General features: G+C 47.2%; 2 protein-coding genes across 2 annotated transcripts; one reads left to right on the top strand and one right to left on the bottom strand.

The window, feature by feature from the left end:
* The first annotated feature begins 21,122 nt into the window (after positions 1-21,122).
* Positions 21,123-100,259, top strand: Rassf8 (Ras association domain family member 8). The gene is made up of 5 exons (XM_041642537.1): positions 21,123-21,328; positions 88,416-88,584; positions 94,270-95,159; positions 95,711-95,855; positions 96,360-100,259. Exons 2-5 carry the CDS (start codon positions 88,482-88,484, stop codon positions 96,479-96,481), a joined length of 1,260 nt encoding a protein of 419 aa, XP_041498471.1. The 5' UTR covers positions 21,123-21,328; positions 88,416-88,481; the 3' UTR covers positions 96,482-100,259.
* A 34,617-nt stretch (positions 100,260-134,876) lies between these two features.
* On the bottom strand, positions 134,877-139,247 carry Bhlhe41 (basic helix-loop-helix family member e41). Its single transcript, XM_041679155.1, has 5 exons — positions 138,879-139,247; positions 138,673-138,736; positions 138,244-138,351; positions 137,820-137,931; positions 134,877-137,443 (listed from the first exon to the last, which is right to left on the bottom strand). Exons 1-5 carry the CDS (start codon positions 138,938-138,940, stop codon positions 136,560-136,562), a joined length of 1,230 nt encoding a protein of 409 aa, XP_041535089.1. The 5' UTR covers positions 138,941-139,247; the 3' UTR covers positions 134,877-136,559.
* Positions 139,248-143,745: the final 4,498 nt, after the last annotated feature.

A 143,745-nucleotide genomic window follows, 5' to 3' on the forward strand; every position in this document is an offset into this window, starting at 1 on the left:
CATCTACTTTATCTGGAAACTTCCTTAGAGTGGTCTTGGCCACTTCCCACCTTTCCAGAGTCTGTGAGCTCAACCTTGCGTGTTTGATAAACAGCTACTGCAAAGCACTTTTCATGTCGCCTCTTCCACAGGTTGTAAGAGGCCGCTGCGGCACGAGGCCTGCGTCCATCTGGTCAGGACAGAAGGATGAGCGTGCCTCCTCCTGAGATGCACCACTAACGAGCTCAGATCCCTGTGTCCTATGCCACATTATCCCTCCAGTCTCAATCAGCCACAGGCACCGAGGTTCCATCTCCAGCTGTCTCAGTCCTTGCTGCTCTCATAAGTAGCTTATGACTCGGGGACTCTTTTGTGACCTGTTGACCTTGGGATGTTACTTAACCAGAGACCTCATTTCCACTCCCATCTGTCACATATTTTTGGCATCATTAAGTTTCTCTTTGGGGTGCTGACACTTTATTGACCTGGCGAGACCAAAGTGTCCAGCTCAGAGGTTGCAGAGGCCAGCATTTAGTTCAAGGCCGTCTCTACCATTCCACTATTTTAACTTAGTGAGTCCTCTGTTGCCGGTGTTCAGTCCTTGCTTTAAGTCCTCTCAGTAAGTTACTGTGGTTTTAATTGTTAAGGACCCAATCTAGGATCATCTGGAAGAGTCTTAGTGGGGGATTTCCCAAATCAGGTTGCCTCTGGGTACGTCTGCAGGAGATCTCTTACCAATGTTAACTGAGACAGGAAGGCTCCATCTAAAATTGGGAGGCACCAGTGCCCGGGTTTGAATCCCAAACTGCACGGAAAAGGAGAAAAGGGGCTGGGCACAGGCCTCTGTCTATTCATTCTCTGCCCAGTCTTGACTCTGGCTGGGATGTGGCCGGCTGCCATCCTGACTTCCCCACAGTGAGGGGCTGTAGCCTGGAACTGTGAACTGAAATTAACCCTCTCTGCCTTAAGTCGCTTCCAGGGCTTCTTATCTCTGCCACAGCAGTGGCCTGAGGCCAGTCGGCTTCCTGCTCTCCCCTTCACCTCCTTGGCTTCCTTACTCACCCTTCCACCTCTAGAAATTGCTCCAAATAAATGACTCTTCAAGGATTCACAGAATCGGCAGCATTCTTCTGGGCAAGTGGTAAAAACACAGAAACTGTCAGTCCCCACCCCAGAGCCTCTGAGTCAGGAACTCCAGAGGCAGAGCCAGCACTCCGAGGCTCACAGCCCTCAGGACACTGTGATGCAGTCAGTTTTGATAACCGCAGCCCTAACTCACCCAGCTCCAGGGTTTGTGTCTGCTCAGATAGACATCTTGCCTTAGACTCTTCTGGGATGACCAACCCATTTACTAGGCTCATCCTCAATTGCTTAATGCCTCTAGCCCATACTACCTCCATCTCCAGCCAAGAGACCTTAAAGGACTTGCAATGAGGGTCCATGAGTCTCTTTTGTATAGGTTTTTTTTTTTACTTTTTTTCGAATTAATTATGCATGCAGACGTCATCCACACAGAGCACAGAGACATTCATACACAGTTAGAGTCGCACACAGCACAGAGACACAGACAGACAGACAGACACACACACACACAGTACAGACTTACCTTACCTGGGACTCGAACCGGAGACCTCGGGCTCTGCGGGAGGCGCTCCTTGTATAGGTTTTTATCACTGCCTAATTATGTGATTTAGTGATAAGTTGGCAACTTTGTAACTTTGTTTTAATTTAGTTTACAGCCCGTCAGCTCATGTGTGTACAACACAAGCCACTCACGGATCCATTGTTCTTAATGGATAAATAGAAATATTCCGTCACAAAATACCATAGGTCACAGTAATTAAAAAAAAAAAAAGTGGTTTTCACAGCATTTATTTTCTAGCAATTTGAAAAGCATCAGTTGACTCAATTACCCTAAAACTGTGTTCAGTTTGTTTGTTTTGTGGGATAGTTGGCGCTCTACATCAGGAGATTAGCTGCTTTCTGGAACACGTGGATTTTTCCTTCCTATTTTTTGCTTAATCTATGAAATAAATATTTAGGGCTAGGATGAGAGGAGGGGGAAAGGAATTGAATCTGAGAAAACAAAGATTTTTTTAAAATAATGTCAAATAAACCCAATGAACAAACATATGTATTTAGTCATACCAATGTATTTTTCCTATCTGTTCATACTTCAATAAGTGTTATCTAATACCTAGATATTTCCAATAATGAAATAGTTCAGGTATTTATTAACTACTTTCCTTTGTTCTCTAAGCAGTAAAAATTAATTTTCAAATCGACAATATTTGTAGACCTTCATGGTTCAACTGTGTTCTGATACCAAACGGGTCGTGTTTGGGGCAATGCTACTCTCTGCCATTCAGGGGAAGGCACTTCACGGGGAGGGCAGAACGAGTCACTCACTCAAGTTGTAGTGAAAAGCATTTAGTTTTTATGAGTTAGTCGGAGGCGTATTCTCAAGGGAGTGTTTCAGAGCTATTATGCGTTCAATCTGTTTCCCCAAGGGGGAGGAAAAGGGATCCAGTGAACTAAAGTCGGTGAGATGAGTCATTGTTTAGCCCTACTCCAAAGGCTTACCCAGTTTCAACTCAGCCCCTCGGGCTCAGGGTGCCAGTGCCTGGCAGACTTTCCTTTGTGATCCATCTCCAGTGACCACAACATCCCTAGGCCTGCATCCTCAGTCTCCATGGTACCTGCCGCGAAGACCGGGTCCTCACGGTATTAACACTAAACATTTAGCCTTGATGGCAGATGACAGACAGCATTCTCCTTTTTGATTGTGCGATGGTTAATCCTGACTGCCAATTGATTGGGTTAATACACACCTGCTGTATTAGCAGGATATACCTCTGGAAGCGCCTCAGGCGTTGTTTCTACAGAGGATTGATGGAAAGGGTCTAGGATTTAGGACTCGATTAAAGGAGCAAAGGAGAAAAAGCAGTCCACCATGCATGTTCATCTATCTTGGCTTCCTGAGAAGGTAAGGAGCTCCATCTACACTCTGTCCACACGGACTTTCGGCTGCCATGTCTTCCCTACCCTAACCGACTGTATCCCAGGAAACCGTGAGCCCAGATAACTCCATCCCCATCCTACGTTTCTTCCTGTCAGATGTCCGGTCAGCACGATGGGAAAAGTCGCAGGAGATGGCATCTGTGCTGAGTTCTGACATTTGTATTTTCTCTCAGGAGTGGTACTCTGGCCTCATCTGACGCTTTTGTGCTTCCCCTAATCCTAACTAACCACATTTCCTCCAAGTCTGGGCTCCGGGAAGAGTTACCACCGCCTTCTCAAACCCTCAAGCTTCCTTCAATTTTTCTTGCATCTTCTGTGTTAATTTCAGTATTTATTGACCTCAGTTTTCCCCCTCACTCCCCATAGGTACTGTTTTTCTGTGAAACTCAACAACTCTCCTTCAGTAGCTCTTGTAGATGCTACACCATAGGTTCTCAACCCGTGGGCCATAACCGCATGGCGGGCAGAGATGAGCAACTCTTTCACAGGGGTCCCCCAAGACCATCAGGAAACACATATATTTACATTATCTAGTGTGGATTTGGGGAAAACAAGTATCAACATAGCATTTCCTTCCAGGCAAACAAAGTGCTGGAACCTAGCTTGGCATTTGTAGACGAGAACAGGAGTTGAATCCAACATTCAAGCCCATTTCCTGTACTGCCGAGACTGAGCTTCAGGCATGTTCTCTTACCGTTCTGGGGGCTGGTTTTGGAGCTGATCCATGGAGAAGCTGTACAATGGAGCAAGAGAAACCACGTTTACCAAGTCAGAATGTTCCTGGTACGAAGCACAAATCTTTATACCTACAATGTTCCGATAACTACCACAGTAATTCTGCTGCAGGAAGACAGAGTTAAAACAAGCTGCCAGGCAGAGGCGATGGCTCAGTAGATAGAAGTCTTCACACAAGTGCTAGGACCTGCGTTCAGATCCCCAGAACACCATGTGAAACCCAATACTGGAGCTCAAGTCTGTTATCCTGACATCTTAGAGCCAGATGGGAAACATAGAGAGGAGAATGCCTGGGAGTACACACATACACATATACATACACACATGTATGTATATACACACATATGTATATATAGTGTGCGTGTATATATGCATGTACACTTGTGTGTGTGTGTGTGTGTGTATATAATTTTATTTATTTTAAAACAAGGGCTAGTGAGAAGACTCGATGGGAAAAGGCACTTGCTGTTAAACCTAACAACCTAGGTTTCATCCCCAGGATTTAGAAGGTTAAAAGAGAAAATTTAGGCCTGCAAGTTGTCCTTTGATGACCACATGTGCACCATATATACTTATAAAATAAACAAATGCAAAACAAATTAAAAACAAGATGAATCGTCATTACAGTATATGAAGGATTCTTTTTCTGCAGCCGAAGCTTATTCTATCCACATAAACGTATTCCTTAGAACGCATTCGGAATTCAGAGTTTCGTTCTTAATGATGCTAGTACTCACTTGGTTTTTTTGAGCAAGTGGCCTTCCTGTTACAAGCTCAGGAAAGACAGATTCCTCCGTACCCCTCCCTTCTTTCAGCGCTCAGGGCTGTGAGAGGCAACCGTAGCCTGCTCACCCAGAACCTGCCTGTTTGCTTTCTGATCCTGGGCCAACTTGGTGCTGTGTATTTTAGCTCTGGTTTGTTAGATTGCTTTGTTCTTGTCTAAAACTTCACAGGAAGTCATCAATTATGTTATTCTGATGCGTGAGAAAAGCAAAGCAAACCAATCATTATAAATCAGCTATTTCTAGGAAGCGTCACCAGCCAGGGCCAGGCATGCAAGCACACAAGTCACAAATTCACCTTTGTTCCAACTTATACCTCATTTTAGAAACAATCCTTCTGAGGTGTCTTTCTGCTTTAATTTAAAAGTTGGTTCTATTTATTATCACCGTGTGTGTTCAAGTGCTTGCACTTGTATGTGTGCGTGTGTGCCAGAGGACAGTCTTGGGGAGTGGTTCCTCTCCTCCCACTGCAGGTCCTGGGTGTCTTGCTCAGGTCATCAGACGTGTGTGGTGAGTCCTCTACCAGCAGGGCAGCCTTGCTAGTCCTACACTTGGTAGAATTAACCTTGCTTTCTGTGTCTTTTGTTACTCGATCCACAGAGACCCATACTAAGTATGTTCTTGAGGGTTCATTTTATCTGAAGCAGAATTTGACCCTAATTAAAACAGGATTCTCATGGGATGTTGTAGCCAAGAAAGAAATCCTAGGTGTGTTTAGTGTCCTTTCAGAGACACAGGGAATGGCAAAGAGATTACCCTGCACATTTCAACTCTTGGGAAACTACTCTTGGCTCTGGAAAATACGCTTCTGTTTGAACACAACCTTAAATTAGTTTTAAATGTTTAGAGAAAAAACATTACTAGACCCAAGGCGAAGTAGTTGGATATATTCAGAGTTCTGTTTTCTTTTTCTTTCCTTATTTTTAAGATCTTTTAAAAATTGTTCTTTGGTTTATTTTTATCTATGTGTTTGTGTGTGTCTGTGTGAATAAATGCCACGTGTGTGCCAATTCCTGAGGGGGCCAGGATGGGTGTTACATCACCAGGAGCTTGGAGTTACATTGTGAGCCACTTGACATGGTGCTGGGGACTGGACTCAAGTCCTCTGGAAGACCAGTGAGTTCTTAATGTATAGACATTAGAGACAAGGGACTCTCTCCAGTCCCCTGGAGTTCTGTTTTCTGAAAACTGGTTTTTGCTGGTATAGTTTGGCCATTCTTTCTGAGATAAAATACAACAGGATAACTCATAAACTATCTTTATAGTAGCAGTGAACATTAGGCCAGGGTTCTGTAAGAGTGCCCTAAAAGTCAGTGGCTCAAAGAACGCAAAGTCAACCAAACAAGTATTACATGATGATGCGACCCACACAGGAGCACTAAAACAGTGACATCATCAAACGAGAGCGTGCAATAGGTCTTAGAAGAGTGGGAAGGATGGCGGGGAGGGGCCAGGAAGATGCTGGTTCCTCAGGAGATAGGGATGGTGAGTGTAAGTACAGTGGTTTGACTTGAGCTAATAATGATTCACTGTATATCTCACAACAGGCCGATGAGAGAGGCAGAATGTCTCACCACAAAGGAATTACATACGGTGTTATGCCAACTTAATCATTGCGTAGTGTATACATGCATTAAAATGTCACACGGTACCCCAGGAATGTGGATAATTATTTTGGATCCATTAAAAATAGAACATTTTCTGAACAATGAAGTTTGTCTCCTTGGTAACAGCCCCAGATAGGTGCTGTGGCAGCTTTAGACAGTGGAGACCCAGGCTGGCGGTACCTCTGCTTGTCTGTAGTTGGCTTCCAATCTGGCTGTCACAGTCGGTCACCATGAGAGCTGACTGGTACAGGTGAGCTCCTGACCAGGGCTTTGCTCTCACAATGACGAGGCACAAGGTCTTCAAATCACTTAGCCTGTAGTGACAGATATCTGCTCACATGATCACGCCAGGCCGCGAGAGAGAATCCAGAAGATAGCTTTCTGTGTTCGTGCAGGAGAGGACAGACAGGATGGAAAGCCAAACTGCCACGAACCAACCTGCACATCGCCAAGTGCCTGGGAAGCTGTGCCAGCACAGCGGGAGTCGAGGAACAAACGGCGCCAATTATTTCCACAATGATAACGTTCAGCACGGTAAAACCCGAGGCAGGCCTCTCTGACTTAACGTCACCACATCAAAAGACTTTGGTTACCAAAAGCTCAGAGGAAATCACCAACTTAAAATGAACCATCTCCTAAAGAGCTGGGAATTTGTTTCCTCATAGAAAACTGGCCAGGTTCCAAAGTTATTTCAAACGGGACTCGTCTACTTTACGCGGTTCCGTCCTTACTGCGAAGTCAAAGATGATGTTGTTCTTAATGCGCCAAAGGCAAGGGCTGCTAAGCAGAAACCACTGTGCTGTTTTAATAGATGACAGAGAGGGTACGGAGAGCCGTGGGAGGAAAGAAACGAGGTCCAGAGTGACTTTTTAGACAGTCGGGCAGAGTTCTTCAGTTCAAAAACACCAGAATGTATGTGGCTCTGTTCCTCAAAGTTTATCACAGGTCACGAGGGGTTGCTTCCGTATCAACCTGCCTTCTAAACAGTCACCCTTATACCCACGGAGCAGGGCACCCCTTCGCCACTCGCCAGAGGAGCTTCTCATGGTGCAGAAGGTCACCACCAGGCAGAGGCAGAGGGTCCCAACAGGCGAGGTGCAGAGTCATGGTCCACCCTGGAGACCTCTGCCCTAAAGTTGCTTCTGTATCATCCCCAGCCCGACCTCTCGGCTCAGGGATCGTTACGGGGTGGTGGTGGGGCGTCCAGAAGGTATTGAGAGACAGAGGTGGGAGAGATTGTTGTGAAGTATGAAGTATTGTTACACCCATGGATCACAGTAGCCATGTGTATTCTCTCTCTCTCTCTCTCTTTCTCTCTCTCTCTCTCTCTCTCTCTCTCTCTCTCTCTCTCTCTCTCTCACACACACACACACACACACACACACACTCACACCATGAAGCCAGTCAACACTCCCTAGAGGAAAGGGAACAGGCTCATGAGGCCCCACCCTAACTGAGCAGCCATTGGCAGTTACAGACGCTGGAAGAGAGGGGTTCAGTTTTCTTCAACTGTGAGGCTCCGGGTAGGTTTCTCATGCTCAGCAGATGGTTCTGTCCCTAGGGCAGTGCTAATTAGACTCAGAGGGGCGGGGCATGAAGTTGGAAGAGGGACTTGAGGGATGGAGTCGAAGGGGAGGCAATGCGGTGGGTAGATATGATCTAAATGTATACTGTATTCATAAATGAAATTATCACCGGCTTTTGTTCTGGTTTTGTTTCTTTTAATGTGGTTGCTTCTTAGCTGTGTGTAACAAGTAGAGTTGGTGAACCAGAGGGAGAAAGGACTGGAAAGTGAAGGAACCGGGAAAGCGTCCCATCTGCCCCCTGCTTTTCTGCAGAAAGAAGGACACGCTGAGAATGGAGAAAGAAGCCATGGCTGATGTGAACCATCTCTTCCAGGATAAGATAAGAGCGGCAAGACTGGGCTTTTCCTGGTCAGGGACCACAGGGAATTTTATTACTGCCTATACTGAGCGGTTAGATTGGGAGAAGCAGCATGGGAGGGGTGTGAAGAGGGAATGGCCACCAGGGAGAGCAATTTGGATAGATGGAGACCTCTTTTATTTTTCAATCAGCTCCCAGACATTCGTAGACAACCATTAAGGGACAGGAAACCTCAGACTTGAAGAATTCTCTCTGTGGTGGTTTATAAAATCAGCTTAGAGGAAACAAAGCCCGCTCTTCCAGAGTCCCACCAAATGTACCAAATGTCTTTTCGGCTTCCAAACATACGTTTGCACCCTTCTTTCTTGTGGTTTTGCTTCAACTCACTGGGTGGGTCCCCCACTGCTGGCAGCATGACTTCTGAAGACTCTGAAGATTCTCTTGAGGGGAAAGCGTCATGGAGTTCAGCTCGGGGGCGCTGAGAACTGCCTTAAGAACTGAACTAAGGAGGGCTGTTCTCTGTGACTCTGGTTTCTCTCCTGACAATTGAGCCTTCTGTAATCACAGAGACATGGCAGTTGGCCTCCTCAGAAATGGCCTCCAGTTGCTTTCAAAGCTGATCTCAGTCTAACTGTGCATGCAAAACCATAAAGCATTGTCACAGTAGGGGACAGACCCGCCTCTGACGCCAAGGATGGAACAAAGATTGCTTTACTTGTGGAAATGTACAAGAACTCTCACTTAATCGCACGTGCTCCGTGGCTAACAATGACAAGCCCGGATTCTCCAGGAAGGTTCTCTCATTTGAGCTATGGCAACATTATTTTGCAAAGAGATAAAAGTAAGACAGAGCATAGCAGTTGTGTAAACTGAGAGAGAAAACCAGTAAAGAAGGGTTCTTAAAACTTTTATTTTTTTAATTTTTATGTGCATGAGTGTTTTGCCTGCCTGTATATGTATGTGCACCATGACATGCCTGGTTTCTGAGGAGGTTACAAGATAGTGACAGGTCCCCTGGAACTGGAGTGGGTGCTGGGAACTGAACCCAAGTCCTCTGCAAGAGCAGTCAGTACTCTTCAGCTGCTGAGCTGTCTCTCTGGCCCCGGGCTGGGGTTTGTTTATTTTCTTTCCGTCTCAAGTAAATTCAGACCCTACTTAGATGTACGTTGAAAAGGTTACTAGAACTTTGCTAGAACAATCTGTGTGAGAATGTTTATCGTGCAAAGCTCCTCTCCCTAGAGGATGAAGAAGTGGATGCCCTGAGCTTCAGGTGTCTTCCCAGGACAGCAGCATTTGACTCTGAATTTTTAGCTTAGGTTGTGCAGGGACGAGGGACTTCATCGGGAGCTCTGGCTCCCCAGGAGCTGAGCACATGGACTGTGTCTAAGCAGCCATGTGCTGGGTCCTCACATAGCTACTCCACTTCATAATCATGACTGCGCAGGTCTGCCTTTTAAATTCCTGATTGCTCGGGCTCAGTCTGTCCGTATATCTGGAAATGAGTTCAAGATGGGCTACAGAGGATTTACTGTGGTTGGGTAAAAGTCAGCATTCCTTAGGACCTTGTGAGACTGTTTCCCATCTGCCAAAGTGAGTCATTTCTCTTACCTCTGGAAGAAGGGACAGATGGCTGGCTACCTGTGGTTCTTATCAGCATATCAGAGCTCATGCTTGCCTCTGGTCTCCCCCAGCTACACATCCTCTTTATAACCCAGCTACTCTTGCCTCTCTCTCTCTCTCTCTCTCTCTCTCTCTCTCTCTCTCTTTCTCTCTCTCTCTCTCCACTCTTCTCCCCAACTTCGCTCTCTTGCAGACAGCTCTGGCCGTGTCCAGTCTACTTCTCTCTGTTCTAGACTCTTCCAGATGCCTCTAGCTATTTTCTCCTTCTTATTAACAATAAAATCTTCCCTCCATCAAGGAACCATCATGTCAGCAGTTTCTTTTCTGGGCTTCCTTGCATACACCGACCAGATCTAAACAATTTCTTAAATCTTCAGTATGGCTTGTAAAATTTCCCCATACAACGTGACCCCCTAAGCCAACCCAATACAGGGAGAAACAGGCTTTCCAGTCAACACAGAAACCCTCCCTCGTCATCCGTGTCCAGCCACCATCCAGCCACACGGAGCTGTCACTCTGAACAGTGGTGATGCACCTCTGCTTAGATTCTGAACGTAGCACGCTTTTTTACAATAATGATGAAGACACAGTGCAGAACTAGCTAATCGGTTTTCCACTTCTCACTGAAATGAACAAGAAAGAAAAAGCAAAACCCCAAACAAGCACGTGCCTAAAGAAATGTTTCAGCCTTGCTGACACGACGGGGCTGGGAGGGTGGGAGTGGAGGGGGAAACGGACAGACACCTGCCGTGGCTGTTCCCCTGTGAATCATAACCAGGCCATTAGTTCTCCTCTTCCCTGATCCTTACTAAGATGTCTGGTTTCTGCTCTTACCCCCAACCCCTCTCTCACTACTAAAAGCACCGGCTTTCAACCAGGAGCCACTGGCCACAGTGGACAGACTGAGGACAACAGATGTCTGCAATGCTGTGATGTTCATCTTCATGGCCAGCTTGACTGATTTGGAATCACCTGGGAGACAGACCTCTGTGCTTCTGTGAGGGTGTTTCCAGGGAGACTGACTGAGGATGAAGATTCACCCTGGATATAAGCTGCACTCTCCCACAGGCAAGGATCCTCCCGAGCTGGCTATGAGTTGTGACTTCAGAAGCAGTGTGAGCAGCTGCCTCCCACTCCTGCCGCCATACTTCCTTGCTAGCATGGGCTCTATTCCCTTACGCTGGGAGCCAAATCAGACCCCCCCCCCCAACATTGCTTAATGTCGGGTATCTGGTTACAGGAACGAGGGCTAATAAGCAGGCCTAGAGCTCGCACACACCAAGGGAAACAGTTCATCCTTCTGCCCCTGTCGGGAGTGCTCAGTTCCATCATCCTGGTCTATTCGCAGAAACTGAGGTCCAGACAGACCACAGGACTCAACTCTGGAACCAGGGCTGCTGGAAGAGGCATATACTTGCCATCCTTCTTGGAGACGGCCATGGCTTTATCTTCCTTCTTCAAGGATGGGCTTTCGGAAGCTGGGAAGGGTGAAAGGTGACAACATCCACAGATTCCGGTGTAGGAGGAGGGCCCGCTTGTTTGTCCCGGCCACTCAGAACCGAAATAACCATACAGAATTTGTATTAATTAAATCATGGCTTGGCCCATTAGCTCTAACTTCTTATTGGCTAACTCTTACATCTTAATTTAACCCATTTCTATTAATCTGTGTATCACCATGAGGTCGTGGCCTACCAGCAGAGTTCCAGCATGTCTTTCTCCAGCAGCAGGTCCATGGCGTCTCCAGACTCCGCCCTTTTTCCTCCCAGCATTCACTTCTGTCTTCCCTGACTACCTAAGTCCTGCCCTATCAACAGGCCAAGGCAGTTTCTTTATTCATCAGTGCTAATCACAGCACACAGAGGGGACTCCCACATCATGCCAGAAGTTTTCATCTGCAGATATTCTGTCCTTCTGATGTCTGTCTTGCTCAGGCTCAAGTTTCTGGAGAGCTCTGAAATATTCATGACTTTGCTTTTCATCTATTCAGCCAAAAATCTTCCTCAGGCACCTCTCATGCTTAGCAGCCCCTGGCTATTGGGAAGCGAGATGGAATAAAGGGGAGCGAACAGTAGGGTGTCAATGCTCAGAGGGATGACAGTCTGGTCCCCTGGTCCCCCCCACCCCGGCAGGCAGCCTTCTAAGCTCTTCTAAGCCCACCTGCCCTCCTCATTCCTACTCTCTCCTATCTGCATAACCACTTGCACTAGCAAGTTAGGGGATCAAATACAATCTGTGTTCCTTCCCATCGAGAGGTTTGTGTTTTACTCATCCATATTAATCATACACTACGTCTAAAATGCACCCTAAATGTGCTCATGAGTTCATACAGCAGAGTGCCTATGTGCAGAAACACCTCAATGGAATTCCTCTGCCCTGAGAAGAATGACCACTGCTCTCCCAAGATTTTCTCCTGGGCAGCATCGGGCTTCAGGGTTGCTGATATTCAAGCCTGAATTTTCAGATCGAACGTTGTATTTTATCTTCTCTTTTTTTTTTAAGCTGACAGAACTTTTCTAAAAGCTACTTTTTACCTCATTATATTTATCTGCACAACCTAGTGGCTGGTCTCACCTGTAGGGAGTTCCCTAGTCTGGTTATTATTGCTTTCTTGTCTTAAGAGAGAAGAAAGGAAGAACCGTCTTACCCTCTCTGTGATCTCAGACACTTGTGTCCTAATAAATATGGCTCTGTTTGAACTTCAGTGTCCCCAGAGAATATCCATTGGCAATGATTTTAAAGGCAAAAGTGAAAAACATCCTCTGCTTGGCTTCCTTCTGAAAGCCCGCTGGGCAGAGCTGACTGGTTTCCGGGAGAGCCAAGCAGTATTCTGCCCTGCCTTGGCTTCCTATGCTCTCATGGCCTGTAAGAGTGCAAATTCCCAGGGTTTTTTTTTAGAGTGTTTATTTTTATTTTATATGTATGTATGTTTGCCTGAACGTATGTACATACACCACACATGTGCATTGTCTGAGGCAGCCGGGAAGAGAGTGTCAAATGCCCTGGAACTGGAGTTACAGACTGATGTGAGCTGCCTTGCCAGTGCTGGGACCCAAATCCAGGTCCTCTGCGAAAGCAACAAGTTCTCTTAACCTCTGAGCCATCTCTTACTGCCGGTGGCAGCTAGCCACACCAAGCGACTTTGTCTTAGGGTTTCATCTCTGTTCTTCATTTGCTGTAAATCTCTAGGACCTACAGAATTCACAAGATGATGACATTGAGGGGAAACAATGCTAGAAACGAGCACAAATCGAGCATCCCTAATCTAAGAATCTTCAATCCATGAAGACCCTGAGACTGGAGCTTCCTAGGGTCAGTGTGATTTTACTAATGGTGTTTTCTGATTTTTCGGTTACGCAGACTGTGTCCAGTTCTAGCTGCTCACAGTACCGTCTGTGTTCATCTCTAGGCTCCAGGCAGACACCATATATGAAGTCATTGAGCTTCGTGCTAATAGGTGGGCCCCACCCAGAAGATATGTCATTATGCATATGCAAATATTACAGATTTCTCCAAACCTGAAATAGGAAATACAAACGCTTCTGGTTCCATTGTTTCAGATACAGGAAACACCACCCACTCTGTCCAGGAGAACTGAATTCTGGGAGTGAAGCCACGGAAGGAAGTAGAGAATACACAGAAGCTGCAGCAACTGTGCTATATGCCTAGGGCAGGTTTGTCTTAGAGCCTTACCTAAACCCCTCCGCCACCCCCATGTGTTTGGCCGAATTTCTCACTGCTATGTGAGAGACTTCTGGGGAGACACAACACACAGGTCTACTCACCCCATAAGGGGACCCCAAGGCAGACCAAAGAAACGATTGCACCAAAGTCCGCTTTGGGGAACCACTGAACTTTTATTGGGGTTACTTACAGGAGCAGGGATGACTCAGAAGCAGCTGCATTACGGGAAAGTCCACCCCAGCACCCAATCACTAGTATAAGGATGTGCAAGCATTTGGGAAAAGGCTAAGCACAGGGTGTACTGAAATAGAAAACTTCAATCACTTCCTGTGATGCAACTTCTCACTTAAGAGCATCCTGATAGGGATGCTACGACAACGAAGCGCATGCTCCAGGCAGGACAGCAAAGCGCATGCGCCTGGCAGGGCGGACTTTACACACATCACTCCAGCCAATCTACCCAGTCCACATGTTTTTACTGTTATCTTCCAACTTTCCCTTTACTAAGGGCTTTTAAACTTTTATCCATGTGTCTGTGTCTGAGTGAGTGCATATGAAACACGAGCGTTTAAATACATGCCTAATGTTCCTCACGACAACACGCGAGGTGTTACAGTTATTAAAGGAATCAGTCACCTGCCATTTGTTAGTAACAAACACCTGTGACAATTCTCTTAAATTGATGATGATAGCATTATGTCCTGATAATGATTCTTCCACAATAATCCCCACACTGTCCCTGGTTTCTGGTTTTCCCTCCATGAACTGCAAACTCGGCTGGTGGTGCTGACTGGGCTTCCGAGGAGGAGCCCCCCGGATCAGTCTACTAACGCTATAAGACAGATCGGATTTCCATGCTTGCAACTAATAAAACCGTAATTAAATACACGATGGCAGAGCCGAACGTAATTCAATCTTCCTGCCGTGACTCAGAAGTCACACTCGGGTCATCATTACGAAACTCAATTACAGTGTGGCAGAGGTGTAGCGAGACTCAAGAGTGGCATCTGGCCTGAAAGAATGCTACAGCCCAGATTTGACTGCGTGTTTACGAGAGAGGGAGCAATTTCGTAAACATCTGGTCCCTCCTTTACCGTTTCCCACAATGTTCTGATCCTAAAATAGGCTCGGTACAATCCCCCATCTTAATCCCAACTATCCAAATCCGTTCTCCATCTCGTAAATGAGAGGATCAAGTTTGTTGTTTTAATTTTTGCGGGTTTATTCTATTAAGCAACTTCCATCTAAGGAAGGGTCCAATATTTTAAATTCCATTTCTGAACATATTAACAGATTCCTTTTGGTTTGCGCTGCCACCGTTTGTGTCTGTAGCTTGTGCTTTCTTTTTTCCACGCGGCACTTTATTTTTTGACAAAATACATTGATTATTATCTTCCTGTCCTATTATTAGTGGGGTGAGACATTAAAGCTGTTGTAATGAGTATTATTTAGAGACAGTTTCTTACTCACTACATAGCCCAGGCTGGCCTTGAACTCTTAGAATTCTGCCTCCCTCAGCCTCCCGAGTGCCGGAATCAAAAGCATTTGCTATCATGCCCAGCACTGAATTTGAGTTTTTAAGAAGACACTATGATTTAGTTCTGAAGTCCTAGGTATGAGAACTGTTGGTTTTTCTTCAGTCTTTTACATTGGTTAAGCACACCACAGCATAGGGTGCCGCGGGCTCTCAGCCCTTGAAGAGACTTTCCCTAGCCAGGGACGATGCTTCTGTTACTTGCTGAACGCACATACACAGAGAAGGGTAGGAAGTGTGATCTCCTTTTCCTTCTAAACTCACAGCAGTGGCCAAGAGGAAGGCGTGGCAATTCTGGCTGAGGACGAGGATCTCTAAATATCCTCATTTATACACTCTGAACAAAATGACTGAACATTTGAACTAGCAAAATTAATACAAGAAAATCTATTATTTTCTTCTCAAAGTAGTAAAACATACATGAAGGCAAAAATTTACAACTGGCTCCCCAGCTAGAGTGCTAACCCTGTGTTTGAGCCTCAGGGTCACGTGAAGCCAGATGTATGACACAGGCTGGCATTCCCAGCACTTGAGAGGTGGGGTGTGAAGGATCAGACATTCAGTGTTGTCCTTAGCAACACAGCTGAGGCTACATGAAACCCTAAAAGGGTATTCTTAATACTTCAAATTTCAAAGGCTTCCATAATTTCCCATGCTTTACATCAAACTATCCTTCTGAATCAAAACCAGGAATTGTTTAAGTCATCATCCCTCTTCCCAGACTCCTCTGCTTCATCTGAGACATTCACTCAGCATCAGACCTAAAGTCCCCTTTCCCAGCCTTTGGAACACTGCCCGGCTTTCCAGTTATATTCTCAGGGAAGCTCTCTCCACCTTCCCACACCAGGTAACAATCCATCCGACTAAACGGCCTCTACTTCTTTTACCTCTCCGCCATCATATTGTAATGAGCTGTTGTACTCGTTAGCAGTGCGGCTAGTAATAGGAGACCTGCCACTTCTCTCCCACATGAAAGAAGTCCAAAGATAAGTAGTTTGGGGTTCTTAGATTTGCTCTTCTTTTCTCCCCTCTATTGTCTTTTTTCAGCAGGATGCTGCGCTTCTATGATGCCACAAGACTCTTGCAAAGGAGTTGATTTCCCAGTAGCCTTGCACAACTTCCCTCTATACATTGTAGGCCCAACTAACAGTGAGTGTCTGTAAAGAAGGGTATAAAAACGGAGACATTTCCGCTGAGCACAAAACCAGGTTTCTGTCACCAAGAAAGAAGGGAAGAAAGAGAATGGATGGGCAGCTGTCATTATCTGCCTCACTTTCCTTTAAATTTCTTAAAAAGATTTTATTTGAAATTATGTGTATATATGTGAGCCTATATATGTGTGTGTCCCCATGGGTGCAGTGCCTATGGAAACCAGAAGAGGGTAGATCATCTCCTGGATCTGTAGTTACAGAAGCTTGTGAGCCACCAATATTGGTGCTGGGGACAGAATTTGGAATTTGGGTTCTCTACAAGTGCAATACACTCTCTTAACTACAGAGTCATCTTTTCAGCTCCTCAATTCCCTCCCCCCACTTTTTTTGAGACAGGATTTCTCTGTAGCTTTGGAGCCTGTCCTGATACTAGCTCTGTAGACCAGGCTAGCCTAAACTCACAGAGATCTGCTTGCCTTTGCCTCCCGAGTGCTGGGATTAAAGGTGTGTGCCACCGCTGCCCAGTCTGAATCCCCCTTTAAAAGCATGTTTCTCTAGGTGGACTATGAGCTTACAGAAGCTTGACATATAGGGTTCGTTTTGCAATTCCTGTGCCATGATTTATTTATTAACTGAAAGACTGTGTGTCTCACATGTTGAAGAACAAAGAAAGGAGTAAGGGGGCGATATCACTAGATATCCAGCTAACGTCATCTCCACTCATCCCTTAGTCGCCGAGTTCCTGGTCTGAGTCAGGCCCGAGTCAGGCACTGGCAGGTACAAAGGAGAAACAGGATTAAAGCTTTAGGAAGGGGCTGGGCTGAGGGTGGCAGAGGACACTGGGGCCTTCAGGCGAAAAATTTCAGGGATGTGAATGGACCATCCTCCGGGGCTGGAGGGTTGGAAGTTTACTTTGTGTGGAATACAGAGTGGAGTGAAAGTTATGTTCAGATCTGCATAACCGATTCCGGCCAGGATTACACACGCTTTTCAGTCCTTGGGTGGCCTCCCAGACTTCCTCACGGCAGGATTTCCCAGGACTTTGCCCCTAGTGGATTCTGACCGCTGGCCTTCCATCTGGGATGTGAGTACATCTGCCGGTTTTAGAGGGGTCCCCTACCGTGTGCCCTTATTGAATGTCTCAGGTAGCTTTGTCAGAGCCTGGGGTTATCTGATTGAGGAATTGTCTAGAGCAGATTGGCCTGTGGGCATGTCCATCCTGATTGTTATTTGAGACAAGGGTGCCCAGTCCACTGTGGGTGGCACCATTCCCTGTGCAGGTGGTCCTGAGCTGTATAAGAAAGCCAGCTAAACTTCAGTCTGTAAGTGAGCCATCAAACGGCATTCCTCCATGGTTCCTACGTTCAAAGTCGTGTCCCTGCCTTGACTTCCCTCAGTGATAGACTGTGACCTGGAAGTGTAAGTCAAATTAAGCCCATTCATTCCTAAGTTTGGTCAGAGTATTTTCCCACAGAAACAGAAAAGTGATTAGGCCACCAAGCATGGACATGGTCTTCCCACAACCCTATCATACAGGTTGGTGTTCTCTGGTGGGCTAGTTTGAGAAATGTTAAAATGATTCCAGTGGACATATTCAAGATCTGTCACAGATTTCTAGAGAGATGCGTCTCAAAGACTTGTGTATACATCTCCCTGTCCAACCTTGAGAAGGAACATGGGGATCATACCTGTGTTTAGGTTTCTCAGGACTGTAAGATAATACAACATCGCTGTTTTAAGTCATCAGGTTTGTGACAATTTCCTATAGCGGCAAGAGGAAAGTGTCCACAGAGGTGGAGGCAGGGCTCTTGTTCTTGGGGACTTCGCTCAGGTGAAGCCAGAACCCTGACTTTGATGCAGAAGAGAACATCTGGACAAGCTAATATAAAGCAGAGATGGTGTTCGTATTCAAACATATATCTTTTTTTCAAGACAAGGTTTCTCTGTAGCTTTGGTGCTTGTCCTGGAACTAGCTCTTGTAGACCAGGCTGGGCTCGAACTCACAGAGATCCACCTGTCTCTGTCTCCTGAGTGCTGGGATTAAAGGTGTGCGCCACCACTGCCTGGCTTGAAACATATTTTAAATGTAAATTTTAGATATGAAGATGGACGGTTAACAGAGAGGCATCCAGGAAAAAAGTAAGGCACGCATGGGCAGTGTGGGAGTAGAGGTATCAGAGGAAAGATGTAATTCATTACCTTTATAACAGGATATAGAGTGACCATCTTCAGTGAGGTCACAATGTGGCTTCTGAGGTGAGCTGACAGGGTTGGGCTTTAGCAACACGCTTGATGTCAGGATGCAGAGAGTTGAGACAGCCTATCTCCACCATGAACAAAAGTTAACAGCTTTGCTCATGAGAGTCCCAGGAAATATCTGGGAGAAGAGGGAGTCCTATCCAAGGTCATATAGATCCCAGCCTTCAGCCTCATTTATTGGTGTTTTAACATTTTTTTTTTTTACGATAACTATGGGCATTCACAGACAACAGGAATTGTGCTGGAATTCCCAATCCGCAGCTGTTAAGAGGTCACACAGACTCCAAACTGTGGGTCTCTTCTGCCACTGTGTCCCCACATCGCTTGGTCCTGTCTTGGCGCAGCTCCTCTCTTCTTCCCGCTGCTCTCCACATCGGCTGCTCTTCCGATTTGCCTCTCTTCTGAAGCCTTCCTGTCAAGCTGTTTTCTACGAGCGAATCTGAGAATGACACAGACTTCAAGTGTTCTCGTCTAGCTGGGTGCTGTTCCGCGAACAGAAGAAGAAACCGGAAGTATGAGTTGTTTATCAATCCTACCAAAGGCATCTGGGGTCATCCCAGGAGGTCCAACAGGTACATGATGTATTTTACACTGGAGAACAAAATGTACCAACTAAATGGGGCTGAGGTGGGAAGAGACCTCTCTGTTCATCTAGAACTGGGGAAAACTCACTGGCTTTGCAGCTATCAATAAGAACGTCTTCCAGTTTGGGGATACGGTGTCTCATTGGGTGCCCGGCTCTTATGAAAGGCGTCTATAAATGGCGGGCATGGTTATTCATCATAGTACATTTAGTTCTGTTCAATTCTGGTCACTTGAGAGCTGTCATGGATAAGTTAACTTGTTCATCTCAGGCCTCAAGACAAAACCGAGGCCATTTTCACACACTCATTTTCAGACCTCCACGAGAGAAGAGCATCGTAAAAAGGGAAGACCCAAGACTGACAGATGTGGCAAAAGGCACACACTGGGCACTCAAATTTTCCATAAGCTTTGGCACTCGGGCAGGTGACTGATAGTGTTCAGTGGAGTGGAAGATTGCCAACCTCGCCCACGTCAAGGCTGGAAAGGATTCCAGTGGGGTTAAGGAGGACTCCAGTCCCACACTCCCCGCAATCCCACTTCCTTGGACTGTGCCTTTGACTCCTAGAGGAAGCATCTCACTAAATTCCTCAAGTGTTGCCTACTTCCGTTTAAGTCTTAGCTGGAATTCTCTTTTTCCCTGGTCCTGCATGGGTGTTAGAGGTGACTGAGCGGAGGAAAACCATAGGTCAAAAACACGAGGAAACGGACCTTTAAAGAAGAAAGCAGTCACACAGACTGTGAGAAGCCGGCCTTCATAGTTAATATCCTTATATCGATGATTAAAAGCAAGTGCCAGGAAACTAAAGGGAACACTTCATAACTGGAACGCACTCTTGCGGCTCACCACCCTACGCAAACGCATCTCTTTTCAAACGAGTAACTACTGCTGCGCTTTGGCAATGTGCGAGCATCGGCCAGGCCCAAGGACTGAATTTTGTCCACTTCAGTCACTGCCTGACACAAAATGGTGAAAACAACATACAAATCTGCATTTCCAGGCCAGGGTTCCGATGCCCTTCGCTGACTAAAGGCTATTTTTAAAGCCGTGTGGGTGCATCTTTTGAATCCGAGCCCAGTTCTTTCCAAACGCTTGTTATTCACCTCTGATTCATTTGCCGTTTTTCTCTTTTTTTCTTGTCTGTTGCCTCTATCATGGCCTGCTGCTGGGGGCGTGGGGGTGCGGGTGCTGAATCACAACCACTCAGAGGAAAAGCAATTCCAACTAGTCCTCGGAGAAGGCAAGATTTCCTTCTCTTTCCTGACAGTCTTCGTAGCCCAAGCTGGCCATATGCCTACCCTACTCTCTCCAGTAAGCTGGGCTCTTTCTTCTCCAATATCTGATTCACTCTTTGGGGGGCTGATACTGCCCGTTGCTAAGGATGGATGCGGAATCACAGAGGAAAAGCAATCCAAACAGGGTCTCCGTAGCCCGTAGCCTAGCCAGGCCTCGAACTTGCCACAGTCCTCCTGCCTCAGTCTTTCCAGGAGCCCAGCTCTTCCTACACCTGTGTTACATTCGATTCATTCACTTCGTTTTTACTTCTCCTCACTCGCGAAGGCCATCGCGGGCTGTTATGGTGGACACCTAAGCACAGCCAAGGAAAAGCCCAGTCCCTCGGGCAGGTCGGGCCTTTTCTTTCTTCTCTCCCGTCAACCGGCGCAGAGCAGGCAGCTGCAGGGTGTCCAGCGCTGGCGACCCCGAAGCCAGTGAGCCACCCGAGGCGAAGCCCACAGGCCTCCGCCCTCCCACGGCGCGGCGCCGCGCAGTTCCCTTACGGTGTCTGTGGGCGGGGACCAGCGGCCACAACCCCAGCGGGTGAGGGGTTGATCCGGCTCCTCTGCCCCCAGCCCTCCCCAGAGAAGGGGAGGAGCTATCGGCCTTTGGCCTGCCTTCCCGGCCCTCGGCCAGCCCTCCTGGGTCTCGACCCCGCCTCCTTAGCCCTCTGCTCCTCCCCCAGACTCTCCGCCCCGCCTCCAAGACCCTCCGCCCCTCCCCCAGACCCTCCGCCCCTCCCTCAGGCCCTCGGCCCCGACCCCAGGCCCTTCGCCCCGCCCCCAGGTTCTCCGTCCCGCCCCCAGACCCTCCGCCCCGCCCCCAGGTTCTCCGTCCCGCCCCCAGACCCTCCGCCGGGCCTCCCGGCCCAGATGCGGCCTCCCCGGCTCGTGCTCGCCGCCCTCATCCCGCCCCTCTGCGGGGCTCGGCGCGGCCCTTCGGTCCCGCCCTCCCTTCCTCCTCCGCGCCGCTGTGCACCGCCCTCCCCGCCCGGGCCAGGCCGGCGTGCGCCCTCTCTGCGCGTCTCCTCCGCCGGCTCAGCCCTTCGCGCGCCGCCCTGCGGCCCGGCCTCCTCAGCCCCGGCCCCGCAGCTCGCTCGCTCTCGGCCGCCGGGTCGCCGCGGGGCCGCCTCAGCCGCCGCTGCTCAGCCAGGGCCGGGCCGGGCCTCTGCTGCGGGCCGTGCACCCGGACAGCGGGACGGGCTGCGACGCGCAGTAAGTAGAACTTTCCCGGCCCGCGCCCCCCGCGGCCCCGCTGTCACCCCCGCGCCCTCGCTCCGCCGCCCAAAAGTTGGTGCTGCCCGCCCGGGGTCGCCTCTCTCCCGGTGTCCTTGGCGAACGAGTTTAGAGGCCACTTTTGAGGGGAAGGGAAATGCACGGCTGACCCTTTGCGGTTCCCCGCCTCTCCAGATGGAAATCGGATGCTCGCCTGGAGGGAGAGCTTTCCCTCTGGAAAAGGAAAAGTGGCCGTTGGTAGGTTTTTGCATTTTGTCAGAACCGTGGCCACCGTGCCTCCTTGATCAGCCTCCTGGATGGCCAGCCCCTCCGGGGAACCGAGCCGCCTAGAGGGGGCTAGCAAAGTTCGCTGCGTTCTGAACCCTGGAAACTTGCAGAGGGCCAGGCGCAGGGAGGCTCAACTTCATGGGTCGTGAGCTTGGCGTGCGAGGCCTCTGAGGCCGGGCGGTGGGCGGCGGAGACCGGCTTGCTTGCCGCCTGGGTGTTGCGTTGTCTCTGCACCGCCGAGCCGCCCGGGGTTGCCCGACCACTACTTTCCCAGCATCGAACTGCAGGTCAGTATTGGTCCTAATCTTTGGAAGTAGAGAAGGAAATATGCGGGGCACGTTTCCAAGCTGACTTGAGCTCATGAGGTCAGCCCTGCCAACACATCAAAGCCTTGCGTTTAAAAAAAAAAAAAATCCCCCTCCTATCCGCTGACTGCAGGGACGCAGGAACACTTACGGACTTAGATTGGGGCTCAGCAATTTTTCATGAGATCTGTTTTGTCCCAGGGACTCATTTAAAATACATAGCGACCTCTGCTTTTCTGCTCAGTTTTAGGGTGTGTGTTGGGGTGGTTGGGGTTAAGGTAGTTTTTCTTCTCTTTTAGAAGTCTTTCATCTGTGGCTGCCAGGGGTTTGGATCGTGATGGAGGCAGAGAACCAGCAGGTTTCCTGGTGCTATTTTTTTTTTTTTAAAAACCCATCCTTTGCTTGAGGCAGTCCTGAATGTCTGTCAGTCCACTGCAGGGGGAGGTGCTGGCGAATACAGGAATCAAGGCTCCGGACAACTGCACTATCAGTTTGGGAAGTGGTTTGTGCTTTATCTTTCAGTGGTCACATTAATGGTTCCTGTGATTTTACTTATTTCCACGGGGAACTTCCCACAAACCTCAAAATTACACATGGCCAATACTCCATTTAAGAAGACTGAACAGTTTGATCATTCTTCTACTGAAGGATCAGATGCAACACAGCATAATTTGCAATGTAGGTGATTAAATCTTTTCAAAAATCCGTCACTCATCCCTCCCCCTTAAGCGGCTCAAGATGGTACTTTCCGTACTAGACTCAATTGGCCGTGATGGACTGAGATCCTAGTAGGTGGTCAAGCCCTGTTTCTGGGCTTCTGGAGCTTGGGGGCACAGTGGAGAGCCCCTAGAGGGAGCCAGGCCAGGATTGTGCTCACAGGAAAGGTTTCAGTTAGTGACCTGGGCAGAAAAGCAGTTACAGAGGTGTCCAGGTCATTGCAGGGGTGACAGTTACAGAGGTGTCCAGGTCATTGCAGGGGTCACAGTTACAGAGGTGTCCAGGTCATTGCAGGGGTCACAGTTACAGAGGTGTCCAGGTCATTGCAGGGGTCACAGTTTCCACAGTGCTGCATTTTTTAAGAAATATTTGAAACTTCAAATTTAAAATTCTGCAGGATCATGGTGTCATTTTTCTTTGCATCTTTGTCTTTGCATTTTTTTTTTAAGCTTGTAACTTTTAAAATTGGAATCCTTGGTGCTTGTTTTTTCGTAGCCTCTTGTGTTCAGAGGTGTGTATAGCGCTTGACCTGTATGCCTTGCATTCTGAGAAGTGATTAATTCCTCAGGGTTTCCTACTTCTCCTTGGGTCTTCTGTTGTTGTATATAGCAACTTGGGAGTAAAACTGTTGTTTGCTGTAGGATGTCGTTCTTTTCGTTGTAGTTAATTTTGGCAGATGGTTTTGTCAGTTTATAAAACGTTGAGACCCCAGATAACTTGCACGTGTCAAAACTTGGCAGGTTTCCTTCTAGGTGGAGGTGGAGTGGGCTGCTTAGGAATCATGAATAATGTGCCGACTACTCACTCTCCACGGAGGTGACTTTGTTCCAGTCCTGAGTAGGTTTCCGAATTCCGGATGTAGACATAGTACCTGGTGTTCTGCTTCTGGGAGAGATGCCTTGTAGCAGCTAGCCAGGCTTGTCAGCATCCAGGGAATTAAGGGAGGGGCTCTGCCCTTCCAGCTCTGTCATCTGTATTCACATCCTTTTCACGTCTGTCTTCACAACCAGGGTCACCACTGCTAACAGGTCAGCTGTGAGCTGAGCCCCTGATGTGCCTGCCACATCGTAGTCAGCAATGGCAGCATCTCCTCTGTCCCTAGAAATTACTTTATGGCCATCCAGACGTCACACTCGCCCTCACCTGCTAAACTTGTCCCTCCCAGCTTGTTGCCTGGCTCATTGCACTCTTCTGCCCTCCAAGAGATTGACCGCACGGTGCTGGGATGCTTTTCTGTAAAGTCTCCTCCAAAGCCATCTGATTTTTAGTCCGCTGTGTTGACGTTTGGGTCAGGCCACTCTTGTCCTCCTTCAGTCCAGTGGCCTGCATTGCCTCTTCCTGCTTGTTTGCTTACCAATAGTCTGAAGAAAAAAGTCACTTGCTTTTTTCAGACCTTCAGGATTCCCAAGAAAGGCGTGATTCTGGGAGTAAGATGCCCCGTCCCCAGCAGACTTTCCTGCCCCTCACCTGCGTCTCCCCAGCCTTGAATAACTTCTCACCTTTGGGTGCCAGCTCCAGTACCCTTTCTGCTGGAGGTTCTCTTTGAGAAGGCCACCATCATTATGTCTGTTAGACCCAACCTATTTTCTTCCACAAGGACAGTCAGGCATCCTTCTTATTCACCACAATTCATAATATTGTTTAGCCTCACTTCCCTGAGAGCAGCAATAGTGCCTGCTTCTCTCCCCAGTCCCTAGTATACATAGCAGTGCACAGTAAATAGCTGCTGGTCTAGTGTCCATTTCTCGTTTATGCTCACTGTATGGTTGGTCCTGGCTGGACTGCAGCTCCCTACATAGACCAGGCTAGCCCCGAACTCACAGAGATCTGCCTGCCTCTGTCTGCCGAATGCTGGGATTAAAGCACTCGGATGCCATCACACCCAGCACATACGTGCTTCAATGGTCCTTATCGCTGTTATGTTTATGTTTTGTGACAGAAAAGCCAAACCAGCCCTACTGTGTTCCAAACAGTGTTAGCTGTGTGATCTGAAACAGCCTGAGTGCAAATATCAAGAAAAATAATGCACTTGTGGTGTTTAGGAAATGCATGGTAATATATGCGGCCACTGAAACTTCTTTATTAACCAGTAGTAATAAAACATATTCATAGCATACAGAGGGGAAGCCCACATCAAATATATTGAGATAACATCTAATTAACGTTGTCCTTGTGATTCTCTGTGGTACATTCCGCTTTTCTGACTACAACATTAAAATTAGTTTTTATTAGCGCAGGATTGCAGAATGGAAATAATTTTACAGTGCCATATGTTTACACAGTATCACGTGGTTGTGTGCCAGACAGATGATGTTGGCCGCTCAGTGCCAGATGTTCAAGGACGTTGGGGAAACAACTGTGGGAAAAGGCAGGCCAGGTCTAAGGATGCCCAGTGGTGTTCCAGCATGCCATCTGTCCTGACAGTCCAGAGAGGAGCCACGGGAGCCACCTAGAGGTGGGGAAGTTCTCGTTTCCTTTTTTAAGCAAAAGGAGACACACCTTCCATGGCCAAAGAAGCTTAAAGCAACTCTGGGTGTTTGGCTGGGTGTTTTGTCGTGTGGCTGCTCTGTACACGGTCCTGACTTGGTGTCCTGCGGCCCAGAGGTGTCCATGCAATCATGTTACTGCTCACACATTGCCTCCCGACTCTTCCTTCAGCTACTGCCCTCACCCTTAGATGTGTAATCCCAGCCTCCTTCTGTCCCTCAGTAGGTTCACTGTCTCTCTTCCGAACTGACTCCTCCGCACAGGGCCTCCAGCTCTCCCTCTGGGCACTCCTGGGGTGGGGAACAAGAGAGATTACACACCTAGTCACGTGCTGGCTCAACAGGAGGGTGTGGCTGACCTGGACTTAGTCAGGAAAAGGACCCTTAGGTTTTCAGATCTTCACTGTATTCAGAGAAACTGGTCCTTTTATTCCGTTAAAGACAGAGGTATGCCTTTTGTAGCAGGGTCTTTTGCTTTATCTTAGTGCAAGCATATTGAGACCAAGACTTACCTGCACGAAAAAAACAGGAATGGATTTTGGGGTGGGCCCAGCATGTGACTTGCTTCCTGCTGGGTCTCTTGGCCCAGGACATTTGCGTCACCAGTGTAGCCATTATTGTGGCTGGGTGCCTTTGTTACTCTCGGTCCCTTAGGTATATATGCCTACTGGCTACCTAGATGAACTTGGACAATTGCCTGGGGTGTCTTGGTACCGATATTATTTATTACCTTTTATTTCTCAGCCCTCATGTCAGCTATAGCTTGATTTAGTTGTTTGTATGTTTTATACATTCAGGTGTTGTTGCCAAGCTCAACCTCATTAACTTGAGAGCTGTCCGAGTTTGAGCACTGTAGCATACTTAGGAGCATGTAGTTTACTCTGGTTTGAAAAGAAATCATATAGATATAGGTTGTAACAAGAGGCAAGTTGTAATCATTTTCTTCCAGATTATATTCGTGTGGATGTATACTTTGTCTTTCTTGTTAATTATCATTGGCTTCTGAGTGCTGAAGCAAATTTATCCTTAATTGTAGTAATTTTATTATTGGGAAATCAGTTAAGATTAAATGATCCTTGCAAATGTAAATATAGATACCAAAAATTAGATTCCTTTACTACATAGACATTAGTCAAAAAAGTAAGAATTTATTTTTGTTTAATATAGTAGAATATATATTCTCTGCAGTTCCGCAATAGAGATGTCATTGGGGAATAGGTTAGGTTAGATCTAATTCTTAGAGTTTGGCCATTCCTGCAAGACGTTCAGTTACTGGATACATTAGAATCTGTTGGGAAACAAAGTAGTTTATTTGTATTTTATCTTCCATATCTTTAACTGTGCAATAACGTCTTTGTATTTATTTACTTATTTTAAATGTATTACTGCATTATTTATTTGTTTGCTTTGTGTGAGTGGGGGAGTCTCTCCCATGTGGAGGTCAGAGGACAATTTGGAGTCTTTGCCCGCCTTCCATGTGGGTCCAGGCATTGAGCTCGGGTCTCAGGCTTGGTGGCAAGCACCCGTACCCACTGAGCCATCTTGCCAGCCTTATATTTATTTTTTAAGCAAAAGATTATTTTGTAGGATAAAATTGTCATGAACTAACCTGCATATGCCTAGCTAAAGTTTTAATAGGCATTGACACAGGTCTGGAAGTCCTCAACACCACCAGCATAAGGGACATAGCCACTGTCCTCCCCAAGTGTCTCATTCTCTCTAGCAGTGCGTCCCCTCCCCATCCTCCTTGTACTGCAGAAGGCCGAGTTTCTAGACTCTGAGATGGAGTCATGGGTGTATTGTCTCCCTCAGAATGGTTGTTGGGGACTCACTCATAGTGGTGTGTTTAGCAGTAGGACTGGGGTGTAACTCATTGTAGAGTGCTTGTCCAGCCTGGTCTCCAGTACTGTATGAACTGTGATGGGTGACTCAGTCCAGCAGCTGGAGGCAGAAGCAGGAAGATTAGAAATTGAAGGTCATCCTCCTTTACTTAGCAAGTCCCCGAGTCCAGGCTGAGATACCAAGGGCAGTTCTCAAGCACAAACAGACAACCCAGATAGACACATCTACTGCTGGGCCTTGTTGCTGTATGCATGCCCATTCTTCTGTTGGACCTCTGGGCCATTTCCTTTCATTATATGAGCTGAGCTTTTAAAGAAACTACCGAAGTATTTTCTTATTTTCTGTGCAGATTCCACCGTTTCATGTTTGTTTTGCTTCTGCTTTGCAGTGTTTGGCTGGCCTTGAACTGACCCTCTGGACCTCCATCCACCTCCAGAGAGAGGGAGAAAGGGAGAGGGGAGGGAGGGAGGGAGGGAGGGAGGGAGGGAGGGAGGAAGGGAGGGGTAATAAGCAGGTGTGTAACACCATTTTCCTTTCTTAGCAGTGTGTGCGCGCACTCATACCTTTCTTACTGCATTTGGTATGATTAGTATTTTTCATTAAGTTTTGGGCTGTTCTTTGGTGGTTTTCATTGACACTTATCTGATAATTGATATTGAACATCTCTAAATTTATTTTTATTTTATCTTATATGTGTGAGTGTTTTGCTTACATGTATGTCTGTGTACCACGTATATGCCTGGTGCCCTCTGAGGCCAGAAAAGGATGTCAGATACCCTGAGACTGGAGTTACAGATTGTTTTTGAGACACCATGTGGGTGATGGGAACTGAACCCAGGTCCTCTACAAGAGTAGAAAGTACTGACTTCTGAACCATCTTTCCAACCCTTTCCACGTTCTTACTGTGTTTTAAGATTGAATTTTGAGAGGTTTCCTGTATTTGGGTACAGTTATTCATCAAATAGATGCTTTGCAAATGTGTTTGAGTCTGCAGCTGCCTTTTCCCCTCTTCCTGGGCACCTTTGAAGACTGGGGGTCTTACATTTCCATGCAGTCCAACCTATGATTGTTTTCTTTTGTGGATTGTGTTCTACAGTGTAGTATTCAACACATCTTTGTTAACCCAAAGTCAGAACTGTCTTTTCCTGTGCTTTCTTCCAAGTTTTATAGCAACAGCCTTTAGATTTAGATTTAGACCTATGGTCTATTTTGAGTTCATTTTTATACAGTGTGCATTATGGGTCCAGGTTCATTTTCTACACACAGTAACCCAGTTGTTCCAACATTATTTATTAGGGGATTTTTGTCTAATAAGGTTTCCTTGACCTGTCTCTAAAATCGATTGTCTACTCCTCAGTGGCTATCCATTGCCGAATGAAAGAAGCCGAATCCAGTTCTTGATAACATGTTTGCGCTATTTTAATAACACTCTTGGTCTCTTTTCTGTGACCTTATGGAAACCTTCCCTACTCAAAGTTTCCTTCATTTTATTTTATTTTTTATTTTTGTTAAACAAGGAGTTCTGCTGTTCCAAGAATGCAGTCACACTAGTCCAGATGCTTTGCATTTCTTGCAGTGGTGATCTACCATCTCTCTGTCTCCCGTTCTAGATCGTTGCCTTCGGTTTCGCTTTTTAGTTTTACCTTTTGTTTCCCCTTTTTATTTTTATTTCTCATTTTATTTTGCATTTTATTGAGTAACTGCTCAAGGAAGGTACTAGAAGAGAAAGTGTGTGTTTGCGTGAGTGGTGCCAGGTGACACGCAGCACAGCCCCTCACTCCTCAGGGGGTGTCCTTCAGCTCAGGCAGCCTGACCCTGAGGGGTAGGAAAAGCAAGGGGCGGGGCACTGTGAAGCCGGCACTCCTCACCAGCTGGCCACAGTCAGAATCATGTTTGCAGGTCGTCACATCAGACCTTGTACAGCTGGCTCTCTTCTGCCCTGCCTTCCTATCCCTCATCCATGTGCCTAACAGCTGGAGCAGGCTCTCACCAAGGTGTCTTTTGCAGTGATGCCTCATACGATGTGCTGTTTGTTCGTGCGAATAAAAGGTTCTGCCCGCGTCTGTGCAGTAGCCTTAACACCAGCCTGGCCGGCTTCTCTGTTGCAGGAGTGCTCGGTTCCCTGAGAGCCAGTCTTTCTTCCATGCCATATGCATGCCTACTTCTCATAGTCCTTTGTGTGGTAATTTGGGAAGCTCTCAACTTCAAACAGCTGAACTTCTAAGGGGTTCTTTTGGCTCATTTGTTGCTAGGTTCAAAGTGATTACACAGGCTCTAAGCTCGCAGTCCCCTGTTGCAGTTCAAGGAGTGTAAGTAGGCTCTTTGAAGCTCCCTAGCCAGTGGTGCCCTTGCTGTGGGTGTTCTGTGGAGTACTCTTTTCTAAAGTGAGGTGCTTTGTCTGTGAGAGTCTCTGGAGGCCAGAGGCCTCTTCATGGTTTCTTTCTGGCCCCGCGGAGCCCCTAAGTAGTCCCTGATGTCCAGATTCACTCCTGGCCTGCTGCACTTCGGGCTTTGGTGCGTTCATCTGTGGCCAGCCTTTCTGTTCTGGGGCAGTTTTCCTGGCCCCTGAACTCACATGAGCCACATTTCCACGCTTGGCAGTGTTTATTGTTCCACACATTCTAAACGCAAGGATGCCAGAGTCTCTCTCTTTGTGCCCTAATTCATCATTACTGCTTGGAGCTCATCCTGGCTCTAGAAGGGTCAGCTAGACCTTCCCGCTCTGAGAGGAGTGGTGACTGAGGGGAGAGAGAAAACCAGAAGTGCTCTCTGCTCCCCAGCTGTTCCTCTTAGCTCCCTTGTTTCTGTCATAATTGTGTTTGTATTAGCACAGAGCTACACTGTGACTTTACAAAGTCAGAGATAACAGAACAGTGTTAAACAGTGCTTTTAAAACACTTCAGAAAGGTGTCTTAAATGCAGCAGCTCGCACACCCATAGACAGTGACCATGAAGGCGCCACCCAGGGGAGCCTTCCCTGTTCTCGGCGTGTTCTCTGGTCCTGCCTGCCACTGAGATGTGCAGGTTCAGGACTGAGGCTCCAGGTCCGGGTCCTGCTGTCTTCCCTGCTAGACCAGGACCCTCTAGAAAGCAGCATCCCACCGTGCTGGGCATCTACCCAGGATGTCAGTGCAGGCAGCTGTTTGATGAATGAATTCACTGTCTCGTCTCAAGCAGAGTGTGCAGCAAGTGCCTGATGAAGAAACAAAACGCCAGCAGCATCTGCAGGACCCCCAGGCTTTGACTTCTAGCGCATCCCACTCTTTTGACCATTTTTCATTTAAAAAAAAAAATCTTACTGTACTCCTTGGTGCCTGGTGTCTTATATTGGGTCATGTGACTTACTCTGTGCCATTGTAGAGTGCACACTCATATTATTAATGACTTTTAATCCTATTTCTTTATTGTTTTCCAATTTTTCTGTAATGAATGTATATTTTATAATTGAAGAAATTTACTATTTGTGGGATAGTTTTATTTGTTGGTCGATTGGTTGTTTTATTTTGCGTGCTTGGAATTGAACCTAGGGCTTCAGGGACAGACATGTGCCCTACCACCCGATTATATTCCCGGCCCAGAATTGTTTCTTAAAAGAGACAAAGGAAAGTTTATACATACGTAGACTCAGTTGCCAGTTAGACTAGACCATGGGACATAGGAAAGGGAATAGAGAGAAAAAGTTGGGGCTATACCCAAACAGATGTGCTGGGAGCACGTGTGTGCTGGGGACAGAAGGACAGGATTCTCTCGGGAGTTTGATCCCCAGATTCTCTCATTCCTGGGTCCTTTAAATACAGTGTTATCAAAGTAAACTGATTGAGGATTAATTTCAGGTGAGTCTGTAAGATAACCTGCTCTCAGTGTTCCACAGGTTCTGGAGGGGAGGGTGACTTGCTAGGACTTGAGTGATTGTACCTCCTCAGAATCTTGTCATGAGGTCCGACAAACACACACACACATACACACTACCCAAGATGTCACACACACATGCAGACACATACACACACACACACACACACACCACCCAAGATGTCACACACACATGCAGACACACACATACACACACCACCCAAGATGTGAGGAGCTGAGGTTTGGGAAGTGATCAGGTTGTGAAGGCGAATCCCTTATGTTCTTACGGGAGAGTTAACTCTATTGCGTGAGGACACAGCACAGGAGGACGCTGCTGTTACCCAGAAAGTGGGCGCCTCCCTGACCTTCAGTCTTATTCCTGGAAACCATGAAAGTGTGACTTTCTGTTGTTTATAAACCAGCAGCCATAGTGTGTGTTTGTTTGTTCCCATAGGAGCGCTAAGCGACTAAAATAATTTATGTTCTGTTGGCACAGCTTCCTCTGTGGATGAGGGTGAGGAAAGGTGCCATCTGGAAGTGAAACCATGTGATCCCAAGGTCTGCATTTGAAGTCGACCTAAAGATTTATGACAGGCAGCTTCTGAGAGCTCAGCTAGTGTGGGGATCAGGGGCAGCCAAGGCAGCCTGGTAGCAGGAGGGCTTTGCTGAGCATCACTGCCAGTGTGCTCTGTAACTTCCTGATGGTATGGGAGGGAAGGTGGGCACAGATAGGAGCTGGAGGAGAGAACCCGCTGTCTAGTGGGCCGAGCCCTGCAGCCTGCGGAGCCTACCCTGCTGGAGGAAGCCTGAGTGAAGATGTGGTATGCTGTAGTGATGAGGGTATCTCCTTTGAAGAGAGGACTGCCGTCTGCCAGACAGGGACCTTGAAGCCAAGGTCAATTCTAGAGCAGCCCCCACTTTCCATGTTAAATCTCTGTGTGTGGAAATCATGGCTTCTCTCTGGACAGCACTGACTCCTTGAGACCTTCCATACTGGGGGCTGGATGGGCCAACTCTATATCCGGAGCTTGGCTTCCTCTGTCAGATAGTGCAAGAGATGAGGGACGGGTCCTAGCTGTGTGGCCTTGATGCTGGTGGATCGGGCAGTGCTGTAGTAGCTCATCACAGGTCCCCTCACAGAGCCTCTGAGTGCTATGAGATGGGTGTGCAAGGAAAGCCCTTCTCATCTCCAGCTGTTCCCTTTGGGGGCAGGGTGGGGCATCTGAGCAGTTCCAGGAGCTGGGGGAAGTTCAGAGGGAAGGTGCACTCAAGCTGGAAGGAGTCTCAGACAGCAGAGCAGCAGGGTGCAGCACAGGCTAAACAGAGATCCTGCTCCATTTCTGCTGGTTCTGTGTGCCTGGGGGCCTGGGAAAGTGGCTGGCAAGGGGTGAGGAGTACTATTCCAGCCCTGGGGCAAGGGCGGCCTTCTCCTAAAGCTTGTTCACCTTTGGTTGATAGCGAGCTTACTGATGAAAACACTGGGCATTATTGTTTTTCCTGGCATTGTTCTCAACTAAAATTTCTGCTTATTCCAGTTTTACCCTGAGAAATGTTGAGATCTGTTGTATTAGGAGCGGCGGGGCTGCCTCCTTGGCACCTGGCTGACCACATGGCTAGCTCTAGCTTATGCCCCGAAATAATTACACGGAAACTGTATTCTTTTAAACACCACTTGGCCCATTTCTATCTAGCCTTTTCTCGGCTAACTCTCACACCTGGACTAGCCCATTTCTTATAATCTGTGTAGCCCACGAGCTGGCTTACCAGGAATGATCTTAACCTGCGTCTGCCTGGAGTGGGAGAATCATGGCGACTCCCTGACTCAGCTTCTTTCTCCCAGCATTCTGTTCTGTTTACTCCACCCACCTATGTTTTAACCTATCAGGGCCAAGCAGTTTCTTTATTGCTTAACCAATGAAATCAACAGATTGATATATGACACTCCCACATCAGAGATCGAATGAGAATTAACATGTTTAGTACATTTTTTTATGGCTGTTTGTGTTTACTTAGCGCACACTCACGGCACACCTTGTGGTGAGGAAGCTGTTTTTGTGGCAGTTGGTTTGACAAAGAGAAGGACCTCCACATCTTTGGAAGCTTACATTTAGCAAAAGCTGAACTTGCAACAGAAGTGAGGCTGAACTGGACGGTGTGGCTCACACCAGGGATTCTGTCACGCAGTAGGGTGAGTTGGACGGTGTGGCTCACACCAGGGATTCCGTCACGCAATAGACTGAGCTGGGATAAGGTGGTGGCTCTTCTACGTACTTGCCAACCCAGACTACATAGCATGTTCATGTCCAGCCTGAGCTACAGAATTAAGACCCTGCCCCCAAAAAGGGCTTGGGCTGGGTGTGCTGCTCCATGGTAAAACACTTGCTCAGGTGCCATGTGTGAGGCCCTGGTCAACTCCGTAAAGAAAGTGGTTAAATACTTGTCATTTAGAAGACAGCACACACCAAAGACCAGAGTCCTAGGAGAAATGGAATGTCAGGTAGTGGTGTGAGGGTGAATGTGGTGGGAAGCTGGGAAAAGTCTCTACCACAGCCTGAGGACATGGTGAGGCTGGTCCAGGATGTCAGCTATCTCTAGTCTCATCCCTGAGGACATGGTGAGGCTGGTCCAGGATGTCAGCTATCTCCAGTCTCATCCCTGAGGACATGGTGAGGCTGGTCCAGGATGTCAGCTATCTCCAGTCTCATCCCTGAGGACATGGTAGAGCCTGGTCCAGGATGTCAGCTATCTCCAGTCTCATCCCTGAGGACATGGTGAGGCTGGTCCAGGATGTCAGCCATCTCCAGTCTCATCTCCAGTACTTATTGCTGATAGTCTTGGTATGTCACTTCTACTTTCTGAACTTACTTCCCTAACTCTAAGTGGCAGGTCTGATTATCAGCCAGGATAATCAAGAATCAAATTAGATACATACACAAAACTGGATGGGTGGAGTAACATTGGGAGGAAGTGTAGTAGAGTCACTTTTGGGATGATGGTGTGGCCAGGCCCAGGTCTGGAGGTCTTACATGTTGCCCTGAGGTATGAAGGTAGTATCTGTGGCCCTGAGGAGTGTAGGCTTTGTTCTAAGTCAGGATTTTATGAACAAATCTTCCACTGGGTTTCTTGGCCCAGGCTGCCTGTCTCCATTTCCTCCCCCTGCTGGCGGGGGGGAGGGCACAAGGTGGATGTACTGTCCTCCTGATGGTGCTCACCTGGAAGTCCCTGGCTTCACAGTGAGGACAGGAGAGCTATGGTCCCAGAGCTTTGGGCTGGTTCCTTCTTGTTTCTTCTCCTGAATTGGCTTTCCTCACTTAGGTCCTTCATAACGTCAGCTAGCCACATTGTGTCTACACCTGATTTTGTTCCTAACTTTGATTGCTGATAAACAGATCTGCAGCTTATATTTGGTGAGATAGCTCCAAAGCTGAAGTGATCAGGCCACCGTGAATGTTGGAGGCAAGATTAGTAGACTTTTTCTTCATGGCCTGCTTGATCAGGGTCCTTCTGTTAAGTCCTCAGAGCCTTTCACATCAGGGATTTTCAGTTCCTACTAGTGCACAAGCTGATCAATGTAACAGGAACCTGCTTGTCATCCCAGCTGCCCCACTAGTTTACACCCGAAATAATCACACAGAAACTATATTCATTTAAACACTGTTTGGCCCATTAGTTCTAGCCTCTTATTGGCTAACTCTCACATCTTGATTCAACCCATTTCTAATAATCTGTGTGTCACCATGAGGCCATGGCTTACCGGGAAAGATTCAGCATGTCTGACCTGGCAGCTCCATGGCGGCTCTCTGACTGCCCTTCTTCCCAGCATTCAGTTCTGTCTACTCTGCCTGCCTAAGTTCTGCCCTATCAAAAGGCCAAGGCAGTTTCTTTATTCAACCAATGAAAGCAACACATAAACAGAAGACCTCCTACGCCAGACCAACCCTGTTCCTCTGCTTGGTGAGATGTTTGCATGTTTGCATTCCTGCTGGGCTTCAGTTATGGGCTACCCCGTGTCAACTGCATAGAAAGCAACTGCCTGGCTTCTGCTGGCGTCCTGTTATTTATCTTCCCTCTGTGCTAGCAAAGCCCAAGTTCTTACTCAATCTCTCTTGCTCAGCTGATCATTTGATTTTTATTTTCTGGAAAAATTGGCCCAGATCACTGCAGTTCATATCAGTGACTTTTTTTTTTTTTACAGAATGCTCTTTCATTGAATGCCAGCTAGTAGATTAGGTGTGTTGTTTTAGTGGGTTTAACTGGCAGTGTGACTTGCCAACTCAAGTTCCCCAAACTGAATTATTTGTATGACAAAAAATGGACTCTCTTGCTTTACAGACACGTTCCGCTCTTTTCAGAAGTTGTACAGTTGGTCCTTCATAGGTTGTTTGGAGACCAGCTGGAATACAGGCACAGGACTGACTTTAAGGTCAGGATCACTGGCCTCTGTGAGCCCTGGGAGTCCATAGGATCCCATGACAAATGTCAATATCTAAAGTCCAAAAGTACTTTCATTAAAATAAGGGCTCATCTCTGTGTAGGCTGGCCACTTGGGTGGCATTGTGGACAAGTCCCAACTCTCCCTTCAGTCTGGGAGACCTGGGAGTCATAGGTGCAGTAAACAATGTAGATGTTTCTGGGGCTTTAAGGAGGGATTTCATAGCTAGAGAGAGAAAGAATAATGTCGGTTTATCATGCTGTTTAACCAGAGCACATTGAGAGCAGGAAAGAGAAAGGTGTCATTTTCAGTTCTAGAAGGGGATCCCTAGAAAGTGGCTAGAAATACAGATTATAAGTTTGGCCAGCAGTACAGATACAGCCCAGCCATTTCTTCAGTGTGATCAGTTGACTGACCTCACAGGTGGGCAGTTGAGGAGCAATCAGCTTGTCCTGTAGGGTGTGAGTGAGAAAGAAGGGACTCCAACAGCAGAGGACTGTAGTGCCTGGCCCAGCTGGAGGACCAGCCAGGAAGGGGGTGGATGCTGCTCTCTGACGGGGACATCATGTCACCCAGGATGGCACCTAAGATAAAGGCTTGAAGCTATGACGAGCAAATAAGACTGCACTTCCCAGGAGGACTGAAGAGTGTGAGCCATGGGCACGAGTGGACAACAGGTGGGAGGTCTTGGTTAACCATTGCGGGAGTGAGGAGCAAACAGGGTGGTAGACAGTTTTAGTTGGGAGACAGGAATTAGGAAAATTTTCTTAGGTAAGGTGGCCCTTTGGCAAAGGTTCACAGCGGTAAAAGCAAGGTGGTACATTTAGAAATGTAGGTGTGAAATCTGAAATTCCAAACCTAGGTACTTTTATTTTCATCAGGTTTTCTGAAACAAATAGAATGTGTCTTTGACGGACCCCAGCAGGATCATGTGAACAGGCTCTTGACCCCATTGTGCTGTTACACCTGGAATTACAGGCTCTCTTCAGAGCCAAAACCCTTCCAGGCTATGTTAAGTATGTGCAGCAGCAGCATGGCCGTTCTCTCCAGTTAGCAGAATGTGTAATTTAAGAAGTAAATGCTGTGACTAACTGTGGAGCTACAGTGAAGCCCTTGCCACCCCGCCATCCCCACCACCCTGCCATCCCCACCACCCCGCCATCCTGCCACCCCACCACCCCAGCCTTCTTCAGTTGGAGGCAGCAGGGAGCCCCAGATCCCTCCCTGCCACCAGGCCTTTAAAGCAGACAGGTCATGACGTTTCAATTAGTATGAATTCCACAAACAAAGTTGTTCTGTTAGTCATGCTCTTTAGGTTTGTTGACTTAAATCCTAGGAAAAACACTAGTTGAGTGATGTGAATGAGCTATGCCAGGTTCTGCTGGGCCTTTTTTGTTAGCCCTTCAGCTCTACGGGTTAACCTGTATAGAGATGCTTTTTAAGCTGCACAGTCTTAACTGAGCACCCAGTGGGAAACCTGCTGTGAGGGGTCAGTCTGGAGTGAGGAGGAGGAGAGGAGAGATGGCTCCAGGTCCAGCCTGCTGTTCTGGCACGGGCAGGACTCTTCATCCTGGAAGGTAACTTACACCCTTCCTCTGTATGTCTGCTTTTGAGTTGAGGTGCACTGAGGCAGGCGTGCTGAAAGACCCCTGTCAGTCAGTCCCTGACGCAGAGGCTAATGTGCAGGACGTGCTGCTTCCCTGCATGCTCTCTCCTGCTGCTGCCAGCACCGTCTGAAGCATGATTGTTTTACAGGCGCCACTTTCAAAGCCATCGTCCTATTATCTAAGCTTGTGGTTGTGTCTCCTGGATATGATTGTGATGTGTGTGGGCAGCATATGTCCTGATCTCAAGGCTGTGCGCTCCTGGATATGATTGTGATGTGTGTGGGCAGCATATGTCCTGATCTCAAGGCTGTGCACTCCTGGATATGATTGTGATGTGTGTGGATAGCATATGTCCTGATCTCAAGGCTGTGCACTCCTGGATATGATTGTGATGTGTGTGGATAGCATATGTCCTGATCTCAAGGTTGTGCACTCCTGGATATGATTGTGATGTGTGTGGATAGCATATGTCCTGATCTCAAGGCTGTGCACTCCTGGATATGATTGTGATGTGTGTGGATAGCATATGTCCTGATCTCAAGGCTGTGCACTCCTGGATATGATTGTGATGTGTGTGGGCAGCATATGTCCTGATCTCAAGGCTGTGCGCTCCTGGATATGATTGTGATGTGTGTGGATAGCATATGTCCTGATTTCAAGGCTGTGCACTAGAAATCTTTGTAAGTGTCCATGATGACTCCTAAGCTGAGGTAATACCGCTTTTTTAATGTAGTATTTTTTTTTTTTTTGGTTATTTGGGCATTTCACATCATCTACCCTGATCACACTCTCTTCCCGGTCTCCCCAGGTCCACCCCATCCTGTGACCTCCCTAGAAGAAAAGAAAAAAACAAATCCAATTTGTGTTGCCCATACACTCACTGGAGCATGGTCAAATTCCCCATGCCTGCCCCTTACAGAAAACCAAGTCCTTCTCTTTCAGCACCCCACCCCCACCAGAAGCCAGCAACTGTGAAGATTTCACCTCTGCATCCCCAGCACATTTTTTTAAGAGTTCTCTTCAATGGCTTTCTGTCTACACTGTTTTCTTTTTGGGTGGTGGCAGTGGAGGAAGGGGAGTTGTCTCAGAATCTGTGCAGCTCTGCCTGTCCTGGAACTCACTGTGTAGACCAGGCTGGCCATGAGCTCACTGTGTAGACCAGGCTGGCCATGAGCTCACTGTGTAGACCAGGCTGGCCATGAGCTCACTGTGTAGACCAGGCTGGCCATGAGCTCACTGTGTAGACCAGGCTGGCCATGAGCTCACTGTGTAGACCAGGCTGGCCATGAGCTCACTGTGTAGACCAGGCTGGCCATGAGCTCACTGTGTAGACCAGGCTGGCCATGAGCTCACTGTGTAGACCAGGCTGGCCATGAGCTCACTGTGTAGACCAGGCTGGCCATGAGCTCACTGTGTAGACCAGGCTGGCCATGAGCTCACTGTGTAGACCAGGCTGGCCATGAGCTCACTGTGTAGACCAGGCTGGCCATGAGCTCACTGTGTAGACCAGGCTGGCCATGAGCTCACTGTGTAGACCAGGCTGGCCATGAGCTCACTGTGTAGACCAGGCTGGCCATGAGCTCACTGTGTAGACCAGGCTGCGGTTAAAGGTGTGTGCTACGACACCTTGCAGAACACTTCAAAAAATGTTTCCTGGCAAACACTTTTTATTGTGTGGAATTGGAAGTGGCAAGTGTCTACTGTTCTGGAGGAGGAAGAACCATCTTCGAAATAACAAGCTGGGGAATATGGTGTCTGTGTCTTTTCCACTGTGGAATAACAATGGAGAAAGCAAGAGAAACAGTTTGGAATGAAACTGTTTGGAAGTGCAGTCATGACTTTTCTGTGGCCGTGGCAACAGGTTAAAGCATGGCGGCAGGACCAAGAGCTGGCCAAGCGTATTCTCATCCATACCGTGGGAGAAAGACTGGGACAAGGCTACAAACCCTCAAATCTACCCCCAGTGATGTACTTTCTCTGGCAAGGGTGTGCCTCCTAAAGGTTCTATAACCCCCAAAGAGCGCCACCAACTGGGCACCAGGTTTTCAAATACTTGAGCTGATGGGCAACATCTTATACTCAATCCCTAGTGGAGCTCTCGGTAATAATGAGAGGTTACAATCTCCTTAGCAGTTGAGACAACCTTCTAAACATCAGTCAGAATCAGGTTAAAAATAGCAGTTGTGGGGATGGCCACTCTCCTGGCAGTTGTGGAACTTAGCGGGGTAGAATCACTGGAGAGAAAGGGCGGGAGAGCCTCCTTTGCAGTGTTGTTGAGTGGTCAGGAGTGTAGCTAAGGCAGACAGTGCTGCTACTTAAATACAGGCTGTGTACTCTGGAGGCTTGGCTTTCAGTAGCATAACCACTCTGTGCCTGCTCTCACCAGAGAATGAGGAAATCCCATCGCATGGTCGTTTCAGAGACATCAGTAGATGAGTTCATGTCCATGAAGCTCTGTGCTCTGCTGTTTATCACATGGAAAGAGCTCCAGCCGCTCTCTTTTGAGCCTGGAGACAAACTGGCTCTAAACGTTACAGATGCCACCTTACGCTTTCAGTCAGAGCTGAGAGCACAGCCAAACTGAGCCCTAACGGTTGGGTGCTCTAACTCCAGAAAGGACCCAAAGACCTGCCTTCAGGCCCTTTGACAGGAGATGGTAGGGCTTCAGAAACAGGTCACATTCAAGTCCTTGACCTAAATGGCATTAAAACCTAAAGACAGTCAGTCAGCTCTGCGAGCCGATTGCTTTATTGTGTATATTTCTCTTTGATGGGAAATTGGGCAGTGATTCAAGATTAACATACACCATCAGCCAGTTTAGGAAATTAGCTAATTGTTTAGAACATGCTGAAACATGCCAATATCCTAAAGTAGTTTTGTGTTCACCAGTGGAGTATCTTTTCTCTTCCATCTATGTTTGTCCCTGAATGTGCACCAGAGTCCCTGATAGCGCCTTTGGTGCAGGGCTGGTGGTGAGAGGCACCTTCTACTTACTGCATTCCCAATCCTCTACTTTTTTTTCCTTTTCTGCAAGAAACTCACTTTTGTTATTTTAGAATAAACCCTTCTCAATCTTTGACTTACTCTTCCTGCATTTTAAAGTTCATTTTCTTAGGCTGTAGCGCATGGGGGTGGGGGGGAGGTCGGAGACCTAACTGGAAAAGTTTCAGACGTCCACCTAGAGACCTCTGTGAGCCATCTTGGGGTTTTCTCCTGGGAGTAGCATTATGAACAGATGGTTCATCCACACAGTGAAGTGGGATAATCAAGTCTGAGCTGAGCAGAGGTTAACACAGCAATCTCTGGCATTTAGGAGAATGTCCAGGTGACTGGGAGTGGTGTCTCTACCAGTATTTGGGATTTTGTTTGTGGTAATATGAAAATACAGCATAGCAAGGGACCTTTCTGTTCTCATTAGAATTTTTCCTTTGATTTAGGAAGTAGTCCCACCCACAGCAACTTTCCCTCCTTATAGGGAAGAATTGAAATCCCCACTCCCCCTCCACACACATACACACTTCAGGAAATAGTATATCAGGTTCCTGTGTTGTCAGTGCCCTGTTCCTGACTTTCTCTGGTCTAATTGTTTGAGTTGTCCAGATTCTGTGTGAGGTGTGGGGTTGGTGAGAATAAGGGCTCCGTGCTGTAGAAGAGGGGTGGGTGGAAGTCAGAAGCCAGGGCAGGGTGAGGCCTGTGCAGAGAGAGCCCTTGTGTGCTCAGAGTAGCAGCCTCCTGCCCTCTCCTGTGAGGCTACCTTTGTCATCTATGGCACTCAGAAACATTCCTCCCTTTGTGTAGTTTTTTGTTTTTTATTCTTTGGGGGCTGTCACCCAGCTCCCAAATAAACACATGGAGACTTATTCTTAGCTTATAAATGCCCAGCCAACTTTTCTAACTTAAATTATCCCATTTCTCTTCTTCTGTTTTGCCTCTGGGCTTTCTACCTTTCTTTATCCTGAATATCTTTCTTTCCTTTTCACTCTGTGACTGGCTGGGTGACTGGCCCCTGGCATCTTTCTCTCCTCCTTTTCTTGCTCCTCTATCTTCTCTCGAGCCTAGATTTCTTCTCCTGTTTAATCCCCTCTGTATGCCAGCCCTGCCTATCCTTTCTCTCCTGCCTAGCTATTGGCTTTTCAGCTCTTTGTCTGCCCAATCAGGTGTTTTAAGCAGGCAAAGTAACAAAGCTTCACAGAGTTGAACAGATGCAACATAAAGGAATAAAACATATCTTTGCATCATTAAACAAATATTCAACAGCATAAACGAATGGACCACATCTCCAGTTAATATTCCACACCACCTCTGGATCCCTCTGAGGACCCTGCCTCCATCAGAGCTGTGAGAGGGTTGTCTCCGCAGCACTAACCTGCTTCCTCACCTCTTCTTCACCTTTCTCTTGTCTTTTTCCAGTCCCATCCATTTCAACGTTTGCTCTCAAAACGCAGGGCTAGCCATGTGGTGGTTTTTTTGTTTGTTTGTTTGGTTGGTTTGTTTTTATATACCTTCTGGGCCATGGATATTATGTGATTCTATTCCCAGGGCTCACCTTTTTACATTTAACCCTTTATGTCCCATTATTATACCAGGTGTGTGTTCTGTAATAAAGTTTCTACTCATGTTATGTTTGTTTTTCAACCTCTATATATTTGTTGGTATATGTTCCCTCCCTCAAATTGGGATCCTAAATCTTCAACAGAATTTGAGTGAATACTGGTCTAGCCCGAAGCTGGTCTTGTGAAAACACCGTGGTATAGAATATTGAAATATAGCCAGGGGAAGGAAACCCTGGCCAAATAATGATCCCACAGCTTAGCAGCTGAACTTTGTGAAGTATATTTCGGAGGTGTTTAAGCAAAAATCAGTGGGTGGGCTGTTTAGAATAATTGATCACCTTCTGTTCTTAGCTTCTGATATGCTGCTCTCTGATATCCTGTGTGTTTAGTAGATTGTGAGATTGTTGGGTTGAAGTTCAGTTCTTTATGGGGTGTGGACCAGTGAGTGTTTCAGGACAGAGGGACAAGGTATTGTGGAGTGCAGACATTTCCTGAGAGCAGCCTGGGATAGGAGAGGTGGCCTGTGAAAACACACTGAGTTGCCCTCAGAGTGTGGACGTGTCTGAACTGGACAGAGTGCTGCCTGGGGCTTGTCTGCTGAGTGCTCACCGTAGCTTGTACCAGCAGCTGTGAGTGCATGAGCTGCCAGCCACCCGTCCTGCTCATGTGGTAGCAGCATTAGTAGCTGGAAGAAGCTCCAGTTTAGGACCACAGATAAGGAGGGACATGTTAATGTCTGTCATCTGTTGGGACCTAGCAAACGTTACTTTATTTCTCTAGAGCAGTGGTTCTCAGCCTGCCTAATGCTGTGACCTTTATTACAGTTCCTGGCGTTGTGAAGTTCCCCAACCATGAAATTATTTTCATTGCTACTTCATAACTGTAATTTTGCTACTGTTATGAATCATAATATAAATATCTGTGTTGTTTGGGGTCTTAGGTGACCTCTGTGAAAGGGCCATTCTACCCCCACAGGGGTCACGACCCACAGGTTGAGAAGCTGCTTTGGATAATGGTGATGTCTCACAAGTTTGCACAGAAAGAAATCCATGCTGTAGTCTTTATAGTGCCTGCCCTACTTTAAATTAGGCAAGAATTTAGCAATTTATTATTATATCATTGTTTTCGTTGTTACCACTGCCTATTGACTGGTGATGTTTTAACTGTAAGAGCAGCACACAGCGAGTATTTCCACAGCAAGTCCACCTTGTTCTTTCTGGAGCCCTTTGTTTTCTTAGCCTTTCCTATGGGATATGTGAAACAGAGGGTACCTTTCTCACTGACACTGCTTTTAACAGAACTGAATTTCATAGGAAGTGTGTATCTGTGAATTTGATGTCAGAGAAAAGAAACAGAAACACCTGGTATGTTCCTGTCCTTTATCATTATGAGAAACCCACAAAGTTAGGAATATTTCAGATTTGTATGGTATTTATGACTTTATTCTTATTTTGTGGGTACAGGGGTATATCGCTTATGAAAAAGCAAGCTGATACATTTTTGTTTTATTTCTGTTTTTTATTCATGTTTGAAAATGTCGTACATGAACGAGTACTTATTCCTATTCCATTCACTCCCCTCAGCTCCCGCCTTGTCCCCCAAGCTCTGATCTCTTATTCTTAACTATTATTGTCACACATTAACACGTGCACATGCTGAGTCACTTTGCTATGTGTTGCTCATATGTATATGTTTGGGGGCTGACCAATTGAAACTGAAGATCTGTCATGGGAGGGATGTGAAAGGGAGGAAGAAGAGGAGGGGAGGGGAGAGAGGTCACAGCAGATGCCCTGGTCTTCTGGCACTAGAGTCTTTGCACTCCCTTTTCTGCGATGTTTCCTGAGCCCTGAGTAGGTTGTGATGTAGATGTGTCATCTGCACTGGGCTGAGAACCCCATGGTCACGTATTCTCTGCATTTTAACTACTTGTGGATCTCTATGATAGTTTCCCTCTGTTACAAAGAAGCGCTTTGGTGAGGGGAGAACTGTACTAGTTTGTAGGTATGAGGGTAATTATTCTTAGGGGTGGCAAGAAGACATCTTACTTGCCTGCTGGGGAGTGAGGTGCGTTTGGCCACAGAGAGAATTGGTGGGGCTCAGACATGAGATGCCAACATGAATGGAGCTAGAGGCAGGAAGGCTGACTGGTGGGAGGCTGGCTCATGCTCTGCTGCGGCTCCAGGAAAGGAGGTGAGAAGGAGCTTAGACAGTCTCCTGACACAGAGGGACTCATGGGCAACAGTGATGTGCTCAAGGATTTGGTATTTGTGTTTTCATCTGCGAAGTGAACTGGATGAAGGGAGAGCAGTGTGCTGGGAAGGTAAAGAGGGGCGGAGAAGGTGAGTGGGGAAGGAGTCTACTCGTGGATAGTAGCTCCTGTGGCTGCTAGTTCAAACAGCTAGTCTCTCCTGCGTGGTTTTCACTGGCTGCCCGGTTCTCTCCAGCTGGTTGACCTTCTCTGCACTTCGCATCCATCGCCAGGCATGTCAGGGTCTCCTGGAGGACACGTAGGCAGGGCTAGTTGGAGCAAAGGCTTTCCTCTAACGGCTGGCATCATACTTGAAGGGGAATTCGATGATGCTTTACAGTCTACTATTTATCCTTAAACACCGTAAACAGGCAGCCATACACCTTGCATTGCATTGATAACAGTGTCTAAAACATAACCAAGCTGGTGGGATGGCTCAGTGGGTGAAGGTGCCCCCAAGCCTGGGAACCAGTTCAGTCCCCGAGACCCACATTTTAGATGGAGCAAATTCCTGTTGTCCTGTGACCTCCACTCGCCCTCCATGGCATATGTGTACACCCACACACACGTGCTTGTGCGCATGCAGAGTAAATAAGAAGTTAAGTGTAATGCCTTCTTAAGAACTAGGAAATCGGTGACATCTGTGAAACAGAAAGTTGTAGTCAGGAACTGGCTTCTGGAGACAGCAGCCCTGCGGCTGGAACCGGCTGTAGGAGGGTACCTGTGGACTCAGGTTTACGTGTCCCGCTGTGGAAATACACACATTTTATTCCCAGTTTTGTATCTCACTTGAGATACAAAAATCCACCATTTTTTCTTATTGCTATTTCATGTAATTTCATGACTAAGACTTTAAGAATTGAGGTTTTGTGGGGGTGGGGTTGTCCTTTATTCATGAGAGTAGTGTGTGTCTGAGTATATCTTGAAAATAGTAAAAATGGCTGACAGTAGCTGGACTTGCTCTAAACTTTCTATAAATAGACGCAGAGACTCGTGAAGGGCATAGTGTGAACGTGGCAGACTGAACTGCGTCAGTTCCGTCCTGCAGCCAGGATTTCTTAGACTCCTTCAGGCTTTGCATTCTTTAGGCATTAGGCAGCAAGCGTCAGGGGAGATCTGCCAGGCCACCTCCCTCCACCCCGCCCAGGGTTTCCCTCAACATCATTAGCCTTGGTTTTAGGCAGTTTTCCCAATGCCTGACTAGTAACAGCTTATCCGCAGGTGCTGTGTTGTTGCACGGAATTTCAGGCGGTAGAAAGCGGGAGAGAACCTTTCCTGGAACACTCTAGGCCATTAAGTGGTCTTTAAAGAAACAACTGAATTCCTTTCCAATAACACAAAGTGTTAGGTGAAACTCAACAGAAACCTCCCACCTAAGTCACTGCGGGGGTGGGTCAGAGGGCTGAGGAGGGCTGAGTGGGGAGCGAGCTGACGAGAGATTGTTCTCAGGAAGCGCTGTCTGTGCTTTGCTTTTTTAGGACTGCAAGTTAAAATAGGGGAAGTCATGATTTTTAAGATAGATGTTGGCCATCACGCTAAAAACGCTGCGTATGTTTTCAGGTGCCTGTGCCAACCACTCAGGATAGCAGCATGGTGTTCTGTTGTCTCTCATACTGCCTCGTGCTGGCTGGCCCTGCTCGAACCCTGCAGGGAGCTGAGCGCCCAGGACTGTTACTTTGAAACACCTTTTAGAGTTTTGGGAGACATTTATAGTTCTGTTCACTGGTGATTCCAGGACTGTCCTTTACAGCCTGTCTATTTAAAGAACCTCAGTGACTGTCCTAATGCCCAGGCCACCCTGGTGCTGACAGGTGCATGTCCTAACAAGTGAAAGCAGAGGCGTCTACACAGAGCGCGGCTAGGAAGGCTCCGTGGCTTCTCTGGTGACACGGAACTGTCCTGTGAGCTCTCTCATCAGGGTTCCTGACCTCAAGTATTCAAAACTGAGTCCTGTCTCAGGTTGCTTTGGGTGTGCCTGCCCCATCATCTCTTGTCTCGCAGACGTGGAAGAGACTCTCTGGTCTCAGGAGGGAAAGCGGTCTGTCCTTGTTTGTGCGAGTAAATCACTTATGAGGGGACTGTGCACGTTTCACAGGACACCAGCCAGTGAGCCATGGCATAAATTCTTTAGCCCTTCATTTGCTAAAGTTTTGTGATTGCATGATCCTCAGAGGTCTCACATAAATTAATCCTCCACCCAAAATGTACAACCTTAAAATCTAGTAATTGCTCGATTCCTGGAGCAACTGGGCTCCCCAATCTTCAGTTCCATTTCTGTACTGGATCAGCTCTCATGCAGAGCCTGCTACAGTGTTTGAACACTAGAAAAATCGTGACTGCATGCTCACACGGTTGAGTGTGCGACAGTAACGCTAACAAAGCCAGCTGGTTACATCCGTGTAAAAACTAAAAAGCCTGTTAAGTCCTGCTCTTGTGAAGGATAGGGGACAGGGACAGGGAGGACAGCCTAGCTAGTGTCCCTGTAATTAGATCAAAACTCAGAGACTAGTGTCTGCTGCTAGGTCCCATTTCCACCTCAGCTGCTGGCTGGGTAGCAGGACTCACCTGTTGGTTCTGTTGAGAGAACTGTGCCTGAGGTTTCATGCTGGGGGCCACATGCACAGGGCTTGACCATTTCAGGTTTCAAGTTCTCTGGACCCTTCAGGTTACAGAGGTGAGGGTTAGATGACTTACCTTGGAATTTGTTTCTAAAGAGCTTTTTTTTTTCTTCTGTTTTCTTTAATTTTGACTAAGTACAGAGACTCTTTTGCCTTCTACCCTTTCTGCCCTTCTTTATAAAATGCTCTTTGCCTGTTAGTAAATTGATGGAGGAAGGTCATTGGCCAATAAAGAAACTGCTTGGCCCTGTGGGTGGAGTAAACAGAACAAAATGCTGGGAGGAAGAGGAAGTGAGGTCAGAGACTCCACAGCTCGCTCGGGAGCAGACGCCTCAGAGAGAGATGCCATGCCCCGCTCCCGGGATGAAGCTCCGACCCAGGATGGACTAGGCTAGAATCTCCCCGGTAAGCGCACCTTGGGGTGCTACACACAGATGATTAGAAATGGGTTAAATTAATATGTGAGAATTAGCCTAGAAGAAAATGGGCCAAGCAGTGCTTAAAAGAATACAGTGTCTGTGTAATTATTTTGGGCATAAGCTAGCCGGGCAGGCGGCCGGGGGTGCTGGGAACGCAGCCCCGCCACCCTTATTACTTCATATGGCGCCCACGTGGACAACTGCTTCCACATAAAGCCTGAGACAGCTTGGGAAGTAATTCTAGAACAAAATGAAAGCATTGTGCCTGGTTTCTTGGTAGCAGCAATTTCTCGGTTCTGCTCTGCTTGTTAGAGGCAAGCATGCACCTCATCTAAGAGAGGCTTCCTGACTCAGCTTTAGCTGCAAAGCCTGCAGCTCATTAAGAGGTCCTGCCACGAAACACTTAAATGGTGTTGACGAAAAGCTGAACGCATGCTTTTCGGTTTTCAGCCGTAGCAGGAAAAAAGCTGTGCCGTTTAAAAATGCCGGCTTTCTGGGCCATCCTGCCAGGGCAAACTCTGACTGTTTGAGGCAGGAGGGCCGGCTACCGAGAGAGGACTTGAGTGTTGTCTGTTGTAGCTCACTTGCTGGCAGGGACCTTGAAATGCCATACAGTTGTTGCAGTAAACAGGGCTACAGCCTGTATATCTGCCATGAGGCTGGAAAGCTAAGGAATGGACTGGATCTAGCTGGCAAAGCAACGCCTTTAATCCTACTGATACTGCTTGGTAAATTAAAGACTCGTGTGGTCAGAAAAAGAGAGATATACAGTAAAGAGAGATTCAAAGACAGAGAAAATTTCTGAATGGTTTAAAGTGTGTTAAAAATATATGCAGACTAAAAGTTGAAGTTCTTAAAGTAAAAAACAAAAAAAGGAAGAGAGTTGTTGTGTGTGGTAGCACACGCCTTTAATCCCAGTGCCTAGAAGGCAGAGACAAACAGATCTCTGTGAGTTCAAGGTGTAGTAGTGTACACCTTTAATCCCAATGCCTGGGAGGCAGAGACAGGCGGATCTCTGAGAGTTCAAAGACAGCCTGGTCTACAGAGTTACTTCAGGTCAAAGATACAGAGAACCTGTCTCAAAAAGCAAAAAGTTAAAAGTAAAAATAAACAAAATAGAGGTTAAAACAAAGCTGTACAAAGATGGAAAATAGACAGAGAATTTTGATACTGTATGCTATTATGCTCTCTTTGAATTGTTTAAATGCTGAGGAAGGAGAAACAGATGCTAAAAGATACTTGTTTATAAATGCTGCTGAACTAATCCAACATAGATATTTTGAATTGGGATCTAAGGACATGATGCTTTGGAAAGGAGTTTCTTATTTTGTTTTCACAGAGGATGAGATGCTCTTCATTTCTTCTATTCCGATTTGGTATGATGGACCACGTCCTCCTGAATGGTTCCTGTGCACGCCTTCAAAAAATTACTTTGCTCAACTGCCAACTGAGATGAAACTAGCACACAGGTTATACCATGAAAGACCTAATTAACGACGCCCCCATTCAGCAGGAAGCAGTTTGGAGAGAAAAAACTGCGCCCATATTCCCAAATATGGTTTATAAATGTTCTTTTACATTTTAAGGGGGATATGATATAGATATGAATAATTTGCATTAGTATAGATTTTGCTTTATTGATAGAGATTTAAGGTCAATTTTGTTATATGTATAAGTGTTTCTGATTTTGATTAAGGTATTGTGATTGTGTAGTTCATTTAAATATGTACTGTATAATTAAGAAATATAGGTTGTTAATGGAGAATCGATAATAGTAAAGCTTGTAGTCATGTTAGTTAGATTTTCTAGATATATAGAGATATATTTTAGATAGACATTCTTCATGTCTTTCAAAGATTACAGAATAGGACATTTGATGTTTTAATAACTGAGGACTTTTCATGACAATGAGACACTCTGCTCCTGGCAGCACCAATCTACTTCAAGAGGAAGATGGGCATCGAAGAGGCACCTGATGGAGTTTGATAGCCATTTGGGCAAGAAACTGCTCTTGCCTGGACTATTGCATAAACTGGACACAGAGAACCCACAGAGAGAGGACTACTGAACTTGCCTAAGGTGAGATGATCTTTCGGGGTTCCTGATTCATGAAAGAGTCTGCGAGACATTCTGCAGGACACAACAGATAGTGACTCAACTGACTTTGAATTTTCCTGCTTTATGGAAATGTCTGCTGGATACCATGGGCCTGAAGGCTGAAGATGGATGCCCCAACGGTACAGAGGAACTTTGGGTGACTGTCCAGGTAGTGAGATGTCTCTGTCATTTCTAGAGTTTTAAAAGTTGCTTTTTTCTTGTTTGCTTAGGTAGTATTGTATCTTTCTGGAGTCTTTGATGGAGTTAAGAATAGTTAGTTATAGTTATAGTTTTCCTTAGTTATGATAAAGATTATTGTAACTTTTTACTTGATAACTGTTTTGTTATATGTAATTTTGCTATGTTAAAGTTAAAGCCTTTTTTTGTTTGTTTGTTTAAACCGAAAAAGGGGAAATGATGGAGGAAGGTCATTGGCCAATAAAGAAACTGCTTGGCCCTGTGGGTGGAGTAAACAGAACAAAATGCTGGGAGGAAGAGGAAGTGAGGTCAGAGACTCCACAGCTCGCTCGGGAGCAGACGCCTCAGAGAGAGATGCCATGCCCCGCTCCCGGGATGAAGCTCCGACCCAGGATGGACTAGGCTAGAATCTCCCCGGTAAGCGCACCTTGGGGTGCTACACACAGATGATTAGAAATGGGTTAAATTAATATGTGAGAATTAGCCTAGAAGAGAATGGGCCAAGCAGTGCTTAAAAGAATACAGTGTCTGTGTAATTATTTTGGGCATAAGCTAGCCGGGCAGGCGGCCGGGGGTGCTGGGAACGCAGCCCCGCCACCCTTATTACTTCAGTAAATGAAGGTTTCACGTAGAGCTGGGGGTCAGCCTGCCTGGCAGAGGACAGACAGCCTTGCTCAATGTGGGGAGGGTGGCCTCCCTGTGCCTTTCGGGTGCTGCAGCATCCAGTTTTGATGGACAACCGAGCTCTGCAGTCTCACACTCGTGACGGTGTGAGACACGGGCTGTTTGAGCTTCCACGCTAATGTCCTACAGTCGGAGTAGCTACCAAATAAGATTTTCTCCATAAAGACAATTTCTCAAGTTAGAGACTAATTTTCAATTTATCCCAGGCAGCTTGTTAGGTTTATAAATTTGAAACAGTGCAAACAAACTTTGAGTCCTATACTTTCTTTTAAAAAGGAGATATATAAGGTTTTATTTTATGTGTATTTCTGTGAGTATATCTGTGTGTACCACGTGTGTTCAGTGCTTTTAGGGGCCAGAAGAGGGTGTTGGATCCTCTGAAACTAGGATTCTAGGTGGTTGGGAGCTGCCTGACATGAGTACAGGAACTGAACTGGGTTCCTCTGCACGAGCAGTGTGCCCTCCTGACCAGGAGCCATTCTTCAGCCTCTGAAGCATTTGATTTCTCTGAAAAGGCAGGTTTGGTAAAACAGGATTCATTTTACAGATTGATTGTCTTCTATCTGTTCTGAATAGGGCTGCAGGCCTCCTCCAGAGCCTTCTCTGACCCTGCTGTCAGAGGTGTTGGTGAGGACAGGGTGGGACTCAGCTCCATTGTCTTTCACAGCTGCCCTGCAAAGGGTTTCCGGGATGAAAGACTTGGTGGTGTGAATGTGCCACTGGTAATGTGAAATGGTTTGGAATACTCTGAAGGTTTTGTATTCTGAACATGTGTGCGTGCTTGTGTTTGTGTGTGTGTGTGTCCATACACATGCACGTATGCTTGTATTCACTTTCCTGTTGCTGTTCTATGTTGCTTTGATAGAGAATATTTTATATTCTTGTATTTGGTTTGAAGGGTTGTACGAGGGTATTTCTGAATAAAGCTCGTGAAGAAGTTGTTGTTACAGTGTGTACTAGCAGCTTTGAAAAGGCTGGAGGTGGCAGTCCAAAGGAGACAGCGCGGCAGAGCAGGGCATTTTCTGCAGTTCAAGTTCCGGGTAACTTGTATCCAGACACACTTGACTTGGCATCCAGACCTAGAGAGTTTCCGCGATAATAAATATTCCAATTGCATTCATCATCTTTTGTTTTCCCCAAGAAACGAGCTATTGTGACCTGATTTTATTTGATTTCTGGTTTTAGAAGACAGGGAACATTTTGCCAGTTGTAGCATTTTGAGTAAAGCCAAAAAACTGGGTATGTATGTTTGAGACTGATACTTTCTGGTAATGTGTCACAGGGGCTCAGACTGGAGATTTCAGTGTGACAACGGTAACGTAATGACATGTGAAAGAAAGAAGATGTCGTGAGAAGTGAGGACTCAGCAAACCCATTGTTAATGTTTTCATTTTGTGTTGTGCTGTGCTGTAGTCTTGCTTAGGAACAGGTGAATGAAGTTTTTACTTGTACAGCGAGGTTAATTTGACCCTGTATTCTGACACTGTTTCCGGATGTAGGATGTGGCTTCAGAAAAGAAACTTTCCTTTTGATTTCCTTCAATACTGCAATCTATAATATGGTAATTACTAGCAAGATTATTTTGAGTTAAAACATAGATGCTTTCAACTGAAATGTATAGAACTGAAGATCATCGTGGCAAATGAAATAAACAAGACTAAAGACTACATTTTTCTCTCCTTTGGAATTTAGGCAAGATAGACATAAAAGAGAGACAGGTGGAGGACTCTTCTCTGGGGATGGAGAAGAGTAAAGGGCAGAGAGGACAAGAAGGGCAACAAAGAGGTGAACGTGCTCTAAGTATATTATATGTGCTTATGGAAATGTCACAGGAAAACCCAGTGATCAGGACAATTAATGAATCATAATTTATAGAAAGAGTTCATGGCCAGGAAAATTAATTCAAGTTGTATACAGAAATCCACTGCTGGGGAGATGATAAAGTCCACAGTCATCCGGGCACTCAGAGAAGGCCTGCACTGAAATGTCATGCTCTGCCCCATGCACATGTCCAGTGTGAGGTTGACCAGATGCCCCAAATGTTACTCCATGAGTTTTGAAGAACTACTTTTTTTTTATGGAGATAAATTTATTGAGGTGAGCTGCAGTGAGAGTGTGTACAGGGCCAAACATGCATACTGAGCTCCTTAGTGCAGACTATTGTGGATTTGAGTGTTTTGTCTTGATGTTGTGATCCAGGCCAGAGTCGGCAGAATCCTGCTTCAGAGGGTGGCGGAGGTACCCAGGGGCGAGTGGTGTCTCTGGCATAGTCTGTCTTGTGTTGCTGTAACACAGCACTTTAGACTCTGCATTCTATGATGAAGGAAACTTATGGCTCACAGTTCTAGATCAAGGTAAACACCTTCTGCCTGCATAGTCACATGCTAACTAGGAGGAACCAGGACAGACACAGAAGGGGGCCCCGTATGAGAAGCCCACTTGTGAGACAGATAGTGGCATGCACACTCATGAGGGTGGTACTCTCTTGGCCTGATAACCTCTTAAAGCCCAGCCCCCTGATGCTGTTTAAATGGCAGTTGATTTCAGTGAATTGAATTGAATGTATTTTGGAGGGGACACACACTAGCAGTCTCTGTCTTAAACTCTGCCTCTTTCCCTGTGCCCATTTATCCAGTGTCACTGCCTTTAAATGTTCAGATGTTGCTATTGATGTGATGAGGTAGGCTTCATGGATTCCATGGACAGTTGGGACAGTCGTTTCAGTTTCATAGTCATGTTAACTTACTATTCATTTCTTTCCCCTCCCCTCCTGACTTCATTGTTTTGATTAGCTCACCCACTGGGACTAGCCATGCAGAAGATTTTCAGGAAATATTCTAAACCTTTGAGCTTGAATATTACTTTATCTGTGGTGTTCCTTCTCAACGTAGCTTTCCAGTGCTCCTTTTTCCTAACTGTCTGAATGGATTGGAGGCCTTCTTTATCCTTTGGTGGATTAGTTTTGGTCTCTGTGGGGCATAAGAACCTGGGAATAAGGTGCTGTCTGTCCTGACACAGTCTTGGACCGAGTTCCTGGCCAGGAAGAGCCCTGGCTGCTCTTTCATGAGCTGAAGTCAGCGATAAGTGAACTGCTTTTAAGTTTAAGTCAAACTTGATTTTATGTCACTTGAAACAGTTTTTAGTTTTGCTTAGTTATACTCTCTAAAGGCAAAGATTGGTTACTGCAGAGTATCTTTCCTGACACATTGGCTCCTTTTTAGTTTTCCTAAGTTCTGGGAACTTTCTCCCAAAGGCAAACAGTAGTCATTAATTTTTAAAAATTGCTCATTTAAAAAATAAAATTATAGTTCAAAGCTTATAGAAAGTGCACAGTGTGAGCTAATGCAGCGGCTCCAAGCATATAGAAAGTGCAGTGTGAGCCAATGCAGCGGCTCCAAGCATATAGAAAGTGCAGTGTGAACAAGGTTGCCTTATTCTTTACTCTCAGGTTATGCACAGAGACCTGTCTCTAGCAGCTCTCAGCACAGGAGAGAGGTAATGCAGGGTATCTGCATAGTGTAAACTCGTTTGTTCCCGACCACCCAGACCCGAGTAATCACACAGAAACTATGTTAATTACAACACTGGCCAATATCTCAGGCTTCCTATTAACTAGCTCTTATGCTTTAAATTAACCCATTTCAATTCATCTTTGTATCACCACGAGGCTGTAGCCTACTGGTAAGGTTCTGGCATTCTTCCCCTTTGGCAGTTACATGGCGTCTCTCTAACTCTGTCTACTTTCTATATTTCTGTTCAGATTTCTCATCTGGCTTTACTCTGCCATAGGCCGAAGCAGCTTCTTTAATAACCAATGGTAATAAAACATATTCACAGCATACAGAGGGGAATCCCACATGAGTAGAGAACCATAGTCACACTAGCCTGCCTCTTTCTTCCTTTCTCTCAGAGCCCAGGCAGGTCATGCTTGCTTCTTAGAAGGCTTAGGGAACTTGCTTTAACCCACATTCCAGCACTTGGGATGCTTGCTCCATGACCTTGCCAAGTCTGTAGTGATCATCTCTTTCTTTGACGTCACCAGTGTGCTTTTCAGTTTAGAAGAAAAGTCACTCCTTGAGGAAGGGCAGCCTTGATTGCTTCCCAACTTGACCTTTTTTTCTTCTCTCTGTCTCTTTTTCCTCCTCTCATCTTCTTTTTTATTCTTTCCTTTGAAGATGTCTCCAAATGTGCTCATCTGTCCTTTCAGAAACTGTTGTGTCGTATGGAGCTCAGTCTGGGTGAAGTCACGTTACGTGTCAATGAATGAAATGCCATTTTTGTTTGGGAGACCTCGTCTTCTCAATGTATTGAATACAAGAAGATCTATTTGTTTCATTGAAAATTTATGACTTGGTGTATAAACAGTTTAATGAATGAAAACTATTACCATTTTTGTTAAAATATTATGGCCTTTTCACCCAAATTTCAGTCTTATTCCAGACATAGTCTGTGTATATTTTCATGCTAGAAGGCTTCTCTTCTCTTATATTGGAGATAGCTGTTCAAACCAAGCACGATAGATAGGTAGGTAGAGACATAGATAGGTAAGTACATAGATTAGGTAGATGATAGATAGATGGATAGACAGACAGACAGATGTAGATAGGTGGGTGTATACATACATACATATGTAGGTAGCTATATAGATAGGTAGGAAGAAGAGATATGAACCGTTGCTTTTGCAGGCAAGCCAGGACTCACAGTCACTCTAGGCACAACCCCAGTGCTGACTCCATGCAAACAAGGACTTCTGGGTGTGTGAGCAGTAGGCAGATGGGCTGAAGTCACCATCCTTTCTCAGCACTGGTTCTTCTTCACTGGCTGAAGTTCACAGTGCTTATCTCAGGGTGACTACATAGAGCATGGCGTATTTCTGGAAACTGGACACCTGTAACTCCTCTTCATCTCTGCAGATTGCTTTAACTGCCCTTCGCACTTTGTACCTCCTAGGCTTTTCCTGTAGAGCTTTGTAGCATGTTTATGGACAGACAGGAATTATGGCAAGTAGTCACCATACCCAGGTGCACGTGTGGTCCCACAGCTCCCAGGGAAGGCTAGTCTGTGCCATTTCACGCCAGTACTTTTGACATGGAAAGGCATGAATCAAGGCCTGCACCTGCTTTCCCTTTAAGCACTCATTTTATGATTTGTTCTCTTGTGCTTGCCTAGTCTGTGGCTAAGTTGATGTCTAAATGGCTGAAGTATTATTTGGTAAGATTAAAGCATGAAGTGTACATGGATTAAATCAAAGGACTTCATGTGACTCAGAGACACTTGCTTTGTGCACAAGCTTCCCAAACTTTGGAAAGTTATAGTTGGTGATGCGATACCAGATCTTGTTTTCTTGTTTATGCTTACTAGTATTGGATGTGTTATGTGTACCTGTGTGTGTGAGAGAGAGGTTTTAGTTTTGATAGTTTCTTTAATCTTAAATATTTAGCAATTCTTGTTTTCGATCTCAAAAGAATCTTGCTATTTTATTTTTTATTTTATTTTTTTAAATATTTATTTATTTATTTTGTATACAATATTCTGTCTGTGTGTATGTCTGCCGGCCAGAAGAGGGCACCAGACCTCATTACAGATGGTTGTGAGCCACCATGTGGTTGCTGGGAATTGAACTCAGGACCTTTGGAAGAGCAGGCAATGCTCTTAACCGCTGAGCCATCTCTCCAGCCCCCGAATCTTGCTATTTTAAATTCTTCTTGAACTAGCAGATAGATCACATTAAAAGTTACACTGCCAACTGCAGTTTTATATGCAAACCATTTGAAAATTGCTCATGTTACAAAGGAAATTGTTTTAAGAAGATAAAATGATCATAGACCATTTAAAAAAGTGTCACCTTCAGGACAAATGGGGGTAATTATTAATTATTGCCATTTCTATTCTTTTCTATCAAAAGACATTTGGTTCATCCTCTCCAGAAGCTTAGTGATTTTTACAACCAGTAAATTAGAATTTCATACAGATTGGTCTCCAGTCTTAGGGAAGCTGGGCCTCTCACACCCTCTTGGATATCTCTCATGTAGTTTACACTTATGTTGTAAGCAACTACATAGAAGTTGAACTTTTTTTTTTTTTTTTTTTTGCTTGGGGGTATTGTTGAGACTGAGATTTGATGCTGAAGAAATTATTGCATGGTCCGGGACTGGAGCATTCCCTCTGGACTTTCCTTCTGGTTCAAAAATGGCTGTCTATTGTGTAAGGAGTAAATGTCTGTGGAGTGGATGCCATCTCTTTCATTCAGTCCAGTGTTTTCCCGTGTACCTGTCCTTTTTTCTACTGCAAATGGATTTACATAGCAGCAGCCCAGCCATCATGATCCATTCCAACCTGTACTCCTGAGTGGTCCAAGCTCATGACCTTGGTAAGAGAGTCACTTTGATTGAGTACCAGGAACAAGAGCTCGGCAGGAACGAGCCTGAGAGAAGGTGGAATGTGCGAGAACTGAGGAATTTTGCTGCAGAGAGGGACAAGAAATAGAAGCCCCGTGCAGGTTGTGAGACTGCAAGGAGGGTGTCTGAAACAGCCTGTGGGGTTGGAGAGAAGACGCCCCCAAAGGGAGTGGCACTATTCGGAGGTGTGGCCTTGTTGTCAGAAGGGTGCCACTGTGGGGCAGACTTTGGGGTCTCTTGCTCAGGCTTCTCTCAATGTGACAGTCAGTTGACTTCCTCTTCCCTCTGCATCAAGACGTAGAATTCTGAGCTCCACTGTCACGTCTGTCTACACACCGCCATGCTCCCCGCCAAGATGATAATGGACTGAACCTCTGAAACTGTAAAGGAGCCACCCCGATTAAATGTTTTCTTTGTAAGAGTTACTGTGGTCGTGGTTTCTCTTCACAGCAGTAATCCAGCTGCTTAGGTGTTTGACCTCACAGGTAAGGACAGAAGGAGATGGCAGAGAGAGTGGCCCTGGAGTGGGCACGGTTCTCCAGGCGTGCCTGTGCCAGGACCTCCAGGGGCAAATGCTTCCCGTGACTCTCAGCCCTCAAGCTGGAAGCCTTCTCACTCTCAAGGGCTTGTTTTTCTTCCATGGAGAAGTTGGGTCAGGTGCCAGCCAAGGCCATGAGCTTTAGCCAAAAATTAAATAAAAACCTGATGAGGAACTAGGAAGGGCTGGAGAACTGGTCACCTCATCTCCATGAGCAGTTTCTGAGAACACATAGTCTCCCTCCCTTCCTCTGTGACCAGCTCTGCCAAAATGAGCCGGAGACAGGACAGAGGAGCTCCATTCTCAGGCCTTGCAGGAACTGCATGGGCACCCAGGAGAGAAGCCACCTCACATTATACACGCACAGTGGGTCCCCATCTGCCAACAGCCCAGTTCCCCGCGTCCTGGGAATGGGTGCTGCACTTGTTTTTGTGAAGCTCTGTTTTCCTAATGATTGCTTCTCATATTACCCATTGAAGATTAGTTGAATTTGCTTTTTAGCCCAACCTCCTTCCCCTCATTATCTAATTCAGGGCTGCTTAAGGTTTTCCACTAGCAACTTCTTTCCATCTGAGAAATTTTTACACAACTGTGGTTATAAATGCATATAAAATCGATATGTAATTAAACACTTAATGATAATAAACTATAGTTATTTCTTAAATAACTCTTTAATAAACATGATTTTACCCTTTATTAAAGACCGTGAGATGGGCGCGCTCCGGTGCTGTGTATCTAGCAGTGCCGGACACAGACAGACTAAGCGTGTCAGGAACTGTGGTAGGAAGGGAGGGGGGCCTTTGTTTCCTATGGGAAAACCGCCATTTCTGTGAGAAGAATGTTTTTATATGGTAAGAACACTTCCCACCATAACACAGTTGTATTGTTCCTTTTGCCATGTGACAGTGTAGCAGGAAGGTGGCATCTGTGAGCAGGGCAGGTCCTCATCATACAACACACCCGATGTGTGATTAGTAAATTACCTACTTGTTGGTGTTGGTTAAGTAGCTTAGCACACCAATACATGAACTTCTGTGCAATATCCTTAAGTGTTTATCACAGGCTCAGGGAAGAGTTAAGTAGACCATTGGTAAATTATTTTATTTTATTAGTATTTTAGTGTATACATTCAGGATGTGTACAGGTAGAGGTCAAAAGACTACTTTGTGGACTGATCTTTTCTTCCATCTTTGCATGGGCTCCAGGGGTTGAACCCAGGTTGCCAGGCCTATGCAGCAAGCACTAAGCCATCCCACCGAGTAACTGCTCGTTGAAGTTGTTTGGTGCCACATTAATTCTTTCCTTGAACAGTGAGCACGTTACCTAAATACCTGGCCCCAGCGTGTCTGCATTTGAGTCCTGGCTCCCTGGCCGTGGAGGGTGATGAGCAGTGCTCTGAGGAAGTCTCTTGGGAAAGTGACAGTGACACCTGTCTGGAAGAGCTTTTGAGAATCACGCAAATCGGCACATTTGGAGCACTTAGGACAGAGCCTGGCATGGTGAGCCTTCTGCAAAGGGCTCAACACGGGAGCATGAGAACCCCAGGCTCCACTGCTCTTTGCGGAGCTCTGGAGCTGGCAGGGAGTGTTTGAGCCGAGTCTGTGAGCTCTGGACAGCGGCCTCCGTCCTCCTGCCTGGCTTGGGTGTGATGGTGCTTGTGCATTTTGTGCAGTTCGTGAGTTGACTTTAAAAACCCATGACTATGATAAGTATCCTGATTGGTTTTTTTCTTGGTCTTGAGGCATTTGTGATGTTTCTTTCCACATGAGTTTAAGAACTGCGCAGTCTGTTCCATCTCTGCCCTTGGATCCAGAAGTGTAGGCTGGCAAGTGGAGGTTTCATGTGGTCAGGGCATGATTTCCACGGGGTTTGCTGTCATCTGGCCTCTCAGGTTAGTAAACAGGCAGCCTTCTTGTGTCTTGCTGTGCCTGGAGACTGGGCCCCAGCCCCTCTCATGTCCTTAGTTTCCAGTTCCGTCTCTACGGTTACCGCCTGGGAGAACTGAGGCTTGTGAGCGGTGTCTGTGCCCTGTGGATGGAACAATAAACCATCACATACGTGTTCAAGGTAGTTCCAAACCAACGGTTAAAGTACACCATGGACAGAGTCTGCTGACTGCTAGTCTGTGCCCTGTCCTTTTATTCAGCTCAGTAAAACCACAGTAACAGGGCATGGAGCAGTAAGCTGGTCTGCTAACTAGAATCACAGTCATGGGGTGGCATTTCCAGCAGTGTGGGAAGACAGGGTACTTACTGGCTATGGAAACACTGTTTTATATAACAAAAACACGTGTCTCTTTTAGCTATGCTCATTCTTGCTGGTTATGATATGTGGTGGCATTTCCTAACATCTCAGTTTTTAAAGTGTTTTATGATATTCACTGTGTTACTAAAGTAAGTTTTATGTGTGAAGTCTTTAATGTAGCTAGTGCTAAATATCCTTAGCAGAGTGTAATTACCAGTTTTTACCCCATACTTGGTAGGTAGGTGAGTAGTTCCAGGAAGAAAAATGGTTCTATTTCTGTAGCCGTCATTTCTCATCAGAGTAAATGGCATGTTTCGGTACTGCTTGAGCAGGCCCAGAATGGAGTACAGCTGAGTACTGTGTGTGGGCCCTGTGCTTTGTGCAGTTGTGTCCCGTGTGCTGCTAGACGGGGCACCGCACTGTTGTGTGCTGGTGGACGGGGCACCACACTGTCCTGTGTGCTGCTGGACGGGGCACCACACTGTTGTGTGCTGGTGGACGGGGCACCACACTGTCCTGTGTGCTGCTGGACGGGGCACCACACTGTCCTGTGTGCTGCTGGACGGGGCACCGCACTGTTGTGTGCTGCTGGACGGGGCACCGCACTGTTGTGTGCTGCTGGACGGGGCACCGCACTGTCCCGTGCGCTGCTGGACGGGGCACCGCACTGTCCCGTGCGCTGCTGGACGGGGCACCGCACTGTCCCGTGCGCTGCTGGACGGGGCACCGCACTGTCCCGTGCGCTGCTGGACGGGGCACCGCACTGTCCCGTGCGCTGCTGGACGGGGCACCGCACTGTCCCGTGCGCTGCTGGACGGGGCACCGCACTGTTGTGTGCTGCTGGACGGGGCACCGCACTGTCCCGTGTGCTGCTGGACGCGGCACCGCACTGTCCTGTGTGCTGCTGGACAGGGCACTGTGATGTGGGAGTGTCATATATCAATCTGTTGATTTCATTGGTTAAGCAATAAAGAAACTGCTTGGCCCTGATAGGTTAAAACATAGGTGGGAGGAGTAAACAGAATAGAATGCTGAGAGGAAGAGGAAGTGAGCTCAGAGACGCCATGCTCCCCGCTCCCGGGCAGACACACGCGATGAAGCTCCGACCCAGGATGGACATAGGCTAGAATCTTCCCGGTAAGCGCACCTAGCGGTGCTATGCAGATGATTAGAAATGGGCTAAATTAATATGTGAGAATTAGCCTAGAAGAGGCTAGATAGAAATGGGCCAAGCAGTGATTAAATGAATACAGTTTGTGTGTTGTTATTTCGGGCATAAGCTAGCAGGCGGGCGGGGTGCTGGGGACGCAGCCCCGCAGCTCATATTACAACAGTACTGCACTGTTGTGTGCTGCTGTGATGGAGGAAGGTCATTGGTTAAATAAAAAGAAACTGCTTGGCCCTCATTGGTTAGAAGATAGGTGGGAGGAGTAAACAGAACAGAACGCTGGGAGGAAGAGGAAGTGAGCTCAGACTCCACAGCTCTCCTCTCGGGAGCAGACGCCTCAGAGAGAGACGCTATGCTCCTAGCTCCCAGGCAGACGCACGCCATGAAGCTCCGACCCAGGATGGACTAGGCTAGAATCTTCCTGGTAAGACCGGTTCTCACAGATTATTAGAGATGGGTTGATCGGGATATCAGAATTAGCCTGTAAGGGCTAGAGCTAAAGGGCCAAGCAGTGTTTAAATGAATACAGTTTGTGTGTTGTTATTTCGGAGCATAAGCTAGCCATGTGGGCAGCTGGGGTGCTGGGGACGCAGCCCCGCCACTCTTATTACTACACTGCTGGACGGGGCACCACACTGTTGTGTGCTGCTGGACGGGGCACCACACTGTTGTGTGCTGCTGGACGGGGCACCACACTGTTGTGTGCTGCTGGACGGGGCACTGCACTGTTCTTATGTGCTGTAGCTTCCTAGTGAGGACTCAGCTTCCACAGCAGCCAATTTGTTTCAGAACATCTAAGTGACTGATCAGTAATCAGCTCTGAGAAATGCAGATTGCAATAGGATACTAATAAGGGTTGCCAGTTATGTGATTGTGGCATGATGAGCCCTGCTTTAAGCATTCATATTCATTATTACTTGGTCTTGACAAGTTTAAGGATTATTATTCCCATTCTAGAGCAAAGAAACTGCCAATAGCCAATGAGGAGCAGGGTCAGATATCCCAGGGATGCTAAACTATGTCAGGGGCATGCTCTTTCTGACAATACAAACATCACTAATCGATGATAGATGCTCATGCTGAGCCTGATGGGCCCTTTCGACATTCATTTTGACATCTGTAGCTCATCAGGCTTAACATGTCATATAAAACACGTGACTTGCTTAACTGTGAATACGCCTCTGTTTAACTTTCTCTTGAATTCTACTGGGATGCTGAAATTGAGCCAGTGTGTTTGGGAAATAACAAACCAGATACATTATTGTTCAGATTTAGAGGAAGAATAAACACACGGAATTTTCTATGTATATCTTGACTGGTGTGGACAGTTGGGATTAATACAAGTTATTTCCATTTTAATAGCATTTAAAAGTCACTTCCATGTGGAAAATATTTTAGTCGACTATAAAAATATAATCAAATTATCTCATCATATTTGAAAATAATTTTTCAAATGGATCTGCAAAATAAATTTTATATAATAAGCAATAACTGGCTATAAGGCTGCAAGATAAAATTTAAAAAAGTAAAACATAAAATTTTGTTATGGTAAATATTATAACTCTTTGGTTATTCTCCTCTGATTAAAGGCAGCACTTTGAAATTTTAAATTAAAAAAAAACATTCCATGCTTAGTCAATGTGATGCTGTAGTTGCTCCCCTTACCCTTGATCTAAGGTCCTGCATCCCCATAGGCTCATGGAAGAGCACCTCAGTGTGGGGCTGAAGGCCAGAGCTGGGGCCAGACACAGGAACACCACAGTAAAAATGTCTCGTTCTTATCTATTGCTCAGTGTTTAAACTTCTAGAAGATACTCTTCAGTTTTACTCTCTGAGTAAAATTCTGTCAGGGACAGAAAACTGAGAAAAAGAAAGTAATTTATATGAAATATGTTTCCATTGATAGGCCACTTGGCCACAAAGAGACTGAAATGAAATGGTGCCAGACAGATATGTGTGTGTGTGTGTGTATAACATAAAGTTACTTATAAAATAATTGAAATTATTTTATTTGGATTTTTTTGTAAAAAAAAATAAATGAAATTAAGCGAAGTAACGTGCTGGTGGAGTTTCTTCAGTGTCCTCTGCCTGTTCTCAGTCACACCCCCCTTTCTCTACTGATGAGGACCTTCTTCTTTAGAGCCAGAGGGCACGAGCTCAGCCTGTGCGCAGTGCAGTGTTGAAATAAGAGTGGTGGGGCTGCGTCCCGGCACCCGGCCGCCGGCATGGCTAGCTTATGCCCCGAAATGATTACACGGAAACTGTGTTCTTTTAATCACTGCCTGGCCCATTAGTTCCAGCCTCTTATTGGCTAGCTCTTACATATTGATCTAACCCATTTCTAATAATCTGTGTAGCCCACGAGGTGGATTACCAGGAAAGATCTTAACCTGAGTCTGTCTGGAGTGGGAGAATCATGGCGACTGACTTGACTCGGCTTCTTCCTCCCAGCATTCTGTTCTGTCTACTCTGCCTACCTAAATTCTGCCCTATCAGACCAAGCAGTTTTCTTTATTAGTTAACCAATGAAAGCAACAGATAAGATATAAGACCCACCTCCATTATTTCCCCTTTTTCTGTTTAAACAAAAAAGAAAGGCTTTCACTTTAACATAGTAAGATTACATATAACAAAACAGTTATCAAACAAGAATTACTGTTACAATATTTATATCTATTTTATCTTTTATCATAACTAAGAAAAGCACCGTGTCCATCTACACAGTATGGTGTGAAGATATTTCCTTCTTCCTCTCGTTTCCTTTGGCCCCATGGTAGTATCTTTCCTATGTTCATCATTTTCCCGAGACAGTGGAGTTCTTGTCTAAAGTTCACTCATCAGCTAAGTTCTTTGCCTTTTCAGTTTCATTTCTAATGGTTTATAAAATTGACCTAATTCTTTTATTTTTATTTTTTTCTGGGCATATACTTCTCTTTATTTGTGAATTCGCTTCATTTTTATTGTCAGTGTTTCAGTTGGAACTCTCTCCTCCTCCCCTGAATAATGTTGAATAAGGAAACATTCTTCCTCAGGTTTCCATGAGAGCAAAAATCTGGACAGTGAGAAAGTTTTTTTAAAAAAACCCAAAAGCTGTTTTATTTTTATATTAAATCATTATTGTTGATTGTAACCGGGTATATGTTCAGTTTCGTACATGAAGAGGTTGCTATTGCGTACCCACTTGCAGGACTGCTGTGGTTCTGATGTCTGCAGGAGAGGGTCTGTGGCACTCTGACCACAGGAACTAGAGTTAGAAATCAAGGAGAGGTCCAAGAGTTGCTGAGGCTGTGGGGCTGTTCGCAGCAGCACTGCTCCTAAGGCTAAGGTCCTGTTCCTAGGAGACAGGCCTCATCACTCAGAAAAATCCCAGCGGTGGCTCCCTGGATAGAGACATTTTGTTGGTGAAATTTACTAGAATCTCTACCTTGCTGATGAAGCCTCTTGCCAGAAAATGCCCTAGGTTGTTTTTGTGGGCTCCAAGGGGGTGCTGAAGAAACTGCCCTTGCCGCAGGGCCCACACACCAGGAACGCCTCCTTCTGAGCTGCTAGACTTACTGGAAGGTAGAACCTGCCCTATACTCACCAGTGTTCCTTTGCCAAAACTTCACATGGTTTGACTATTCAGAGGAAATCCTTAGGAGCTCAGACCTATTTTCATAGAACAGGCAAGAGGGTTAAGTTGGATCACATAAAGCAATGTCCAGTAATAATAATAACCCAACAGAGCTCTAGTGAAGCAAAGATACCCGCTTTGACTTCACTTCTGTTGGGATGTCTGTGAAGGGTTTGAGTTGTTAGCTCTGTTGTTACTCTGGTTCTAGGAAACTATTAGTGCTGTTGAAGTTGTCTGTAGACTTGAGGGGGATCTTGGAGCGCCACTGTGATAGAAACAAGCGTATCTTGGTAACACACAAAGAATATGTGACCAGAGAGAAAGTAGCTCAGCTAGGCAGTTTCTTTCTTGCAGGAATGCGCCAAGCACACAGGCGGGAAGCTCACATTCTAGCACACGTAGTGACTGGCTTCCCCCACTGACTGGGGTCCAACCTCATGGTCTTTGTAATTAACTAGTTTTCAATCAAGCGAAGGATGTGATGGAAAGAAGGCTTGACCACGGGGGTCACTTAAGTGTCTTTGTGTACACAGAATTACCAGCTGGAGGCTAACATTGGCATAAAGACTTTCCAAGGTGGTGGAGAAAAGATTTGCAGGAAAATCTTAAAAGGTAGGGGAGATAAAAAGATTGAATTCCTTGCATAAATAAACATCTACAGTGTTCGACAGAACAGACTAATGTTTAATATTTCTTGTAACTGTCAACTTGTTTTTGTTTTAAAGGAGTTGTATTATTTCACCCTCTTCTCTGCTGTGGTCATTAGAATGTAAGCACAAATACAGCACACACCCCAGGCGATGGGCGTGGCCTCCTGCAGGCCTTCATTCTTCTGGAACAGAAGTAGCTCTAGCCCTGGTCATCTTTAGAAGGTCCATCTTTTAATTTAAAAATAATTTAAAGTATCTGAGTATGAATTTTGTAAAGAAACATCCTACTACAGCACTTCCTCCCTTCCTTTCTTTTCTATAGACAAGACTGGCCTGGAACTGAGCCTGAGATAAGCCTGCCTGTGCCTCCTTCTGGGTCTAGAATTAAAGGTGTGCACCACCACTGCCCAGCACCGTCCCTTATTTAAAGAAGGACAGTTCAGGCTGGAGAGACTGCTCCCTTCCTCTTCTTCCAAAGAAGCCGAGTTCAGTTCCCAGGACTACACTTGCTCCCCTCCAGGGGACCCGATACTTTTGACTTCCTAAGGAAGGTTCACTCACATAAAAATAAAAATTGTAAAACACTAAAATTCATGTGCTAAGATAAACTGTACTGTGTGATAAGCCCAAATGTATATCTTACTAACAATTAAAGACGTGACTTTAATTTCTTAGTGAAACTTGGAATCATGGAAGATGACACAGCTCAGCAGGAAGTGGCTGTGGCCAACTCATGCTCTGTTCCAGAAAGAAACAGGCCTTGGTGGACCCTGCGTCCAAGGCACGTAACAACCTGCCCACCAGACTGCCCTCCAGCAGTCACCGGCTATTCCACATCTGCTGGTGGGCACTGCAGTCACCAGAGTCTTTTACATATGGATGGCTTTGAGGGGTTGAGTTACACCCCAGTTCTCACAGGAAGCCTTTCTTTTCTCCAGGCTGACTTTTACCCTGGCAGATTTAGGCCCCATGCTGAGGCAAAGGGAAAAGAGGAAGGGTGGAGCTGTAGAACAATCTTAGAGAATCCTACAGGATCCTCTGCGGAGTGCTGCTGCAGGGGAGATACACAGTCCTGTGTTTCTGTACACTGGTGTGGAGCCGACACACAATGAGATTCAAATCTCTGCATATAGCACAGTGAAAAACAATAAAATGCCTAGGGTGTATTTTCACAAAAATTATAAATGCTAGAAACCAAATGCTATAAACATTGTTGAGAAAACTGAAGCCCTAATAAGGGCAGCCGATCTTGTGTACACTAGGGATCGTGTACACAGGAATGGAGGTGGTCCAGTTCTCATGTGCACCAAAGGGAAGTAAGGACAGGTTTAAAGATGAGGAATCAGAAACTCTCAAACTAAGGTGTGAATCCTCAGAAACCAGACAGCAGCTCCTTGTATATGACACTAAGTGCCAGGGCAGCAGCAGAAGAAGAATAAAGTAAACATCAGAAGTAAAACTTGGGTTTAAATGGTGCCATCAAAAAAGTGACAAGAAACTCTTCTGTAATAGAAAATATTTGCAAATATTTTACAAAGGACTTATTTCTACACCATATAAGATCTCTTACAACCTAGTTCAAAACTAATTGCCTTAATTAGCTCAAGTGTGCCCAAGTACATTAGCACCTCTCCATGTACAACTACCCAGTGGTGTTCCTGAGAGCACTTGGCACCAAGAAGAAACAGCGGAAGGATGAAATGCTGGGCGGTAATGGAAACAGGGCCTCAGCTTCTCGAGCATAGGTGGGCATTGAAAGTGCTGTGCTCATTAAAGAGCCAGTCACAGAGATGTACGTGCAGACGGGGTTGTTTCTGTGAGAGCCTTAACAGGAGGCAGCGTAGCCCTTTGTAATAGAGATAAATCATAACATAAAGAAGTCGGAGCCCTGTGTAAATTCAGCTGTGTGTGTGTTTAAATGTTTCAATCACTCCTTCATCCCCACTCTAGTGGGGTTGTGGGTATTTTTGTCTTCTGGAAGCCTTGGGCTAGTGTTTTGATGGGAAGTGGCAAGTGAGTACTTATGGGTTTGAGGCCTTTTTGTGGAGGGTGAGAACAGTCCCAAAATTGATTGTGGTAATGGCTACACAGTCAACTTACACTCTTTAGCTAGTCACTCATGGAATGCTAGTGGTATCTTAGGAAACGCTTTAATCAAACAAACTGGATGGTCCGGCAATTTCTCATGCTGAACTTTAAGCAAGAAAGACAGAAGGACCAGTAAACCCCTAAAGAGAAGGCATGGACCCTAAAAATCTAGGAAACGAACCAACTTGTTTGGTATAAGTGTATCAAAGTTATGTGGTTAGGATTCACAGCTTAAACCCTCTGTAATGACTAACCTGCCCTTCTTAGATAAGAGACTGCTGCTACCTCGTGGGTCTGACTGGCCTTGGAACAAAGAGCTTCCTGGAAGTTAGATTTGCAAGTTATTAACCATTAAATCATTAATGAAAGTCTGACATTTATCAGTGACCTATTGTATGTAAGTTACGTTGACAACATCCCTATCAGGGACCTATTGTACGTAAGGTTCACCAACCACATTCCTCCTAGTGGCTGCCGTCAGAGAGGAGGACAGAGGATGAACATGGGTATTCATAGTCAGGCTTAACCTAAAAGGGAGCATCCTCAGGTGGTGATAGCTGGGGAAGGACCAGATAGGAGAAGATTAGGAGGACAGTTATGCAGTCAGGACAAGAGTATGGAGGAGAAGCCAGAGCGTTGACGCTATAGCGACATCCCAAGAGGATGTTACAGGAGGGCACAGACTGCAGCACAGGGTTCTTGGTGATGCTGTCAGAACTGTGCTCCCTGAGGATAAATGGGGGTAAATTATAAAGTAAACTGTCAATGTAGATTGTGTGTGTTCTAAAATGTATCATGCATCCTCATTTTCCCATCCTCGGTGGAGTTTTCAGCGGTTTTATTTTCTCAAAGCCGTGCCGATTTTCTGGACATTTTTAGTGAACACACTTAACTTTTTTTTTTTTTTTTAAATTTATTTATTATGTATACAATATCCTGTCTGTATCCCTGAAGGCCAGAAGAGGGCGCCAGACCTCTTTACAGATGGTTGTGAGCCACCATGTGGTTGCTGGGAATTGAACTCAGGACCTTTGGAAGAGCAGGCAATGCTCTTAACCACTGAGCCATCTCTCCAGCCCCCCACACTTAACTTTTGCATTGAAGAAGCTGTACATGAGGGTACAGTGGTGTGCAGTAATTTCCTCAGCTCTGGATACAATGTATTCCAAGCAGGGACTTAATGAAGAGGTCACTCACTCTCTACTGGGCTCTTCGTGGTTTTTCTGTAGTGAAGTAAGGGATGGTGTTTTGCTGGGTTAGCCCTGTGGTAACCAGAGGGTCTTTGCTGAGTTGTTCTTTGCTGCTGTGTACATGAAATCATCAAGAAGAGCTGTGGCCCTGGAGCTTCCTGCTTGTGGCCATAATTAGACCTTCCCTTAAATAGTGGAACTGACGGAGTCTCTACTGCTGTTTGTGAGGTGGAGCAGGGTATTTTGTTCAAGGCTCATGATGGAATAAGCTTCTCTGACTGTTTTTTTATTTTAGTTTGGTTTTGAGACAGGGTTTGCTGCGCAGCCTAGGCTGCTCTCAGAGTCCCCCCCCCCCCCCCCACGCTGTGCTAGGAGTTACAGGCACACACCACCAGTCCAGGCTCTTTTCCTTCTGTTTGGTTCAAATGAGTATGCTGAACCCTGAAGCAGCCCTGTGAGGCAACCTCGTGAAGCAACAGGAGACATTACTGCAGTCTAGGTGAAGAGTGCCTGGGAGGAGTGGTTACGGTTCTGCAGTGAGAGCTTGGAAAGCCCTCCAGGCTATGCCTTACTTGCTTACTTGCTTGGTAATGGTTCCACAAATCTCTACTGTGAGGGAACCACAGCCCCTTCTGTGCCCCTCAGCAATGGGACATAGCTTCATTATGGACAGAGTTTTAGCCTCTGGGGCTGCGTTCAGCTCTGTCCTCAGCTGCCTGCTCTAAGAGATGGCTGAGATCACTCTCCACAGATAAATAGCAGTAGAGCATTGTCTTGCCTCTTTCTAGGGAAGACTGACCTCTGGTGGCTGAAGCCACAAGCCCCACACTCACAGGAAAGCTCATTTCTGTCTGTTAGATTGCACTGTCTGTTCTTGTGGCCTCGCTCACACGGGTCCATGTCCGTGAGTGACTTCTCACATGTCTACACACAGCATTTCGTTACTGCCACACCTGCCCTTTGTACAGTCAGCCTTAATTCCAGACCCCAAGTATTCCCAATTATTTCCCTGTCATTCTTGTCTAATAATAAAACCTAAAAGTTCGATTTTAACTGAAGTATTTTGCCATTCCGAGTGGAGAGCCTGTCATTCCTCTTGGTTAAAGCACTGACTCTGCTGTCTGATCTCTACCCTCGCCTGCTGCTTGTCTTCACGCTGTCTGGTGTGTAAGTTGGCTGCGTCCTAGAAGGTGGTATTCCCAACTTCAGTCTGCCAGTAAGTGCAGCCTTTTGTCAGTTTCTGCTCTTATCAGTCTTTCAAAGTTTAGTTTTTTGAGACCCACTTTTAAAAAGAAGCATGTTGGGTTACTTACAGGGAGGCCTATACTGTGGAAAACAATGTGTTAGCTGTCTCTCCCCTTTGTGAGAATGGAGGTGAGTGTGATATGTAGGTGATTAATAGTTGGGGTTTACACTCGATGGTGAAAGCATTCTTAGTAGCTTTCCCCTGTGAGCAAAATAATGTCTTATTCAGAAAACAAGAAAAATATCTTTAATTAAGAGCCATGGCATGGAGTCAGGGGCTGGAGAGATGGCTCAGTGGTTTAGAGCACTGATTGCTCTTCTAGAGGACCTGGGTTCAATTCCCAGCACCCACATAGCAGCTCACAGCTGTTTATAATTCTAAGATCTGACACAGACCCACACATGCAGGCAAAACACCAAAGCACATAAAATAAAAGTAAATAGATTTAAAAATGGGGAGGCCTGGGGGTTTGAAGTATTTCTGTAGGAATACAAACCCATGTTGTTTTCACTTTACAGTCCTGGAACCAGAAATGAGCCAGCTTACTCACTTGTATCTGTCTTGAGAAAGTTCTTGTAGGTTTCAGGGTGTGGCTTTTAAGGTTACTTGTCCAGGGGAGGTGTGGCATTGAGTGTGTTTTTCATGTTCAGACTGTCTGCCATGACAGTCATGGTGCAGTACAACTCCATAGCAGGAACTCCTGCGGTAACCGCATGAAATAGAAGAGTGTATCATTTGAGTGAGAAATATTTCCTTTAATAACTAGAGGTGATTCTGACCACTCTGATAGATAAGTAGTTCTGAAATTGTGCCTTTATTTCAAAAACTCAAGAATTTATTTTCTCACCATGTAGCATGTGTGTGTATCAGTATCATAAAATATGACCAAATAATATCATAAGAAAGCTTCTTGGAGACCAGAGAATACTTAGTTATTATGTTATTGGACTATTAACCACTCTTCTGATAAGCTAAGACGTCTTAACTTCATAAGCCTGTCTTCAATATTTTAATATCATTTTGTAGAAACATGGCATTTCAGTGCCCCATTGTAACAACACAAGGAGAGAGCAGTTGCCAGTGGAGGCCAGAAGAGGGCGACAGTCTCCTGGTCCTGGAGTTACAGGCAGCGTGGGATAAGATCATGAGTGCTGTGAACCAAACTTGTGTTCTTTGAAGAGCAGCAACTGCCGTGTCTCCAGCTCCCACAAGTGTCTGTGCACAGGTTTAGTACTGTGGAAATCGTCTGTACTGTACAGTCAGGGTGAGAGAGTGCCGGGGCCTGGTAGATTGCAGAGAGGCGTCAGCGGCTACAAATAATAAAGGTGGGAGCCTTTGTTGTTGGCAGGAAGGGTGGTGAGCAGTTGGTGCAGAGGAATCCGTCCACCGCTGCTTCATTGATGGGCATGAGAGGTCAGATCTGGACTGGAAAGTGTGGAAGGTGAAGGCTCTGTGCTCCTGGGACTTTCTGACTCAGCAGTGTCCAGGAAGCCAGGACTTCCACCTGACTTAAATGCCTGCTTTCTAAGCTTTTCAAAGAAAGTCACCAATCTCCTTATGTGTACAACATGTTGGGTTGTGTTGAGTGAGACACGCATAATGCAAGCCGCCACAGGAGTCTGAGATGGAGCCGTCGCCTGGAAAGGAGTGAGCAGCAGACCGTCTGGGTGCTGAAGCATTTTGTATCTGGGGATTTCTAGATGACAGTTCCCACCCCCTCGCTTCACTGCCTTGTCCTCCTGACACAGCCTCGGCTTTTTATCCCCCTGGGGACCCTTTCTTGTGATGCCTTGCTTGTTTTCATGTGTTGACTTCAAAAGGTCTTTCAGGAAGTTTGATATGGTATTATTATGTATGTTGATACTTAATTCTTTCATAGAAGGAAGTAGGAGAAATTGAGTTATTAATGTGGAAGGAGCTGCGGGAAGGCCTGCTTTTCATCCCGCCGGGCTCCCCGCACAGCTAGCTTTGCTCCAGAAATAATAACATGGAAACTGTATTCTTTTAAACACTGCCTGGCCCCTTAGTTTCAGCCTCTTATTGGCTAACTCTCACATCTTGCTTTAACCTATATTTAGTAATATGTGTAGCATCATGAGGTGGTGGCTTACCGGGAAAGGTCTTAACCTGCGTCAGTCTCAGAGAGGAGAGGCATGGCGACTGCCTCCCTGCCTTCTTCCTCTCAGCATTCTGTTCTGTCTTCCCCACCTACCTATGTTCTGACCTATCAGGCCAAGCAGTTTTCTTTATTAATTAACCAATGAAAGCAACAGTTAGATAGAAGACCCACCTATTAATGTACATTAAAACTCTTAATTCAGTATCGCTTACAATTATAGAAAAATGTTGAAAATCACACAGGCAGGGAAGCTTGAATTGTTCATACAAAACATATTGCTTGCATAGAGTGTGTGCCCCAAAGCCAGGGTCTGGGGCTCTTCAGAGTCTTCTGTGATTGTCACGTGTTCTAAAACACACAGATTGTTTTTAGGCAAGAAATTTTTTTTAGAAAAATGGAAATTTCTACATTTGTGCATAGCAAAGACTCAGAAACTTTCTTTCCTAGTAGTTTTTATTTTATTTTTTGGAGGGTGGGGAAGACTCAGAAACTTTCTTTCCTAGCAGTTTTTATTTTATTTTTGGAGGAGGGGGAGGAGACAAGGTTTCTCTGTGTATCACTGGCTGCCCTGGAATTCACTCTGTAGACCAAGCTAACCTTGAACTCAGAGATCCACCTGCTTCTGACTCTCAAGTGCTAGGGTTAAAGGCTCACATCACCACACCCAGCTTCCTAGCAATTTTTAGTGTACTTTTTTCAGCTAGTCATAGCCTAAGAAACTTTTAATCCGTAAAACTTGCAGGCTTATTAAAAGTGGAAGAGCTAGATGCATCCCATCAGCATCCAGTTCCCTTACCCTGCACTGCTTCTTCCACATGGGATGTCAGCTGAGAAATTCTGGTCATGTTTGAAATGCCCGGAGTGCCGGCGTAATTAAACAGCATATGGCCGCGCTCCAAAACCAGCGATTACGTGTCTAATATTAACCTGATGTGTCTGCAGAAGCTGTTAGAGCAAACCTCTGGACCCTTGCACTGCCAAAGCTGAGCTATTACACGATTGGTTAATAAAGGCGGTAGAGGTGCGCTGCAGAGCGCAGGCTGCGTATGCGCTTGCTTTCTCACATCCAAACTCAGGGACCGCTCAGCTTCACCATCACGCTCATCAGCCCCCTGCCACTCTGACAGAACAGCACAGATGATTTCCAGGGAAGCAGTTTTGATTTAGTATCACCACTTTGGAGGTTCCAGTGACCTGTGAAGGCAGAGCATTGGAGCAGCAACAACTTGGAGCAGCCAGGAAGCACAGAACAAGCTTAGGCAGGCCCATCCTCCTCAGCTTCCAGGACCCAGACCCTTGGCTGATGCCACCCACATTCAGGGCCAGTCTTGTCCTTCGCAGTGTCTAGAGCTCCAGTCGGTTTCTTATCCAAATGTTGTAGCCCGGTCTCAGGCCATCACAGAATCTGGGAATGTGGGGGACCGCTTGGTTCGGCATTCGCTTTGTTCTCTGTTGTTTTATTGCTGGGATTGAGCTCATAGCCTCATCAGGGCTCAGCGTGCACTCTGCACTCAGCTCCTGGGATTAAAAAGACGTGCTGTCTGTCTACGCTAGTGACCTAAAAAACAGCAGTAGTAGCCGGGGTGGTGGCGCACACCTTTAATCCCAGCACTCAGGAGGCAGAGGCAGGTGGATCTCTGTGAGTTCGAGGCCAACCTGGTCTACAAGAGCTAGTTCCGGGACAGGCACCAAAGCTACAAAGAAACCCTGTCTCAACAAAAAACAAAACAAAAAAAAAAAAAACAAAACAGCAGTAGTATAATGTTAGAGTATTATTTAATAGGAAAAAGAGAAGTCTATAGGTTGAATGAATGTTGGTGTCACTCACCTTGATTGTAACAATTTCTCTGTGTGTTTTGGGTGGAGGTGAGGTCTGTTGTGCACTCTGTGTGTCTGTCTGGTACTTTAGTGTCAGTCTCTGCGGGTCTTTGCTCCACTGTTGTGAACCGTATTGCATCATGTTAGTTGGCCTTTTCAGGGCTTGGGTCTGCATTTATAAATTTATAACGACAATGAAATTGTGTCTGTGGATTATTTTCTCTCACCAATTTACCTAGTGAAGGGGGGGGGGCAGGAGGAAGATGTTCTAAGCAGAAAGCAATGCGCAGGAAACAATGCACGGGGCAGGCACATGATTGTCTCACAGCAGCTGAAGATGATGTTGCAGGAAAGTGGGCCGTGTGAAGAATGTGGGCTTTATTATCCTGCAGTAGTGAGGAGCATCCACTCTATCATGATAGAGCACCCCCAGATATGTGTTAATACAGAGTGTGTGAACCCCTGGAGTGACAGAATGACCTGGGATGACCCCCAGATATATGTTAATACTGAGTGTGTGAACCCCTGGAGTGCTAGGTGACCTGGGATGGGTTTTGGTCAAGGAAAGGAGCTAGGATGAGTTGTTACTGACACTTTCAAACATTTCTGATGAAGTTCATGTCCGTATGCAGTCTGTCTGTTCAGAGTGTCTCTGGGTGTTTTCTCCTCTATAGTACATTCATTTTCTTCTTGAATATTGACTGTGAAATGAGCGTTCTTATGTCTGTCACAGGTAGAATTCTTCTTAACCAGAGATGTAGAGGGGAACTTGCTGTCACTAGACCATCTATATAAGAGTAAAACTGGCCACACCCATGGGACAGCTCGAAATGATTGCACCTCTACTAATTTTTATCAGAAGTGTTGGACAGTTGGGGAAATGCCATTAAAACTCGTAATGAAACATCAAGAGTAATTACCACAACTCTCCAAAGTAAGATATAGTTTATAGCAACTAATGCTCACAAAAGTTTAGCACAGTAGTGATAAGAAAAGGTTTTTGCCTAGAGCAGTGTTCTCAACCTTTTTATTGCTGCGACCCTTTAATACAGTTCCTCATGTGGTGACCCCAACCATAACGTTATTTTATTGCTACTTCATAACTGATTTTTGCTAGTGTCATGAATCATAATGTAAATATTTTTTTGGAGATAGAGGTTTGGCAAAGGGTTGCCACCTACAGGTTGAGAACCTTTGATCTAGAGGGTAAAGGCCATCTGTCAGATGTGTCAGATGCCCATAAGGTGAGTCGGTGAATTTGCTGCATCATGCTTTTCAGCTTGATACAGTTTTTGAAGTTCTTAATCAAATACATGAGCTTTACGAAGCCTACTGCAATACTTTTGTTGTGTGTGTGACTCCACTCTGCTTCCCTCCCTCTGCACACCAGTGAGGCCAGCAGCAGGCCCTTCTGGCTTCTGTGTTGAGCATGGGGGTAGGGGTGGGAGGGAAAGCGCAAGAGCTTCAGGGCTCCCAGAAAAGAAGAGCAAGGAGTGTTTTTCTGTGGCATTGGCTTGATTGTTCCCTCTGGGGAAAATGAGTTCTGGTTTTGGGAAGCAATAGGACTTATTACACCTGCACAGAGCCCTTCCTGCATGCCTGCCCTTCCTGCATGCCTGCACTCACTCCCCATCCAGGACATAGCTGTGGTTTCTGTCACTAGGTTTGGGAAGGTGGTCCCAGCTGATTCCCAGGACAGCTGCGGCAGTCTGCATTTCTGCCAGCAGAGAGGCAGAGCTCCTGCTTCCCCACTTCCTTACCGACATCTGTCATCTGTCTCTGTGTTCGTCAGAATGTTTGTACTCCCAAAGTTTGCTTCTGACCAGTTTAAAAATAATTCATGTGAGGGACTAGTACCTATGAACTGATGGCCAGTGTGGCTGTTCCTTTGGTCAGCTGTGACCATGGATTCCTGTCCCTGTGATGTGTGGTCCATGCTGTTGTAGTCTGAATCAGAAGGTGGATCTGTAAGGTGGCTTTCACAGTGTCCTGCGGTTAGTGTTGCTAAAGTAGACAGGGTAATCTCCTTTCTGGTTTTCCTCCAAGGTGGGGCATAACCTCTTCATTTAACGCCTACTACATTACAGTGACTCTGAGCTTAAGAGCATGGGCGGCTGTGGACCTGAGGGACCTGAGGGTGTGGAATGGTGGCTGTGATGCCCTTCTGTAGAGGTTTGGGGCTCCAAGGCGGAGGTCTAGACTTAGCTCCCTGTCTAGTTCTGGTTGCCTGAGCTCCTGAGCAGTTCAGTAACCCCTGCCATGGAATCTTTGGAGGCTTTTGTTTGATGAGGGTGTGGGTGAGTATTACATAAATCATTTAAACACTTGGCAACACATTTGAAGTTTTTAAACTGAAAATTCGAAAGGCCTTACCAGGAGTTGTAATGACTTTGGTGTAAACCACTTGTTGCCCATGGTATTCAATCTCCAATGTGTCAGCAGCACTGGTGGCTGATGGTTTCCAAGTCATCTTCTGCTGACTTTAAACAAACTTTTTGAGACAGGATCTCACTGTGTAGCTGTGAGAACCTGTTCTAGGACCCTAGCTGTCCTGGAACTCACTGTGTAGACTAAGCTGGTCTCGAACTTACAGAGATCTGTCTGCTTCTGCCTCCACCATGGCTAGCATGACATTTTTAGCAATACAGATTTCTGTTCAGCATCCTGGCCTTGTGACTCTAAAGAAAACTACCTATGACTGGAGACGAAGAGAGGACTTTTGTGTTTTCCTCATATTTACTTCCTAAGTGGATTTATTTAAATAAACTTTCAACCTGTGGCTCAGTTTAGACAGATCATGCGATTCACCTATCTTTATAGAATGTTATAGAGTGTTTGTCAATTGTGTCTTCATGACGTAACCACATTACAGAAGATCTGACCCTGTGCCAGTATAATTAGCACAGAGTCCATGAATCACATTATTCATGGAAAGTCAGATCCAGCCAGGCGGTGGTGCGCAACTTTAATGCCAGCACTCAGGAGGCAGAGGCAGGGGAATCTCTGAATTTCAGGCCAGCCTGGACTGCAGAGCAAGTTCTAAGACAGCCAGAGCTACACAGAGAAACCCTGTATTAAAAGAAAAGAAAAAGAAAAAGAAAAAGAAAACAAGTTGGCGAATCCCCAACATTTCTTGTCTCCGACCATTCCCTGAACATCTGGGTACTTACTTAGATCAGCTTCTGTGTTTTGTTTTTGTTGGTGTTCTGACGTTTGGACTTTTATTCTTGCTATAGGGTAGATGCTGGATACCCCCAGCCCCAAAGCACGTTTTTAAACGCTGATCCTCAGAGTGGTGCTAGCAGGGTTTGTAACTTTAAGGAAGTGGGGCCAGGGGTCTCGCAGATCCTGTGAGGCCGTGAGAGCCTGTGAGGTAAGCGGGTGCTCTCTGCTCTGCACCCCTGTCCTCAGCATCCCCAACAGATGCATGGCAGCACTGGTTACCAGGTCACCGCAGACTCTGAGACCACAGGCTTTCCTCTGTGAGTCGGTTATCTTGGGTGTTCTGTGATGCGATGGTAACTGGCGTAGTTGTTTTCCTAATGTAAACGTGTTAGTCCTGACTTCATTTTCTTGCTGTGTGTGGTGTGCACATATGGGGTGTGTGGCTGCTCTATCCCTGTCATTCCTCTGAGACACAGTCTGCACTGAACTTGGAGGTAGGCTGGTGACAAGAAAACCCCAACAGCCGTCCCACCTGCCCTGCCCTGCCCTGCACAGGCGCCTGTGGCCATGGCCAGCTTCTGTGTGAGGTGCTAGGGATTTTCCCGTGTTCTCCCATTCGCACAGCAAGTGTTCTTACCCGCTGGCCCATCTACACCCCCCTACCCCCACCCCCACCCCGCGCTTGTGTCCAGTCTTGGTATTTAAAAAAGAAATCAGAAAATTGTCATGTCTTCAATATAATATTTTTGTATTAATAGCTAGAACAAATTACTGGTTTTTTGCATTTGAGCCCCAAACTTAGCCAACTTAATTTTCTCAGATGCTCTGCCACTGCTAAGTGAATTTAGAAAATGAATTAGTATCATGAGGTGGAAGAGGGTTACTGGGTGGCGAGTGGGAGAGAGTGTTGTAAGGTGAACTCTGACCTGAGGAGGAAACAAAGGCACAAGTTCCCTGAAGGCAGCAGAAGAGGAAAGAGGAAATGGCCTTTCTGATGGGGCTGTGCTACAGCACTGGGAGGCAGCACAGCTGACCTGGAGTTTGGCATTCTTCAGGGTCTGTGGGGCAGAAGCAGACTTCCCTGACCACCTTTCCTGGACCCCTGTCCATCAGCTGCTGACCCAGCAGATGCGCTTCTTTCTGTGCCCCTGGGGTCTGACCATTGTCTAAATCTACTATTCAATCCATGCCTTTCCCCCTGAATGTTTAATTACACCAAAACAAAGCCAGATTCTTTTGAAAAGTTCTCAGTTTTCAAATGTTCTTCTAGGGTTTCACGCTTGATTTGTTTTTAGAGGTCTGTGCTTTTCCTTGGGATCTTGGGTGGGCTATTGAATGTGTGAAAACTCAGATGATCAGAAATTCAGCATCTTTTTAATTGGGTGGCTGTGTAGACCTGAACAGTTTCGACTGGACAGTGCATTTCAGAGTGTGTGGTTTACAAGCTCCCGTCCCTGTAGAACATGACAGAAACACTGTCCTCTAGTTCCCGCAGCAGACAAGAAAGTAGAGCGCCTGTGTGCACACATACCCTCCATGAGCACACCTAACACAGTTGTGTGCAGTGAGGTGCTAGAAAGTAGAGAGCGCGTGTGCACACATACCCTCCATATGCACACATAGCACAGTTGTGTGCAGCAAGGTGCTAGAAAGTAGAGAACGCGTGTGCACACATACCCTCCATATGCACACATAACACAGTTGTGTGCAGTGAGGTGCTAGAAAGTAGAGAGCGCGTGTGCACACATACCCTCCATATGCACACATAGCACAGTTGTGTGCAGCGAGGTGCTAGAAAGTAGAGAGCGCGTGTGCACACATACCCTCCATATGCACACATAGCACAGTTGTGTGCAGTGAGGTGCTAGAAAGTAGAGAGCGCGTGTGCACACATACCCTCCATGAGCACACCTAACACAGTTGTATGCAGTGAGGTGCTAGAAAGTAGAGAGCGCGTGTGCACACATACCCTCCATATGCACACATAGCACAGTTGTGTGCAGCGAGGTGCTAGAAAGTAGAGAACGCGTGTGCACACATACCCTCCATATGCACACATAACACAGTTGTGTGCAGTGAGGTGCTAGAAAGTAGAGAGCGCGTGTGCACACATACCCTCCATATGCACACATAGCACAGTTGTGTGCAGCGAGGTGCTAGAAAGTAGAGAGCGCGTGTGCACACATACCCTCCATATGCACACATAGCACAGTTGTGTGCAGTGAGGTGCTAGTGAGTTAGCTGGACCCCATGATGGGCAGCTGTTGTACGTGTGCAGTCTCAAAGCTGGGCAAGAAGAAGAGGCTCAATGACATCACTCTGCGCCAAGACAGTGATGTATTGTGTCTGATTTTTCTCTTTTAAGTACACAGTTCTAAGTTTTCTGTGCAGCTCTACAGAACTACCTGTCACCCTTACAAAATAAAAATATCCAAAACTTGATTTATTATTTTATTTAGTGCAGAATCTTACTGAGACAGGAAGTTGCTGGCTACTGTGTTTTGATTTTTTTGATGTGCATTGGTGCTTTGCCTGCTTGTGTGTCTATGTGAGGGTGGAATAGAGTCACAGACAGCTGTGAGCTGCTGTGTGGGGGCTGGGAACTGAATCCAGGTCTTCTTAACCACTTAACTACTGAGCCATCTCTCCAGCCCATGTTTTGGAAATTTTAATGTCCAGTCTTAAGATAAATGTCAGCTGTTTTGTGTGTGTGTGTGTGTGTGTGTGTGTGTGTGTGTGTGTGTGTGTTGCGATGCTCTATTGGTTCTGAGCACTGAACATTCATGGTACCTGGATGGACATTTCAGGTCCTGCTAGGCCATGCTACCACCTCACTACACAATGTTTATCAGCTGAAACACAAAGATGTGACAGCTTTTCCTCGGAATGTACTATGAGCATAACCTTCAGTAAGGAGTTTTTCTGAAATGATATAAAGTTCAGTCAAATAATTTTTTTTAATTGAAAAAAAACTTTCTGCCTCCTCCCAGCCTCCCATTTCCCTCCTCCGTCCCCTCTCCCCCTCCCCCACTCCTCTCCCTCTCCCCCCACTCCTCTCCCCCTCCCTCTCCAGTCTGAAGAGCAGTCAGGGTTCCCTGCCCTGTGGAAAGTCCAAGGTCCTCCCCCCTCCGTCCAGGTCTAGGAAGGTGAACATCCAAACTGGCTAGGCTCCCACAAAGCCAGAACATGGAGTAGGATCAAAACCCCGTGCCATTGTCCTTGGCTTCCCATCAGCCCTCATTGTCCGCCATGTTCAGAGAGTCCGGTTTTATCCCATGCTTTTTCAGTCACAGTCCAGCTGGCCTTGGTGAGCTCCCAATAGATCAGCCCCATTTAAGGGAACCACCTTAGGTTTGGTAAGAGACTTGAACCTAGAGTGGCTCCCAGGTGCCCAGGGCAATGTCCCCAGTTAGTTCCTTGGGCAGCTGAGGATAGGGAACCTGAAATGACCCTATCCTATAGCCATACTGATGAATATCTTGCATATCACCATAGCACCTTCATCTAGCGATGGATGGAGATAGAAACAGAGACCCACACTGGAGCATTGGACTGAGCTCCCAAAGTCCCAATGAGGAGCAGAAGGAGGGAGAACATGAGCATGGAAGTCAGGACCACGAGAGGTGCACCCACCCACTGAGTCAAATAATTTTAATTTATATTTTTTCCACTTAAAAAAGAAACATACAGAAACTTAAGAATTTGTCAAGGCTGGGAAGATGACTTTGCATATAAGAGCTCCTTCCACCAAGTCTGAGAGCCAGAGTTCGGTTCCCAGAACCCACATAGTAGAGAGGGAAAACTGACTTCCACAAGTCTCTGACTGCTCCATGCACCATGGTATGTGCATGTATGGATCACACACACACACACACACACGAGAACCGAGTGAGAGGAGAGTGCATGTGGAGCCTGTGGCCCTGGGAAGTGGCACACACACACACACGAGAACTGAGCTGAGAGGAGAGTGCATGTGGAGCCTGTGGCCCTGGGAAGTGGCACATACACACACACACACACACACACACACACACACACGAGAACCGAGCTGAGAGGAGAGTGCATGTGGAGCCTGTGGCCCTGGGAAGTGGCACACACACACACACACACACACACACACGAGAACCGAGTGAGAGGAGAGTGCATGTGGAGCCTGTGGCCCTGGGAAGTGGCAGGATGCAACATGGGTTCTCTACGTTGTCTCCGTGCCTCAGAGGAGCTGCCCACGTGCTGGGCACCGTTGCTGCCTCTGTTCAGATTTCCTCACACTCCTTGGTTATTTCTGCTTTACCTTCGCCTAAGGTAAAGCAGAGCCAGTCTGGCTGCTTCACTAGTGACCTTCGCACTGTTTTGATGAACTTATTTTAAGAGAGAAAAGCTTTATGTGTGATATGGAACATCTTTTCTGAGACAATTTCATACAATACTGGTTAATGTTTTCACTTCTAAGTGGTATTAGACACAGTTTTTATAATTGTTTTTCTATCTCCTTTTCCATAAATATGATTTGCTTGGCTATTTCCCTAAATGTTTAAACAAAACACTATCTGGGAGACTGCTTCAGTAACTGTTGTGTTTAAACTCCAGGAAGCTGCAGAGTACGGATGAGAGAGTAGCATCCGTGTCTGGATACCACCTGGGTGTCATTTCTGAGGTTCACACTGCGATGTTTCATAGGCTCCAGAGCGTCTACTAACGGTGTGACTTAGCAGCACTGAGGACTCTGAGCAGTCAGAGGAAGGGCTCTGATGCTGAGCACCTTTGAGTCCTCCCACTCAGAGTCCCCAGTGTGCCTGTGCTTCTCCTTACCACCATCTGTGCGGTTACTGTCCGGTTCTACAGACGTGGGTGCTGTGTCCACCTGTGTCGTCACTGTGACAAAGGACTCGGTTTGTGGAGAATTAGGAGGCCAAAAATGAGAAACATTTCCAGGGGTGGGGGAAGTACAGTTGGAGAAGCTCAGAGCTGTGATCTCTTTAGTAGGACTGTATTTGGAAAAAGGTTTCCTGTGGTGATAGTGTACAGAGTGATGTGCAAGCAGAGGCAGCGTGGACAGCGATGAGCTAGCAGGCAATTGCCGTGCAGCAGTTTGGTCCAGTCGTCTGGATCTGGAAGTCCACGTGCCCCCCTGTCAGTGCTAAGAAAAGACACCATGGTCCATTACCGCGAGCATCTCTACTGCAGGTAGAGGAAGCCATTGCTGCTCTGCAGCATGAGCCAGGCTCACAGACACACTGCGCAAACGTCCGTGTGCTCACACCTGTCGTGGTGGTTGCCTTTGCAGAGCACCAGGTCTAGAAGAGCACTTGGTCTTGGAGGTGCATAGGTAGATGCGTTCATTTTGCCAAATTCTTACCTAGGATACCTGAGTTTTCTCTAATATGTTATACTTCAATAAAAATGTTTCTTTTAAAGACCAGTTTTTATCAACCACTAAGCTTGTGTGTACTGTTAGGATACCATTTCCAGCCTTCTCTCATCCAAACAGCCATTATTACCATGCTGCCATTCACCCGTCAGACTCTGGGGTGAGGTAGTATTTGTACTCAGACCCTAACATGTACCCTGCTTAGCTGAGATAAGTGGCTTTGGGAGGCACTGTTCCCCCAGAAACCCCATGCCATGCATCGCTCCCTCCCTCCCAGCCTTTGGCTGTGAGTTCCATCCATCTGACTGCAGCAGCCATGGCCCTGAAGCGTCCTTCAGAGCTAGTGTTATGTAGTAAGGAGGTGAGCAGGCCTGCTTTTCATCCCACCCGGTTCCTGCATGGTTAGCTTTACACCCAAAATAACAACACACAAACTGTATTCTTTTAAACACTGCTTGGCCCATTAGCTCTAGCCTCTTACTGGCTAATTCTCACATCTTGATTAACCCATTTCTAATAATCTTTGTAGCACCACGAGGTGGTGGCTTACCAGGAAGAATCTTAACCTGTGTCCATCTTGTAGAGGAGAGCTATAGCATCTGCCTTACTGCCTTCTTCCTCCCAGCATTCTGTTCTGTCTTTCCCGCCTACCTAAGTTCTGACCTATCAGGCCAATCAGTTTTTTTTATTAATCAACCAATGAAACAACAGATAAAGACCCTCCTACATCAGTGTTAGAACTGGCTGTCACAGGAACTGTGCACATCTCTCCTGAAACAGTGTTAGTGGGTACACATGCCCACTTCATAAGCGCTTACTGGCACTGTCAAACCTGCCGCTTCCTAGCAGGGTCAGCCTGGGTGAGCGTCCAAGTGCTCTCTGCCTCAGTTTCCTTACTTGTTTAATTCATGTTGTGAATTAAACTCAGATGGGTGATGAAAGGTTAGAGACAGACACACAGAGTTGACTGGCAGACTCTGTCACAGAAAGACTTAGTGCTTCCTCCTGCTGTTCCTGAGCACATTGCCCTTAGGTTGTCTTTTTGTCCTGAGTAAAAAAAAAAAAGCCCAGGAGTTCCCTACTCAAGGAGAATGCCCACGGGGTTGTCCTTAAATCTGCCTTCTCCGCAGGTTTTCAGTAGAAGTACCTGACATTTGCTCATTAATGGAAGAGCACCCTACGGTGGCATGTGGGTGGTGCGTGCTGTCACCACAGGGTCTTTGGGGTACAAGCCGCAGTGGGAGAGGCTGCCCACGCACACCGTCTCTAGGGGTTAAGAGTATCCTGGGACCCGACAGAGGCACACTACAGGACAGACAGCTTTTCATGCTCCCTTTAATAAACTACTGCAACAAACAGGTCCCAGAAGTTCATTGTTTTTATATTTTTTATTTAAGGGCTTTTGTGCCAAACAGTAGGGAAAGCAGCAGCTGTGTATGGCTTTCTTATGCCAATGCGCTATCCCTGACTCTTGAGAGAAATAACCTGCTTGGCATCTCTGCTGGGCACGTTTTATAATATATACACAGCCGTGTCACGTGGTGCTGGACATTGTCTCTGCTGGGCACTGTTTTATAATATATACACAGCCATGTCATTGGCATCTCTGCTGGGCACTGTTTTATAATATATACACAGCCGTGTCACATGGTGCTGGACATTGCCGTGGTTCTTTTCCAGTTGGTTTCAGTGAACTCTGAGCCACCATGGACTTTGGATGTGATTTGCTTGTCCCCCAAAGGAGTGTGTGTTGGAAGCCTGCTTCCTAGAGTTGCCTATGATCCGAGACTTTGGACCTTTGAGAGGTGGGGCACCATGGAGTTGCCTTCAAAAGGAGTCAAGGTATCCTACCACGCCCCGGTTATTTCTGGCAAGAGCGTTGTTGAAGCACTCTCAGCACATCTGGGACCCTTGCTTCCCATCCACTTGGCTCTGCTACTGTGGTACCTTCCATAGTGATGCCACCAGAGGACAGACTTGTGGAATAATAGAAATCAGACTAGCCCAGCATCCTCCGTATGCCTGGAGGACCTACCCCATGAAAAACCCCTTCACCAGGTAGAGCCATCTGCTCTGGGCATTCAGTCATTGCTAGGTCAGTGATCTGAGGGGTAGGGATAGTGCGGCTAGAATGTGGAGAAAGAGAGGAGGAGGGGAATGGACAAGGTGCTGGAAGTGGTGCGGCACCCCTGTCAGAGTTGACCCCCAGAAAGCTAGGGACGTCGGGAACCGCTTGTAGTGCTGCTCACACGGAGGCTGTGGGCTATGCCCACTGTGCTGCTTTCTTGTCCCGCTGCCCCATGCAGAGAGCTTGGTGTGGCAGTGTTCTCTGTCAGCCAGAAAAAAGGCTAGTCTAACAACGGTTCTGTGGTCCTTTAGGGTGTTAGAAGTAGTTGGGGATAATGACAGGCTTAGTTTGTCAGTGTAGTAGAAAGAGACCAGTCAACAGAGTTCACTTTGGAGATCACTCTCAGTTATCCATACGCCTGTCTTCCAAAATGGATAAACATAAAGATTTTGCTCATTTTTGAATTATGGTTATTATATAGAAATTCTGCATTTGTCCTTAGATTCTAGTTAAAAAGCAAATTTTACCCATTTAAAAGACAATTGTGTGTGTGTGTGTGCCTTTCTGTCTGTCTGTCAGTCGAACTGAGTATATGCACAAATGTGTGTGCAGGCCAGAACAGGGCATTGGACTGTGGGTGTTGGCAAGCCATTTAACACTGTACAAGGATGGGAACTCTAGCCCCCAGGATAGAGCAGCATCCTTGGGTCCCAGTCGCTGTCTCCCCAGCTCAGCATAGGCTCCGCACAGAGAAGCATCTCTCCTTGGTTGTTTAAGCACTGTGCTTCCGAAAGGAACGTTTGGTCCTGATTGAGGAGCTGCTTGTTAACAGCACTGGGTATGGAGTTAATCTCAGTGCAGCTGTGGAATCAGAATCGTATATGGCTTAGGAAAATGGGTGTGTCAGTGTGTCAGGACACTATCCAGGATGAGCGTGGAAAAAAGAAAAGCCTTTTGTAGTGCCAAAGTAAGAAATGAGATTAAAACCTAGGTACTGCTTGCATTCACGGGAAAATGTAAGGAAGGAGCCATCAGGATGGCTCAGCAGGTTAAGGAGCTTGCTGTCAGTCTCGGACCTCTGGTAGAAAAGGAGAACCATTTCCTACAAGTGTTCTCCCACAGACGCACACACACGCACATGAAGATGGAAGTTACAAAATAATCCCACACTAGCTCAGAATTGCATATAATAAAGGGTTATTTATTTAGGGGTAGACTCCCAGATCACAGTCCTCTGCATGAATGGGGAACAGGAATGGAATCCAGAAGCCAGGAGGGAGAGAGCAAGCATGTGCTTTCTATAGGCATTCATAGTATAAGAGGCCACGCCCAAGTGGGCTGGTAACTTAAAGGCCACTGGCTGAAGTAGTTCCTACAGCACACACACACTAAATGTAATAGAAACTTCTTTAAAGTTTAAGAAAAAAAGACACTTCTTAATAGAAGAATTAGTATTTTAATTCCAGTAACTTTATCTGACTCAGAATGTTTTATACTAAATGTGATCAAAATTTTAAATAGTAATCCTTTAAACAATCTTAGGTTGAAGCTGGGCATGTTGGCACTTGCCTTTAATCCCAGCACTCAGAGGCAGAGGCAGGCGGTGTGGGTCTCTATAAGTTTGAGTCCAGCCTGGTCTACAAAGTGAGTTGTTACACAGAGAAATCCTGTCTCAAAAAACCAAAAAAGAAAAAAAATTTTTAAGTTGTTGACTGTTCTTAGATACATGATACAGTAACCTAAAATGTCCCTTATTTTAAGTGGTCTTATTTTTCCAAGATGTTTTATTGCTAATGACTTTCTGTATAATAGAAGTTTCTAATTTTTGGAAGCATTTTCATTTCTATGTACAGGAGTCACTTGAGCTTGTACTGCTTGACCATATTAATCAATCATCCTGGGCTCTAGAGCCTGACTATAGAGGTGGGGAAAGGCAGGGAAGACCTGCCACGCAGTGGGCAGAGCTGAACCCCCACAAGCAGAACTGTGGTCCTTACCATTTCTAGGGGCCTCCACGCCTACCAGGGCTGGGACACACTTCCCTTTTATATGCAGGCATGGATTGCAGCCTCTAGCTTGTCTTTGGGGGGGGGGGGGGCGGCATTACAGGCATTTCTGTAGTGTGAATGTGAAGTCTGGTCCCTACAGGCCTGTGTGTCTGAACTCTTGGTTCTGAGAGATTATGCAGCCTCTGACATGACACCTAGCAAGCAGCTGTGGGGCTGTCAGAGTAGGTTTAAGGACTATATACCAGCTCCATTTTACCCTAGATAGAGTTCCCGATCCACCGAGATGTTAGCAGACTGCCTCACACATGAGCTACCATGAAGCCTCCATGTCTTCTCTTCCACGAGGGAGCCAGAATGAGTCGAAGTAAATCCTTACTCCCTTAAGTTGCTTGCTGCAGGTTTCCTGTCATGGTAGTGAAAATATTAGTAACAGACTTTCTTCCCCCATGACAAATTGCTGATTTACATTTAATACAAGTTCTCCTTTTTCTCTATTGTGAGACATTAGAACCTTTATCTTGTGTTAATGACCCAGCCTTGGCCATAAGCTCCTTCTGTGCTTGCTCCTCCTGTCCCAGGAGTTAAGTTTGCTTTGTCATTGTCACAGAGATGCTGTCTCTGCATGCGCAGCACAACGCCTGTCCTCTGTGAGGTCTACGTGACATTCATCTAGTCAGCAGCAGTTTGTAAATCTGCGCCTGTTTCAGATGCTGTAGTGAAAACCACTCAGTCCACATTCTGTTCCATTCACACCGAGTGTCTCTGTCTGGTGTATTTTTCTCCATCAGTTACATTAGGCTCTAGACAGCTCATTGCTGTGCCTGAGGGTGGGGCAGTTCATCCAGGGAAACCAACAGTGAAAATACAAACCAGCACAACAGCCAGCCAGAGGAAGACTGCTTTCTGCCAGTTCAGGAGCTGAAAAGTGAGAGGGCCAGCGTTCCATCTGCACAGCTAAGACTTCCTGCTGTGCTGCTCCTGGCCTGTCCTCAGGTGACTGCCAGAACACCAGTCACCCATGCCTGCTCTTGTGAGATGCCTCCACACACATAGATACTTGACCACAGAAGGCTTCTTCACAAGCAATGGTTTGTAGCTAAAGAAACTTCTTCTCCGAGCCATTTTCATACCCTACTGAGTCCAAAGTAGCTCAGCCAAAGACTCTACCAAAACCTAAGAGGCCAGAATTGCACACGTAAAAACCTTGTGAGAAAAACAGGCCCTCAGGTGTGCTGCTGTCGGAGGGCTTCACCGTGTCACTGTTCCCTTTCAAAATTCTACCTAGGAGCAGCGGGGCTGCTTCCCACCCGGCTAGCTTTACCTGAAATAATTACACAGAAACTGTATTCTTTTAAACACTGCTTGGCCCATTAGTTTTAACCTCTTATTGGCTAGCTCTTACATATTGATCTAACCCATTTCTAATATTCTGTGTAGCACCATAAGCTGGCTTACCAGGAAAGATCTTAACCTGCATCTGTCTGGAGTGGGAGAATCATGGCGACCGCTTGACTTGGCTTCTTTCTCCCAACATTCTGTCTGTCTACTCTGCCTACCTAATTTTCTGTCCACTAAAGGGCCAAGGCAGTCTCTTTATTTAACCAATAAAATTAACACAAAACAAAAGACTCTCCCCCATCACTTTAACAACTACTCACCCACATGCAGCTTGGTGTAGACTTCCAGTTTCCCCTGTGGTCAAGTCTGGGGACTGGGCATAGAGCCGGGATCAGACTTCAGAAGGTGTAGAGGAAACTTCAGGTTTCAGTTCCTGGAGAGTTATGCTAGGGTCTTCTGCTGGGAGGATGGGGAAGCTCGTTCTTAGGTGAGCTCACAAATAATGCAGTGGTGTTTAATGGAGCTGAGATGAATATAGTGTAGCCCCAAACCTGACAGAAGCCATGTCTTCGTCTCCATGTGTGAAAACAAAACTGCAAAAACTGGTCCCGCCAGCCCTGGTCAGAGCCCTGTGCTCCAAGAATGAGACGCTATGAGTCTGTGTGATCAGCAGTGTCCCTGACAGCGGAAGTGCATGTGTTTGTGTTTAGTGCAGTAACTTAATGATTGAAAGTTCAAAGTGAAACCCTATCCTGAGTGAGATAAGCCAGACCCAAAAAGAGGAACATGGGATGTACTCACTCATATTTGGTTTCTAGCCATAAATAAAGGACATTGAGCCTATAATTCGTGATCCTAGAGAAGCTAAATAAGAAGGAGAACCCCCAAAAAAAAAACATATAGGCATCCTCAGGAATATTAACCTTCATCAGGCAATGAAAGGAGACAGAGACAGAGACCCACATTGGAGCACCGGACAGAAATCTCAAGGTCCAAATCAGGAGCAGAAGGAGAGGGAGCACAAGCAAGGAACTCAGGACCACGAGGGGTGTACCCACACACTGAGAGAATGGGGATGTTCTATCGGGAACTCACCAAGGCCAGCTGGCCTGGGTCTGAAAAAACCTGGGATAAAACCGGACTCGCTGAACATAGTGGACAATGAGGACTACTGAGAACTCAAGAACAATGGCAATAGGTTTTTGATCCTACTGCACGTACTGGCTTTGTGGGAGCCTAGGCAGTTTGGATGCTCACCTTACTAGACCTGGATGGAGGTCGGTGGTCCTTGGACTTCCCACAGTGCAGGGAACCCTGATTGCTCTTTGGGCTGATGAGGGAGGGGGACTTGATTGGGGGAGGGGGAGGGAAATGGGAGGCGGCGGCGGGGAAGAGACAGAAATCTTTAATAAATAAATAAATTTAAAAAAAAAACTCTTGACATTATACTGATGAACAAATTGAGAAGAGAGACACCAGCATGGCATTGAGCAAGTCTTTAGACCTGGGACACAATTAAAAGTTAGGAGCCATTTACCCTGCGGAGTTCTGCCCCATAAAGCAAGCCTGGACTTCAATCACAGTGGGACATTTTAGTATTATGCTATAGTTCACATAATATAGGGAAAGTTTCCTTTTTAAAAAGACGATATTTTACCTTTTTGTTTATTTGTTTGTTTGTTTTCTAGCTTGTAATATAGAATCTGTCTTTTCTGTGTTGTCAGAGCCAGAGCCATGACCTGAACCCTGATGACCGCTGTCAGGGCCTCTGAGTGACTGGCAGGTGCACCATGGAACTGAAAGTGTGGGTGGATGGAGTTCAGAGAATCGTCTGCGGTGTCACTGAAGTCACAACCTGCCAGGAGGTTGTGATAGCCTTAGCCCAGGCTATAGGTGAGTAAAACCCATCAAGTGCTCATGGGTGTGGAGATGCACGCATGAGTTAGCTTTCTCGGCGTCTTGATAAAATACCTCAGATTAGCCTAAGCAGGAGGCTTTGGCTCAGAGTTTCAGAGGATTCAGCCTATAGTTTCTTGGCCTAAGATGTCTGGGCAGAACATCCAGGTAATCAAAGTACATGGGGTGCAGGGAGAAGGGGAGGGGAGAAAGGGAGGGAGGGAGGGAGGGGTAGGAACCTTGTTTCCTTCCCAGCAGCACCCACTACAGGACCTCATTCCTGCACTGACTTTTCTCCCTGCCTGCAGCCTCCTCTTCACTGCATATTTCCCTTTCACCCTCAGGCTTCACTCCTTGACCTCACAGAATGGCCTTTGGGGACTCTGACATTGACACATGTTCTGGCTTCCCAGGCTTTTCTTCAACACCCGGATGGAAGTTTCCATTATCCCTAACTCTTACGTTCTGCATGCCTGTAAAACCAGCACCAATTGGATGATACCAATTCTGCTGGCAGCCCAAGCAGCAGCTGGGCCTCTTTGGACCACAGTTGCAACACCTCTGCGTCCTTGGGCAGTTGTGCACAGTGACAGTCCTGAGGGAATACTTCCCAGGCAGCCAAAAGGTGCGCTCCTTCCAAGAAAAAGCTCTCAGGTGATGCTACCATTTCCACTCTTCACTCTGAGGGTGGTTTGGCCAGGTCCTGAGGTTCTGTCAGGGCACCTCCTGTTGACGCCGCACACGTACTGGCTTCTGTAGTCGGTAGCCGTGCCCTTGTCTGCAGCACCCTCCTCTAGCCATTGCCCTGTGTCCAAACCTCACTCTGCTTCTTCCTTCCAGTTCCTGCTGTAAGCCTGGCTCCAGGCGGCTAGTGATACCTGTGCCATCGCTCACATGCTGTGCTGTCCTAAAATGCTCTCCGCCAGAGTAAATATGCCATCCTGTTTAAATCCACCTCCCGAAAGTCTCAAAGTATGAACAAAATGTAGACAAGTTATTTGCCACAACATAACATAAATGACTTCTAATCCAGTTCCCATGAGTGTTGTTCCCATCTGAAACTTCTGGGCATGCCTTGTCCACATTCCCCTGGAATTCTGCTCTTCTGAGCTCCTACCAAAACCACCATAACTCTGATTTACAGCATGTTAAGATTTTTTTCCCCTGCCTATTTCTCTAAACTCTTCTAAATTCACCCCACAAACTACTTCTAAAGGACTTAAAAACCACCTGGTCAGATGGAATGGTAGCAGTGACCCCATTCTTGGCATCAGTTTTCTGTGTTAGTTACTTTGCCCAGTTATTACCAAAACTTCACGTGAGTAGTATGGTTTGTGTCATAGTTCCAGGGCATCAGTCCATTGTGATGGGGAAGGATGTGGCTGTCTTATCACTGTTCTGTTGCTATGAAGAGACACCGTGACCAAGGCAACTATTAGGAGAGAAAGCATTAACTGGGGCTTGCTTTCAGTTTCAGAAGTTTAGTCCATTTTCATGTGGCAGGGAGCACAGCAGATGCAGCAAGTATGGTGTACGCATGCAGAAGTAGTTGAGAGCTACATTCCGATCTGCAGGCAGAGACTGGGCCTGGCAAGGATTGGGAAACCTCAAAACCCACCTGCAGTGATGCAATTCCTCCAGCAAGGCCACACCTACTCTATTGAAGCCACACCTCCTAATCCTTCTCAAATAGTGCCACCCCCTGCTCACTATTATTCAGATATGTGAGCCTATGGAAGTGATTCTTACTCAAACCACCACAGTGTCCAAGTCAGAAAGGTTTACAGAAGTGGTCCCAAAGGACGTGACCCCATGGACCAACTTCCTCCAACTCAATAATACAACCATAAGTCCATCAAAGGATGAATTCGTCTATTTGGTGAGGGCCCTAATCATCACCTCTAAAAATGCCACCACAGACACCACAGACCTGTGCTCTGCTAACTGAGGCTCTCCTGCCCATCAAGTGCACCTTACCCCATGTGTGGTGCACACTGCGTTCTTCTCCAGTGGGCTTTCAGGCACACTGTGTGTCAGGCTGTGGTAAGGCTTGCGCTCTGAACCTCCCTCATGCTACCTTGTGTCTGAAGTCTGTACGGCCTACTCCTGATGTTTGTCTTCAATAGTGATTTTTTTTTATTGTAGATGTTTCCTAATCCAGAGCAGACTCCTAGCTCCCAGAACCCCTTCTGAGTTAAACTCTACTTATTGTCAATTTCTGAATACATTTAAAATAAAGAATAAAGTAAATTAGGCAGTGTGTCTTTATTAAATAGAAATGTGGACTTTTTTTTAACATAATGAAGATGAAGTTGCCCTGTTTCATGCCCTGAAGTCCATGTTTCCAGCCACATTTCCTGGGTCTGTCTTCTGTCTTTCCTCCTATTCTGTTTCAGCTTTCCCTCTAATTTATTTATTTATTTATTTATTTTTTTGGTTTTTCGAGACAGGGTTTCTCTGTGGCTTTGGAGCCTGTCCTGGAACTAGCTCTGTAGACCAGGCTGGTCTCGAACTCACAGAGATCCACCTGCCTCTGCCTCCCGAGTGCTGGGATTAAAGGCGTGAGCCACCATCGCCCGGCTCCCTCTAATTTATTTTAAGCTTTTCTTTAAAAGTACTTCTTTGAAAAAAAGAAAACAAATTTAAAAATAAAAGTATATACATACACATACATGTCTTTGTGTGTGTGTGTGTGTGTGTGTATGTGTATGTTTGTATACACACACCTCCGTATAAAAGCTTTCCATGGTAGTAGGGATTGAACCCAGGGACTCAGGAGTGCTGAGCAGGTGCTCTTTCACTATTGTGGGAAGGTCTCTTGTTGGTTCACGGCTGCTCAGCCCCGAAATAAACACACAGAAACTATATTACTTAAATCACTGTGTGGCCCATTAGCTCTAGCTTCTTACTGGCTAACTCTTCATTAATTTAACCTATCTCCATTAAACTGTGCATCACCATGAGGTCGTAGCCTACTAGCAAAGTTTCAGCACGTCTGTCTCTGGTGGCAGCTCCATGGCTTCTCTTAACTCTACCTTCCTTCTCCCAGCAATCATTTTAGTTTTCCCTGCCTACCTCTGTTCTTTTGCCCTATCACAGGCCATGACAGTTTCTTTATTAACCAATGGTATTCACAGCATACAGAGGGGAGGGAATCCCACATCATGCCTCTGTCCCAAAACCTGTTTGTCATTCCTGTTTTGAGACAGGGTTACCACCAACTTACCCAGGCTGACCTTGGAATACTCTGTACTCCAGGCAAGTCCTGAACTTGCAATCCTCCTGCCTCAGTCTCCTTAGTTGCTGGAATTATAGGGCTGAGCCACTAGGCCCTGTTTAAGATTTTATCAGAATTTATATATACTTATTAGATGCTTTAGATTAGTTTTTGGAACACAATGAAGGCATAAACCTCTATCTCCATAAAACCAAGTAATGTGTTCAAAGTTTCTATTTATAAATCTGCCATTTAGCAAACATGATTAAGAGGAAATTGCATCCTCTTAGCAGGACCTGCTAGGTGCTCGGCTATTCTCTGTCCCTGAGCTCCTAGTCAGAGGTTGATAGCAGACGCATGTCAAGTCAGTTCAGGATTGGAACAGGTCACCGCTCTCAGCACACTCATCTTTCTTTTCCGTAGGTCTGCAGCCTCACTGTATTAAAGCAGTGCTGGAAATGCTGAATACAGAGCTCCTCTGAGGAGGAGCTGGCCTGGTGACTGGCCTGCAGCTGCTTCCTGTCCGCCACATTCTAACTGCTCCCGCTACTTAAAACCATAATCAGCGTTTTATTTGCCCTTGTTTATTTATGTCACACTTGTCTAACAGGCAGCTTAGATGCTCAGTGCCACAGATATCTAGACGGGTAGGTAGCATGATGAACATTCAGGCTATGTCGGTTTATTCTTCTTATGTCCCGCTTCTGAATCGCTGGGGGCACTTTGTACCCACACACCCCGATGCCCGTGTGTTGACCCAGAAACAGAGAAAACAGTGTGTGTCAGCAGCTCGTGATGCTGCTCCTATGCCCCCACTGCAAGATGGCAGAGCCAGGCCTCTCCTTTCTAGGACAGTAACTACTACTGTTTGCTTTCTTTGATGTGTGGGGCACATATGCATACGTGTGTCACCTGCATGTATAAAGGTCGTTTCTCATGACCTCCCTAGCATTTTGTCGAGACAGTTTCTCACTGTCCCAGACTCCACAAGGGTCACACGTGTGTCCTGTTGTCCATGGTGTTTTGTGGGCTCTGGGCTCTGAACTTAGGTGCTCATGTGTGTCAGCTGCTGTTTACTGACTACTGTCCTTCTCAGCGCCTCATGTACGCGCTTAACAAACTCAGAATAGCACCCACCTCAAATAATGTGTTCACACCCGTAATATTACATTGTCTTTTTTTCTTTCTGTACTATATTTATCTATTTATTTATACATCTATTTATTTGGGGAGAAGGGCAGCAAATATACCAAAACTCACATGTGGAGTGTTGGCGGGAGGCCGCTCGTTCATTTCCCAGCAGTCCAGACTCCCAAAATAACCACACAGAAACTATATTATTTAAATCACTGCTTGGCCAATCACTTAAGTGTATTGTTAGCTAGCTCTTATATCTTTGGTTAACCCATTTCTATATTTTTATATTTTACCACAAGGCTCATGGTTTACCAGCAAGGTTCCACCTGGTGGTTCCATGGCGACTCCCTGACTCTGCCTACTCTCCCTCATATATATATATATATATATATATGAGAGAGAGAGAGATGTAGATATAGATATATAGACATATAGATATATAGATATATCTTCCAACTTTTCCGACTTGGCTATATTCTGTTATTGGCCAAAGGCAGCTTCTTTATTTATGAACCAATAAAAGCAGCCCACAGACAGAAGGACCTCCCACACCATGGAGGCCGGAAACATTTCAGGATCAGCTCTTTGTTTCCACCTTGTGTGTGCCCAGGGTCACCAGGCTTGGTGACAAGTATCTTTACCCACTGAGCCCTCATTCTGGCCCTATATTATCTTTTGAAAGTTTACTTCAATCCTGTAATTAGTGGATAAAGCATATTTTTTATTTAAATGATTTTACTGTTTTGTCTCTAACAATAAAATCTAAATTTGGGGTTTTTTAAGAACCTTTGAAACTATTCTTGTCAACATTAAACCAGACTTATCTTCAGACCCCGTTTTACAGGAAGTTATTAGGAAGGGGCAGCTTCACTGGGCAGCTTCAGTTGTGTGAGCTGTAGGCCAGCTGAGTGCTGGGGAGCCCTGAGACCTGGGTACTGCAGTAAGCTAGGGCTGGTTCTCCACTAACCCTGGTCTGTCTTGTCAAGGCTGACACAGTGAGAATCTGTGCGGCTTTAACTTCTGGGACCTTCCCTCTTGGCTGCGGGGAAGCGTTCCTAGCGCTTCCCTTTGTTCAGTCTTACCCCAGAAGTCCTGAGCGCTTAGATGTCTGACCAGAGTATAAAATTCTTAGTCAGGGGAATAGAAAGTGAACTTCCCAGCAACTCAGAGGGTTGAGATCTGAACACCATGCTGTCCGTCAGCTGCCAGAGGCGCCTGGACTCTCAGCGCTGGCATTTCCGTGCTGACCTAGAGCAAATGTCAGTTTTGTCTGTTGCGCCATTTATCACTCCTGTCCCACTATGACAGAATATCCTGGTCCTTTCCAGGTCGAACCGGAAGGTACACCCTAATAGAAAAATGGAGAGATACGGAAAGGCACTTGGCACCACACGAAAACCCCATCATATCCTTGAACAAGTGGGGGCAGTATGCTAGCGACGTACAGCTCATCTTGCGTCGGACTGGGCCATCTCTCAGTGAGCGACCCACCTCAGACAGTGTGGCCCGGATTCCTGAAAGAACTTTGTACCGACAGAGCTTGCCCCCCTTAGCCAAACTGCGGCCTCAGGTGGACAAGTCGATCAAAAGAAGAGAACCTAAAAGGAAATCACTAACCTTCACAGGAGGTGCCAAAGGGCTGGTGGACATTTTTGGGAAAGGAAAGGAAACTGAGTTTCGGCAGAAGGTGCTGAGCAGCTGCAGAAGCACTGCGGAGGAGCTGAAGCGGCTGATCCGGCTCCAGACAGAGAAGCTACAGGCCATTGAGCAGCAGCTGGAGTCCAGCGAGCTCGAAATACGGTTCTGGGAGCAGAAGTACAACTGCAGCCTGGAAGAGGAGATTGTCCGCCTGGAGCAGAAGATCAAGAGGAATGATGTGGAGATCGAGGAGGAGGAATTCTGGGAAAATGAACTGCAGATCGAACAAGAAAATGAAAAGCAGCTGCAGGACCAGCTTGAGGAGATACGGCAGAAAGTCACGGACTGTGACAGCAAACTGAAGGACTACCTGGCGCAGATCCACACCATGGAGAGCGGCCTCGAAGCGGAGAAGCTGCACCGGGAGGTTCAGGAGGCACAGGTCAATGAGGAGGAGATGAAAGGGAAGATTGAAAAGGTCAAGGGGGAGATGGACCTTCAAGGGCAGCAGAGCCTGAGGCTGGAGAATGGCATCCGAGCCGTGGAGAGGTCTTTGGGGCAGGCTACCAAGCGCTTACAGGTAAGGCTATCTCTGAGCAGGATACCTCATCCTTGTAAGGGGAAGCTTAAGACAGACCCAGCTGTGGCTCTGCAGCCCAGGCGCTCTCGGGGACCTAGGAACCTTATAGACTGAGAAGTTCATGAGAGTCTTGCTCGCTTCGTGCTATAATAAGAGTTAGCAGATTCAGCTCCAACACCTCATCAAAACAAGAGCTCTAGCTCTTGTGAGCCAAATTGCTCTTAATGTGCGGACGGTCATAAAGTGCATAGGAGGGCATTTGTCACAAGATCAGCAAGACTGATGTAGCACTGAGGTGTGTAGAAACAGTACTTTTGATGGCAGACTAACACCGTACATTTTTTTTACACGAGTGTGTGGCCGCATCCAGAAGGGACGCCTCCTGTTTAGGAGGATGGGCAGAACTCTCTTTAGCCACCCTGTGCACAGAACCAAGAGTGTCAAATGAGTCCCGAAAGCAGGCCCCATCCCTCAGCCCCTCCCTCCCCTGCAGCAGCAAGGCAGCCCCACCTACACAGCACCTTACAGATTAGCTGGTGTTTTCCTACCAGGACAAGGAGCAGGAGCTGGAGCAGTTGACCAAAGAGCTGCGGCAAGTCAACCTCCAGCAGTTCATCCAGCAAACAGGGACGAAGGTCACCGTGCTGCCAGCTGAGCCCACTGAAATAGAGGCCTCCCAGGCAGACATAGAGACAGGTAAGGTCTTCCTCTGTCCTCCCTGAAGTCACTACAGTGATGTCCTTCTTGTTTCTGGGGGATCTGTTTATTTGGATGGACATATGGTTTATTTTAAACTGCTTCTGTATGGACCTGTTTACCAAAATATAAATATGAATATGAATATGGGTCATGTTAATTTGCATCCTAACTTCTCCTGACTCCCCCTCCTCTCCTGAGTCTCTGTTTATCATCTGTTCTGTAATTGGAACTTCCCATCTTGTGCTGTGGCCCCAGCAACTGGGAGAAGCTGCAGAGCAAAGCCCACTAGACTTTGGGAACAGGCTCCTGACCAGAGTTCCTGCCTTCTCCTTCCCAGTCCCTGCCTTCTTCCCAGATCTCCTGCCTTCTCCTTCTCAGTCCCTGTCTTCTTCCCCTGCTTCTGGCTGCAGTGTGGCCTTCTCTCTGTAATTCTTTGGGGTGGGAAGTTACTAAGTTTTCTGGTTAGCCAATTCACCAGATGACTGCCTGTTCCCTGTTTAGAAGCGCCATTCCAGTCTGGGTCCCTGAAGCGACCTGGTTCTTCACGGCAGCTCCCCAGTAATCTTCGTATTCTGCAGAACCCCATCTCCTCTGGATTTAATCCTGAAGGCATCTATGTATAACATTGTCTTCAGGGGAAAGGTCCAGCCAAGGTACCGAGGACAGTAAATCCTTCAGTGTGTGCCAACTGAACGAGGGTCTATCCCAGGCCACTCTACCCTCTCCAATTGCAGACCACTTGAGCCTTGTGCACTGACGCCGAACACGGAGCTGTTCACACTTGCAGTATTGATGCACTGTCTAGCAGCTGACATGCAAAGCCTTCATTTTTATTTGTAGTATTCTGAGGACATTAGAAAAGTATTAGCCTATGTTTATACATGAATAAACCCTGAATTAAAGAGTAAAGTTATGTAACTGTTTAGTTTAATTTATTCCATGTAACTGATTGATGTATGAATGTTGCTGTTTAATATTTTATTAATCCTTATCCTGTGACTTAATTATGTTAACTGTTGTGGGCTTCTAACTGTGCATGTTGGCAGATTCCGTCCGAGCTTTGCTCATGCATAGCTATGCAGCCTCCTGGGACGCTTACCATCCAGACTGACTCCAGCGCAGCCAGCTGCACTTAATGCTGGGGCTTCTCCCCACCCCCGCTTTCTCTCTGCCCTGGAAGCTGAGCGTTTCTTTACAGTATTTCCCAATGTAAATTACCATATACCATCACAGAAACAGCTTTAATGGGGTAACTGTTCATATAAAATGCTTGTGGTCATAGACTGCCAGCAGGTCAGCTGATGGCTGCCCATGGGTTTCCTGGTACACGCTAAGGTCTTCCTGTCTTACGCTCCCATGATGTGAGGAGGAGAGAGCCCTGAAGATGGGGATGCCGTACTTTGGGAATCATGGGATACATTTCAGAGCAACCCACTTCCTCTGTGTAGTCCGTGCCATGCCAGCAGGGGTAGGTGCCGTTTGCCGTAATGTAAATGTGACTGCGTGCTCTCTGTCACCCAGTCACACCTCGGCAACACCGCGGTCAGGTATTTTTTTACCAAGGAAATAAAGTTAAATTCAGAGATTGTTTTTATTTTTAAGTTTGACTTTATAGGATACTAGTCTTATATTTGTATCATTTTGTGTATTAAGCCAAAAAGAGAGAGTCAATACTTTTCTCACACGCAGTGACTTGGCTGCATTCACAAGTAATATTTAGACACGTGTCAGCCTTGCAGCCCTTTCCATCCTCTCGGAGCACACCTGGCACGAGGCAACGACGACTTCGGTCTGAAAGTGAAGTCGTTTTTAATTCTAAAGAGAATGCACCCCCGTACTACTTACATGCAATAGAATAAAAGTGGATTAGTAGGGCAACGCCTGGTGTCGCTAGGGCGACTCTGGATGTGTGAACACATCCGGGCTACGTTTGGTTTACCGGTGTTTAGTGAAGCCGAGCACACAGCTTTGTTTAGGTTTCCAGCGAGAAGATTTAAGAATGGCTGTGAAGTAATAGACGCTTCTTGAGAACTGAAAGCCATGAATGTCGCCCCTACCCACATAAATACATAAATATCAGACCTCAACCTGATGTCTTTGGGTCCTCGGACTTACCAAGTTGATTCTGCCATTACTGCTCTGCAGAGGACTTGAGAAGGAACCGCAGCCTGTACACATTTGATCCAGATTTGTAACAATTGTTTCATATCTATATATATTTAAAAATATAATTCCAAGGGATTTGTATCTTTTTATGACAGTGGTGACTCATGACACCCAGCCCATGCCTTATTCTGTCCATTAAACCTTGACCACAAAGGTAAACATTACACAAATGGATAAATGTTAATGAGAAATCAAAGACAAAGCTGGGCACAGTGGCTCATGACATAATTCCAGCACTCAGGAGACCGAGGCAGGAGAGTTGCCACAAGACCCAGGCTGTCCTAAGCTCTGTGGAAAGTTCTAGACTAGCTTGGAGTCTAGTTTGAGGCCCTATCTCAGAAGGAAAGGGAAGGACCTGCACGATTCCTTGGCTCGCCTGGTGGAGCAGCACAGTACACAGCTCTGTGAACTGCCAGGTTTCACATCCTACCAGCTCCCGACAGTCCTGGCTCTCCACCAGTGAGTACCACACATTCCATCTCTACCAACCTCAGCTCCGAAGCTGCCAGCTGCCCTCCATGGGCCTACCTATACACACAGACAGCCTCCCGGACGAGCGGAGTGTGGCCATGTGAATTCACAGACAGACTGAGCAGCTGGGCTTTGTCCCCAGGTCCAGGACTTCCCCAAGCACACCACTGTCAAATGTTTTCTAAGTCTTTTTTAGCTAGAAAAACAACTAATTTCCCTACAGAGATTTTAGTCTACTGTGCCTGTTTTTACCTACGGTGACTACAAGCGCATCGGCTTTCGAGCCCTGTCTGTGGCCACATCTCAGAGGGGTGCGGGCAGTGGGATTCAAAAAATACCAAATGTCAAATTTTGCATATGGGGAAACAAATATCCAGGTTCTAAATAATAAATTAGATCACAAATTTTCGTGTCTTTTAAATTAGCACTGCAGGTTATATTATGTGGTTTTTTTCTACAGGTATTAAATATGTAATATGTTTTATTCTGACCAGTGAATAATTTGAATATCATTGGTCTGTTTGACCTCTAGAGCATCCTTGTTCTCAGAGAATCACCCACAGTGGGTTACCTCATTTGTGTGTGTGTGTGTGTGTGTTTTGTCATTTTCTTTATATTTTGGCTGTTAACATTCGTTTTTGTCTCAGTTAACAGGGCGTTTTTTTTTTATATGTGAGGCTTCAGATGGTGCTGAAGCTGCCCTTTGAATGCCCACTTAGTTTTCGGCGGGCAGGCAGCTCAGCAGCTCCTAGAGTTGAAGTCAGTTTAAACAGAGCCGATTCCAACCTGGCATGTAAAGTAGACATAGCTCGTGGTGAGTGTGGTGGCCCAGACCTATAGATCCGCACTGCTCCCACAGCCGAGACCAAGTGCAGTCCTACGCTCACAGTCTTGGTCCGAGACAAGGATGCTATGCCAGGGAGACCTTCCCAAGTGAGGACTGACAGGCTGAAGAAATAGTATGGAGAAAAGACAGGGCTGATTTCAGGCACGCACTGGGACAGCAGTTAGCGTTGGACGTTGCCTTCGACAAAGTAGGCCTTAAATTTTATATATATATATATATATATATACAAAGTGACGCTCTGCATCCTTTTCTAACACAGCCTGTCTTGACTAGTCTGCGGTGAAGCTAGCTCCTACGTATTCCTTTGGTAACATGTCAGTGTCTTTAAGTTGCATGTGCGTCCTGTCTGCTGTGGTTATGTTCCAGGAGAAGGCTGTCGGCTGGTCAAGGGTTCACGGCCATCAGTATTTATTCAGTATTGCTGCTTCACACTTCCCATGCACCTTGGACTCCAGGTCAGTGGCAGCGCCAGAGCCGCGAGAGCTCCTTCCCGTGCATTTTATATATTTTTAGAAACCAAATGCCTGCGGATGGCTCTTTAGCGTACTATTAAACCAGCAGAACTCTAAAGGCAATAAATAGATGTGTCTATGTGGGGGGAGGGGAGAGTGGAAATACAGGTTTACAGCAGCCCTGGTGAGAGCCCGCCCATGTCCTGCTCAGTGTCTTGTCACTGACCCAGAAGGGTTTGCGTTGCTGCAGCTTTAGACAGAAAGTGTCCATGTTCGCTGACTGTGGGCCATGAACATGCTTTTAGTACCGCTTTGCTGATGTATAAATAAGAAATCTGTAATATGTATTATATGTAATTATTTTCTTTTGACTTCATTTCAAAATGTATATTTTCTGATTATTATCATGAGCTATAAAGCAAAAGATCAATATCTGATATTCTCCCAAATAATAAATTTTCAAGATTCATGGGGCAATACAATTGTTTTCTTTCTTATATGCTTAATACTTCAAGATATAGTTTTGTTTCCTTTGAAAGATGACAAAGTAGGTCTATGAATCAGTGATAAAAAATGATATTTTTTCTAAATGCAGTATTAACCTGAAGAACTATCTTCTGCCTAGAAGGTAGCAACTAGGCTAGGGAGATGGCTCGGTAGTGAAGAACCTGCTGTGCAGGCATGAGCCCTGAGTTCAACCCCTCAGCACCCACGTGACACACAGCACACACCAGTACTCAGTGCTGAGATCAAAGCCAAGTGGATCCTGGGCTCGTTGGCCAGCCAACCAAGCTGAAATAACATGCCCAAGTTCCATGGAAAACCCTGCCTAATAACTAAGATGGTGACTGAGAACAGTGGTTGACCTCTGACCTCCCAACAGAAGCGTGCACCTGCACATGGATGTGGACACACACACATACACGAAAGAAAAGGGAGGCTGCTTCATTAAAGTAGACTTAAAAGAGACTAATGCCCCCCCCCATTTCAGCCATGAAACTAAGATGCTTGCTGGTTTGTATTTCCAGCTTTAAGACATCAACACGAACCCTGTGGTGGCCATGGGACATGCAGTTGCAGCCTGAGTAAAGGTTGATGTCGCAGCCACCCCAGGAACTGCTCAAAAGCCACAGTGAATAAGTAGCTGAAATCAGCTCTTCCAGCGCCCAAAGCACTTTTTGTGTCTCTGGTAACATTGCCGGAGCTCACAGAGGACAGCATCTACACCCTGCCCACCCCCAATGTGCAGTGTGTCCACCTTTGGAGGAATAGTTTTTAAAAAGTAGAGGTGAAACCTAGGTTGAAAAAATATGCATGAGTAATACTGTGTTGCAAAAGCAGAGAAAATGAGAAAACTTACCCAAAGAACTCTGTCCCCTAGTTAGGCTTTAGACCTAATGACCCATCCTGTCCCCTCTTCAGCATGTGCTAATGGCTGGAGAACAGTGTTCCCCGGCAACACAGTTCTTCCCTGGCTGTGCACGCTCTTCAGGCAGAGCACGTTAGGAGATGCCAGTGGAGGGTTTATTTAGTGAGCACTGCTTACAGACTGAATCACCGTGGCTCGCCCACCTCAAGGTGAGTGGCAGCCTTACTCCACGTGGTAAGCTCAATTAAAGGGCTAAGGGTTGGTAGAGTGTCATGAAACCATGGTGGAAGGGTTCCCCACCAGCTCAAGCACCAGAGAATGCCTGAGAAGGTGACAGAAAACAGAAGAGCTGTGACAGGGAGTGGGGTAGAACACTGGAGGCCAGGCAGCTGTGGCTAGGGGGAGGGGCAGGAAGACATAGAGGGTAGACAGGCATCACCGTCATGAGCCATGGTTGCCATGGGAAGAGTAGATTTGAAACGCACCCAGCATGTGTTTGAACATGTGGTCCTGTTTTAGAAGACATTGTATAACACGGAACCTAGCTGGGAGAAATGGGCACTAGGGTGGGTCCTGGGAGATACAGGACAGATGGCTCACTTCCTTTTTCTTGGTCCACTGGGATTGGAGCAGTCATCCAGTGCACACACCCACTGCCACAGAGCCACACGCCACATGCCCTCCCCACGATGAACGACAGCCCCTCAAACTCTGAACTTGGGCCCACATAAACCCTTTAAGTGACAGACACTGGCTGTATCCCAATTGTCATTGACACTTCAAGCTTGGAAATGGCATGGTCACGTTCATATGCAAGGAAGACACTTCTGGCTGCCAGCGTGCGTCACTGAAGAATCCTCTAACAAGGTACCATGTAAGCAGAACTGGCCAGAGGTGGGTGAGCTAGGGAAGGAGCTGTGGGCACGTGCGTATTTAAAAGGCTCTACAGAATGCTCTCTTGGACCAGGACTTCAACAGAGGCTCAGCAGAGCAGCTCTAAGCAAGAACTAGTGGCACCTCTCTCTGACTGAGGCGAGCGGGGCTTCAGACGGAAGGCTGGGCATAGTCTGGAGAGTGTTTTAGGGAGGGCAAGTCACCGGGAAAGGCACTTGTTACCAAGCTGGACAACCTGCACTCGATCCCAGGAATCCACATGGTGGGAAGAGAGAAGTGGCTTTCCGTACTTCCACAGTGTGTGCCAGTGCAAAATAAACTAATGTAAGAGTGGTTTTTTAGGGGGAAAAATGTGCAGAAAGCAGTCTGTTAGCACCCAGTCATTACAATACGGCACAGGAGAGCTCCTGCACAGACAGGCAGACAGACAAGTAGACAGATAGACAGACAGGTAGGTAGGTATAGAAATAGATAGAAGCTGGGCAGTGGTGGCGCACGCCTTTAATCCCAGCACTCAGGAGGCAGAGGCAGGCGGATCTCTGTGAGTTCGAGGACAGCCTGGTCTACAAGAGCTAGTTCCAGGAAAGGAACCAAAAGCTACGGAGAAACCCTGTCTCGAAAATCCAAAAAAAGAAAAAGAAATAGATAGAAAATCTTAGCTCTTCATTTAACAAAAGTAGAAACTGAGGCCCAGAGAAAATTACTGCTAATATCACATAGCTCTTGTGAAACAGATGCAATGAGGCAGCCAACTTTAAAAATACATGTTTTTAATTTTATGTATGTAAGTGTTACACGCACACGTATGTAGGCATGTGTGTGCCTGCTGCCAGAGAGGGTGCTAGATCCCCTGGAGCAGGAGATAGGGATGGCTGTGTGCTGCCGTGGGAACTGAACCCTGGTCCTCTGGGAGAGCAGCCAGAGTTACAAAGGTGGCAGCCTCCAAAGTTACCCCTGAGCAGTGGTTGGGCAACGGAACAGACAGGTAGCCCAACTGAAGAAGGATCAATACCTTCTTAAGCGCCTGCTGAGGAAAGGATCCAGCCTGCGACTGGATGGAGCATCCCCAAGTCTGTGCGCTCACATCACCCTGCAGGGTCACCTGGTCAGGAAACTGCCTGTCTCTCCCGAACGCCCACCCCAGTGGACACTACATCCCCAGTGCCTCTGTCAACCCTACTGACTTTTCCTAAAACATACTACTGCCCCCCCCACTTCAGTTCAGTTCCCCCATCACGTGCAAGCAGCAGCCTCTGTCCTTCCACGCTCTGTCACAGCCTGCCCGTGATTGGCCTGTTCCTTTGACATCCATCACCCCCCAGGACAGATACCAGGGCAGCCTTCATGCTGCCTTCCTCCCTGTTTCCAGGCACGAGTTTGACACGAGCCTCTGAGAGATGCTCGTTGTATTAAAAGACAGACAGATGGGTGCTGTCTGCTACAAATGAGAAACGAGCCACTGCCCAGGACGGACGTGTGTCCTCAGTGGTCCACAGCACACCATGGTGCTCCTCTCTCCCTGACTGCCATTTCCTGGGGGTAGCTCAGTGGGAGATGATACGAGGAGACGTGGCAGGGAGATAACAAGGCTGGCCCTTTTCACCCGCATGCCTGGTACTTCTTTTCCGGTGCTCACTGACCTCACCTATTCCCAAGTTGTCTGCCTGTCGCAGAAGATCCTGTGTGGCCTCTGATCCCATGGCCTTGCCTCACAGGGAGGACCAGACGTCAGCATCTCCAAGCGTCTGACCTCTCTTCTTTTACCTACCTCATATCTGACGTGAACGATAGACACAAACACTCAGGTCGGAGATGGGTGAATCTATTTCTCAGTAGACTCACTTGCGAATCAGCTCTCATTCCTTATTTGGGCTTCCATCTTTGCCCCAGATACATGGGAGATAGACTCTGAGGGCAGTACCTCTACCGTAACTTAAGAAGAATAAATATTCTTGTCCAAATAAAAGTTCTAATTTCCTCTTCTCTGCCTCATAAGAGTGTCAATGCAACGTGCCAGATGTTAGCTTAGTCCGTTGTGATTTTCCTTGTCTGTCCTGTTTACTGCAAGTGTGTACACACCTCACAGCCTCTCCTCAACCTATCTGTCAACCCCGAAAGGTCCAGATTGCTGTCACACAGAGAAGTGTGTAGAAGGAGCTGGGAGCTTGCAGGAAGAGGCAGGCAAGTCCTTCCTTGATCTTCAACTGCCACAGTTGAGTCTATTCAATAGAGCTCCTTCCCTGGATTTCCCACTACAGGGTGTCACTGTCTGGCCATCTGATGCCCTCTGCAGGACTTTCCATTGCAGGGCTGGACACAGATTGTCACTACCTGGTCATCTGATGCCCTCTGCAGGAAGACTCTATTTTGACTGTTTGAACCTAGAAGTCCCCAAGTTTGGGTGGGTACCCCTTCAGCCTTCATGGGACCAAGTGTTCAATCTTGTGGCTCGGTAAATATTAACTGTGTTTGTAGCCTGTCTGGCAGGGCAGAAGTTATTCTAAAGGCACACTTGTGTCCTTTGCTTTGTCTACCAGCCTACAGAATCAGTGGACCCCAAGAAATTAGAATTCTCCCAGGATTCTCAAGCTGGGAGAAGAGAAAGACTAGATGCTGGGCCAGCTGGAGGGGATACTTTTCAGAAAAGAAGATTCACAATTGGTTCGACTGCGTTACAGAGAAGAGAATGATGGGTCAGAAGTGGCGGCACCACACCTTGGCCAGAGCTGCTTGTATGGGCTACTTAAAACTCAACCTCAAATCAAGACCCTGAAAATGGGCTTGGGAAGGGAGCCACTGAACGCCCCTTCCCACGGTACCACATGGGCACATGCTTTTCCTGATTTTCACAACTAACTTGACTGTTTTAACTGGCTCACTGAGAACCAACAGCTGAACCTGGCTTGTCGGGGTGCAGGAGCAGTTTCCACAGCTGAGCCTGGCTTGTCGGGGTGCAGGAGCAGTTTCCACAGCTGAGCCTGGCTTGTCGGGGTGCAGGCTGTCTCCGTACGTCCAGGAGGACAGTTTCCACGGCTTATCTTGAAGCTTAAGAGCTGTCTTCATGCTCTAAAGTTCACTTAATTTTTTTTTTAAATTTACACCAAGAACCATATTGGGAGAAGTTCTGCTATGGATATAAATATTCTAATTTCATCTTCGTATCTTCAGAAACCCTTACTGTAGCCAATGTGTTGCCTGCCATCCTGCTTTTTCTTCTTTCTGAATCTGTACCCCAAGTCTACTTTACTTAGTACCTCTGAGAGAAATGTTGGACCTCAACAGGAACCTACCACACACACACGAACACACACAGGGGCTCACATACACAGAGGCCCACACACACATCCACCACTCACACACACACGTACACACACAGGGGCCCACACACACGCGTGTCCACAACAAACATTCACACACAAAGGTGCACATGCACACACCACACACACGTGTGCACGCACACACCCATGAAAAAGGCTAAAGAAAATGAGATGGATAAACCTGAGCTGCGAATGACCCCCGGGTCTACTTTGACTTCGGCAGGGACTTAACCTTGAGCAGTCATTTCCTCCCCAGGGCTTTGGCAGCCACCCCTGAAGACAGGTAACTACCCCTGTTAACCTGTGTGGCTGTTTTTAAAGGCCTGTGATTAGCTTATCTTCCTTCTGCAGTGTGGTCCTTCTGATCCCCCCTGTGACCCCTTCTGAAAGACTAACGTTGCAAATGTCTCAATCGTTTTTATTATCTCCCCTCTTTCCCATTCTTTTATCAGGAAGGCTCCTTGGGTGAGTCAAGAACTCAGGGCCTGCAGTAGCCAGTAACCTTACACTAGGGGGCAGCAGCTACCGTCAGTCACCGGCCCTGGCTACAAAGCCTGGTGAACGAACGCGCCTGAGCAAAGGCCTCACAGGAAGGTTGCAGAAATTCTCCTCAGTGTTGTGTTGTTTTTGAAAAAGGATGGTCGGCTTCCTTCAACGACTTAGGTCGGTCTTTTGCCAATGCAGAATAGCAGTGGGCATGTTTCATTAACTAATGTGTCACAGGTTTTCTCTGAGGCCGCAAAGTGACATTGGTGGGATCTTCTTAGATTTAGTCTTTCAGTATGGTCTTGTGATTTTTACCTACTACGAATTTGACCGAAGTGAACAAACCATGCCACCGAGGTAATCGAGAGGAAACACTTCTGTTTCTGCCAGGTTGAGCAGGGCAGACCCAGGTTAGCACGGAGCACTGAAGAATCAGAATGTCACAGAAGAATGTGCGCAAAGGCAGGTGTGCCCGTGACTTCTCTGGTGACCGTGACATAACGCCTGGAAAGGGCTAATATGGAAGGGAGGGTTTGCTTTTGTTTGTGGTTTGAGGGTAGAGCCTGTCATGGTGGGGAGGGTACGGTGTCAGGATAGGAGGCCACTTGCTGCGTGGCACCTGAGGCAGGAAGCACAGAGAGACGTGCTCAGCCCACTTTCTCCTTCTTCGTCCAGTCTAGGGCCCAGTCCACGACACATTGTTGTCCGTGGTTGAGCTTAGCTGGGTTCTAACAGCGCCCTCCGCGGTGTGCGTGAAAAGGCGTGGCACCAGTGACGTAGCATGGAGAGTCAAAGAGAGGCAGCAGTTTTACAGTCCCGCCTCCCAGCACCCAGGCTGCATCCTGATTGGTTAGCATCGCATGGTCGCCCCATTGGCTAGGCATGATCAGGACCTCTGACGCCAGGCAGGCACCAGGTTGGCTGTCTCTAGGCCTGGTAACCTTAACTTCCTACAGCTGAAGTGGGTCTTTCCACCCCGTTAACCCAATCCAGAAACTCCCTTACAGACGCACCAGAGTTTTGTCTCCTAGAGACTGCTTAGATGAAAATAACCCAGTTTAAAAAAAAAATAGGTACCTGTAGAAGAATGAAAATAGATCCATATCTATCACCATGCACAAAACTCAAGTCCAAATGGATTAAAGACCTCAATATCAGTCCGAACACACTGAACCTGATAGAAGAGAAAGTGGGAAGTACTCTACAGCACATGGGCACAGGAGACCACTTCCTAGGTATAACCCCAGCAGTACAGACACTAAGGGCATCATTGAATAAATGGGACTTCCTGAGGCTGAGAAGCTTCTGTAAAGCAAAGGACACTGTCACTAAGACAAAAAGGCAACCCACTGACTGGGAGAAGATCTTCACCAACCCCGCAACTGACAAAGGTTTGATCTCCAAAATATATAAAGATCTTAAGAAACTAGACCGCAAAAGGCTAATCAACCCAATTATAAAATGGGGCACTGAGCTGAACAGAGAATTCTCAACAGAAGAACTTCAAATGGCCAAAAGACACTTAAGGTCATGCTCAACTTCCTTAGCGATCAGGGAAATGTAAATCAAGACAACTTTAAGATACCACCTTACACCTGTCAGAATGGCTAAAATAAAAAACACCAATGATAGCCTTTGCTGGAGAGGTTGTGGAGAAAGGGGTACACTCACCCATTGCTGGTGGGAATGCAAACTTGTGCAACCACTCTGGAAAGCAGTGTTTCGGTTTCTCAGGAAATTCGGGATCAACCTACCCCTGGATCCAGCAATACCACTCTTGGGAATATACCCAAGAGAGGCCCTATCATACAACAAAAGTATATGCTCAACTATGTTCATGGCAGCATTGTTTGTAATAGCCAGAACCTGGAAACATCCTAGATGCCCTTCAACGGAAGAATGGATGAAGAAAGTATGGAATATATACATATTAGAGTATTACTCAGCAGTAAAAAACAAGGACTTCTTGAATTTTGCATACAAATGGATGGAAATAGAAAACACTATCCTGAGTGAGGTAAGCCAGACCCAAAAAGAGGAACATGGGATGTACTCACTCATATTTGGTTTCTAGCCATAAATAAAGGACATTGAGCTTATAATTCATGTTCCTAGAGAAGCTAAATAAGAAGGTGAATCCAAAGACAAACACATAGGCATCCTCAGGAATATTAACCTTCATCAGGCGATGAAAGGAGACAGAGACAGAGACCCACATGGGAGCACCGGACAGAAATCTCAAGGTCCAAATCAGGAGCAGAAGGAGACGGAGCACGAGCAAGGAACTCAGGACCACGAGGGGTGCACCCACACACTGAGACAATGGGGATGTTCTATTGGGATCTCACCAAGGCCAGCTGGCCTAGGTCTGAAAAAGCATGGGATAAATCCGGACTAGCTGAACATAGCGGACAATGAGGAATACTGAGAATTCAAGAACAATTGCAGTGGGTTTTTGATCCTACTGCACGTACTGGTTTTGTGGGAGCCTAGGCAGTTTGGATGCTCACCTTACTAGACCTGGATGGAGGTGGGTGGTCCTTGGACTTCCCACAGGTCAGGGAACCCAGATTGCTCTTCGAGCAGATGAGGGAGGGGGACTTGATCGGGGGAGGGGGAGGGAAATGGGAAGCGGATGCGGGGACGAGGCAGAAATCCTGAATAAATAAATAAATTTAAATAAAAAAAATAAATAAAATAAAAAATAAAACACCTATAAAGCACAAAATAAAAGAAAATAAACAACCCAGTTTAAAAAAAAATAGGTCATTACACTAAACAGAGTTCTCAAAAGATGAAATATAAATGAAAAAAAATGTTTTTCACATCAAGGATATGCAAATTAAAACTACTTTGAGATGTCATTTTACCCCAGTCAGCATGTCTAGGATTAAAAGGAGGTGGGGATTGGAGAGAAGGCTCAGTGTTTAAGGGCACTTGACTGCTTCTCTAGAAAAACCCGAATTTTACTCTTAGAACCTACATGGCAGCTCACAACCATTGTTAATCCACTCCCACTCGATTTGACATTCTTTTCTGGACTCCATGGGCACTGTATACATGTGGTGTACCAACATATGTGCAGGTATAACATTCATATATGTAAAATAAAAATCTAGAAAACATAAAAAAAAAGAAAAAGAAAATATTAACCATCACAGTGGTTATATTCACAGAGCTCGCATAGGGAGCAGCATCACCTGGTACTTGAGCATTCTCAAAGACAGCGTGGACTATTGGACTCACGCGCTCCAACTAAGTTTCCCAAATAAGAATCTTACAAAACGTAGATTAAAGTTCGATGAAACAGTGCATCAAAAACTGGCCTTCTGAATCCAGACTCTTTGACAAGACTTAATACAAAGCGTCTTTCTCTCCACGTGAATATGCTCAGCTAGAGCAGTGCCACCCACTAGGGAACGTGAGAAAATTCCCAGCGCTGTCTTTGGCAGCCGCAATGGCTAGAGGCGTTATTTCCCTTTAATGGGGTTGGGGGAGCGGGGAGAGACGCGTGACAAGAAAACGGTAATACGATTCCTAAAGCAGGCCAAGGACTTGATTTTCAAACCTCAGATCTGAGGCATTGATGAGAAGAGAACGCTCTGTATTGGCAAACTAAAGACATCAACTCACATAGCAGAAAGAAGACAAAAGTAAGCATGAGTGGAGAGAGGAATCCTTGCGCACCATTGGTGAGTCTGTAAATCGGAACCGCCCTTCTGGAAAGCAACAGGGATCTAACCCAGCACTATAAACGCCAAAAAACCGGACATGGTTGTACCAAAAGGATAGCCACACTCAGGCCCACTGCAACACTTTTCACACCAGACATGTGGAATCACGCCACACACACGTGTGTGTCCACACGCATACTCTCACACACGATGGCCTATTACTCTGCTCTAGAAAGGAAGACATTTGTAACAACACAAATGAGTTTGAAAGGCATTATACTAAATCATCTTCATCATCCAGACATGTTGGCGTCCGATGCCCCAACATAAAACTACTTTTCCCTAACTGGACCGGTGCAGAGGCGCGGGAAAAAATGAGACACAGTTCACACAGCAATACCGAAAGGGAGTCTCAGGCTCCATTCATTCCTGAAGATCACCCGTGTTTATTTGTTTATTATTCAAACACCTTTTATTCCCCCGGTAAACCAAGGCGGGAGCTCATTAATATTCTCTTTCCGGGAGTACCGTCACACCCGCAACTCACTCACCAGCTTGGAATCCACACCTCTCCCCAGGCGATCTACATAATAACAAAGAGAAGGACAGCCCATCCTGGGGCCTTTGTTAGGTAGCCACAGCTTGTCGGGCAGGATATTGACTGCCTTGGAAACCAAGCATGGCCAGAGAACTTGGCTGTAAATATCTTTCTGCTTTCTGCTTTTTGTGAAGTTCTAGGGATACAACCTAAGGCCTCGTGTCCACCATGGAGCCAAATCCCAGCCCCTTTCCTCCATATTTAAAGGGCTATATATTTTTAAATTATATATTACAGAATTCATTTTCTATGGATTTCTCTGTTTCAAAGTAGTTGTTATATAAAGGGGATACTGGGTCTCACAGGCTTGAGAGGTGCAACTGTAGGAATCCCCTTTCTGTGCACTCCTTATTCTTGTACCCTGCTGCTGTGGGAGGTCCTTCTGTCTGTGTGTTGCTTTTATTGGTTAATGAATAAAGAACTGCTTTGAGCCTATGGCAGGGAAGAACAAAACTAGGCAGGGAAAGGTAGGCTGTATGCTGGGAGAAAGAAGGGCGGAATGAGAAAGAAGCCATGGAGCCACTGGAGATAGATGCTGGGAACATTACCCAGTAAACCACAGCCATGTGGCAATATGCAGATTAATAGAAATGGGTTAAATTAATATCAGAGTAAGCCAATAAGAAGCTAGACCTAGTGGTCCTGGCAATGGTTTAATTAATACAGCTTCTGTGTGATTATTTCAGGTCTAAGCTAGCCAGGCGACTGGGAACCAACAAGCGGCCCTCTCCTTACTACACCCTGCCCCTAAATAGTCAGCAATAAGAAATCATTAAAGCCCGGCATCATGGTCTGCATCTTTAATTCCAGCACCCAGGAGGCAGAGGCAGGAGGATCTCTGTGAGCTTGAGGGCAGCCTTGTCTAATTAGGGACCTCTAGCCCAGCCAGGGCCACATAGTGAGACCCTGTCTCAAACAGCAGCAGCAGAAGTGGTTACTATTCTCTGCCAGGCGAGAAGGTGTAGGTTTAAAGACTTAGTCCATATTACTTGTTCCGAGCATCGCTCAGCACAGAGCAAGGGACATGGGCAGGTGACAGCACACAGAGCATCTCTTTCTGTTCCAGAAACGTGAACGCCATTTGTCGTAATCAGTACCCGAGGCTGTGAGGGCAGCCTTGACCTCTCTGTTTTCGCAGAGGACCTGCCTCACACCCCTGACCTCCAGGGGTACAAGGAACACCAGGCTGTTGGGAGCAGTGAGACCCCAGATCCTGAATTTCTTGTAATCCCCTGATCTGAGTGCCTACAGCTGCTCTGAGCACAAGACCTTCAGGTTTCTGGTGGGTTTGGCTGGGGCATGGCTATCTCTATATAATCTGCCCCAAACACAATAAAGGGGGCATTCTTGGGGAATTCAAGGATGACTCGTGTCGCTGTCTCTCTGTCTGTGTGTGTCTGTGTATTTTAACCTCCAGCCCCCTTGCCCGAAGCTCGCAAACTGGGTGCCAGCGCACAGAGCGCAGACATGGGGGCGCAGTGCGCGGCACCAGGCAGTCTGTCCTGGGTGGTTTTGTGTGTTCATTTGACACAAGCCATAGAGTTATCAGAGGAAGGCGCCTCAGCTGAGGACATGCCTCCTTGAGATCCAGCTGTACCTCATTTTCTCATTTAGTGATCAAAGGGAGGAAGCCCAGCCCATTGCGGGTGGTGCCATCCCTGGGCAGGTGGTCCTGGGTTCTATGAGAAAGCAGGCTGAGCAAGCCATGAGGAACAAGCCAGTAAGCAGCACCTTCCATGGCCTCTGCGTCAGTTCCTGCCTCCAGGGTCCTGCTCCATTTGAGTTCCTGTCCTGACTTCCTTCAGTGATGGACAGCAAAGCTGAAGTGTGAGCCTAATGAACCCTCCCCCACCCTCACTTGAAGTCATGGTGTTTCATGGCAGCAGTAGAAACGCTAACTGAGACACAGTGGAAACATAGTTACGACTTGTGACAGCCCTGTAGAACTGAGATGTCCCTGACCGAGTTGCCATTTGGGTCTCTCCATAGAAAAAAGGAAAGTTGGTGTGGGCTGTTAATCACAACAGACAGAACGACCTCCCGTCTAGTGAAGTCACATCCTGATAGACAGTTACTGACCTGCTACAGCATGAGCCTCTGACCCGGGGAGAACTGAGTCGCTGGAGAGATACCAGGAAAACTGTTTGCCATAGTCGGGTGAGGCTGTAGTGGTGGCTAAGGCTTAAAGGTGAGAGCAGGAAGCTGGGGCCATGGAGCTTCATGGTGGGGTGGGGGTGGGGGTGGGGGTGGGGCAGGGAAAGGGAATGCTGCTCCACCCGTGTACCTTGTCATTTCCCACCATGTTCATGGCCCCTGAACTCACGCAAAAAGATACTCCAACATAGTGTTCACGTGTTACTTGATCCTGCCCCCTACTCTCAGAAGGTCGTCCTCTTTACAAACATAAATACCGAGGGGTCACTAACCTCCAGTGAGACTCAAACCAGGCGCTCACACAGGTCTCCTGTCTCCTAGGAACCAATCGCCGCTCGGCTTTCCCACTCTCGAAGCTGAGAAACCGCTACTCTAAGGTCCACCTGTCTGGCCCCACCACAGTCCCAGTAAACTGGCGAGGAACCAACTGGCAGGCAAGAGGCTTCCACGAGTCTACAGGGGTGGCTGGGGGAGACAGAGTTTGTGATGTGGAATTCACTGGAGTATCCAAATGGCAGAGGGGTTAGCTACACTGCACACAAGACGTAAGGAGGCAGAGTTTGTGGTCCAGGCCCCGGCCTACCTGCTTCCATCCGCCCAGACACGCACAGACTATGTAGAAAGCAGCTTCCGTCCTTGCTCTGACAAGATGCGGTTGTCTAACCTGGACCTTGAGCGTAGGTTCCTTCACCTGCAACTCCGTCTGGACGGCATGGAGGGTTAGATAATTAGAACTTCTCCTCTGGAGATGGACGTCTTGGAATAACACATTTGAATTTAAACAGTATCTCTGGGGTACCACATCAGCTACATACATGTGGAAATCCCCTGATATTTAATAGACCAGTACGATCTGTCTAATACACCAAGTGTCCCAGGAACCAACCAAAAGATAAGTCCCGTTTTCCCCTCTATAGACTGAATTCTTGCCCCCTCCCCCAAATTCCTATGTGGAAATCTGACCCAAGCAAAAGTATTTGTTGCTAGTGTCTTTGGGAGATAATTAATTCAAGAGGGTTGACCCCTTACTAATGGGGCAGCATTTATGAGAAAGGTTCAGAGCTACCTCACCCTTTCCAGCCCATGAGAAACCCAAAGCCTGGCTCACAGAGGAGGCCTCACCAAGCCTCAGCCCTGCTGCACCAGGCTCTGATCTCCACCTTATAGAACCCTGGGGAAGGAGCGTCTGCGGCTTCCACCTTGGCCCACGGCCTGAGCACCCTCGCAGAAGACTCAGCCTGAGTGTGGGGAAGACACGCTGGCAGGCACATCTGCCCTTTATCCTGCAACCACCGGCCTCCTGCAGACGTGAGGTCTGAAGACGGCAGGCTGCGGAATCTGAGACGGGGGTAAGAAAGGAGACAATGGTTGGAAAGATGGCTCAGAAAAGGCCACCGTGCAGGCATGCGGATCTGAGTCTGGATTTCCAGATCCATGTAAAAACCTGACATGGCAGCCAGTCAGTGCTGAGGGTTGGACAACGGAACCAGGTGACTCCCTGAAGGTCTTTGGCCAGTCAGACTCGGCAAGTCAGTGAATTCGTGTTCACGTCCCAACCCCAAACAGAAATGGAGAGATATCAATGGAAAACACTTGATGATGACCTCTGACCTCCACAGTGTACACACACACACACACATGAATTTATGCATATACCATGTACTGAACACACCATGCATGGATGCACACACACAAAAGAAGAAGGAAATGACCTTTAGAGACCTCTGTTAAAGTTCACACCTCTGCTTGACCTTGAGACACTTGTGGTGTGGTCACAGCCTGATTGGAGGAGGCAGAGTCCACAGTCACTCTGAGATCTGTTACTTCACACTTACTCTGCCACTTCCTTTTGCAAAGTGTTACACACACACAAGCACACTCACACATATGCCCACATTGACACGCAAACAAAGCACACTTACACACACATGCACAATCACACACACAAGCACATACATCCACACTCACTCACACACAAGCACACACACTAGCACACTCATCCATACTCATCCATACACACACACTAGCATGCTCATCCACACTCATATATACACTCATACATACAAGCACACACCACTCACACACACATGCACACACACACGCACTCATAAAAGCACATACATGCACAGCTGCATACTAGAACACTCACATACAAGTACTCACATCCATACTCACACATGCACACTCACACACATAAGCGCACACACACATGTCCACATCCACACTCACACACACAAGCACATACACGTGTGCACTCACAAGCACTCACATCCACACTCACACATGCAAACACACACTAGCACACTCATCCACACTCACCCACACACATGTCCACATCCATACTCAAACACAAGCACACTTACATACACATACATGTGCACAGGCACACAAGCACACTCATACACATAAGCATCTATGTATATGCTGTTAGGATATAACTAGGAACAGGCAGGTGGAGGTGTTCTTTTTACCCATTACATCCAGTCTGTGTTCTCCGTGCAAGCCATGCTCTCAGGGTCTCCTCCACAAGAGCAAAACCATCCAGAACACAGATGCAGGTTCACCGTCACTGTTAACGTGACAGGATTAAAATCGGCACGGAAGCAAACCTCTTGATGGGTGTGTGAAGGAGTTTCAGGGAATACTTGTTGAAGGGAGAGGAACCACTCTGCATGTGAGCAACACCATCCCAAGGGCTGGGATCGCAGACTAAACAAAAAGGGGGAGGGGGAAGTGTTTATTTCTGCGTCCTGACCATGGATGCCACTGACAAGCGCCAGTCCCCACCACTGTGACTCCTCTCTCCCTTTTAACTGTGATCCAAAATAAACCCTTCCCTGTTGCACATGCCCATTGTGCATATGTGGAGGTCAGAGGTCAACCTGTAGGAATCTGTGATTTTCTCATTCTACCACATGGGTCTGGGAAACAAACCCAGTTTCTTTTTGAAAAGAATATGTTATGTGTGTGGGTATTTCGCCTGCATTTATGGCTGTATATCATGTGTGCTGTGCCCATGGGAGCCAGAAGATGGCATCAGATGCCCTGGAGCTGGAGTTACAGGTGGTTGCACACCTCCATGTGGGTGCTGGGAATTGAACCTGGGTCCTCTAAAGGCGCAGCTAGTGCTCTTAACCACTGAGCCATCTCCCCAGCTGGAGCTCAGGTTTGTAAGCTCTGCGGCAAGCCTTTGGCCCCATTTGGCTGGCCCTATGCTGACCTTTAATGTAGCCAGTGGTTTGGCAAGCCTACCTACCAGGTCCCATCACTAGCTCCTGAGAGCTGGGTAATACAGGGATATGTAAGTCAGCCACAGGTGTGGGGTTGACCTTTCAATTGAAGCAACCAAGCAACATGTGTTTGAAATCAACCACTGGGTGTGTGGTGAAGGCAGGGGGCCAAGCCTCTAATTCCTCCACAGGTAAAAGCTCAAGGTGGCCACCTTCATCTGAGCTTAGGTGGGGAGTGAGTCTGGCCTGATGTCACCACACACAATGGCAACCATGCCCTCTTGGTGCCTTGATGTCTACTCCCCTGGATCTACATACTGGTCTCCCCAACTGCCCTTTGGACGTGGGACATTCTGGGCTTGTTCCAGACCTGCACTTGTTCTCTGAGCTGGGATGCTCTTTCCCCTAGACCGGCTCCTCGCAGCTGCTTCTTTTGTCTGGGCTAAAATCTCTGAAAGTTTCATCTTCTTGCCGAGACCTGTTCTATAAATCTAACACCCACAACACATTGCTACATACTTAGATGCCTAGTGTGCAGTACGAGATGAATTCCAGTGTGTGTGTGTGAAGACAACAGAAATCCACGACCCTCTGTGTGTCAAGCTGACAATGTTCCGCATTCCTTTCTAAGGCCCCAGGGAAGACAAGTTTCCTCCTCACCGTGTGGTCTGTTAGATTCAGCCCTCAGCCAAGGGACTGAGGTCGCCGCCAGTCAGCTGAAGGCTGTTTTGGGTTTCCAGAAGATTCTTACAGTCCTCAGCATCAACCTCCTTCATCTTCAAAGCTAGCAGTAGCAGGTCAGTCCTTTCCACTCCTTCCGGTTTGGGGAGCAGGGCATGGTAGCATACACCTAGAAGCTCAGCACCCAGGCCACCCAGGCCAAAGGCAAAGGAGACTTGAATCTGAGGCCAGTCTGAGGTACTAGGGAGGTCAAGACGGGGTCAACGTGATAAGTTTGGGCACACCAGATATTCCCAAATCACTCTCATCTCACTCCGGCAGCTCCTAGTGACTAGAAAATATGTGTCCCAGGGAACACTGATAATATCAAATATGATTACAAGTGACCACATGGGAAGTATCGATTATAAAATCAACTGTCAATTCCAGAGTTACCCAGAGAAGCAAATACTATCAAAAAAAAAAAAAGTTGAGGTTATTCTCTCTCTTCGGTGGTCAGTGTGTGTTCTGAATGCCGGAGCAACCTGCTATACTTCAAGGTATCAGGTGTGCTTCACACGTGAGCCCTCATCACAAAGAACATCCCCGATATCCACAGCTGTTAAGAGGAGGAGCGAGGTTATGAACCTATGACCCTTTCTCTTGATCAGAGCTGATTGGAAGCAGGGAAAGGGCTCTTGACCCAAAGGCCATCTATGTGGTTGGCTTTGGCTAGCAGCTTGGCACAGCCTAAAATTGCCTGGGAAGAGAGGTTCAACAAGGGGTTGCCTAGACAGCCTGGCCAGTGGGTTGGTCTGTGTGGGATTTGAGTTGATTGCTAATTGATACAGGAGGACCAGCCCACTCAGGGCATTGGTGTGGGAGGTCCTTCTGAATATGTGTCGCTTTTATTGGTTAATAAAGAAGCTGTTTTCGGCTAATGGCTTAACAGAATATAGCCAGGCTGGAAGAAATAGATAGAGTAGGCAGAATCAGAGAGAAGCCACGCAGCCGCCACAGGAGACAGATGTCTGAGCTAGTGCCCCTCAAAACTTTGCCAGTAAGCCACAACCTTGTGATGATGCACAGGTGATGGAGATGGGTTAGTTTAGGATGTAAGAAAAAACTAGAAATATGCTTAAGCTATTGGCCAAACAGTATTGCAGATAATATAGTTTCTGGGTGATTATTTTGTGGCCTAGGTAGCCGGGAGTGAACAAGCAGCTGTCCCAACAGGGCAGCACCATTCCTTATGCTGAACCATATAAGATGGGAGAAAGTGAGATAAACACAACATGCACCATGGGCGAGTCTGAGTGTGGATGTGAGGTGACCGGATGCTTAAGTTCCTGCCTCCACTTCCCTCCATTGAGGAGCTGTATCTTGAAACTATAAGCTGAAACAAGACCTTTTCCCTAAATCTGCTTTTTTTCCAGGGTGTTTGTCATAGAGACAAGTGGAAGGATAATGCCAACAACCTAACAATTCTTTGCTGAGATTAGACAAGCCACAAGTAAGAGGCAATGAGCTAATATTTTTAAGAATCAGTTTCTGGGCGCCAGGCCTAGAGTGGTTCTTTCCTGCCTTCCTCTCTGCAGCGGTTTCCAGTGTGTGTGTGTGGAGGGGGGAGTCCCAGCACTGTTTGCGTTCTCAGTGGCAGGCAGGGATTACATGTGTGTATACGTGAAATGTGTCTAAGTGCTACAGATATTCAGTGGCAGGCCCCTATATGTCATGTGAAGACTGAGTGGCATCCAAACACATCAACCCTCCTACAGACCACTCTGAATCGTGAAATCAGAGCAAAATTTGGAGCCTGTCAACTTCACCTCCCTGGAGATGGACAGCGCTTTTGAGACCGAAACAAAAAGAAGTGGCCATATCTACCCAGCTGGGAAGGGCAGTTAAAGAGAGGGACACGGAGGACACACATCAGATCTGGAAGATTCTGTTGTTGTTTTGAGGCAGGGTCTCCGGTACCCCAGGCTGGCCTGCAGCTCCGTGTGTATCTAAAGCTGACTCTGAGGTCTGTACCCTCCTGCCTCCCAAGTGCCAGGGTTATAAGCAGGTAATACACACTCAGTCTTATGCAGGGCTGGGATTTAACCCAGGACTTCGGCATCTTCGGTGTCATGGCTGACCTTGGTTGTCAGCTTGACATACTTGGGGGAGGGAACTTCTGTTGGGGATCTGACTCCATCACATTGGTCCGTGGGCATGTCTGTGGGATATAACTCACTTTATTGTTTTATGTGTATAAGTGCTTGCCTGCATATGTGTCTTGCACACGTGCCTGCCCGGCAACACAGAGGCCAGCAGAGGGCATCTGAGCCCCTGGAACTGGGGTTGCAGATGGCTGTGAGCTGCCACAGGGGTGCTGGGAGTGCAGCCAGGGCTCGCAGCCACTGATCCATCTCTCCCGGCCCTGGTACATCTTCTTGATTGCTAATTGATTATAGGCGGGACCACTGTGGGCAGCTGAGACTGCTCTGTGTAAGAAAGGCATCTGGACAAGCCAGAGAAAGTAAGCCAGTAAGCAGCATTTCTCTGTGGCCCCTGCCTCCAGGTTCCTGCCTCCGCTTCTCACAATGATGGCCCAATTCCTGCCTCCAGGTTCCTGCCCCCCTTCTCATGATGATGGCCTGTAATTTTTTTTTTTAAAGGTGAAATAAGCCCTTCTTGCCCTAAGTTGGCTTTGGCTAAGTCTTTTCTTCACAGCAGCTAAGAGCAGACTAGGGCATTAGGCAAGCACTATACCAAGCCCTGCTCCCAACCCATGTGGACATCACTTCTTAATTTGGGTTAAGAATCTGAGAGGGCAAACGATGGTGGTGAAATGGCCTTCTTACACAATGCACTGTGCGCCTGAAACCCATATGATTTATCACAGGGGATGCGGGCCTGGCACACACAGTGATGGTGGAGCTGGCCCGGCTTCTTCTCCATGGTAGAGTTGCTCTTTTTCTCTTTGCGTACTCCCGACGTTTGGAAGGGACTCCCACATAGCGATTGTTCTAGCTGTGCGGTTTTTTTTTTGTTTGTTTGTTTGTTTGCTTTGCAACTTGCACAAGCCTAGACTTAACAAGGAAGAGGGAACCCCAGTTGAGAAAACGCTCCCATCAGATTGCCTCTGAGCAAGTCTGAGGGGCTTATTTTAAACTAATTATTGGTGTGGAAGGGCCCAGGCCACTGTGGGTGGTCCTGGGTCTGTAAGAAGGCAGGCTGAGCATGGGGAGCAGGCCAGTATACAGCATCCCTTTAATGGCCTCTGCCTCATCTCCTGCTCTGACTTCCTACAGTGATGGGGTATGACCTGAGAGCTGTTGGGAATGACTCCGTCCTTTCACAGATTGCTTTTGTTCGCGCTGGTTTGTCTAAGCAATAGAAACTTTAACTAAGACCAATGTTTTGTTTGCTCTTCTGTCTAAAATCTTGTCAGTGAAACAGTACACTTCCTAAGTATCCCATGCACACTCCATCTGAACTCAGAATGGTACATTCCATTGTCTGTAATATCATCCTCTCATGTGCTTTATAAGAATAGTCTATACATATTCATATTTAGGTGGTGTTGCTATTTGGGTTAGCATTTTGGCTGAGACTTTGAAAATCAGTTGATAACCATTTACCCCCAATACTTCATCTTCAATATCCCAAGAGTTCTCTCACAGCCAGAACAAGATGACCGATTTCAGGACATTTAACATTAATATACCTCTGTGTTGGAAGACCTGGTGTTCGCCCTCTTTCCTTAGCCGTAAAGCTGAGCAGACTATCTAAGGCAAGTGTCATGATGCACTGGAGAAAAAGCAAGGCTATAACATGTTCCCAAGACATGCAAACCAATGAAGTAACCCTCACGACAAACCTGGCTCTCTGCCCAGAGGACTTTCATGACTGCTCCGTGACCATCCACAACCCAAGCAGAATGAGACACTCCTTGGAGGCCCAGGAGGAAGAGACCAGAGGCATAGCAAGAGAGGGTCATCAAGAGCTGGAGTTAGCTGTCAGTGCACGCGGGTCCCTCGAATGCTATTTCACTTCCCCTCACCCCTACTTTTTCTAAACTCCCCTTTAGAAATCCAGTTTGAGAGCCGGCTAGCAAAGCCATTTCCAGAGTCCACTGTGAGGTCTCTAGACAAGGGATATAGAGAGAGGATCGATAGTTTGAAACCAGGAGAAATGAGGACATAGAACTCCCCTAAACAAGCCGGGCAGTGGTGGCGCACACCTTTAATCTCAAATCCCAGCACTCTGTGAGTTCAAGGCCAGCCTGGTCTACAAGAGCTAGTTCCAGGACAGGCTCCAAAAGTTACAGAGAAACCCTGTCTGGAAAAACCAAAAAAAAAAAAAAGACCTCCCCTAAACAGCAGCCTTGGTGAGAAAGTACCCCGCCCACAAACGTAAACACGCAGGGCAGACAAGAAGCTGTTTAGTCCTGATCACTGTGTGGTTTGAGCAATGCTTGCAGACTCACGAGGCTAGAGATGTGGATCAGAAGGTAGAATGCTTGCCTAACATGTGAAAGGCTCTGGATTTGATACCCAGCACTGCCTAAACCAGAGACGGTGGTGCACGCCTCTAACCCCGTGCTCAAGAGGACAAGGCAGAATGATTGGAAATGCAAGGTCGTCCTCAGACACTCAGGAAGCTAGCCTAGGTTACATAGGATTATTTCTACAAACTGGATCTGTGATTGCCCTTTTAAACAGGCTCTCCATTCCTGAGTTGGCTCCATTTTTGTCTGGTTTGCCTTGATTCAACAGTTAGCTGGCTGCACACTGGAAAGATGGAGAGACCTCTGAGGGTCGATGGAGGCCAGGTCAACTGGATTCTCTGAGGGCAGAAGCCATGCAACACCCCTAAAGAAAAAGCCCTCAAATAACGCGGATGTACAAACTAACACGGTCTCCAGGACCTCTCAAGGTTCTTGGCTCAGAGGTTGTGGCCCAAGCTGGGAACAGGGGCTGGGGACTGGGCACTGGGCACTCGGAGATGGGTGCTGAGTGCTGGGGTGCATGCAGTAAGAGGATCATAGCAGAGCGCCGAGATGCAGCTGAGATTAAGAAAGGCCTCAGTGTTTTCTCCCACCTGCCTCCCTCCTTTTCTTTGTCTGTGTGATGCTACCTATTAACCTTGGGCCCGGCACACCCCACAAGCTACTTAAGTTCTGGACCCTGGCCTGCATCTCCAGACCTCCCTGTTATTTGGGGACAACATCCCTGGGGCTTCCCAGGCTGGCCTGAAATTATAATCCAGACAAAGCCTGAGGGTGGCTGCTGCCCCAGCCTCTGGAGTAGCTGTGACCACCGGGCTGTGCCTCTGGACTTGGCTGGCTTCCATACTTTCCAGTTCAAGAATGTTCACTGAAACAAATGTGTAACTCTTGGGATTTTTTTTTCTTAATGGCATCCTAATTTCCTCCCCCGAGAACACTGAACTTCAGAACCAGTGTTTCTTAAGCGTTTCTAGGTGCTGAAACCGTCTGTCTTCTGCTCCAGGTGTGGTCTGTGACTCAACAGGTGTTCACAATTACTGAAACTGCTTTTCTTAGCTGCTCAAGTGACACCAGAGCAGCTGGCTCCCAGCACACACGGCCAGCAGCAGCAGCGGCTCAAATCAGTCTGAAGGCGAGGCGGCGGCTGCTTCTCTTTGGGGGAGCTTTCTTCTTATTCTTACACACACACGCACACACACACACACCGTCTCTTCTTAGCTTGTTACATCACGTGTATCACAAGGGTGATAGTCACTTCTGTTTGTCATAACCTAGAGCCTAAAGAGTGTCGGTGAGGTCCTGTCTGGGTCAGGTTGGCCTGTGGGCATATCTGTGAGGGGCTGTTTTGATTGCAAAGGAGGGGGGTGGGGTGATGGAGATTGCCTAGGGAATTACCCAGTTTATTCCCTGGCATGAACAAAAATCAAACAATTAGGAAAGACAGAAGACCAAGCCACAGCACAGACAAAGGGAAAGTGACAACTTTATGTATTCTGGGTGGAGGAGCCTAAGGCTGGAAGTCCACTAAATAGAAGCTAGTGTGGATATTTCATAGGTGCCCTGGGTCTTCCCTTCCCCCTGTTGGTCCCTTTGGATGCCTGCCTCCATGCCTTTCAACCATTTCTCGTTGAAACGTTTTCTAGATGGAAGTCTATCCCACCCAGTCCTGCAGCCATCCACTCCCAAAGAAAGGCCCATATCAACCACGAGCTGCTTGGCCCACTAGCTCAGGCCCATCACCAACCAGCTCCTACATCTTAAATCAACCTACAATTCCCGTCCGTGTTTAGCCACATGGCCTGATGAGGCACTCTCATCTTGCTTCCTCTAAGTCTGGCTGGTGACTGCATCTCTGTCTTCCTCTTCCCAGAATTCTGCCATTTCAGGAAAGCTGACATTTCAGGAAGTCTACTTTTGCTTGCCTCGCCTCCCTGTATCTCTGGCTCTCCTTCAGGTCTAGCGTGAGAGCAGACGGCACCACTCCCTGTCCATGCCCTGGCTGTGCTGAGTAGAGAAAGCCAACACAACACTAGGCACGTCTGCACTGGCTCCCTCTGCTCTGGGCTGTGGGTAGGATGTGACTAGCTGCTTAAAGTTCCTTCCAGCTAGATTTCTCTGAAAGAATGGCCTGGAAGAGTGAACTAAATAGATGCTTTCTCCCCTGTGCTGCTTTTCTTCAAGGGGCTTTATCACAGCCACAGACATGAAAGTAGGTCCCCATGGCTGTCAGATTTCCAAGCTGATAATGAGTTTGCCTCTTGACCATCAGGAATGTTTTGGATATATTCCATTTAGCTTGGGTGTGGTTTGGCTGCTGTGGTTCTAGTGCCCACAAGGCCCAACCTGCTCCTGAGAATCCCAGTTACTCCTGAGAATTTCCCACAGGCCTGGTATAGGCACCTGACCCACACTGAGATGCTGGTTTTCTTACGTGCACATTTGTTACAGAAAAACGCCCAATTGCTTGAGGTTGTTGGGATGAGTGGCTACAAGAGAAACTAATTAAAATAGCTAGACAGTTATTTTTTTTAAACCACACAGCATGCAAATACATACATCATACAATTCCTGGTCCAAATCAGCCTCCCCACAAAAGCTACAGCTGCAAGGAAGGTAGCAAAGGCAGAGGGAGGGCTTCCTAGCTTCCCTGTGCACCTGGCTGGGATTATCCCACATTATCCAATCCAGACCAACTTACGGACACGTGGGTGAGAGAAAGAGTAGAAGGGAACAGTGGTGTCGTCAAAGAAAGCGAAGACAGAACAGAAGATTTAAATGCATTGCCAGAGGAGGCCAGGCGACCTAAAAGCAGACGGAAGTTGTAACTGAAGGAGTAACACGTTTAGTCTAGAGAGATGGTTCAGAAGCGAAGAGCCTGTGCTACTCGGGGACCACGTTGGGTTCCCAGCACCCACACTGGGAAGTCACAACTGCCTGTAACTCCAGCTCTAGTGGATCTGATGTCCTCTTCTGGACTCGGCCAGCACAACCAATCGCAGGTGACATAGACACACACAGACACAAACAGACAGAGACCCCCTACATACACAGAGACACACACATGCACACACACAATTCAAAATAAAACAGAATTTTTAAAGGAAGTAAGAATTTAAAAATCTTTAAGAAATCCTCAAAGTAAAACTTAAAACCAGGAAGTCTAGGCAAAGCTCATAAACTGATGTAAGATAGGATAAAGCAGAATAAAGATTAGAGCAAGAAGATAAACTTTAAAAGAAAACTGGAAGGCAAGATTATTATTAACATTTAATATTAACATTAAAATAAAAATGAAGTCATTTATGAAATAATTCAGAACATAAAATAAAAAATAGGTAAAGACTGGAAGAAAACAGGGTAATAAGGACAGATATAAGACATGAGATGCTGGTTCAGAGCCTGAAAGTGGGGCTAAATATATATAGAATATAAGATAATTTGCATGGATTTTAAAAAATACCATCAAAATACATTCTCAGAAAGCTTTAGAGGAAAAAAAAAGAACAGAACAAAGATATCTAGAAATACACAGAGAATGAGACCTTGGTCTCTGTCCACCCCTGCCAAAGGCCGTTGTCAATGAATAGTGTAGTCTTATGAGTCAGAGGGCAGGGCACAGTTTGATACCTTCGTCATGGAGGCTCCCCCTTGCTCCCCTTCCCCCAGAAGGTCAGCCCCAGTCTGGGCAATTGGAGAGGACGCACAGCTGGAGGCCCCCACCTGACAGGAGAAACTCCCTGGTCACCAGCTGCATTCCCTCCTGGCTTATCACCTCCAGATTTAGCCCACACTTCAGTCAGAGGGAGGAACTCTCTGTAGATCAACCGCTCCTTGCCAGGAGTTGTTGGGGTCTCTAGAAAAAACCAGACAGGCATGGCCTTTAGGTTTGTCTTTACAAGGTATTAACTCAAAGTGTTTACTGGGTGTGTCCCCTGCCCCAGCCGTGGCCTGGACCCCAGAAGTGCCATGCTGAATGAGCCATGGAGGTCCCTAGCGAGGCGCCAGCATCCGCACTCAGAGTCCCACCCAGAGAGCGGCAGGCAAAGCTTGAACATAGAGGCTTTGATGTGTGTTAATGTGCATGGGTTTAAAATATCATCAGAATATATTCCAGAAAGCTTCAGAGGAAAAAAATAACAACTAAGAAAAAATATCTAGAAATATACAAAGACTAAGAGACCTTGGTCTTTGTCTGTCCTTCCCCAAAAGGCAGTTTTTGAATGTCAGTGTCAAAAGGGACAGGTTGGCTGGGGCAGAGTGGGGTGACCTTTCCCTGTGCAGCTGGAGGAAGAGAGGTGAGGACTGAAAGACCAGGAGTAAGGAGGGTTGGGGGTTGGGGAGCTGTGCCTATGGCCCCATTCTCACCGGGGTGTGGGGTTTCCTAACAGTGAGAACTGGGAGCTAAGCAGAGGTCTGGGAGGATCCTAAAAGCCTGAGTTGGAGCTAAGATCAAGTAAACAACCTGCCAGCCACAGCAGCCAGGGGCAAGCACAGGCCGGAAGGAGTGCCAGCCGGCATGACACCACCAGGGTGGAGACACACAGTTCTTGACATATGGCTGGGAGTCGCGATGTGACAGGAGAGTTTAGAGACACTTAGTTGTGTCTGTTCTCGGTGCATGATCCTTCAGGGACATTTGGGATTAAATACTTACCATCTCCAGGCAGCACCCCAATTTTCTCCTTGAATACAGAGACCCGAGCCTGCCCCACCTCCACCCCCCATCCCCGGGCGAGCCTTCTTCTGGCAGAACTGCGCAGGCATCCACAGCCACATTTTGTTGGCGATGAAGATCCTGAAGTTTGCTAAAATAGTCGGTGCCACTGAGAAGTAGACGCACACTTGATCTAAATTTCAGTTTGGCTGAGGAGGAGCACACGATCTCCCTGCTCTGAGCTGAAACAGCAACTGTGTTACCATTGGTTGAGACTCTGAGCACACTGTTCTCTGCCTTTTCGAGGCCAACAGTACTCACTTACACGACCTGGGACTCCTTAAAGTCAGAGGTCATTTCAGGAAAGGAAAGGGTAGAAACAAAAGGCTACAAGTCACAGGTGAGCAGCTTTTCTAGCGTCTTAGAGCCCCAGATTGAAGAGGACAGCCAGCACTGGCAGAGGGGGCATGGCAGCTGGTGTGGCTGCTGACAAGAAATTCTCTGGAAAGAAGGGATTATTTTATTTTTTAAAACTTAAAAAAGTTATTTTAAAAATAATGTACGTGTGCACATATGTGTGTGTGCGTGCGTGTATATGCATGTGTGTGTGTGTGTGTGTGTGTGTGTGTGTGTGCAGTCCCATAGGAAGGCCAGTAGAGGGCATCAGATCTCCTGGAGTTGGAGTTACAGGCTGCAGGGAGCTGTGCCCCACCGGTGCTGGAAGCAGAACTCAGGTCCATTTCACCAGCCCCAGAGGGACCCGGGTTTTTTCACTCTCAGAACCCAGGTCTGTGTGAGAATCCCAGATGGGCAGAGCAGGACAGGAGCACACAGCAACTTTACCAGACCTTGGGGATGCGCCTTTAAGTTAGGCATACTGACGGAAGATACTATGTATCACTTCTACCATACGCCTGGATGTTCAACAGAGGTTTATAACCAAATAGAGAGGAAAAGAAAGGGCTAAGACCCAAGGAGACAATCTGTTGGGTTTTGACTAAAATTGTTATGCAAGCTTGCATGGATGAGGTACAATTTCAGCTGATCTTTGAAGCATGGGTGGGAGGCCTCTGAATGGAAATTAGTCTATCAATGACAAAACTCTTTAGAAGACAAAGCTTGAGGGACAAGAGCTAGTGGAGTGTGACTGGTCCATCAAGCACATGCATCTTTGGGTTGGAGAAATAAGAAAGGGAAGAGAAAGAGGCAGGACTCAGACTGCCTGTCCACCCAAGACCTATGCCTCGCAAACCTCCAGGCAGTCTGTGAGAGCAGCTCACCACAGGACCATAAATCTATTTAACACTACAAGGGCTTTTTGCAATTTTTTAAATAACTTGATTGTGGGGTTTTGGACCACTAACTCTATATTTAGTGTTATGTTGTAAGGTCAAAAGGTTAGGCACACCTGGACGACTTCCTGTCCTAGGGACTCCCTATCTTTGGGTGTTCTTCTTTTTAGAATTTAATGATGCTGGCATACAGCCAGGGCTGGGAGAAAGGAAGATTGGGCAAAGACACTTAAGGAGAGACTTGCAACAGTCTGGGTGAGGGATGGTAAGGGTTTGCATTAGGACAATGGCTGTGGGAACAGAGAGGAGGATTGGGCTGTCAACAGTCCCTCCTTAAGACTTGCCATGTGGCAGGTTCTGAGGATCCACTAATAAATGAGGACAAAGGCTAAACCCCCAGTCAGCCAGTCAGAGCTGCTACGGGCTGTGCATGTCACCAGAGGTCACTTTCAGGTCCCCCTCAGCTCCATGTGGAGGTCAGGGGCCACACAAGCAACAAGGCAGAGCTTGTTAGGAAACCTGTCCTCTGCTCGGCCATGACAGGTATTCTCAGTGATAAGCAGAGAAGTGACCAGAAGCTTCTTTAAATTTCAACCTTATAATGATAAACTTGAACTTAATTGTAAACATCATTTTGAGTAAGGCAAAAGTGATGTTAATTGTACCATGGTGGGACTGGGGAGGCTGCTCGGTGGTAAGGATATCTGCCACCAAGCCTGAGAACCCGAGTTCCACTCCTAGAACCCATGTGGTGGGGGAAGAACAGGCACGCATAAATCTTCCTCCAGCCTCCCCTCGTACACAAACATACTAAATATAAAAAAGTTCTACTGTCGTGGATGAAGATTTTCTTTTCTTTCTTCAATCCTTTTTGTACATCATTTAATCCTCACACCCAAACCCCCTCTTTGAGACAGGGTCTCTCTTACTCTGTAACCCACACCAGCCTAGAACTCACTGTGTGGCTGAGGCTGGTCTCAGGTGTAAGTCAGTCCTCTTGCCTCCCATGTCCAAGAGCTGTCCGGCTCAGTGAATTACTTCTTGTCCCTGTTTATTTGAGGTGCTGGGTATTAAACCTGGGGCCTCTTGCACCTCAGGACACAAGGCCAGTGCTTTACCCCTGAGCTACATCCAAAGCCCAAAAGGGAACTTTAATGCTTTAACCTACACCTGAAATTAGAGGAGGTTGTTCGCCTTCTAAACCATACTGCATCTTCCATTTACAAGTAGCTTTTCTCTCCTTACCTAACCTGCCCCTGAGTCTTTATTACTGAGTCACAGGGAAGGAAGCCCAGGGTAGGGCAGGGGACACAGATTCCTAACACCAGATGAGTTTTGATAAGTTTAGTCTTGGGAAGCAAGCAAACTGAAATGGTTGCTAAAGGTGTTCATTCATCCATCCACAGAATATGAATGGGGATCAATACACATTTATAAAAGATGGTTACACACGGTGGGGGAGGGGGGTTTAGGGAAGCCCATGCCATGTTCAGAGTGATCCAGGCTATGAAGAAAAGCAAACTTAAGGGCTGCTGGGCTGGTCTACACGTTGCCTGCTGTTGCTTAAGAAAGGCCAGTCTAGAGTGGCATTTGAATAAAAACAAAAAGTAAGGAGGATGTCAGGTTTAGTGATCCAGATACTTTGGTGGGAGAGGGCACAGGTGTTGCAGACAGGAGAACGGGCAAGTGGAGACTTTATGGGCAGGAAATGGTCCTCAAGAGCAGCCAGGAAGTGGGGTTGGGGAGGCAAGGGCCAGGGGATGGATGGACTAGCTAGACAGTGATTGCGTCATCGTCTTGTCTTCTTCCTAAGAGTCAGGTGGAAAAATCGCAGGCAAAGAGATATGCTCACTGACTGCCAAAAATAGCAACTGATTGGCAAAGGCCACAGGGACTTGAGGGACTCAGCTGTCAACACCAGAAGGGATCGAGTTTGCATGGTCCGGACTGTCTGTCACAGAATTAAACGTTTTTTACCCTTTCATATTAACTGTCTTGGGCAAGCAGTCTTCCCTGTGTGTGGAGGGAAGAACACCATTCAAACTCAACCTACAGGAAGTCCTGCAGATGTGTCAGTAGAAGAAAACTCAAAGCCTTGAGGTTCATTAATGCCTGCCTCCAGGGTGGCATTCCTGCGCCCTTCAAACCACAGCATCACCCGACCTGTCCAAATATCACTATTGTCTGAGATCATTTCCTATCACATGACCGAGGCCTAATTTGCATGGAGGTGATGGGGCTGGAATAGCTTTGTAGCACCCTGGGGAGAATTATGTTAAAAGCATTAACCCTCCCCCCAACACCTCCAATTCGTTCATTTTGGGCCATTTATAAATGTGTTTCAGGAAGTATTATATAATCAAATAATACGGTCACTTCAAAAAGCCGCAGTCTGAGACCAGATCACCTTTCCTGGAGGGACTGGTAAATAATTCTTTAATATATAATTTAAGAGAACAACCCATCTCTTCATTCTACCCATCAGGCAAAATCCATTAATTATACTCCCGCCCGCCCCTCATTAGTAGGAATTCGATTTACTAATTGGCACGTGAGATCAATGCAAGGCAGGCCAGAGCTGCCGGACCAGCTTGGCTCCAGCACTTAACTCCGAGCTCCCCCAACCAGGAAGGCTGAGAAAATGCAGCGTCATCAGCTGCAGGAGCCCGAGTTCTCCAAGGCCCGCGCAAGCGCACTGGGCAACCCCCCCCCCCCTCACGTGCGGCTCAGCGTGCGCAGAGACACGTGTGGAAGCACGCGACCATGCAAGGCCCAGAGTGCTGCTGTACTGTGAAGGGGGGGGGGGGATGACATCATCCCCAGTCTTGTCGCTAGGCAACCGGAGAAGGCGTCTTCCTGCCTTGATATAAGCAGCTCCAAAGGCTGAGATGAGACCACTGTGCCCCTTCCGAAAGGAATGAATGAATATGCAAACGCGTAGCTCAGTGGAGTGTTATTACACCCTGTGTGTCTGCACAGCACCTAGGAGCGTCGACACATGCAATCAGGTGCTCCTGTTTGGCAACATGCGGTTACAAATTATAGTATTGCCCCGGATAGTTCACACATGGAAACAGTGTTCTCCCTGGGTAGCCTGTCCAAGCTGGAGTCTGGGTAACACCATGGTTTACAGCGTTCCTGATGCCCAGAGCAACTCAGGCCTGACTCTTGGAGGGGAATTCAGACAGCCACTCTGGGAAGCTGAGGCAGCAGGAAAACCACGCAGGGAAGCAGAGTTCATCACCGAGGAAGCCCACTACCCCTGTCCATATGGAAAGGGCCTGGAAACCGAACCCCAGCTAAAGCTTGTGCGTGTGCGTGTGCATGTGCGTGCGTGTGTGTGTGTACTGCAGGGGGCTGGGAGAGGACTCAGGGCTAGAGTACTTGCCTGGGATGCCACAGGCTCTGAGCTCAATCCCCATCCCCTCAAAACCAACCAAATAAATAAATAAATGCATCCCAATGTTGATTTATGTACACACACACACACACACACACACACACGAGTAGACATGGCTGCCATTTTAGCCAAGTCTGTGGTTCAATAGTTTGCATCCCATGAAGTCTGAATCCAGCCTAGATTGTAATAGACTCCTTCCCCACAACCACCAGGAAAAACGAACACAAGAAGCTATAGAAATGGCTCAGTAATTAAGAGCACGTATTGCTCTTCCAAGGATGGAGTTCCGTTTCCAGCACCCTTGCTGGGTGGCTCACAAGCACCTCTACCTTCAGCTCCAGCTCCTGGGGATCCAATGCTCTTTTCGGGTCCGTGGGCATCTGCACTTAGAAACTATACACATGCACGTACAAACGCATAAATTCAAAAGGTATTAAAGAACAAAGTGAAAAAAATCCATGTCCTTCCTTTCTCAAACTCTTTCTCAGCTCTGGGTTGTTTGGTCGCTGGTCCCTTCAGTCAGAAGCTCACAGCTGAGGGATGGCCACAGGAAAGGGGCAAACAAACCAGATCACCACCTGCAGACTTGAAAACCAGGAGCTACACATTTCTGGATGTCCCGCAAAAAGTGAGGGGACAAGAGAATGGAATGCTGGAAGGGCCTCTGAAACCGATTTCTTGGGATTTCATCTCATGGGAGCTGCTGTTGCAGAGGTGACTGCAGGGTCGGCCATCTCTTCCCTTCCACCACTGCTTCCAGTCACCACACTGCTGCTCTTAAGGGCCCTTGTGGCCTAGCTCAGCTCACTCCAGGGCAAAACCTAACTCTCCTCATTCAAACCCGGGGCGGCACACACTTTTAGTCTGCACTCAGAAGGCAGAGGCAGGCAGATCTCTGTGAGTTTGAGACCAGCCTGGCCTACAGCGTGAGTTCCTGGGCAGCTAAGGCTGTTACACAGCGAAACCCTGCCACAAAAAACAACAAAAAAAAAACAAAAAAAACCCTCATGTTGTAATAGTATAAAGAACAGTAAATTCTGAGCCAACAAATCCAGTTCCAATCTTGGTGGTCCTCAAGGTTGCTTGCCTGTGCCCCCCCCCCCACACACACACACACAAGTTTTTGAACAAGGAGTCCTTCAGATGCAGGTTTCCTCTTTTCTTACTGAGTGGAAAACTGGTCATCAATTCCTTCTGCAAAGGGAGAGAAGTCACCAAGGAATTTCTGTTTGTTTTGTGTGTTTGCTTAGAACACAGGCCCCACAGAGGCCAGGCAGAGCCGACTGGCTGTGCTTTCTCTTTCTGCACACACCAGGGCACCTGCATCTCCCACTACAGGAGGAAGCGCCCGGACCCCAGTCCCACCCAGCCCAAGTCCCTTCCCACAGGAGCTGCTGAAGCTAAGGCCAACAGGGAGGCCAAGGTCTAGAGAGAGAGAGCAGTCAGGACACCCTCCCTCCGACCTCAAGTTTAATATAACTTATGGAACTGAAAGCAGCACGAAACTCGCAGGTCAGAGTCTCTGCATGAATGCGTGTCCACTCTGCAACGCCCAGTGGCTCCTCTGAGTCGCCTCCCACCACCCAGAGGAAGCCAGCGAACCTCAGCCCCCGCTCGTCATGCACCATTGCAGAGCACTTGCAGGGCTCCTGTGCCCTTTGTCTGCCAAGTCTAGTTCTACGACCATGGCACTGGGACCCCGAGGTTATCTCTGATCCTCCAGCACTCACCAAATGCATGGCTCCCCCGACCTACTCTCTGGAGCCTGTGTGTGCACTGGGCCCGGAGCTTCTCCCCAGAGGCTCTGCCATGGGTGTGTCTGAATACAACGGCCCACACACCCACCCCGACAGTGTCTACAAAGTCTCGCTGGACCTGAACTCAGCATGTTCAACGTCTAGGTGTCACAACCTAGACAAGGGGTCCAGGGTCACCCATGAATGGAAATGCCCAATGGGTCTTCACGAATCCCCTGTTCTCACTGACCTGAAAGGAAGAATACAGCCAATCGGATAACTTCTCTCTAACAGGAGAATGCTATCTTGTTTGCTATCGTCTGAAACTGCTGGCAAGTGGATTTTACTTTTACACAAGGATATAATGGAAACGTACATAAAGTACCTAGAGATCTCAAATAATCCGATGGGGAGCACTGCTGAAAACCGGTAGTTTCAGAGAACAGAAAGAGACAGCTTGTGGAAGGAGCCACCGCTGAGAATATAAACTCGCAATTTGCTTACAGCAAAGCCCTAGGGGCCTCTGTATGAAGCTAATTACTCTCCTTTCAGACACTCGGTGCAAATGGGTGTGGTTCTGTCCCAGCCCACGGTAAACGGGTACCGAATCCGGTAGCCTTCAGAGGTGGCTTTCTGACCACTGAGAAGTGACAGTTGACAGACCGGCTGTGCAGAGAGGCTGGAAGCCATCAAAAGCAGATACAACTGGGTGTGGTGACACACGCCTTTAATCCAACACTCCAGAGACACGTGGATCTTTAGGAGTCTGAAGACAACTTAGTCTACCTGGGAGTTCCGGGTCGCCGGTGCTATATAGTGAGACCTGGTCTCGAAACAAGTACATAAGCAGACGCAGGAGCTGCGTATGGGTCAGACCAAGTGTAAACACTGCATATAATATACATATTGTAAAACCAATGCTTCTAGACCCTGAATTATTAGGAAACACATACTATGCATAGGGTATTTTTCTAGGACATGTGTAAAACATTCTAGCAGATAGATACAACAAATTTTAGTGTGCTTCCTACTAAAGTTTTTCAAGGGAAAATTAGCATTGATCTAGAAGCGCTTTGCTCATAGGGGGTATCTCTAGATGCAGAGTTTAAAACACCATCTTTTTAAGAAGAGCTTTGTATGTATTTGAGTTTGCACTCAAGTAGAAGAGAGATGACTTTCGGGGGCACAGGATTCCGAAAATAGCATTCTGTAGTGCAAATCCCCTTTTTATACTCCAGACTTTGCTCTACCTGATCTACCCATGAAAAGCTGACCCCTGTAGGGGGCGTGAGCACAGATCGCAGATCTGCACGTGACTTGCTTAAACTACCATGAGAACATTTGTTAGAGGTCCTCAATATATTAATTTGAAGGTTCAATGGGTTAAGAAAAATTGTTAGCAAGATACATGCTTCTTGCTGAGAGAAAAATGCCTTTCACAGTAAGGAAGCCAGTTTTTCTTAATTTACTGTTCACTTCTACCAGAAATAAAAAACCTTTATGGCCTGTTTGTCCAACATTGTCTTCCCAAGCCCCTTATGGGCAGTCACCCCCTGCAGAGAGGACAAACACAGAGCTGTGACAGAGGGAACCAGGCTAAGGTCCTACTTGTCACGTGATAGGAATCATAACCACCGCTGTGGTCCCTGTAGTTGGCCATTTCACAAAAATGAACTGGAAGGCCAGGCAGATTTTCACAGTTCTGGTTTCTAACGCCTGGAAAGGATAAAGTTTGGCGGGGTAGTTGGAGGGGGGGGGGGCACGTATAAATTCAATGAAAAGCGTGCTAAAAAATCAAGGTCGATGCCTACTACTGACTGCATTGCTGAATGAAGATTGACAGTTGTAGGCTGGAAAACCACATGATGTACTACGACCAGCGAACGCTTCAAGTCTGCAGACATAGATGCCTCCTTAGTGACTTCTAACGACCAATCAACCAATGACTCAATAGTTTCCAAAGGTTGAGGACCCAGGCCAGAGGTATCGCTCTGGCCCAGCTGGCCCAAGGTCCTGAGTTCCACCCCTAGAGATACAGAGGATCACATTTTCAGATGTAATATGGAAAATAATGCATTTTCATTTTTGACCTAAATTCAGTTTTGTCATGTTATTGTATATATAATTTTAGACTAAATAAGTGACCTATAAAATCTGGCCAAAGTAAAAAAAAATTGTATTACATGTGACAAAATCATGCAAATGTCAACTGTTTTATCTAATAATTTACTGCATCCTCATTTTGGTCATGACGATAATGGCAATAAAACGTAGTCCAAAATGTTGTTTTCCATCATTTTAGTTTAGAGCAAGACGTCTTTCTCATGACTAACCCAATATCAAGGCTCACAACCCCTCTCTTCTAGGGTAGATCTGTTTCCTTAACTGCTGTGGTTAGTTTGCTAGGTTTCATGAGCGTGCTTGGCACAGAACACTGCAATAACAGACACTGGCTAGCTGAGGGAGATGCGGCCAGGCACTGGCCCTCCACTGTGCGCCGGCTGCTCGTCACGGTCGGCAGAGGGAGCACTTCCCCTATGTCTTACAAACTATCACGTCTACATCATCAATCAAAGGGTTCACCAGCACCATTGGAAAGGAAATGGACAGCGCTTCATTCGTCTCAAATCACAGTTCTGATCACGCACTTGAGAAAATTCTAGAAATCACTTCCTGAGCTCCAAGGCCAAGTCCCCTACCAGGATTACTTTGTAAAAGTTAAGAAGGCAAAATATGCGCATGATGGAAACATCCCCTCCCCACAGTCCTGTGTTTAGGACCTGGGTGAGAGAAACTCCAGACTGCACAGCAAAGGGTATCTGAGGTCAGGACCCAAACCTGGAAAATCATAAAAACGTTAGCTAACTGGGGCTAAGGTAAACAAACCACCGGTGATTGCTAGACTATTCCTTTTGTAGTTTTGATGCACTGGAGACAAGCTGGGACACAAGGCCAGACCCTGAAGCCTCCCTGGAGACCAATGACAAAAAACCAAAACCAAACAGACAAACCGTGTCAGAGGACCCGGTCTGATGAGCTCTTGTCCCAATTCTCAGAAGTCGCTGGGAACTAGTGGGGGTATTCGGTGTTGTTTAATTATTAGACAGCCTCATATCATATATAAAGTCTTTATTCCTTAGTAATAAGCTTTAAATCACAAAATAGTGTGGCAATATTTAGATAATAGAATTCAGGGAGTGCTGAAAATACTAGAATATAAAGATAGATTCTAGCTTATCTTTACATACTAAACTTGTCTAAACCGGCTGGTTTCTTGCAGACGGTATTTATTTTGTTTAATAATTTAAGACAGCATAAGCTTGCACCAAGCATGATAAGCATAGTAACCAAAGTGCAAACACTTCACCAAGTCCTCCCAGAAGATATTTTAACTCAAAATACCATTAGCACGTATCTTTCTCCCCTAGAAAAATAGCATGTCAGGCATCATTAATTGGGTGTATTAACAGCTATGTACATACAGCCGCCTGGGCAGGCTAAGAGTTGAACGTTGTTTAAACACAGCGTTTGAGGCAAACAGCAGCAACAGCAGCAGCAGCAGACGGACCCGAACACACTAGTAGACCCAGATAATTTCCCACTCCAGGCTATTGTCTCACCCCTTACGTAACATTCAAGTGACAGTTCTCAGTGCTACCTTAGCAACAAACAAACTAAAAATATCTAGACAAGGTCTTGGTGTGTGCCGTGTTGAACGAGCTTTCTTTCTGATTATCTGGTAGCTGGTTTGGTCTCCAGAAAAATATATACAGAACGGAGAGAGCAGGCCCAACAGGGTTCCCTCTACATCTTCAGAGCACTTCACTTACAGGGGAGCACTGGCCCTTCCCTCCACTTCTGTCATCTAAGAATTTGAGGACCAATCAATTGGTTTGGGCTTTTCTTTTTCCAGCCCGGTGCCCTTTGAAAAATTAAAAAATAAAAATAGTAACGTTACAAAAATTTGGGAACATGATGGGTAAAGTAACCCACGGTGGGGGCGGGGCCATGCTCAGAAACACAAATCTATGACCTGGGACATAGCACATGAATTGAGAAACTGAAGTGGGACAAAGGGTTTGAGGTCAATCTGTCAATAAAGTGCGAGCAGAGGCGCGAAGGGCTCCAACCTCCCGCCCCCAGCTCCCACCCTGACACAGAGCCTGAAGATGGCCCAAAGCCCAGTCTTTCCAAACAAGTGCAAGGTACAGAGACATCACTCCAAGGGCCCCACAACAGGGCAAGAGCATCCTCACCTTTTTGGAAAAAAAAAAAAAAAAGTACCTTTCGAAAAGCCAAACACCACAAAATACTGACACATAAATTTAACTCTCAAGAGACCCTCAGTTAATGGAGTACCTCCTCAAGGGACAGCTGGGGGACACACCTGCTGCTCCAGGCCCCAGAGTCCAAGGACCCTAGGACCAGGCACTCTCTTTTCCACGTGGCTCTCCCACCCAACAGACTCCCAAAGCCAGACTCTGTCTGGAAAGGGAACGGGGAGTGGACTAAATTTGGGGGTGGGGTGGGGGGGTAATAGAACATAACCAGTAATTCGCACGGAGGATCTGTAACAGCGGGGGCGAAGGGTGGGGTGGGTGTGATCGGGTAGAGGGTGGGGTGGCAAAAGGGTGAGAAACGGGCAAAACAAGAACTCCAAACGTACACAAAACACCTGTTTTTGTCCTAAGCCTGTCGAGCATCTTACTCTTCCTCCCTGGCACGCGTAAGGGGACCTTTGAACTTGGAAACCTGACGACTCCTCGGGAGCCCCCTGCCCCTGTTCGGGAAGGGCTGCGGGGCTCAGGGGGAATCCTTGGCAGGCAGCGAGGCATCTTCCTGAGAGCACTCCGGGTTCCCAGCGCGCGGCAGGTGGGTGCGGCTGTGCGCGTGCTGGGGGCGCAGCGGCCCCGGGGGCACCACCTCGTGCGCCAGGAGGGGGGCACCAGCGGCGGAGCCTGCCTTCTCGGGAGGCGGCGACAGCACGGACGACAGGCAGGGGAAGGCAGCGGCGGCGGCGGCGGCCGCTGCGGGGATGCCAGGATACAGCAGCGGGAAGGGCGCGGCCGCCGCGGGGTACAGATACTTGTCCAGGCCGCTCTTGTCCAGCCAAGGCTGCACGTAGGCGGCAGCGGACGGCGACAGCAGGTAGAAGGGCAGGCAGAAGGGCGCGGCGGCCGGCTGCGCGAAGGGCGCCCCCCCGCCCAGCGCCACGAGCGAGCCGAGCAGCGCGGGCTCCGGGCCCAGGAGCGCGCTGCGCGCCTCCAGCTTCAGCCTCTTGGGCGCGGGCGACGGGTCCCCGGGTGGCTCCTGCTTGACGGCGGCGCGGCCCTGCTCCGCCTCGCCTCCGTAGCCGCTGTCGGTGTCCGTGTCGTGCTCAGGCTCGGTGCCGGGCTGAGTCCGCTGGATGACCGGCACGCAGCGGGCGGCGCGATCAAGGCCGGGGGCGGCCGCGGCCCCAGTGCTGCAGGGCGCGCGGCCGGGGACCCTGCCCGGGGGCACCTGTGGCGTCAGGAGCTGGGTGGCCACGGCGTGCAGGTGGCTGACAAGCTGTGCGCAGCGCGGCTCCCTGGGCGTCCAGCTCTCAAAGCGCGCGAGGTATTGCAAGACTTCTTTGGCGCAGGTTTGAAACCCCGAGTGGAACGCATCCAAGTCGGCCTGGACCGGCGATTTCAGAGAGCGCTCCCCTAGGGTGCACGGGGGGAGGGAGGCGAGAAGAAAAACCGCGGCATTAAGACATCTGCTCATCACGTGGGCCCTGCGCTGCCTACAGTGAGCTCGGCTTTTCCTGGGCATTCCAGCGATATAATCCGCAGACTGCCGAGAGGAGGGGGTGGCGGGGTGAGGCGCTCTCCTCCCGACTTAAAAACCCAACTAGAGAGGAGCAGCCGCCACTTTAAATAAAACGGGGCTCCTCCAGCTCTGCAGAAAGCGTCTGGGATACTTGGCAGCAAAGGGAAACCAGAGGCGATGTTCACCTGGAGCAGAACGCGGTGGAGAGTTCTAGCACTGCGCCCCAACGCTACTCGGTTTATCAGGGCATGCTTCCTCAGACCCACTTACCATTCTGTAAAGCAATTATCTTCTGATGCTGCTGCTCCGTTAAGGCTGTTAACGCTTTTAAGTGCTTCAAAGTTAATTCCAAAACTACTGCTTTCTCCAGATGCCCCAGTGTCTGCAGTGGTGCAAAAGGAAGGGGGCAGGGGTTACTTTAAAACACATGAATTTTCCTTGATCGGCTCCCCCGTGAAGCCCAGCAACTTAGGGGGGAAAAATCACTGGGAAGGAAGCGCGGCTCAGCTCCCCACAAGGCAGGTCATCAATGATCTCTCTGCCCCCAGCCCGGAGCCCCTGGGAAACTCTCCATCACAGCACAAGTTGGAGGCCAGGCCTCTTAATATTTACATTTATTACCCCATCTCCCGGAGTTTATATGAGGCCAGCACACCCTGGACCATCAGAGAATGAAAAAGTGCTAAGATCTTACTGTCAATTTCAGATGTTCAGGCAGTAAATCTTTCAGCTGAGCAATGCACTCATTAATTCGGTCTCTTCTCTTTTTTTCTATTAATCTGTGCGGTAATTTGTAGGTATCCTTCAGATACGAGCCGGGGAAAAGAGACAACTGTAAGCTAAACATCCACTCATTCACTTACTGGATAGAAGAACCCTCCCACCCCAACCCCCAAACACTATGTAATGAACTAATGCCCAGGAACTCTCTCTCCTCTAGACTTCTAAAATCCAATTTAAATTCAGGTGCGGTGTTGAATATCCCCCCGAGTATCCAGCAAGCCACTTAAAATTCACAGTTAGGGAAGCTCGGGACTGGAATATATTTGCACGCAGAGTTTCCCTGCGAAATCAATGGCCCTAATTAACTATCCAGGCAGGTTATTGGAAACTTAAGGCTTACCTTGGTGTCATCTCGCTTCAAGCTCCTTTTGGGTTTACACATATACAAAGAGGCGTAATCCAGTCTGCAAAAACAGAAATCAGCATCAGGCCCCCATTCCGGGAGGGGCTCTGCCCTCGCCCGTTTCATATCACTTTGTGCAGGATTAAAAAAAGGCAAACCGACTCCTAGACATCTAGATATTCGCCACGGTGCGTACACCTTACCCTATAAAATCCCTATGTTCCAGTAACTGTCTCTCTTGCAAATGAGGGATTCCTTCGTCCATGTTCAATGGCTGTCCGTTTCCTCCGTTTCGATTTGGAGGGTTCTGTCCTGTAATCTGTGGGACGTTGGCCTGGGGAGATCTTGGGGGGATGTGTGCGTCTCCAGGCTGTCTTGCTCTCCCTCTTCGGTGCAGTGTTGAAAGTGTGAAGCAGTTGGCCGCCCCTCCGCCCCGTGCTCGCTCGCTCACCCTCTCGCACACCCGCGCGCGCACCCCCGCGCGCACACACACGCACTGCGCTGGTAGTTTGCTCTCACTCCGGGCAGTGTTTGGCCACAGGGCACGCGCGTCGCCGGCCAGACCAGCACCCAGCTCACGTGCGGAACGTACCATCCGCGGTCCAGCCCGGAGGGGGGCGGGGAGGAGGGGCCGGGAGGGGGCGGGGACACCTGATCGGGGCCACCGGGAGGAAGCGGCCACCCGGGCCGAACTGTTCGTCTTCCCCGAGGCGCTGCTGGGCGCGGGGGCGGGGCGGGACGCGCGGCTTCCCCGGCTCGGCCGGCATCTCGGTGCAGAACCGTGAACGTGGCCTTTTGCTTTCTCACCGATTGCTGTTGGTTTGGGCCAGAGAAAGGACGCGAATTCCCGGTGGCTAAACTTGAGCAGGGAAGGAAAATTCCGAGGCTTTGCTCACTGCTCACTGGTCGGGCGTGGAGGGAGGGTAGGGTAGAAAGACACCCCGTGGCACTGGCTAGAGGGCTGCCCTGAAAATAGGAGGACTTGCAGTCCAATCTCTGGAAGGAATTAGGATCACTGAAAATGTAGTCGCTGGTTCCAAATGTCGCATTCCAAGTAGCTTTGGCGACACGGTGTCCCCGGACTACCTAAACTTCCCGCAGCAGCCGGAATTGCGGTGCCACTCATCACAACGGCAGATGACGTTTGGGGCCTCGGTGCTCCCGGGGGAGCGCAGAGAGGGGGAGGGGTGGCACGGAGTGGGTGGCGTGTAAGGACTGCTGCGGGAGAGCCACGCAGTCGGGGTCCTGCCAGCCCCAGCTTGTGAGACGCCGTGGTGTTTCCCACCCCACCCCCCTCGTGCGATAAGCCACGCTAAGAGTGTGGCGAACCCACGTTTACTACTGGCACCTCCGCGGCCTCCCTCCTTAATCCCGTCTCCAGCGGGTACCAGCACAGGGCCGGCAACGTGATGCGACCTGCGGCGGCTGCCACATCAGCGCGCAGGGATGCCGTGCGCGCGCCCCGCGGCCTCGGGAGCTCGGTCCACACGCCAGAGAGGACAACCGTCCCCAGGTGCCAGTGACCCCGCGGCTCAGGATAAATACGAATTTGAATCCCATCCCCGCGGACGTGGAGACCCCGGGTTGCTTCTGCACGGAATGAGACAGTCACGTTCCCTCGGGGGGCATTTAAGATCGCCGGTGGCACGTGAACCCAGAAGGGACCTGGGCCCCAAATGAACGCGCATTGGAGCGCAGCAGGGCCAGGGCAACAGCGCCTGGGTTCCGGGGACGGATCTGGGTCGCCGGCCACGGCGGCTGGAGCACGTCACGTGCCGCCGAGCCTCCTCCCAGCCTGGCGCGCGGTTGAGGAGCCCGAGTCCTGGGCGGAGCCGCGGGGATGAGTTCCTCTCCAGCACCCTCCCGGGTTCCTCGAGTAGGACGACTCGGGGCGTTTTACAGCAGGCGATTAATTAAAGATAACAGTGAAAGTGATTTTTTAAAATGCGGATTTTTATTTAAGCCTCGACCCGCCCTCTCTCCTCTCTACGTGGTTGATCTCTGTGATTCGGAGGCAAGTTAGAGCTCCAAACAGCGTTATTCGTTCAGTAGATCATCGCTGCTTCCTTCTAGTTCTTAACCGGCTAGACTAGGCGGGGACGAAGGAGCCTGAGGTGAAGCATTTAAAAATAAAAATAACAGCTCCCCGTCCAGATTTTTGAAAGTTCGCGGTACTCCACAAACATATTCCAGAGTCAATTCCCCCTTTAAAATGATGACTAGAGAGAGCATTAGGGGAATGAATAAGTCTGGGTCCCTGCATCGTGGCCTTGCTGGTAGAGCAAGGAGTCACAAGGCCAACATCTGGAAGGAGGAACTCTAGCACTGAGTCGGGCAGCTTTTAGCTGAAATGGGAGGAAGGGTACAGGAGCTTTGGGGATCAAGAGGAAGGGCTGAAGTGAGCTCGTAAACTTGTCCTCTCTGAGAAGACTCTGGGCTGTGCCCCTCAGCCTTCTTTAGCAACATTTTCCTCTCCCTGGCTTCCTGCTCTTTAGGTCCAAACGAATTCTACAGTCAGCGTTTCTTCTGATACAGCTCAAGATGTAAAGGGGCTTCTTGCCCGTTTGGTTTTTATTCTTTAGTTCTGTGAGTGTGTTGTTCTTTGAGACAGGGTTGCTCTGTATAGTCTTGGCTGGCCTGGAGCTCCCTGCCCATATAGACCAAGTTGGCCTAGAACTTGAACACTCAGAGATGGCCTGCCTCTGCTTCCCGAGTGATGGGATTAAAGGTGTGGGACGTCACCCCCTGCCTTGGCTCACCCTCAAGGCCTCAAGGTTACTCTTGCTTCCTTCTCCTACTTTCTCTTCTCTTGCCCTTCCTGCTTGCCGTTCTGTTTTTCTTGACTTTTTTCTTTTGCCGTGTCCCCTCTCCCTGTTTTCCCTGCTGCATGCCACTTTTCCCTGGTCCCCTCTCCCTGTTTTCCCTGCTGCATGCCACTTTTCCCTGGTCCCCTCTCCCTGTTTTCCCTGCTGCATGCCACTTTTCCCTGGTGTTTTTGTTCTGTTTTCTCGTTGCCTTCGTCCTTTAATCATTCTTAGGATGACATTTCCTGCATATCCCATCTTACATTTGAGTCTCTTGTCACTTCTGTCTCAAACTGTTGCCTGTAGGGATCAGTGGTCACCTCCCCCCCCCCCATGCCACCAAATGACCCTTGAGAGCAAAGCTGTTCGAGCCATAACTAAAGGCCAGGCTGCATTTAGGACTAGAGTAGCGGGTTTCTCCTAAGGGCTTCTCAAGGATGAACCCATTACTGCTTGCTGTGACCCTGTAAGGTGTTAATGCTATTTTTGTGCAGATGAGGAAGCTAGAACCGCTCTGGAGTCTGTGCCCTCTCCTCATTTGTGTGAGGTCTGAGTGCACACCAGCTACCCCACAGGTGTTTCTTCATTGGCTGGTAGGAGAGTATGTGTTGAGGATGAAATAGAGATGGGGGACCGACCAAGGGAAGTGTGGGATCTCAGGGTTGGAGAGATGACTGGGTGGTTTAACAACACCCCAGTATTGACCCGAGGTTTCTATCCTGTCCGGTCCCACAGCTGATCAGTCCCAAAGAAACACAGAGGTGGACATTAATTATAAACTAGTCTCCCTAGTAGCTCAGGCTTTTATTAACTAATTCTTACATCTTAAATTAGCCCATTGTTTTTGTCTATGTTAGCCACGTGACTTGGTACCTTTATCAGTGAGGCATTCTCATCTTGCTTCCTCTGCCGCTGGGTCACAACTGCAGAATGAACCTTTTCTCTTCCCAGAATTCTCCTGTTCTCATTGCCCTGTCTCCTATACTTCCTGCCTGGACACTGGCCAATCAGCATTTTGTTAAATAAGTACAAGAACCAAATCTTTACAGGGTAAAACCATCGTCCCACAGCACCCCAGCACCCACATGGGCGCTTATAAACATCAGTAACCCCCACTTCCAGGGAATCCAGCTCTCTCTCTGTCCTTGGGCACCAGGCCTGCACACACATGCATAGACATGCAATCTGGCAAAATACCTACACACATAAGTGTAAGTAAGTCTTGTTTATTTACTTCTTAAAGCATAGGGGCTGGCGGTAGAGATGGGTTTAGTCTTCAGACATGCGGATGGGATGTGCAGCAAGCACTTAGCCCCGCATTGATTTAAGTCCGAGTAACCTGTTGAGCATGTATAATGTTACACAGGTGTGTTGAGGTTAGTTCAGCTGTGAAAAGGTGATGGTTATCAACTTCACCAACTTTACTGAGCAGATCAAGCCAAGGCCGACGTGAAGACTTGGGGTGGGAAACAGTTAGAAAGCCCTGGTGAACCCAGAACGGGAAGACCAGGTGCCTGTTCAGACAAGGAGCAGATGCCAGTGTGCCCTCTTCCAGTGATTACAGAGGGAGCCTTGGCTGATGCTGAAGTCAGTAAGGCAAAAAATGAGCTCAGAACTCCTTCTGGTTTATAGTTAATCACAAGTGAGTGTCCTGCTTATAATTAAAGATGCCCAGCTTCACTCTTTCACAGACCGGTGGGTGAAGTCATTGTTACCTTTGCTGCCTCTCTGGGTACCACCTCAGCATCCACCTCTTTCTCCTGGGTGTCTACACATGGTACCTGTGTCTCCCCCTGTCCCGTGTATGTTAGCATGTGTGTGTGTGCACTGAGGTCTGAGGCCCGTATCAAGACTCTCCCTCCATCGCACCCCCCCCATTTTATTGAGATCTTTCATTGATTGTGGAGCTCACTGTTTTGTTGGAGGGAGGCCGCTTGTTGGTTCCCAGCTGCTCAGCCCCCAAATCACCACACAGTAACTGTATTAATTAAATCACTGCTTGGCCTATTAGCTCTAATTTCTTACTGGCTAACTCTGACATATTAATTTAACCCATTTTCATTGTTTTATGCTTTACCTACCAGCAAGGTTCCACACGCCTGTCTCAGGCAGCAGCTCCATGGCTTCTCCCTGACTCCGCCTCCTTTCTTCCAGCCTTCAGTTTAGTTTTTCCTGCCTAGCTCTAAGTTACCCTATCACAGCTCTAAACCAGTTTCTTTATTAACCGATGGTACTCACAGCATACAAAGAAGAATCCTGCATCACT

Source organism: Microtus oregoni, unplaced genomic scaffold (genome assembly GCF_018167655.1).
Source record: "Microtus oregoni isolate MIOR12 unplaced genomic scaffold, Mior012 000002F_ref0000024, whole genome shotgun sequence".
Classification (NCBI taxonomy): Eukaryota; Metazoa; Chordata; class Mammalia; order Rodentia; family Cricetidae; genus Microtus; species Microtus oregoni.

Excerpts from the sequence above, each read along its gene's own strand:
- Rassf8 (XM_041642537.1), top strand. The coding sequence starts at position 88,482 with ATGGAACTGAAAGTGTGGGTGGATGGAGTTCAGAGAATCGTCTGCGGT. Across the intron at positions 88,585-94,269 it reads AGCCTTAGCCCAGGCTATAG|GTCGAACCGGAAGGTACACC; the intron begins GTGAGTAAAACC and ends GGTCCTTTCCAG. Across the intron at positions 95,160-95,710 it reads AGGCTACCAAGCGCTTACAG|GACAAGGAGCAGGAGCTGGA; the intron begins GTAAGGCTATCT and ends TTTTCCTACCAG.
- Bhlhe41 (XM_041679155.1), bottom strand. The coding sequence starts at position 138,940 with ATGGACGAAGGAATCCCTCATTTGCAAGAGAGACAGTTACTGGAACAT. Across the intron at positions 138,737-138,878 it reads GAACATAGGGATTTTATAGG|ACTGGATTACGCCTCTTTGT; the intron begins GTAAGGTGTACG and ends CTGTTTTTGCAG. Across the intron at positions 138,352-138,672 it reads TGAAGCGAGATGACACCAAG|GATACCTACAAATTACCGCA; the intron begins GTAAGCCTTAAG and ends TCGTATCTGAAG.